The 144,179-nt window shown below is 40.1% G+C and overlaps 2 protein-coding genes across 10 annotated transcripts in view; one reads left to right on the top strand and one right to left on the bottom strand.

Annotated features, from left to right (window-relative positions):
- Positions 1-6,098: 6,098 nt before the first annotated feature.
- Positions 6,099-121,075, top strand: SLC24A2 (solute carrier family 24 member 2). 5 transcript variants are annotated; one of them, XM_042012796.1, is made up of 10 exons: positions 6,099-6,218; positions 8,145-9,219; positions 63,220-63,258; positions 64,319-64,427; positions 87,702-87,797; positions 89,414-89,499; positions 103,047-103,178; positions 111,379-111,468; positions 111,899-112,065; positions 114,095-121,075. In XM_042012796.1, exons 2-10 carry the CDS (start codon positions 8,287-8,289, stop codon positions 114,342-114,344), a joined length of 1,902 nt encoding a protein of 633 aa, XP_041868730.1. In that variant the 5' UTR covers positions 6,099-6,218; positions 8,145-8,286; the 3' UTR covers positions 114,345-121,075. The 5 variants fall into 5 exon arrangements, with proteins under 5 accessions (XP_041868730.1, XP_041868734.1, XP_041868732.1 ...); XM_042012798.1 differs by lacking the exon at positions 6,099-6,218 and adding an exon at positions 6,296-6,395; XM_042012799.1 differs by lacking the exon at positions 6,099-6,218 and adding an exon at positions 6,302-6,455.
- Positions 121,076-132,460: 11,385 nt separating this feature from the next.
- Positions 132,461-144,179, bottom strand: part of ACER2 (alkaline ceramidase 2) — a 46,232-nt gene continuing 34,513 nt past the window's right edge. For 3 of the 5 annotated variants that reach the window (XM_042053984.1, XM_042053987.1, XM_042053989.1), the window contains one exon: positions 134,725-134,957. In XM_042053984.1, the coding sequence (XP_041909918.1) occupies positions 134,759-134,957 (199 nt within the window). In that variant the 3' untranslated portion in view covers positions 134,725-134,758. Of the gene's footprint in view, positions 134,481-134,724; positions 134,958-144,179 lie in introns of those variants that run through there. The other 2 variants (XR_006020662.1, XM_042053986.1) reach the window with 1 other exon arrangement.

Raw genomic sequence — 144,179 nt, forward strand, 5'->3', positions numbered from 1 at the left:
GGATAGAGAAATGGTAGAAAAAGCTAATTGCTGTGTGATGGTATAGCAACAAAGACAATTTAGTTTGTGAGAAGAGCATGATCAGTGGGAGACATTCCTTTCCAGCTCTTTCTGGACAATGTCCTAGTCATAGATAAATTGTGTAAGAAACCAAGAGCTGTAACTCAAGTTTGACCTCTGCCCCTGAGGCACTCCTCAGTACTACAAGTCCCTGGGAGCAGAGGGCTTCAAGCTGAGGCTTCAAGCAATGTGACATGTGGAACCAAACCAGCAACTGCTCCTAACTCTACTGACTTGCCACTTTGCAGGTGTTCTTATAAATGGGGCTGGTAGGCCACAGATTGTAGTGAAATAAACATTCTTGTTGATTTCAGGGAAGATCTGTGGGGTTACATCAGATATGAAAAGCTTCAGAGGAGCAACTTATGCCATCTGAAAGAGAATATAATGTGAAAGGTAAAGACATGTTGCCCCATACTGATAGGTTTTTTGGAACTACCCTGTAAGTAAAAATAATGATCTGTGTATAACATACCCAGATTTTTTAGCGGATTTCAATAATGATATTCCACAGAGTATTTTCTTCTGTCATAGCACTAAATGTTAGACTGTTGTGGCTCTGCTCTGATATGGTCCTCTCAAGCCCAGATGAAGAGAAGGAAGATTTTTACTTTCATTTAATTAGACTGTCCTTTAAGGAGACTGGCATGTTATAATGACAACATTTACAATTGCCTTATGTCTAATTAATATTTTAAATATTACATTAGAAAAACATGTTATTTAGTGTTCTGCAAACATGGCCAATAAAGCTTTTGTGTTCAAAGTTATATTCAGTTTATATTTTCCTATCACATTATTCACTAGCAGGAACTGGAATTTAAAAAATGCAGTTAGCTTTAGCCTCCTTAATAAAGTTGTTCATGGTGCTGATTGTAATTATGCAGTACACAGGTACAGACCCCAGATTTCTCATTTATTTCTAAAAACAAACAAATAAAATAGACAAAGTTTTAAAAAACCCTCAAAAACTCTCAAAGCCTTTAAGATAAATTATTTATTACAAAACATAAGTTTTCATTACAACTGATCATGATATATAATAATAGTACCAAGACTGTTTCAAAAGGCATGTGTTAGTAAGTAATATTTGACCCACTGCAAGATAAACAGAAATGTCAGATGGTCCTTGAGGCTTAATAGTAAGCAAATACTTACAATTGAAGGTAAAGTACACACTTTGCATCTTTTACAGCTAAATCCCACAGCCAGGCTAGTTGATGGTATGACAGCAAACTATAATAGTTTCACAGTGATACTGATCTACATGCCATTTTAGTTTGTGGTTTTGACTTTAGTGAAGAACTTGTACCATTGTGTATATGTTCATGTTTTGTTTCCCAATATATGGAGTGCCAATAACTAACATTCCTATCTGAAGGCACTCATAGGATTTACTCATCACTGAGAATGCTAGTTACTGAATATTAAATTTAGGTGTCCCCTTTACTGTGGGCTACTGGAAACTTGTTATGGTAGTTAATTTAAAGAAGTCTGATTAATTTTGCTCAATATATTCCTCAAGAATGTATTACTCAGGTGATATAAACAGTTTTTGTTCTATAAACACTATGGTTTATATGCAATGTGTTTGCTTATTATTACTAACAACTAAATTATTCAACATACTTTAATTATAAAGACCATATCCATGTTGTTCCTGTTTTGTCTGGGATAGAGTTATGTATAAGGACTAAGGGCTATCTTTTGCATTTGTGTTGGAAACAGTGTTGATGACAGAGGGATGCTTTCATTACTGCTAAGCAGGGCTTACACAGTGTCAGGGCCTTTTCTGCTCCTCACAGCACCCTGCCAGGGAGTGCGCTGGGGATGCAAAAGGAGCTGGGAGAGGACACAGCCAAGACAACTGACCCCAGCTGACCAAAGGGATACTCCAGTCCATATAGCATCATGCTCAGGATATAGATCTGGGGGAAGGAGACAGAAGGGCTCCTCACCCACAGCTACAGTCCCTTCAGGAGCAAACGTGCTCCAGCAAAGCCTTACCCATGGCTGTAGTCCCTCATGGGGCATACCTGCTCTGCCATGGGCTTCTCCCTCGCTACACACACTGAGGTGCCCCAGCAGGACCTCATGCATGCTTCAAGGTGTTCTTGCTGCAGCATGGATTTATGCCTGGGCCACAGCCCTCTCAGAGGTGTACCTGCAGTGGTACAAGCATAACATGGCCACAGATACTTCAAGATGTACATACCCTGGCACAGGCATATCCATGGCCACAGACACTTTGGGGTGCCATGCTCATTCCTGTGTATACTTATTCACAGGTTACAGTGCCTTTCAGTTGATTTCACAGTGGAGTTCCAGCCTGCCCAGTAGTGCAGCACAGAATCAGCAGTGATGCCCTGGCCATCTGCCAGCCCAAACGCATCACCACGGCTGTTATCAGAATGTTCCCAGGCCAGCAGAATAACATGATCAGCAGAACAGCCCTATGGCAAGCAGTGAAAGTGAAAAGCAGTCACTAACGAGCACTAGACTCTAATATACAGCTGGGCAAGTAAGCCCCATGGCAAGCACAGGAGCCTGTTGATTAATAGCTAAGCAGCGTAATTGCTATAAATTCAATCTAGCACATCCCAATCAAACATTATCTTGCACCCTTTGAGAGTCACGTTGGGTGACAAAAAAGACTGTTGTGGTTTAACCCCAGCCATCAACTAGGCCCCACACAGCTACTGGCTCACTACCACACATCAGGGTAGTGGGAAGAATCGGAATGATAAAAGTGAGAAAACTCGTTTGCAATAACGATGATTTAAAAAGTAAAGCAGAAGATGCACATGCAAGCAAAGCAAAACAAGGAATTCAATCATCATTTCCCATGGGTAGGAAAGAGCTCGTCCATCTCCAAGAAAGCAGGCCTCCATCATATGTGATGGTGGCTTGGGAAAACAAAGACAATCACTAAGAGCATTTCTTGTTCCTTCTTCCTGGCTCTATATGCCGAGCATGACACTATATGATCCGGGATATCTCTTGGGTCAATTGGGTTCAGCTGTCTGGCTGTTTTCCCTTCCAGCTCCTTGTGCACCCTCAGCCGTCTTGCTGGTGGGGTGGGGTGAGGAACAATAAAGGCTGTGTAATAAAACCAGTAATAAAGCATCCTTGACTGAACAACACTGTTCCCATCACAAATCCAAAATATAACCCCACAGTGGCTGCTACAAAGAAAATTAACTGTATCTCAGCTGAAACCAGAACTAGTGTTTTAATTTAACTCTATGTTGTCACCTTTTCCATCCTATTTCACTTGTTACAAATTGCAAAGTGTGAAATAATTTTGATATTTCAAATGTCACCTGTTCCCAACTGCAATTAGCATTTAAAAGCTTAACATCCATTTTCATTCAAATATGCCGCCTCTGTAGTCATGGTAACCTCCTCATCAGCTTTATCTTCCAGCTTTAGAAGGTACTGCTGGGGTACTTAGACATGTTTTTATTTAGGGTTTTTCATTTGACTCCCTCCTCCTTCCCTCTCAAGCACAAAAAACACCTCTGTGCTTGCTTTTACCAAGTTGAAGGTTTACAACAGCAAGGAAATAGATAAAATGAAAATACTGTTTAAAAAAAAGAAAAGGTTTTACTTCTTAGAGCTTCCTGAAAATAGGAATTGGTGACGAAGAGTGGCTTACGAATTCAGATGACTCCTCACATATGATGCAGTAAACTACAGATAAGGTATTCAAAACTACATATTCAGCATAAACATAAATAAATATAAATAAAAATGAAAACCTAGTCTATATACAAATGTGTGTGTGTAGAATCCAAATACTTAGCAGAGGTGCCCTCTCTCCTCTCTTTAAAGGACAAATATTGAACCAGCTGTGAGGCAAATATTGTTTCATTCAAATAATTTAATTATTCTGTATTTAACCAGGATATACTCTGGTGTTTAAGTTTGGGGGGGGGGGGGGGCCGGCGCGGGGATTTCTTTTATTGTTTTTATCCTTCTTTACCAATTTAACAGTGCTGATTTATTTCTCTCCTAATTATTAGGCAGCATTTATATGAGAATGGGTCAGCTGATTCCAAATACTTAAGTCATTGGTAAAGATACCCAACTGTGAGCCACATAATTTTTGTTACAGATATTATTGTCTCTGGCTTGCAACACATATTTATTGTTGGGAGAAAAATCATTGCAAGTACAGAGAAACAGATGGATATTAGAATTCAGATACATGGACTTCTGGGTAGTAAATAATATAACGATAGGGAATATAATAGCATAATTATAGTGTATTTTCTACATATTCTCCCTGTGGTCATTTGTAAAAGTCACCTGCTTCCACTTTTAATTTAGAAATTGATAGAAATCGGGGTACTACGCACATATCTCCGCCTGCCTCTGGGCCATATGTGAAGCTGTGAAACCATTTTAGGTATTTTTTCAAGTGACCACTTCTCACAGACTGCAAGTCAACAATTCAGCAGGCACAAGATACTGTATAAGCATGCCTACCCTTAATCCCTGTCACCACTGTATAGGAGGCATACGTTGAATGTTTAAGATGTAGCTACTTCATTTAAGACTTGCATACATGGATACAGAAGTAAATCTGTATTTTAATTAATTCTTATCTATGTGGAGTCTCTCGAAGCACAGTTAAAAACAATCTCCACATGTCTCCTTGCATCATCTTGAGACTGAACAAACGCAAGTTGTGATAGTCAACAGGCCCCCTCTATCAACTGTCAGCCACTAATGACCACCTCCCAATATGTAACATGAAATAAATGTACACTGCACATGCAGACTCTGGCCTTAAAGAGCACTTTGTGTGTGTGTGACTCAGCTATGGCTCTCACTAGAAACTATTGAAATTTTGGAAATATCTTTGTAACCTTTCACATCTCTTTCATGGCCACATAGTTTCTAAGATGCCTGCTGTACTTTGGTGTATCTGGTTTTGCCATCTCCTAAGCCTTTAGAACTTACAGGTTTCCCATCAATGCCTAGGGCAACCCAAACAGCCCAGAGTTCAAAATGAAGAAGGTAGAAAAAGGAAATTGTAAAAGGTTATTCTTTACCCCAAAGAGACTGAGAGTTCACATCTTACAGTAGGGTTTTTCAGGATGTGCAAAGGATCTCACTGAAAGCAGAGAAGTGTCACTGAGCTGTTTACCAAACTCTTCCCAGATCTCAACCTCTGTCCTACCCAACCCATCTGAATATCCTTGCTCTTGTCTGGGCTCTGCATTTTTCAAGGACTTCCACATGAAGTTCTTCTGTAACTGCCCTGAACCCATCAGGGTCTTTCTGGGCTGTTGGCCCGCCTACACTGGATTACTTTGGTTTATCCATGGATTACCATGAAGGTTTTTCTAACAATGGCATAGAGGAGGAGTGCAACTGGTATTTCAAAAGAGCATCACCTGTGTACTCTAATTGATCTCCAGCACATGTCGCAGGAAATTAGCTAGGGAAGAGCTGCATTGTAACTGTTTCAATGTACGTGAATTTTGAAGCAATTACTTAATGAAGCCCAGCTTATTGGGGAAATACTAATGTTAAAAGCAGAAGATCAGAATAGTAGGGGACTCTTCTGGCTAAGCAATTCTCACGTTTTCTTGTGTGTTCAGTGCACCTTTATTGTTCTCTGTGGCAACTTTGAAATGTAGTTTGAAGAAATTTCTGTTCAGCAGAAATTAATCATGATGAGTAACTTAATCGTGGATATATCATCTTCTCTAAAATCAAAACCAAAATGAAAGGTCCTTTTCTTTCCTTTCCCGATTTCCCTTCATTTGGCATAAAGGATATTTTGATCAGGAGGCCTCACCTTTTTAAAATAACCCCACTCTTTGAGGCTTATTACCTTTGCTAGGAAGCGCTGGATTTTACCTCGCTTAAACCGCGCCAGCTAACCCAGGACGAAGGGGAAAAGAAAGAATAATAAATTCCTTGCCCCCGTCGCTTGGCCGGTGACCCAACTCCCGTGGGAGCGCGGCGGGCGGGGGCGGGGCCCTGCCTGCCCCGCCTTTGCGGGGCGGATCCCGCTGCCGCCGCCCGCCGCAGTCGGTGCCGCGCGGGGCTGAGCGGGGGCCGCCGTCCCTGTCCCCATCCCGCTCGCTCCCGCGCCCCTGCCGAGCGTCCGCGGGCCGGTGCGCAGCGCAGCGCAGCTCCGGGTGAGCGCCGGCGGAGTGCGGGCGGGGGTTGGGCTGCGGCGGTGCGGGGACTCCCATCCGCAGATTCCCGCCCCCATGGGCGGTACTGGCTGCCGAGGGGGGACCGGTGCCCCGAGCCCCCCGCCGGTGACTCCGCGGCTCTCCGTGCTTGGGGCTGGACCCGCTCCCCTTTCGGAGGTGGAAAAAGTTTGTGCGGCGTGGGGCGCAGCGCGGCGGAGCGGTGCGAACTTGGGCTGAGTTAGGCGAGGCTCTGCGGCATCTCCGCGGGGGGACGGGGAGGAAGGCGGGGCGGCGGGGGACTGCGCTGCGCTCCATCGGGGTCTGGGGTCCTCCGTGTCGGGAGCGGTCTGGCTGGGCTCTGCCGTGCGAGTGCCAGGGCAGGGGACAGCACGAGCGCTTCTCCTGTATCCCGTTCGCGTAATGGTCAAGGGAGCGCGGACACCGGCCCGTCGTCGCCGGCTGCGCACGGCAGCGGTGGTGTCGTTCCGGTGTATTTCCTGCTAAATGTTTTTGTGGCTGTCCGTCGGGTATTAACTCAGAGGTGGAAAATAAATATCTCTGCTGTGGTACTGTATCTTGCGGATGAAGTATGCCTCTATGACATCTTAGTATGGAAACTGTTTGAAAAAATCAGGAGAAACTGCGAATGACTTAATAACTTCTCGGGAAATAACTGCATGTAATAATAATTATTACATTTTAAATATTATTAACAGCTGTATTCCTGTATTTGAGAATACAAAATCAATTATTCTGCTGAGTGATAGATTGTTTAGAATTCAGCAATCGCTACAAATGACTTGAATAAGAGATGTAACAAAGTATTTTAGGGCAGTAACAGTAATGATCATTAGTAGACTAATGATCAATTTTATTGACAAAGTATCTTTCGTTTCATATAAAATGCAGCTTACTGTGCAAGACACATATGTAACGACCTTCTGCATTACAGATATTCTTCAAATTCCTTAACCAAAGTAACCTGTTACTATCTAGAGGTCTTTTCCTGTGTTAGAAGTGCTGTTAGTCAAGAACGCTCATCTCTGGCATACATGAATAGTCATTCTTGCATAATTCCTTACCATTTCGTTTGTTTTAGGATCAAGTCTTGGGTAAATATAAACTATTTTCTTAAGTATCTGTAAGAGGAACATTTTTAAAAGGTACCACATGGGTACTAAGAAGAACAGGTATTCTTAGTAATATCCTTATAATAACTTATTGCTTAATGCATGTCATAAAACAAAATAAGGGACGGCTGAAAATTTTTGTCTTGGCTCATCCAAGATAGTGTCCTAGGTGTGATCAGAAGCAAGCCAAGTTCTCCCTGTAAAACGGAGTTGATTCTACAGAGAAGCTAAAGAAACTCCCATTTCAATCCTGTTCCAGCAGCAGAGTGTTCCGCTTACACATCAATGACTGTTGCTCTGTGCACGCATAACATTTCAATTAATGCTGCCTCAGCTGTCTAAAGGTCTGATGAGATGCTTGTTAGCACTTTGATTGCTTTTTCTGACACTATTGTTCCTGCATTTGGGATTTGGACATTACATGTTCATAGTGGAAAGTAATTACAGAAGGTAATAATCTTTGGTGTATCCATTAAAATAATAGTTTCTTCATTTTTGTACAACATCTGGAGAGAGCTTTTACCATCCACTAGGATTTTTTTTTTTTTTGTCAGCAACTGAGGAGAGCAGTGGCTCAGAGGCATATGAGAGGCATAAAATGATTATTGGTAAATCGTTATCCACAGGGTTACTGCTTAAACAAACATATAATTGCTGTGTCTGGTGGGATGTGACATGGCTTTATGTTACATATTCTGCTTCAAATTTTAAATGTAACTGAGTCTGTAAAATGCTTTTATAAGTCTCTAATCACTTCCTATTTCACTAATATCAATAATATGTTTGTCCTTTTAAGACGAATGAAGAAAATACATCCTGCGAAGAGTAAAAGTACTTAGTTCTGGGAAGACTCTTAAAGCACTTCTAACTTCAAAGCTGGAGAAAATTATGAAGAAACAGTCCATCTGACTCCCTCAGCATCTCACACAGAACACAAAATGGCTCTTCAGAAAAAAACTGTTGCTGGTGTCTTGGCAGAGTGGTGTTTGGAGGAACCGCTGTTTGGTTGCAGGCGGCACCAGAATGTTAGGAAAAAACTGAGACTGATACGAGTTGTAGGGCTCCTTGTCAGTGTAGTGGCCATTAGTACTTTCTCACTTTCAATGAGTGCCTTTTTCAAGATGGAACCCCATAGCATAGCACTGGTCCACAGCCTAGATAGCCAAAAGCTGGTGCATGGGCACCAAAGAACTCTCTTGGATTTCACAGAACAGAATGAAAATGGCACTCCAGATCCACATGCTTCAATGAAATATGAAGCTGGGCACGACAATCAAACAGATGATCATGCGAAGGGAGAGTACCCCAAGGACCTTTTCTCTCTTGAGGAGAGAAGACAGGGAGCAGTGATCCTCCATATAATTGGAATGATTTACATGTTTATAGCCTTAGCCATAGTCTGTGATGAGTTCTTTGTTCCTTCCTTGACTGTCATCACTGAAAAACTGGCCATTTCTGATGATGTGGCAGGGGCAACCTTCATGGCTGCTGGTGGGTCAGCCCCAGAACTCTTCACTTCTTTGATAGGAGTGTTTATATCCCACAGCAACGTTGGCATTGGAACAATAGTGGGATCTGCCGTGTTCAATATCCTATTCGTTATTGGAATGTGTGCTTTATTTTCTAAAGAGATCTTGAACCTTACTTGGTGGCCACTCTTTCGAGATATGTCCTTTTACATCATTGACTTGATCTTGCTAATCATATTTTTTCTGGATAACTTCATAATGTGGTGGGAAAGCGTAACGCTCCTGACAGCATATTTTTCCTATGTGACTTTCATGAAGTTCAATGTTCAAGTAGAAGAATTGGTGAAGAAATTTTTAAACAGGAACAAGGTTGAGAAGGTAACAACAGATGCTGAAGGAAAGGTTGGTCAATTTTTAGTTGAATTACATGTAATAATGTCCCTGTAAGTGCTGAGTCCTTCTATAGCATAAGGATTCTAATATAGTACAGTAACCAATATAGAAAAGTTCCATGTTTTGCTCAAATGTCTTTTTGTTTAACCAAACTGATATTACTGAAAATGAAAAAAACAAGTAGCCTTCTAGTAAATCAATAGCTTTTAACTCCAGAATGATCCTGATCACATAGAAAGCAAGAAAGAAAATGCAGCAAAAAGACATAAACCTTTACTCAGCATTTTGGCACATTGATGAGGTCTGAGCAATAGCTGCTATTTTTTCCCTAAGACTTTGGATTAAGCAGTAACAATATCTGGGGAGGATCTTGTGAAAAAATTTGGCTTTTTAAAGACTTTTAATGCACTTTTTTCCCCAGAGAAAGTGCAAATAATTCAGAACAGTATACAAAGGTATCTTTATACATGTTTGTCATCTACTGATGCTGATAATGCAACATGAACTTCCTATTGTAATTAGTGGCAATTACATGAAAAAAACCTCTTGAAAACAGGGACCACAATGGCAAAAGTCACAGGTTCTCTGTTTAAGAAGGATATGCTATTTGCAACTATGCAAACTAATTTTTGTTCACAAGTAGATAATGAAATTTATGCACAGAGGGCTTGGTAGGTCTTCAGCAATTACATAATCTTTTAAACAGCTTTCTTCTTAAAGCAAGCAATATTTAAGGGACCTATGAAGTTGAGCTGATAAATACTTATGCATGTAGCAGTATGTTGGCTGGAATATCTGGTTTTATATGACATCGGGTATATTCATCTGATAAGGTTTTATTATACAGTAATTATTCAAATTATCAGGGACCTAGCTGCTCACTGTTTAGTTTCTTTTGTTTAGCAGTGGTGTATGAAGTGGTTCAGAAGACACACAATCCACCAATATAAGTGCACAGGCACATAAACAGGAGGAGAGAGACATACCAGATCTGGATATTTTAAAAGTCATGACAGATACATTCAGTTTTAGGGCAAGCCACAAGCCACCAAAATTAAAACTCAAAAAACTCTCATTTTTTTCTTTTGGTCTCTAGCCACGTTTAACAGCTGTACACTTACTTGTACTTACTTTCCTTTCTGTTCTTTTCTTTTTCCAAAATCAGCATGCTCATCTTCATCTTTCTCAAAATGCATAATTCGGATTTTGTAAGTAAATGAAAGGAAAGATCAACACGAACAAAATACTTGCCCTCATTAGCAAAGGGCTTCTTTAACTGCATTAGTTGCTTTCTAAATAATGTGAGATTTCACAGTGTATTATAAGTTCTTTGACAGTTTGTGCTAAAAATATGTAATGTTAGAAAGACTGTGGTATATGAAGCAACCTTAATTTGTCCAAAACCGGACAGAAAATATAAATCTGTAACTGGTATGAAGCAGTTGTCAATATGAAAAGCAACTGGCTTGTGCTGTCCAGGCTACACCATGAGGGAGAATATCTATATATCAAAGTGTCCAATTACTTTCAGCTGGACAGAAGAATAAATCACTTGCAAGCCATATTGAACATTATTTATATTTTAAGTACTCTAGATGGACTTGATTTTGAAAGGATACCTTTAGGACCACTCATTTATTGTTTAACATTTTAGTTACTGAGCATTTGTTTATAATACAGGTACACAGATTTCAGATGGGGGTGAAAAAAATCAGAAATTGGCTACTTTTCCTAAAACCACAAGCTTTGCATCATATATTTCATGAAAATATTTTTCCTGAATTAACTTGAATTTAATGAAAATGACAAAATAATGTATTCAGAAATCATTGAGGGGTGAAGAAAGATGCTCTAATTTTGTTGCAATTTAGCTAATACGTATTTTCTGCTTCCTGGGGAAAATAGCTTCTGAAGGTGTCAGACCATGTTTTTCCTCTGTGAGCCATGCTGTAAAGACATATTTTTGAATATTCCACTGACACTTTGAAATGATAAGTCATTATGAATTATTTTATTCTTAGGTTGAACAGCATTAAGCAGGATGAATGAACTGATTTTTTTATAGCAAGGATGTCACGGATTATGTTTGTTGGATAAAGTCTTAGTGAAGTTCTCTGTTAACTTATTGGCTATTATTAGGTAATTGGTTTTCTTGCTTTTTAAATAAAAAAAAAAGAAAAAAGAAAAACTATTACGTGTAGTCCTACGCCTGATAGAGATGCCTAGGACTTTCAGCTTGAAGTTATGTCGAAAGCAAAGGATAAAATGTTTTTATAGTCTGAGGTCTGGTGCCCAGTAGTGAATGCAATGCACATGGGTGTTTATTTCCTAAACACTGATAGTCTTGGCATTTGGTGGCAAAGAATATTTCATTTCTACAGTGTTAGCTGTTAGCCTAGATTGCTTCCACTCACCAAGAGTGTGTATGTACAATCATATGTATCAAATTAGTATACTAAACACAGAATTTGCAACCTCAGTTGTTTCTGATGGAAACTTTTTCACTCTCTTTTTCCCCATTAAGGCAGAGAATTGCTAGGCAGCTATCTGGAACTGGGTGTGTTAAAGTGTCTTGAAATATTTTAATTTCAGGAGAGTAGAGAAAATTCTCTTTCCTCTAACCAAAACTCCCTATGCCTATCTGTTGTTGATTTTGCTGCTGCCAAACTGGCAAGTATTCTGCTAAAAAAACTTGTGCATCGTATTTATCTTTAAGACTATTGTAATCTGAAAGCAGCTCAACAAATTTGAGAAGTCTAAATAAGGCATCGTAAAGCTGGATAGTTGAAGGGTTAGGTGGCTTATTAGCAAACGAGTACCAAAGTAAAAAGCTGATCAGATGAGAAAGCTCTTGAGATACTAAAATGTGGTTTAATGTTAGTTTCAGTACTTTTATTCTCAGTTGTCTTGAGAGGTTGAAGAAGGTTTTACTTTCTCAAGGGCAGTATTTCCCATGAGAAAAGGCTTTAGATATGAACTTGTTTTTCTGTCTAGCTTTCATTTGCTCTAGGTGTATTCATCAGGTTGCTGGAATACATGTGTATCTCTGTAGATGCCTTTTAGATTCCTATCCCCATTAAAGCACATTTTTTTGTACTAGAAAACTGTGACTATTTCAACTTCTGATCTTATTTTTTTTAGTGTGTTGGCTACTTGTACAAATGTGAATGCAGACAGAGTACTCTATACGAATTTCATTGTGCTCACTGTTTTCTTTCACAAGCTTTCAAGCATACACAGTCTGGATTATTAAAGTGTCCAGGTTGAGAAAATCTGCTAACTTTAATTTTTGGAACAATTTTGTGACACTGATGAGAACAGACTACAAGCTTTTTGCATTTAGAGTTCATAGGGTTCATTGGTAAGGTTCTGTTTCAACTGTGGATAGTTCTGTGCCTCTTGTCACCCCCAAGGAAGCCTGATGGCAGTCTGATACTGATGAACTCCAGAGATCACTGTGAAAAGGATGAAAAAAAAAAAAAGGAGGATAGATGTAAAAGCAAGACAGCAAAGACATGAAAAGACAAGATAAAAACCAGATGGCTCAGTTCTACAGTGTAGGATGGTATATGGTATATGCAGATCAAGATGGGTCCCTAACAAGTGACATTGAGCCCTGCGAGCTGCCCTGAACAGGCCCTACAGTAGTAAGTGCCATCCCACTGCTGGATATCCCCAGAATCCCTTCCAACCTATCTTACTCTGTGGCATGATTTTTAGGTTTTATGTAGCTATCCTGCAAAGAACAGATGATTTTTAGGACTGAGGTGGAGATTTTTAGGTTTTATGTAGCTATCCTGCAAAGAACAGATGATTTTTAGGACTGAGGTGGAGACTTTGGTATTAATTTGGCGTCTTCCTCAGCTGAATGAAGGTATTTAAAAACATAAGCCTGAAATTGAGTATAATAGGAAGAGGAAAATAGAAAAAGCTGATGCACAAAGTTCTTAAAAATGAGACTTTTTTTTCACTTTCTGCTAAGATTTCAGTCTATTCTTCATAGTCTGTGTTGGTGAAGATATGTTGAATGTATTAAGTCACGTTAAAACATCACGTGAAACCAGTTTTTAAGTACTTTTTTTCTTTAGTGTCGCATGGAGATCATTGCAGGAATGCTTGAATCTGATCGTTCAGTAAATAATTCAAAACAGTTCTGTTTGGCAACTAGGAGAACAGAATGTGGGTGGCACAGGGATATTGTGCAATGACATCTGTTTCACTGACAGTACCATTTTAGATAAATAGCTTATGGTATATACAAGACAGTTGCAGTTTTTCTACATTTACAGAGAACTGCATTTGGAAAATGAGCTATTTTTACCAACACGGCATAGCTATTATTTTCTTGCCAATTTTGTTGCCTTAAGAAACTTGAATAGCTTGCGTGTGGTATTTTAAGATCCACATTGATGTCAAGTGTTGCCACGGTGTAGTTAATGGAAGCATTTGCATCCTAAAGGAAATTAACAGTATTTTAGGTACTTCTCTGCTTTGTGGCTGTATTAGCACTGCACATGCACATTCTCTGTTGTAATATCTGATCTGTGTTCAAGGTAAAACACAAATTACCTGCATGTGTACAGGAAAAACTGAAACTCCAGAACAGATCTTTTTCAGGGCTTCTTAATTTTGAATCCACAGACCCAGTAAATGTAGCTCTATCTATAAAATAACCTTTCTTTTCTTGCTACCAAGAAAAGATATTATTTTGGTAGTTTTCATAGTTCATAGTGTTTTACAGTTCTTAGGAAGATTTGACTTTTATTCTACAGACGTTTCTCAGTTGGTCTGCTTGTGCAAGCATGTATGTGAATATAGAGCTATGAGTATGTGGATCTTGAGTATCTATCTCAGCAAGATAGCTGCATTGTTTAAAGTAGGTGTTTGAAATATAAGCCTCAGCACTGACATTGAACCATCTTTTGTTTAGATAAATGTTTGGTTTTGTGTTGTTTTATCTGATTTTATTCTCTCAAAAACTTTCAGTTACTTCTGTGTTAATTTAATGTTTCTCTAGTAGCAGTAACTATGAGTTAATTTGCCTTGAGTTTTTAGCATTGTTGTTTCAATTTGGGACTATTAACTGACATAACCAAAGGCTGATACTTTATATATGGAACCATTAGTACAGTGAAATTGATACTATTTCAGTTTCTTTTAGTACTTCTCAGTAATTTATTGACTTCAAAGCTATGATTATAGTTTTCACCACTGGAGTCCCTTGGTTTCTTATTTATATACTCTGGTAACGAGCAAAAAATGACAGCATGCAAACATAGTGTAGATTAAATGCTCTTAAATCATGGCCATCCACTAAGATGAAGCCCTTGTTAATTATGATGGGAAATGGAAGTCTACAACTGTCCCACCATTAATTAATAGCAAGGGGACAAAATATCCATCAATACCTTTAAAAATAAAAAATTAAAAAGAAGTCAAATGATACATCTTAGGGGCTGAACAAAACCAGCTGTGTTGGCAAATGTTCACCATGCTGTATTTCAGCAGAACTCCAGACACGGTTAAATTTGTTGTTCAAGAAGCTGTACAAAGAGAGGAAAGTCTGGGGATTTTATAAATGTTTTTCCTTCTGTCATCTCAGTTTTGGGTACTTTGGTCCAGATCCTGCACAGAATGTGAGAGCTACGGGAGACTGTAGGTGGAATTTCAAGACCCAAATCAGTATACCAGACCTCAAAATACCTGCCAGCTTTGGGGTGCTCAATCTCTGAAGGAGCTTTACTTTAAAACAGAAAAGAGGTTCAGAAATAATTTTTTTGCTTAGAGGATTGTTCAGAAATGGCAGACCCAGCTGCAGCAGCGTGGTACTGCTTTTCAATCCAACCCATATTCCTCTGCCTTTTCCCCCAAGATAGTTCTCCAGATTTACCTCTCAGATAAATATTTAACAAAATCTAAGGGCTTTTTACAACGTCTTCAAATTTTGGGGATAAGAGTGCTCAACTGTTATGAAATTACACACAGATATCTGCCAAATTACATACATTCACTGCCCATTTTAAGTTGGTGCCACACTCGTCATGTAAAAGTTTTGAGCGGCAAGGCACAGCTGACTCCCCTACTTTCCTGGTCTTGTTTTAAAAATCAGTAGTGACCACTCCACAATAGACATTTTAAAGTGTGGGGGTGTGATATGGGTAATGGAAGCTGCCCTAGGGCAGTGCTTGTTGCAGTGTCGGGGGTGCAACATTTAGAGTGTGTGATGCCCTGAGCGCTGCTGACTTCAGGGTGACCTTGGCCTTTCTGAGTGGTGACACTCCCCAGGCAGCCAGCACTGCACTGCCAGGGCCACAGGCCAAAAAATTAGGTTTGATGAAGTGCTTCTTTCCTGCTAATGATCTGGGGTTTTGTTGGTTTTATTAGCAGGAGTCAGTTTTCCGCTGCCAGCTGTAGAGATGAGAAAACAGGCTCTATTGTGTCTTTTCTCCTCTGATTTTTTCCTCCAAGAATTCATGGATTTTGCTTTTGTAGCTGTGGAATAAGGTTATAACCAGTTTGAATTTTTTACTGTGTAATGGATAGCGTGTTCACACCAAAGAAAGTCCTACAACAAAAACGATATAGAAATGGAGGTCAGGAAAATTCTTAAAAATAAGGTATGTGCCCATGCTTCTCTTGAAAAGATCTATGTGGGATGAATGCATATTAAAAGTGTTTTACACATGGTGTATAGAACAGATGGGAAGATGTATTGGAGATGAGTGTAAATGAACAGCTGTAAAACCTGTAACTCTTCAGACATTCTATGTAGCAGCCTCTGTTACTGCTTATAAAATAAACTTCAATATAAACAATAAGGCTTCCTTATTTCTCCCCAGACACGTACCAAGTTTAGTCTAACCTGCAAGCAGTGGCTAGTGTGATGTTAGTAACTCTGTAGAGTAAATGTTGTTTCCTTCACCTTAACCTAGATCAGCCAGGTTCTGTTGTTTTTCAGCCAGCTTTTATTTAAACATCACTTTTTATTGTTTAACTTAATTGCTGCTTCCATTAATCTGTGCAGCAGTAAGTGTGCTATTGGCACAAACTAGAGATTCAAATTATTTCTTGGCACTGACAAGTTTTTTAGAACCTACAATGACAAGATAGACCAAATACTAGGTAATTGTAATAAATCTATCATGCACAGATATGCATCATGAGATATAGGTGGCTTAGAAAAAGAAAGGGGACTGGTTTTGTGGTTTGGTTTTTTTTTTCTTTAAATTCAAAACCGTTCATTAAGTACTCCTGAAAATCACTATCTTCCGTTATCAGTACAAACCAAATACCTTAATAATACTTAGCTGTGCATTTCAAAATGCTGGAGATTTGGTCTCTCAAGTAGAATGCCTTATAGAATGGTCCTGACATGGTATTGTTCTGAGACAGGCACATATTTTTTAACTATTATTAATTTTCCTAGCCAAGTAATGAGATGATAATCTGGTCTTCCCTAGACTAGGTGCTTAGATAACTGTATGAAATCACAGTTTCTTTCCACAGTAACTCATCATGGGAGAAAGATAAATTCCATTCACAGTATCTGATAAGAAGAATATGATTTGTCATGTATACAATTGTATGTACAGTTAGCATATCATCCTCACCCAAGCTGTCATTGAGTTGCTGATTATTTATTAAACATAGATGTCCAAGAAGTAATTTAAAAAGTAGCTTACTTCCCTGTATGATCTTGCAATATATCTTCGCTAGTATCAGTCAATGATATATCTGGTAGAAGACAGCACCTTTTTGTATTATAGGACCTAAGTCAAAACAGTACTGTTGATGCTCTGTTTTGCTTCTGGGGAAAATAGTCAGATCAGATGGTTTGTATTTAGTTTGGTTTTGTCATAAATTTGTGTGTTTGAAATTCTTGCAATTGTATTGTTAGAGTGCAGGTCAGTGTCACAGGCAAGCTGAAAATCCTAAGTTAGAGCAGCCTTAGGGCATACTTTTGGCAAGCAAATTACATCTGACAGAAAATACATTGTAGTACATTACCACATATTTCGTTGTTTTGCAGGCAATAGCTGTATCTTTGAGCAAATACAGTAGTTATTTGCTGTCACTGGTGGTTTGTTCATTTACCTGTGTTCTGATCTGAAAAAAGGAAATGAAAAGAAGTTCTGTGTTGGAAAAACAGCCACTGCCTTGCTGGTAATAGAAGTGGGCCTCAGGGCAGGGGAGAGCAATGAGAATTCAGTGTGTTGATCATGTATTTGTTTTTACAGCAGGTGGAGGGTTCAGAGCTCATGTTGTCTCTGAAGCGGCTTTATCTAGCAGTGTAACTACAGCCCGGCCTTAACCACTCACTCACTTGGCGTGATTTTACTGTCCCTGACAGGTACAATTTCATCAGGGCAGCTCAAAGAACAATTACTGCTAGGTTACTGTGTTTTGCACTATTCCGTTACCATTCCATTGTCATCCATATTGTGATTTACATGAACAGCCATAAATAGCTGTGCTGTTGGATGACTTTCTTCAAGGTGAGTGTGCAAAAACAGGCTTAAAGGTGTGTCTGTGCAATGATATTAAAACAGCTAGAAAGTCCTACACTTAAGAGAATAGATTGGTGCAAAATGTTTTCCTGTATGAGGAAGAATAAAGATAGCAGGGAATTTGTACTACAAACTATGTTGACAAATTAATCAGAATTTTTCCTCAGGAATTAATCCTGCTTTATCACCTCTTAACTGCTTAATGCTGTGAATCTAGTCTGAAGTCAGCAGTAATACCAGTGACATTTATTGCATAACCAAGTAGTGTAAACTCTTCACCCTCTCACATTGCTGTAAAACAGCTCTAGCTGATATAGATCACTAAGCAAAAGGCATGTCTGCTGTCACAGCCTGTGTTTGGTGACCTTCAGGGCATCATTTGAGACCTGTCTAGTTATATAGACTTTTTGCCCAAGGGAGAAGATTGAAGTTTGCAGGGTTTGTAACATTAGAGGATAGCACCACTTTTGGGATTAATCAGATGTTAATTTTGTTGGGTTTTTTTTTTGTGCTGCAAGCTTTTATCAAACTACTAATTAAAGTCCTTCTATTGCTACCAGGCACAATCAGAAAGTTATCATTTAACTAAAATTCATGGCAATCAAATATTTGAGTGGAAAACTCCCAAATTTTGGAACTCCAAGAATTTCTTTGTCCAGGAGTAGTTAGAAATAATTCATATTATTAGTTACTTGCGGATTTTTAAAGTCAACTGAAATAATTTGAAAGTGTCATGCTGTCTTACAGCTAATTTTGTTTCCACATACTTTTATTTAAATATTCCTATTTTCTGCTTTATTCTTAATATTAATTGTATCTATTTACTACACTTTCTCTTCATTTAGAATGTTTCTGGGTAGAAGCGTATTCTGTTTGAGGTCTTTGTCTTGGCTGGATTTTTAAATGCTGCAGTAATATAAATACTATTAAATACTCTGCAAAATTTGAATTAAGAAGTGGTTAGTGTTTCCTCTCTATATTGCAAACCATGGAAAGCTGTTAAGTTCTGAATGAGTTTTTTGGAAGGAGACACAGCAATGCTAGAAGTCACAGACAGAATATCTGAGTCTTCTTTCAAAACCAATGACAAAATTCCTTTAAAATTTACTCAGAGAATGATCCTGGGACTACACTGCACAGGAATATTGCCATTGCTTTTTGTGTTCCATTTCTGAAATAAAATCACTACTTGCTGCCACTCCGAATCATACTCTGCACATTATGATGAAGTGATTTTGTAACCTTTTGATGGTCTCATTGTCAGTGTGTACCGGAACCATTTCCCGTTGGTGTGTGCGTGTGTGTAGGCACACCCGTGTGTGTGCATGTGTGTAGGCACACCTGTGTGTGTGCGTGTGTGCGCTCTGTCGGTCTGAAAGGTGCTGTGTGCGGCACGCAAGAGGTGAATGAGAAACGGGACAGTTCTCTAGGATGGTCATTTGCATGCTTCCTGCACCATTTCACCTCTCTTCTACCTAGTAACCCTTTTCCATAAGACTCACTCAAATAGTTAAAGTTTTTGATCAGCACATTCCTCATAGGATTTTTCCAGATTAGTTATTCGGAGAAAAATGTCTGTGTTTTCTTCTTAAGTATGGACTCCTTCCAAGCAACAAACAAGTCATTCCTGCCCGAGGCCGAGGACGTGAGGTATTGAGCTACTGACATATTTTACTGTACCTAATGTATCACATTAGTGATTCCCTATCCTGTACCTCTACAGAGATAGAAACAGGAAACTGTGCAGTAAGCTGGGGTGAGAATTTATTACTTTCTTCACTTAAAATTTCCTATTAAGTGTAAGTGCTTTTAAGCAAAGGAATAGAAATGTTCCCACACCCGTTCCCTAATGATCTTACAATACATTAGTGCATACATTTGAAAATATATTAGTAATTATTTGCAAATATTAATATTGAAAACCAGTATTTTCAGATATATTAGTATTGAAATTACTTACTGAATTATTTGGATAACTTCCTGTGTCCATTTTTTACTTGCAAACAACACAGTAAGGCTATTTAGAATGTAATATAGTGTATATATATTTATCATTAAAAAAAAGCATGCAGCCTCTTCTTTTTAGGGCCATGGGAAATGAATTTTGATTTATGATCTTGTACATAGACATGTGTGAAGAAGTACAGACTCTGATCTTCAAATAACATCAACAGGCTTAGTAACAGGCTGGACTGAATTGCAAACTCATGCCTTAGCTTTGGATTTAAGGGTCAATATGTGGCTCTCTCTTTCATTTAATTGTCTTAGAAACCTGTGGCTTTCAAGCCATGTAGAACATTGTACAGTGTGCTGTAGGAAAGTTTTATTTCTACTTGCTTGACTGGATTGCTGTATGCAAGAAAAAAGAAAGGTCAACATATTGACGGCAAAATGGTCTTGAGGAAAAGCAAGAAGATGGTGGCATCTGAGAAAAAGGTGGTCAGGCTTGGTGGAAAGAAACCAGACAGCGTACATGAGACTCTCATTTTGCATCATGATGTTTTTGAAGCATCTTGGTAAGCGTATCCTCTTTGACAAAGTTTTAAATGTTAGTAAATTTTCTGCTTAAGAATTCTTTCCATCATTAACAGTGATGTCCTTCCTTAAAATATTAGGAGGAATAGTAGGGGAAAAAGTCAAATAGAACTAGAATAAACCCTATATGTGCAGATTTTTGTAATTTCAATAATTATTTTGTTTTCTTCTTTTGTGAGGGAAAGGACTAAACTGAATAAAAGGTAGCTTTGAAGTTGATGTCAAGTTTTCCTGTTGATTTTGATGAAAGTGAAATTAAGCCCGAAAGTCAGGACATGGTGAATTATGATCTTGCTGCTTCTCTGATCTCTGTGTGCCACTGTATGATTCCAAGCCTCTGAGCTGCTCTCCTTCCATATTAAATCACCCCTAGCAAACAAGAAAGCAATTTCTTTTGGACTTGTAGCAAGCAGAACAGGCTTTATCAGCTTTCGGTGCCCTTGGACTCAAACTGGAAAAGGGCACTCAGTGTTTCACAGCATAATCTGCCCTGTCATGTGATTAGTTTTTGGATTATTGATAAACATCAAAGTAATTATTGTGTGGGGGCATCATACTGTCTTTTCCAGACCACTACTAGAAACCACTGCTGCTTTCATCTTTTTTAAGGGGTCTATCTCTTGAGGGCAATTGTGGGCATGGAAAAAGTCAGTTAATTCCTTTCTGAAATGTAGGAAAATCTGTTAGCTATTTTGTTAATTAAGTACAGATACAGGAACATTTTTGTGAGTGATAAAGTGAAAGAAAACTTTTCTCTGTGAATAACCTGCTCTTCCTATGGAAAAGTACTCTGCAAAAATACAAAGACTAATTTTCAGATTTAGTTTATCTACATTCAAAATTACCAATGAGAAGCTCAAGATGTAGACAATTGCAGAACCCAGCTCTTGGCCCCAGATTCAGCTGGCTTAGCTGTGCTGCCTGACCTATGAATATAGCCTCCTCAGTTTACTTCTGTAATCACTACAGAGAAATGGGCATTTTTATAAGGTCATTGATTCACTGAGGTTGGAAAAAACACTTCAGATTACTGAGTCCAGCTGTTAACCTAACATTGTCAGCTCCATCACTAAACCATGTCCCTAAGCACCACATCTACACGGCTTTCAAATATCTCCAGGGATGATGGAGACTTTCCTGGGCATTCTGTTCCAATGTCTGACCACCTGTTCATTGAAGAAATTTTTCTTAGTACCATGGTGCAACTTGAGGCCATTTCCTATTGGCCTATCCCTTGTTATTTGGGAGAATAGAATGACCCCCATCTGGCTACACCCTTGTTTCAGGCTGTTGGAGTGAGTGTAAGGTCATCCTTGAGCCTCTTTTTCTCCAGGCTGAGCACCCCCAATTGCCTCAGCTGCTCCTCACAGGACTTGTGCTCAAGACCCTTCCCCAGCTGCGTTGCCCTCCTCTGGACACGCTCCAGCACCTCAGCGTCTGTCCCATAGTGAGTGACAGGCCCAAAACTGAACACAGGATTTGAGGTGTGGCCTTGTAAGTGCAGAGTACAGAGGGGTGGTCACTGCCCTGGTCCTGCTGGCCACACTATTGCAGATCCAGGCCAGGATGCCACTGGCCTTCCTGGCCATCTGGGCACAGCTGGCTCATGTTTGACTATCTGTGAATCAATACTCCACCAATACGATCTTTACTGTAAGGCTTAATCCTCTCCTGACCTGGAACTGGGCAAAAATCTGGGCTATCACCTGCAGCAATAGGTTGGTAAACCTGAAAATCTGTCTCCTGTGCTTTTATTGCAATACCATGAATAATTACCACAGTGCTGCCTTTTCTGAAACCTGGAATTACATCAGGTTGTGTGAGGGTGATAGCCTGATGTCATTTAGCACAAGGTCACCTTTGAAACAGAGGTAATTCAAAGTTGCTGTTTTTCTATGCCACCAAGCAAAATAAAATGCTTATTTAAGTGTTAATCTAGTCTGTGAACATTTAATTTGCTCCTTTTCTGTTCAGGTCAGTATGTAGATACTACATATGATTCCAAACAGGTACTTGAGGCAAATAAGCTATTAAGTGAGTCTTACTGTTATTTATAGAAAAGTTATTGGCACTGCAGCCACAGACACTGTTAACGTACATGATTCATAGCAGATTTTTCTGGATTATCTTTTTTATAAAATGAGGCATAATTTTAACTTTCAGAGAATTACAATATTGGTTAACTACTTAATCCATTTTTTAATTGATCAAATTTCTAGCCTTCCATGTAGATGTCTGAACATTTACAACAAATTAATTAAATTGCATAGAGCTCCTAAAATAACAGGGAAACCCTTGTTAGGATTCAGCAACTTCAGCTTCCAATGGAAAAAGGAGTGGTTAATTATGAAAATTCAGATTACATTGTTCTTGCTCCATCTGCTTTTAACTGTTTTTGGATGTTTGTTCTTCACAATTAAATGGTAATTGTTATTTTCAAATATTTCACAATTTAGTGAGGGAACAGAGCCTGCTGTAAGGAGATGTGTACATACAGTCCTTAACAAAAGGAAATCAGTTTGCAGTCATGGCTCTTTCAGGCATGTTTGTTGAATTTCAGCAAGTAATTTATTTCACAATGTCTCAGATCTCCTCAGAGTTGTAAAATCCTATGCCTGCCTTACTCATTTGTGAAAAAGAACCCAAACCCTGAATGTTCTTGGATGTCATTCCATTGAAATATCAAAAATCAGTGTGTGAAAAAGAACCCAAATCCTGAATGTTCTTGGATGTCATTCCATTGAAATATCAAAAATCAGTGTTACAACATCTGTGTGAAGCAAGAAGGCAGATGGCATTTCACTCATGACGTGTAAAGCATCATCTCTTTCTTCCTGTTGCAGTGGTTCTGACCGTCACCTTTTTTTGACATCATGAATGAATCATCAAAGTATCGATTATCCTGTTAGATCAGTATAAGGGTAAAAGGATAAGGCATAAGTGTAGGAAATTTGTATTGAGAAATGGGTATTTTTTAAAAGACAAAATCCCTTCCATTACAATAAGGATTTGATGCCACACTTCATTATTGTGTCTGTTACTCCATGTTAACCTCTGATTTTGTACCATGTATATCAGTGTCCATTTGCCATGGAAAACCTAAAATTTACTGTCTTCCCTTTGCCGACCACCCCTTTGAGACATGAGTACCTTCTTTCTAAGTGTAGAGGATGGGGTGTGGAAGATTGGCCAATGGCAAGCCTCAGTCCCTGCTCCCTTACCTCTTCTAGAGCCAATGCTGGTTGCAGTTTTGTTCACCAAGCTTCTTACAGCAAGGGAAGAGTAAAGAAAACCATCAGGTTCTGGTCAAGGAGCCATTACTTACCTGATTTCCTAATATGTTGGGATTTCTGTTCTAATGTGTCAGCTTTGTCAGGTGCTGTCAGGGACTGACATTGTTGCATCACTGTTTCCCAAAGTGTGGGCCAAGAAACGCTTTCTGACAGCCTGTGAAAGACCACAAAGCAAAGTGCATCTTGACATCAAGAGCAGAAGGATCTGTTCTTTCAGCTCCAGATGTCAACCAGGGATTGGGCACTGCAGAGTGCTGAACAGCTGCACGGGACTGGCTTTCTGTTCACAGTAGATGGATATCAGCATTGTTGGTTTTAATGAGTTTTGGATGGATTCAAAGTGCTAGAAGGACTTCATGTAATTGCAGCATATTCTGTGCAGAAAGTGCTGACCGTTAGATGTTGTTTGGCATCAAACACTGCCGAAAAGGGAAGCAGGATTTTCTAACTCATAATGATGTCCTGTACCGTTCCGACTTTTTGTATTGGAGAGGGGCTATACTGCTCAATATTAACCCCTCTGTCAAGGAGAACTTAGATAGAAATACAGTTTTTCTAGGCTTGAACTGTTATTATAGTGTGCAGTGCTCCTGATATGAGAAGCTTACTTAAGTTCATGAAAATATGTGGGATGAATATGAGCCGAGTGTCAAGCAGAACTGCTAATTTGTATGATCAGAAACAACTGTGGAATGTATCTGTGTTTATGAATTTTACTTTTGATAAAATGCAGCCCCATTTCCTGTGAAAAATGCGGCTGCCTTTTTCAGTTTACTTCCAAAATATGGTGCTGCTGTATTGTCTGCTGGGTGAATTTATTCCTTGTAACATGCATGAAAGCTTAAAAATAAATACAGGAGAAATGTTTCTTGTGTGATTGAACTATGTGTGGGGACTTCTGGCAGGGCTCCCCCAGGCCTGTGGTGACTGTTCTGTTGCTTTTGGTTAGTTCCACGGGGGTACTGAATGTCCAGGGAAACATGGACTCCCCTAACTGGAATATAGGAGAAAAATTTTTGTTCAGATCACCAGTAAGATTAGATACAGCACTGAAAAGCTAGGCTCCTTATCAGCAGAAATAGTCACGCTTCTGGTGTTAGCCAGTGTTTTTCTTCAGCAAGGTTGCTAGCCAGTGCAGCATGTATGCCAATAATACACTTGTTGTGAAGTAAACTCCTTTCATTAATCCTGCTATCACATAAATCTCATTCAAGATTATGAAAAGGTAACTGCATTTTGTCAGAAAAATTTCAGTCAACCATGTGTGGGTCAGGACTTCTTGTAACAGTTGGCCATTTCCATCCGAAGTTCATGACCTGTTTTTTTTCCTGTTTCACCACTTAGGAGTTTGTTGAAATGTAAGATACAGTTAACAACAAAAAAAAAAGTGTAGAATGGGATATGTGAAAGCAAAATAGTAATTTACTGAGTCTATTTCTTTGTCCTGTGAGTCAGGAAGGAACCGTTAGGCAGCTTGTATAAGCCTTCAACAAAGCTGTATCTGAACAAAGCTAAAAAACACCTACAGCCTTGAAGCATTAGCAAGTCTAAATTACTATTCTAAATTACTCTTCTAACAAGCTATAGAACTAATCATGACACACATATCAGGCAATCGCAAATTAGTAGCCACAGAAACGAGCAGTGGTTTGCTGTTGTAAAATACACATATCAAGAGTTCAGAGCATTTTGTTCGTGTTGTGGCAATTACGAGTGTTAAGGTTAATATTTCTGCTCGCACTGTTAAAAGATGAGCTGAGGACAATCAAGAGAGGTTCAAATGTTAGCTTTCATTGTGTGCAGTATTTTTCTGATAGGTGTGCAGATGCATTTTAATTGGGTCCAAGATGCACCTTGGATATGCTGGCTGGCTGTTAGTGCAATAGAGAAAAGTGTGTACTAAAAGTATGCCTAGGGCTTTTAATCTCTGTGTAATGACAGCAGAGGGCTTCTGCTTACCAAGGAGGAAAAATCAGCATAGGCAAATGTGTGTGCGTTCCTGCTGTGATGTGTTCCCATTACATGCTAGTCCTTGAGCAGAGAAATACATAAATAACAGAACAGTCCGTACCTTTCCTCTTTTTATGTCTGTATTTAAATCTGCAAAAGAACATCTGGTTCTCAGAGGACAGTTTCTCTGGAAGAACTTGTTAAGGCTGCAGAGATTAAAACAGAGATGATACTCACCACACTGCCCCAAATAAATGTAATGCTACAGTAATAATAACACCACTTCTTCCACAATTAAAAACTTTTTGTGTATATTAAGAGAGTGAAATCAGGATGACAATGTGTAATAGTGCCATCTGGTGACCTTCTTTCGGATTGTGCAGTGAAAATATGTGATTCAGCATAAGACATTCCACTTAGAAATACAACAGGCCTTTAGGTTTAATTTCTTAGATTCAAATTCCTTTGAAATTCAGAGTTATCAAGAGAGGATATTTTATCAGCCCATTAGAGATAGATGAGGGTATGCTGTTTAAGCATGTGTATAAAAAATTGGGGTGTTTGTTTCTCTAGTGATATGGATATTGAAAAAACACAATTTTTACATATCCTGATAGGCATATGTGTCTTCTTGCTTCAGCTGAGAATGGTGCTGCCCATTCAGTTTGATTTGATTTTCAGAATTTGAGGAATTCATATTATTATTTTAATGCACTGTTTCTTCAGCAAGTCAAATGACACCTCTTTACAGCCCAGCCTTGCTGTTGCTGATTAGAGCTGATCTGTCACGGCATTTGTCGTAGGGCTCAATCTCCGGTGGGAGCAGCAGATTCTCCACACTGCTGCAAGCCGTGGCTCTCAGTCTCTTGCTTGATCCTGAGCTCATAGGGCTGAAGATCCTGTTCTATTTCTCAGCTGCAAAGAGCCGCAATAAAACAAAAATACAGCCTCCTAGCTTTGCAGATGGATCGCCTGGAGATCTCTGTACCCCTGCTGGGCCTACTCAGAGACAAGACAAGAAACCTGATAATGCGTCTTGCTCAGCACCAGTTGGAAAATGAAAGATCATCTTAAACTTCTTCCTAAATATGTTTCTCATTTTCTCCACCTCCTTGTTTCTGAAGCAGGGCAGAGGTAAAGGAGACATGGTTGAGACTTAACTAAAAGACAACTAGTGCATGTACACTGTTATTATTATAAAATATGATATCACATATCCTGCTCCGTAATTTCAGTCACTTGTAATAGGAAATGCCCTTCACCAGTCTGTGCAGATAATTAGTTATCCATGCTTTAGGCCAGAAAGCAGTGGGTCCCATCACAGATCAGTCATCAGGTGTATCATGTGCAGCAAATAAGTTCATGGAAAGACCTAGATGTATGTGGAATGATTTTCAGTACGTTACCAATGTTGCAAGTATAAACAGAAATTCGCAAATAATAAGAATTTTTAACAGGCAAGACTGTACTCACAAATACTATGATTTAATTTAATGGCAGCAGTAAAAAAAAGTACTGCAAGGCCCATACCACCAAAAGTATTTTGTCATTCAAGTCCTTAAATTCTGGAAGTCAGATGCCTTTATTAAATTTTGTAAGCTTGAAAGGCAAGAGGAATGCAAGTTCAGTTTTTAACTTTCTTTTGTTATTGAAGGAGTTTGATTGAATATATTGCCCTTCGAGCACAGAGAGTGTAAGCAAACTTATTGAAATAAACAGCTTTCATTAAAGTATCTCTAATGAGGTTCTGCATTTAGAATCACACCGGGGTTGAGGCTTACCTGCCTCTGGAGATTGTCCAGACTCAGCCCACCTCAAGCAGCTCAGCTACTGCAGGTCATGTCAGGGCCATACCTGGTGGACGTAGGTACCTCAAAGAAGAGAGGATCCACACTGCCCCTAGGAAATCTGTACCCCTGTTTGACCACCCTTGTAGTTCAAAACCATTTTCTTCCAAAGGCTAAGAAGACATTTCTTGTATTTCAGTCTGTGCCATTGCTCCCTGTCCTTTCCCTGGGCACTACTGAGAGGGGTCTGGGCGCCACACACCCTCCTGTCAGGTACTTAGTAACCTGTGAATGTTCACTGTCCCTGAATCTGCTCTGCTCCTGACTGACCAGCCACAGCTCTCTCAGCCTCTCTTCCTGTGACATGGTCTGGTCTGCCTACTACCCTGAACATCTGGAATTCTTTCCTCTGGGCAAGTTCAAGAGTTCGGCCTCTTCCCTGAGACTGAAAACTGTCAGTATTTTAAGGAGTTATTTTCATGTCTGGGTATTAATTTTTCCTGGGTTTTCTGAGACCACCATTAATGTTATACAGAACACCCTCACATTTGTTTCATATTTTAAATTAAAAGGAAGCAAGAAATGAGATTAGACTGAGTCACATACACTGCAGCTAAGTAGCTAATCATGTATCAGAAATAATTCTTTTTGGTAACCTCCAAGTCAGTTTTTAGGCAGGGCAACGTGTGTTTGCGTATTGTATATTAAGTCTTGTAGATGCTCTTGTCCCAGATCAATGTTTTAGTTTTGCAGAATAAATTAATTCCAATGTATTTCAGCTTAAACTGTTGGGAAGGGGCTAATGTGCTCTGTATAGCATGAGGTTTGGGGGAATGATATGAGGAGTTACTTTAATGTTGATCTGGACTTCTTGCTGCCTATTTAGGGTATCTTAGCAAAAGCATCAAAAGATGGGTATATGGAGAGGAGATAAAAGAACTCATTAACTGATGTCCATGAAGAACATGATGTAAGCCAAAGGAGAACAGGTTCTCTCTGGTGCAGGTGGAATGTGAATGAGTAGGGAATGGGGTACTTTTCTTACAGGGCCACCAAGTAGAAGATGTTTGTTGAAAATGCTTGAGATATGATACGTTTTATAATAGCACAAACCTATTCCTGAAGGTCACTTTGGCTGTCTTGCTCAGGACAGCCTCATGGCTGTCTCTTGGTGGAGAAACTCTGAGTAGTGCAGAGCTGCCGGGAGAGACTGAGTTGAGATTGAGAGACTGATATTTTGAACAAAAAAACAAGGTGCCCTAAAGCACTACTAATGCCAAGTTCTAGAACAGCCAGTTTACATTACAGAAATCCTTTTATGTCTCTGATATCTGCTGGTGCATGAACCCGGTATGAGATATCCTTGCAATTATGATGAAACAAGTTTAACTGAGACCAAACCTACTTTTATTTTTTGTGTGATTATATTTTAAACCAGTCAGCCTAATGGAAGCATTTCTGAAATTTTGCCTGTTTTAATTATAGACTCATTTTTCTAAAGACTCTTGTCACAAGAGGGAAGTTTTTGGGAAGTTTTGGTAGCCCTGTCTTACCAGGGCAGGTACATTGTTCGTCAGCGTAGGAGCTTTTTGATCTGACAAGAGAAACATGAAGCTATGCTGTTATCCGTTTTCAGGTAAGTACTTGCATTTTGCAGTGGACAAATGTAGTTTTGGTGTCTTGGTTTTCTTGTTGTTTGATTCGTATTAAATCTCTTGTGAAAAGCACATAAAATTATGTTATTAAAAATGAGTTATTCCAACAAAACATACAGAAATGCAGTTTTAGTGATAATAAAATATGAAGCACGTGCAAAATACTTATATGAAATGGCAACAGTTAACCTTTTGCTTGCAGAATCATACCTTGGTACCTGGCCATCAATAGGAGAAAACAGATGAAACCATGATGTGACTGTGTTCTAGAGATTACTTTAAGCAATTTTTTTACCCACTCACAAGTCTTGTAGAAAAATGTACCAATCTCTGATGAACTTTTCTTCAGGCACAACATAAAAAAGAACTAAATTAGTTGTTTGATTACTTTAGACTGTCGTCATGGGCTGTCAACACTAACTGGTCACAGTGGAAACCAAACGCCTTCTCTGTGAGCAATCTCTGAAATATTAACTAGGACTAACTCAGTGGGTCTGCTTTCCATAGAACTGACATCTCATTGAAAACTTGGACTTCCAAGCAACTCTAAACAGCATTAAAATTCAGTGGTCTTCCCCCTCCCCCCCCATTGTTGGTTGAAATAACTAGTAACAGAGCTTGTTCCTGAGAAGCTGATATTTTTCTCATGACATGAAAATAAGTTCATTATCACCTTTATTTTATCAACTGTTTCTTCCTCAACACATTTATCCCCTGTGCCTCATAGATTAAAATAAAACCCGCCACCATTATATTTACTTACAGTTACAGCAGCATGGAAAGCAATAAAAATACATAGAAAGCCACATCTGCTTGTTTTCATGTACACCAAGATGAGATTTATCTAGCATAAGACTCCTCCAGTATGGGTATTATGATCTGGCTCTCCTTGTAGTCTACAAATAGAAGTAAATGTATCTGCAGTGCATATCTAAGACAAAAATTCCTGTGTTGCACTCAGGAAGTGTTTTTTCATTTTGTGATGTAAAAGTCCATCAGAGTTATATTACTACATTTAAACTAATGGACCCTATCTTAGTCACCTGAACAAAGTTTGTCTTTAAATTATATACTCTCTGCAAGGAATGAAACATCAATCAATTTTAGGGCTGACTTCAGTTCATTAAATCGCCCTAGTATCAGCTGATTTCCTTCCAGTTACTGGAACATGTCTGACAGTCCCTAAATGTGAAGATCCTTTTGAAGAGACAAATAATCGAGTAGGTATGTGAGACATGAGGTGAGGTGCAGTGGGGTGCTGCGCCTCACCTTTTTAAGGTTCACCTTATTCCCAAGGAAGACTCTTCAGATATGGCTACACAAAAAGTCCTCAGAAGAGTGATCAAGGTTGCTAATACGGGATTGACCTGTGTCTGGGATCCTTTTAGCTAGCAACCATGATGGGCAGGAAGGACACGGTTTTCTGCCTAATGTGTGGCAGGTATTAGGATCACATTGCCATGAAGCCTTAAATCAGATCAAATTTCATTTATGGCAAGAAAGTGGTGAGTACCATCAGTATCTAAATCACAGAGTCACAAAGATTTCAAGGATTCACAAAGATTTACCAACCCCTTTGCTCCCCAACAGAAAGCACATCACCACATCAGGGGAAGTAGAAAGGATTATAACAATTGAATAGTAATGAGTGACTGCCAAATGCAAATTGTAAATTATCAAAAGGTGGAAGAGGGAGTAGAAAAATCAGCTGGCAGATGTTGTAGCATTGTATATCTTCTGTACACTTACGATAGAAAAATATCCTAAATCTTTGTAAAAATAGAACTAGTTTACTGAAGAGTTAAACAAGATGAATATCAGCTGTCAAGCAAAAGGGTTAATTTCAGTTTTCAATGAGTTATTTAGGAATGGGCAGGAACAGGCAGTGGCTGTTGTGACCTTGGCTGAAATAGACACACACAATTGTTTACTTGTTTCAGGTTTTTCTACTCCCAGCGTTATGCTTATGTTGTAAACATGGAAGTATTTATCAGAAATCCTCTGTAGATACACCAGTGCTTAAACCTCCATAGATATGACAGCCCACTCTATGAGCACTAGGATGTGATGAGAACAGTGAAAGCTGTGGTTTGCTTATGTGTCTCACCAGTATTCAGTGCACTGTGGTGGTTTCTGCTGTCTGCAGGACCTTGCCGTGGCACAGTAGTGTTCTTTGCATTCAGTAATCCAGGGGCAATTTTAAAGCAGTTGCCTTGCTCAAATGTAATAAAATTTAATTTTTTCTAGCAGGGAGATTTCTCTGTGTAGGAATCCTCAATGAATTAGAGCTAACTAGGCATGCCGCATAAATTATGGTGGGACTAAGTAGGGCTCTGTGGGGCTGTTACTCAACAAGAGTGGCAGAAATATATCTGTTCCACCACGCGCTGTTGTAATTCTGTGAAGCAAGAACACTTTGTGACAAGACACACTTGCTGTCTGTAAGACCAAGTCCTTCTCTGGTAGCTTGTACAGCCAGTGGCAGGGAGCCTCATGCTAATGTGCAGTCACTCAGTTAAACTTGATGCAAATGGGTGTATTGTTGTAAAAGCCTGCCCAAAAGGAGTTGTGCATCTGAGGATGCTTTGACATTTTATCTTTATGTCTCACTATAAAATAAAGGCGATGGATGAGGGTAATGGTGAACTAAGACTATATGATGCTTGACTGAATATGTTATGGGGAAAACTAATTCTTGGACAAGACCTAAGTACTGCTGGATCTTTCGTTTATTTCTTCTTTCATGGAAATGTGCAAAATATCTGGGAAGTACGTTCTTACAAATATAAATAGGTATATGGTTGTTCTCTGGGTAGAAGATAATCTTTCTGTCCACACAGGTAGAGAGTGGTGTTTCATCCCGTATGCAGAAAATGGTATGAAAACAGAGACATTCAAAGCAATACTACCTTCCATTTGTGACCCCTTCTAGACTTAATCTTTATAGGTTCTTACAGGAGGTTATTAAGATTTGTGTATGATAGTGAGGCATAGAGTGAAGAGAATATAAAGGTGAAGACAACTTTATTGTAAAGGTCCATAAGGAGTCCTCATCTCTTGGTTCAGGAAAGGAGTCCTCAGACCCTACATCATCTTAATCTGTGCAAAAATCTGTGGACACTGGTGAATAATGGGTAATTAATTTTAAGGAAGCTAGCCAGCAAGGATAATCCCTCTGTCATATTTAAAGCTTAGAAAGCCTAGTAATTACTTCAAGTGAGTATCTACATGACAGCTAGAAATTCAAAGCTTAATTGCTTTATTAACCAGCAGGTATCCACATACCTATCAGGTTAACCTGTGCTGGTTAAAAAAACACGGAAGGGAGGGAAAAAAACATTTCACAGAATGTTCAGTTCTGAATAGTGGGTCCTGGTGATTCAAAGCAAAGCTGTCTTTTAACATGCCTTTGTCTTTCTGTAGAAACATCATTTATTCCAGCCATCTAGCAGGAAGCAGAAATACTTTATTTAGTATCACTCTAATATCTTCCTACTTTAGGCACTGCTCCACACCTTACATAGACTTAGCATTCAGCAGCACTGTTATGTAAACTGAATTATACACCACTTTGTTGAGTGGAGCTCAGTAAAAGAGCTTGCAGCCACAGTTCCTGGTACCTGAACTAGGACAGCATTCTGTAGGTTTAGCTTGGGATGGAATTGTTGACACTATTAGGAGTGGTTACTTGTTTTTTAATTAAGGTCTGGTTTTGGTAGCATTGTTAATTGGGAAGGGTGATTCTTCAACAAAGTCAAACAGCTGTTGGGTAACTATGGGGTCTCTCAATAGAAACAATGAAGTTTTTAATTATTAAATTGCTGCATTGCAGTATCTGTCATCTCATTTAGATGTTGTGCTGATTCTAAGTATCACATAAGCCAACAACAGCACTATGATTCCTTATATTCATGAGTTGATTTTTCTGAAAACTTTAATATTATTTTGTCACCCGTAAGTGAGTGGTGTTAGAAGAGTGAATTTCTGAATTATAGTGAATACTGTTAAAAGAGTTATTTATGTAAATGTGTCTACCCCCCATCATTTTTGAATTATTCATTTTCATGGACCTGGATTGCTCTGTTTGTGGACAAGGGAGAGGCAGAGGAGGGGGACAACCAGTGAAGTGAACACAAGGTCGGGGGGCTATACAGCTGTTTTTTCTGGGGACCTCAGCAGCAGTGGCAGTGGTAGTTGCATGGTGCCTGTAAACTCTGGATTGCTGCACGACAGTGCTTCTGGGTGCTTCTGTAATGTGGGCAGCAGTGGCTCTTTGGCAGGCAGGAGCTTTCTCAGAACAAGTGCTGACATTCAGGAGCCAGCCATAAGCTGGGGCACAGCAGTAGAAAGGTGCATCTTCCTGCCACCTGGGGTGAGGTACCAAAACTTTCCTCTCTGTCACCACACTGACCATGTCCTACTGTTTGTCCCAGTAGGTTCCCTGCTGATGGACATGGGCTGAGTGGGACTTCATTTTGATGCACTTGTTTCATGCACTGAATGCAAAGCCAGTGGGCCTCAGTTAGGAATTTGGTTCCAGTTTTCTGGAATTCTAAGATCCTCCACTCTTGTAAGACCCCACCTGGAGTATTGTGTCCAGCTCTGGAGTCCTCAGCACAGGGAGGACATGGACCTGTTGGAGAGAGTCCAGAGGAAGCCACCAGGATGCTCAGGGGGCTGGAGCACCTCTTCCCTGAGGAAAGGCTGAGAGAGTTGTGATTGTTCATTCTGGAGAAGAGAAGGCTACAGGAAGTAGCTGTAGCCTGCCAGTACCTGAAGGGAGCTTGTAAGAAAAATGGGAAGAGACTTTTTATCAGGGCCTGTTGCAATAGAACAAGGGGTAATGGTTTTAAACTAAAAGATGGTAGATTTGGATTAGATATTAGAAAGTTTTTTTACAATGAGGGTGGTGAAAGCCTTGAACAGGATGCCCAGAGAAATTGTGGATGCCCCATATGGAAACATTCAGGGCCAGGTTGGATGGGGCTCTGAGCAACATGGCGTAGTGGAAGATGTCCCTGTTGGTTGCAGGAGCATTCAACTCGATGACCTTCTAAAGGTCCCTTACAACCCAGACTGTCTGATAGTTCTAAGATATGTTCACAGGCCTGAAGAATTTTGGAGGTGTCCACAAGTCTGTGTAGTCTCAGGTATGCTTTTGCTCAATGTGTATTGGAATACAGCTCATTTGCTGTGCTCTGCTAAGTAAGAAATATTGACATGATGGTAAGGGAAGATGTGGAAGGAGAGGTTATTGAGGGTGACGTTACTTTCAGGAACTGATAAGCCTGCAGAGGAAGAGCCAAACAGATTTTTTTCTCTTTTTTATTCCTTATTCATTTAAAATAGGATGGTTAAATCAGGCCTAAAATAGCTCACCATGGCATTTTCTGCTACTATGCTACTGGCAAGATAATTTAAATGAATACTTCTGTTCCAAGAAAAGAAGATGACATGTTTAACTCCAGAAGTGGCTCACTTGTAGGCAATGCTTTAACTGAGGATTTTCCAAATTCTGCAAAGAATTATTGGTATGCATCTTTATGAGTAATTTCTATATGTCCAAAGTATAAACAGAACTCTTTGTAAGATGTGAAAAAAAAAATTCTATGCTTATATTGCATTTTTTGTTACAATTTATCTGATTTTATGATGTCTATTTTATTTCCTGGGTCTTTTAAGTTTTCACTTATAATTCATGAACTCAAAATTGCAAGTGAAAACTTTCCAGTTATATAATGTTACTGTTTGAATGCTCACTTCCTATATAGAGGATATTGTAGATGCTAAGTAAAATTATTTCAAGGTAAAACCATTTTGCCGTAATAAGACACAATGCTTCATGTGATTTTCTAATTTATATTCATTGCCTGTAGTAGATTTATGCAAGTAATAACTGGGTGCTCCTATTGAAGTATTTGCCATAAAATATTCTTCTATTAGTAAGATTGCAATCTATTTTATTAGCTAATAGGCTGCAATAATACAGTTGGTTAGAGTTTGACTACTTTTATAAATGACATGCTCAATTAAATATTTTAATATCATTATATTAAACTGATTCTAAGTTAGTCAGCTGTTGTGGAAGTATTTCATTTTTGAAGATGAATTTATTAATTTTTTTAAATTGTTTTTGGGATCTATTTGCAATGGGATTTGTTGGAAAATAATTAAAATTCAAAAGATGACTTTAAAATGGCAATACAGCAGACCAACAATAATCCACATGTTTTTAATTCACACAAAAATTGTCAGTGTCTCCCCTGTTCTCGGGAAAAGAGGGGAAAGACTTTCTCAGGAAAACTTCACATCAGGTTTCTGTAGCCAGGATTACTAAACCATTGCTTTTTACAGTGTCTGTTTCATACAGCTAGTGCATTCTGATGTGTTACCACAAATAATTGCCGAACAGCGTGTAGTTCTTGTGCCAGTGCTCTTTGTGGCACCACAGTGCACCTGTGGAGGTGCTGAGCTACAGTTCCCTACAGAGCTCCCCATTACCAGCTCTGATGTTGCACTGCTTCATTTATTCTTCTAGAAAAGTGAAATCCCATTTTTGCCAGCAACTGAAATAATTTTTGAGTATCCACATTAAAGGGTCTCTCCCCTTTCTGCTCACTTTTTTAGCCACCAGGCATTGCAGAAAAACTGTAGAATCACAGAATGGTTTGGATTGGAAGGGACCTTAAAGATCATGGTGTTCCAACTCTTCTGCCATCAGCAGGGCTGCCACTCACTTAGGTTGCTCAGGGCCCCATCCAACCTGGCCTTGAACGCCTCCAGGATGGGGCATCCACAGTTGCTCCGGGCAACCTGTTCCAGTGTCTCACAGCTCTGTTCATAAAAAATTTCTTCCTAACATGTTATGAAAATCTCTCCTTTTTTAGTTTAAAACCATTGCCCCATGTCCTATTGCTCTCTGCCTGTGTGAAAAGTCCCTCTCCCTCTTTTTAATGAAATTTATAAGTTTATAAGATATTGATGCTATTCATGTTAAAACAACAGGAGGGGAAATGTTCTCCAATGTGACTATGTTGTGTCTGTGCAGTATCAGATAATGCTTGGAAATGGTATTTTATCTTACTTCATGCATTCTTCAACTCAGGTGCAATAATGTGCTGCAGGTTTTCATCAGCACATTTTATATTCCTTTTTTAAAATAACACTAATGAATTATTTGTTCCAGTGATGCAACATTCTAGGGGTTAATAACATTAGGCGATTGCTACATGTGACACTGTGTCAGCAAAATGTCTCTGCTTGATCCCATGGGAGGTCCTAGGGAAGGGCACAGAGCAGGCATCATCAGAAAGCTGTTGCACAATGGCTAATTTAAGTTGTGTTGGAAGCTCATTGTAAAAGTCATGAAATATAAATCAGGGTCTCTCACCAGACCTTGAAAAAGAAAAATAGGCATTCTAAACCATTATTTTTCTAAAGAAGCATTCATGGGATGTAATTTCTGATGTGGTGATTTAATTCCTTCTCCTTGCTATAGAGACTTAACTATTCACTGCTACAAGCTATTCCAAATGTTTTTTTCATATCTGTAATAGCTTTAATACATGGTTTTTTGAGTTTTGAAAGATTAAAGCAAAGGTCACAGTTTCCTTGAAGTCCCTGTTTCTGTCTTCGCCAAAAATCTACTTACTACCATGCCAAATTATCACATTGCAATACTATTGCTGGCAAAAGAATATAAAGGCAGAAGCAGTGAAAGAAGTAGATTGGCTATGCATTTTTCCCAGGACTGTAATATGTAATAAGATAATAAAATAGGTAAATTTTAAACAGAGATTTATCTGCTATTCTTGCTTGAAGTAATTTCCAGTCAAAGATTAAAAAGAAATTAATTATGCATTGAAATAACTCATAGGAATGCTGCGAAGAAGTAAGTAGATGCCCTCATCAAAAAGCTTTTTTGCTTTTTTACAGAAACTCCCTCTTTTAAAAACTGACAAAAAATGGGAAAAAAAGGAATAGACACTGCTACACAGTGAGCTGCAGGGATCAAACTTTTGCGCCCTTCTGAAGAGGGGAGGAATAGGAAAGTGGAGGGGGGGAGGGAGGAAAATTTTAGTCATAGTTAACGTTTTTCATGATAAAACTTAACCCTTTTTTTTTTTTGCCTGAGAGATAAGACCTAACAGAACAGTCTCTGAAGAACTGGACTGGGACAGAAGAACATTTGGCCAGAGGAGAAAGGAATATTCTCTTCTGGAATTTTATATCACATGTGCAGTTTTTCCCAAAGATGCATCTGCTTGAGCTTTCGTTAATCCCATTTCTAAAGGTTTAAAATTCTGCCTTATCAGAAGTTTTAGGGAAAAGTGAATGAAGGTTTTTCTTGGGGGTGGCAGCAAGGGGGGGAGGCAGCAGAGATAGGAAGGTTTCTGGGTCAGTTTCCCTCCCTGTCTACTTCTTAAATCATTTGCACCCATGGATTAGACTGCGAAGTGTTTGTGACAGAGTTTAAAGTATCTGCTGTGCAAGGCAAAATGGCACAATGGCTTTAAGGTGTCTTCAGCCACCCAGGCTCCTTAAGGAGCCTGAGCTTTTGTAGTTTTAAATGTCACCCGGTTTCCACAGTTTTATGCCTGCCAGACCCCAGTGGTATGACTCAGAACAGTGCACAGAATGCTTGCTTTGAAATAGGAAATCAAGGTTGGGGGTGGTGGTGGGTTTTTTAAATGGAAAAAAAAAATAGAGAAATGGTGACATTTTCATCTTTTAGCACTGTTTTAAGGTACATTTTCTCAGCACCACTTGGACTTAAATCTAAGCACCTTATATTCAGTTAAGCATTAGATGCTTGCACACTTTAGCATTAGTGGTTTTGATATTTCATAAAATTAGCTAAAACTAACTCATTAGAACTAAGTGGGGGTTTATGAATTGGGTTTTTTTGGCTTTGCTAACTCTTCTTATAACCATAGATAGTGCGCCACTGTGTGTATATTATGCCAGGAATAACGAGTTGCTACATTAGATTTTCATCTGAAGGGTTACCTAAATATTCTCATGTTCAAATAAGAGTATCCAAGGCAGTGCCCTCTCCTGTTGTACAATGTTTTATTTTTTATTTGTGTTTGAACGTCATTATTTCATACGAAAGCATATCATATCAGTATGGTCACTTTGCAGTCGAATTAATAATTGCATTCTTCTCAAGTGTCATAGGAACTAAATTTCTTTATAAAACCCAAATTAAATAATCTGGTTTTATATTGAAGCATTCAAGTAGTATTTATTTGGACTTCCTGTCATAATTTTTAGTTCAGCCATGTGGGTTTATTTTACAAAATATACTATGTGGATTTCACATTTGAACACAATAATTTAACGTATATTGTCAAAATATAAATTTTTAAGTAAATCATATTTATATTTTATTTTTGGTTGTGACTTTTTAATATTTTATCAATATGGCTAAGTATTTTGGTGGACATATGTTGTGATAAATTAAATATACTACAGCATTTAAACGCTCAATTTAACCAACCACATGATTTTCAAGGAAATTGTTGCTGTTGCAACATATATACATATGTACTGCCCTTAATTTTAAGTGCTATTATAACACAGTAAAGATGGCCTTTTACAGTTGCTAGGAGGGAAGGATTTAAAAGGCAGTATGAATATAGTCCCCTGCTGAGTCCTTGAAACAGTCACTATGTTCCATGGCTTAAGCACAAAATATCCCATCTTGGTAGACGTGAAATTATATATAATCTCAAATTAACTCTGATTGTCACTTCACATCAAATTCTAGTTTGCTTACAGTAATTCTGACTATAGTAAAAACCTGCAGATGTTTTTGTTTCAGAATTTTCATTTAGTGTACACAGAGAAAGCAATTATATGAACCTTCTTGCTCTTCCATCACAAAAATAAGCAGATTTCTCAAAGTGACGCATGAGCATCACTGAGATGCAAAAATGTGCTCACTTTCTGTCACTGAGATTTATTTTTGTAGGTGATTACAAAGCTTTCTAAAATATCCTTTCTGTCCAGAGTACCTTCCTGGGAAATAATTTACCCCAGTTTTTCAATCTTCTCTTCCCCATTACCATGTTTTAAGTGGGGAACAGTGGCAAGATGCCATCCTACTGGGAGTCTGCAGAAGTCTAACAACTGTTGAAGTGATGAATCACCAGTGAATTGTACTGACTAGAAGACAATTCAGAAAAAAATAGGTTTTGCTTATTAAGATAAAATTCTGTAATAATAATAATAACAAGAAAAAGAACAACAACAATAACTACCACCAAATCGAAACCACAAATTCTGCTTCATTCAAAATGTAGTGTTTTGGGGGTTGGAGTGGAGTGTGTACTTAGGTGTTTTGAATTTGCTGCTATGAATATCAGCTGTTAAAATTAAGGAGAATTCTGTTACTTACGTATCACCAAGTGGATGAAATGCTCTTTTTATAAATCCTAGTAAAATTCAAATCTCCTCCTGGTTTTTCATCAGGATATGCTGCAAGTATTCATTGCAGAATCAGACAACATAGCACTGGTGTGGACTTCTTTGTCCTGGCGCTTGTAATCAGAGGCAATTATGTTATGCTATCCTTTGTATACACTTGTCAAAGCCACAAGAAAAAGGCAGATTCAAGTGCTCAGAATTTGACTGTTTCCACATGTCAAACCCCTTCTTATTTCAAGACTAATTGTTTCTATGACCAGCTTATAACCTCTTTTTCTGTCCTTGTTTCACTGATAAATTTTGTAAATGCCTTTGTGTTCCCGTTCTCCCATTTTTCCTATATAGAGAAATCACACTTTGAGGTCTCCTCTTTTCTCCTGTTTGCTGGTGTGTCCTTCCCAGCATGTGTCCTAGTCAGAACCCGTATTTCCTCTTGGCCTATGACTAGAGCTGTTCACCATCTTGCAGTTGAGCCTTTGTCAGTGCCTTTCTGAAGGGCTGCCAGTCTCTACTGGTAACACTTTTACTGGCACATCCTAGCATTTAGCTTTTCCACAGTGAAAATGTACGTAGCTCATCATCATCCTATGACAGAATATGACCTTCCTTCTTTTCTGCAACGGTTCCTTGCGACGGTTATGTTGCTACTTAATGAACTGTGATTCCCTAGGTTTTGATCAGTTCTGCTTGACTGAGGTAATGTGATGCCTTATGTTTTAACTTTCATATTTGTCAAATCCTGTACTGCCTAGTGTGTAACTCTGAAGTTTCTTTTAGCCTGTTAGCTGCTGTTCTCTCATGCTAGGTAGACATAACAAAGCCTCTCCAGGCCTGTTCTCCAAGGACACTCAGACTGTCCTAGGCCCAAAAAGTATAAACCAAAAGCCTCTAAAAGGAGGGGGCAAGCTTGGGGAAGCTACATCATTAACTGAAGCTTTAATTGGAGAATTAGCCCTGATATGCAAATGAACCAAACTTATAAAAGTGTGAAGAACTCGTGACCTGTCGTCCATCTTAGGGTCCATCTTGGCAGTAGCCTCTGGACTCCCCAGGGTGTACCTTTGAAGGCCCTTCAAATAAATACCTTCCTTTATTCCCTTACTCCTGTCTAGATGCTGTTTTTTAGGTGGCCACTACAGGCACCAATGGAATGTCTTTATAAAACACCTTTCTCTACATGGACATAATTGTAGACAGCTATCCAAAAAATGTAATGTTATTTACTTATCAGTGTAATTTCAGTGATTTTCACTGTTCACTTACTGTAGGTGAGTTCTGAAATGAGATAGCAATCCTTATTTAAACAGCAAGCTTCTGAAGCCAATGAAGTTCTTTTATGCACCAAAACATCATTAGAAATCATGCTAAAATATATAATTTTGTTGAATTTTAACAATGTTTTTAAAAAAAACAAGAATACTGAGTTCACAGATTTGATTAGAATCAGGTTTGGCTTCATCAGTACTGAAGGGCATAAAAATGCTTAGGCAGTGAGACAGGAGCAATATCGTTTGATTTGCAGCTTTCTGCCCCAGTAACTGTCTAAGGACCGACAGCATGAACAGATTTTTTTTTTCATTTTCTTCTCATAGGTGATGTTGCTGCTGTGTATTTTGTAACCAACATGTATTTTTAATAAGGTTGTAAATTAGGTCCTGTGAAATTATCGAAAGCTTTACAAATAATAAAAAAAGTCAAACTCATCTCTTAACTCATACGCTCACTTTTTCAGTGTCACAAAACAATTCAAGTGAAAACCAGTAATATCTGAGTATAACTGAGTGTTTCAAGGCAACATTCAGTCTCCTTCTTTGACCTTTTCCTGCCTGTTGGGGAACATCTGCACTGTTTTCATCAAGCAAGGACAGACTTCAGTCAGTGCTGTCAGCCTTAGCTCACAGCAAGAGCCATATTATAGCATATTAAGAGCCATATTATGCAGGGAAGGACATGGACTGATATCCAGTGCATCATTAGTACAAAGAACTCATCAGTCAAATAACTGATACTTCCAAATGGACTATTTGAACTTCAGCATTCTTCATGAAGCCCAACAAACCAGAAGATGATAAAAGACAGTTTTATCAGAAAAAAGCTGTAACATGGTTTTGGGAGAATGAATAAAATATGTACTCAAACAAAAAAAACCAAAACAAAAATTAAGAACCTTCAATTTTTGAGGTTTTTTTATCTTGAAATCAGTAGTAAAGCCAAAGAAACACTCAGACAAGGAAGATGCACTATGCATACACCTGTGAATATAGTAATTTGCGCAGAGCAAGAAATAGCTGTGACAATCCACATACATTTTAGTAATTGAAAAGTATATATAAACTTCTGGAAAATGTGAAAAGAATGTTTTACACATTTACTTCACACTCTGCTGATGATTCTGCTTACATTGATTTGGTCTTTCTTATAACAGGTTGCCATGCTGGTACATGCTTACTGATGGGCTGACCTATGTTACAGTATCAAAAGGAATGTTTATTTTGCAAATTTCCTAACATCAAAAGTAAATAATTCTGAAAATATTTCTAAGATGCTTTGAATCTCTTCTTTCAATTTATGTATGCATTACAACAATAAAAAGTGTTCTGAGCATCACACGGAAATAGCTCTTCAAATGTTTGTTTTTATCACTAACCAAAAAACATTGCCCAAGATGCATGGGATTTAACTAGAAGCAGATGGAATTAGAAATATCAATTAACAAGGGACTAGTGAAGATGCTGGATGATTATACCAAATATTTAGCTCATTCTTTGAATTTTTTGCGTGTGATTGGCAAAGCACTTTGCAAAAGGTCCACGTTATTATCTTAAATTTGCAGATGGGGAAACAAACAGCAATACAGTACATCAAAGGGGGTAGCCCTTTGGTGTCAGTAAGTAGTACTTATTTGTAGAAATTCAAAACTCTGTAGTTTGTTTAAATGTGCGGCAGTGGTGCCACCCTCTCTAGAAGGAAAATCATCACAGAGAAGACAATTTTATCTCTTGGCAGGTTGCTCTTGTTCTTGTAATATTTTCTGTGGCTAATCCAAAAGCTGCATATTCACTGAGGACCTGCTTCACAAAGGTTCTTAAACGTACATTTTAGTGGGATCAAAGATACACTTAATAAGATATTCAGTTTCAAAACAGGATGCTGGGTTTCCAGCATTTGGAGCAAGCATTTTGCAGGGCTGCAGAGCCTGCACAGGGGAAACAGAATTTGCCAGTTATAGGTAGACGGCAGATTTAGTTTTAGGTTCAACAAACATTGTATGACCTCCATGTTTTATTGTGTTCTGCTAGATATATCACAAGAAGCACTTGTAAATATCTCTGTTCTCTTTTCTCCTCCACCTCTGCTAGGACTGCTAAGGTCATCCAAGTCTTACCTGTTGTAATAAGCAATAAAGCTCTCAATAAACCAGGATCCTGCTACTTTAGGTCACCATTGTCCTTGCAAGACGATAAAAAGTGGCTAGAGAATATTTTTAAACCTTCCATTTATTGGCAAATGAACAGCTTAGATCAGCTCCTGCCTTAGAGGAATATAACCATATTGCCTCACATAGTAATGCTCATCATTGAATCAATACTATTTTTATTTTGTATTTTAAGGAATTAAATAAATCCATATACAAATTCTACATAAGTGCCTGCTTAGGTACTTTCAAACTGTGACATGACATGCTTATAAAGGTGGAGAAGGGATAGGACATACAAGATTCAGCAGTACTAACTGGTGCTGTGTAGGTCTGTGCCAGCATTTAAACCAAGAATTTATCTGCAGTATAAAGAATGTAATTCTATTTTCTGTCTAGAAACAGGAAAATGAGATCTAAATCTAGGTCAAGCAGTTGACACCTTCCTTGTTGGGTTTCACATTTCTTTCTAGCTCTTCCTTATTGTGCATAATTGAGACCATTTACCTGCCCAAAATGAAGGAAGTGCTAAAATGCAAAACTGCAAAGTACTGGTATGAAGTACTGTTGTTGCACTCCTTGCAGCTTCTTTAGGGCTTTGTCTGACCACTCCCCCAGCTGACAAATCGGTGACTTTCCCTTCACTTGTAAACAGCTCTGACCAAAATGTATAGACTGGCAGGCGAGTACCCCCTTTGTAAAGAAAACGTTAGTAAGATATAGTGTACTGAGCCAAGTTCTGTAACTATCATGTGGGAAATCTGAGGCTGCTTTACTGAGGTGAATGGAGTTCCTCTGGTGCACAGTTGTCTGACATCTAAGTAAACTTGTGAATTAACATTGTTTAAATAAAAATATGGGTGTATTGAGGGGAAGAGACCTTTCTTATTACGGAGCTGGCATTCGGATCCCTTATGTCACAACAGACCAGAAATCTAGATACATAAGGCTGTAAGAAATTGATATTCTCACACAGTGTGGAAATAAATTTTGTCTTTAGAAAGTATGTGAATGAGCTTTGAGGCTTTTAAGAGAAAAGTGCTGTAGTACCCACAGACCTGTGCTAGTACACGCAGGAAGTGTCCAGGGATAAATGCATTCTTGTTCTAGTAGAAGAAATGAATGCAAGGTCTTGTTTCCTCCCTTCTCCCAGGTAAAGTTATGCCCCAGCTCTGTCCCAGCAAATCACAGGGAGGAAAGAGATGTCACAAATTTGTCTGGTCAAATATCAGATCCTGATTATCCTTTCCATTTGCATAAAGGACAGCACAGTTGATCTAAGCTGACTGTAAAGCACCTCTGGTAAGAGTGATTTGGATAGCCTAAGGATCTTATATTTAAATGCGACTTAAGTCCACTACTAATTTTATTCCATTTGAAGGAAACATATTTGTGCAAAATTACTTAGAACTTATCTAAGTTGTCCAGCAAAGCAAAATCCACATACAGATGGAAGTGAGATTTCATCATTGTTTCTGTGGTTCCTTCGAAGGACTGTAGAAACAGTTTGCAGTTTTCTTCACTAACCCTGCTATTACCCTTCAGTGCTCATCATCTGTGTGGGAGAAGCAGCAGATCAATGTTTGCCCCAAATCCACAGAGGACTACCCTTGTTCTCACTTCAGTGGTTTATAGTCAACTGCAGTAAAGGAGCCTTATCAAAATTTCTTCTATGCTGGTCTAATCTGGTGATCTACACAGGCATTCATTTTACTTAGATGTAGGACAGGACACAACAAGGAGAATTATGTGACTCCTGCCTTTGGCTGTGTGTATCTGTACCAGGGATGCTATGAGAATCAGTACACAGCAAGGAAAGAAGACTCATTAATCACAGTGTGGACGTGGGCTTCCACTGAGATTTGGCTTAGTCTTCCTGGGTCTTATATAGAAGTCTTTTAATAATAAAATATTGGAAGGAGAAATTCATGTTATCCAGAAAGATTCAGTATGACGAATGCTGTAAAATAGATGCAGAGTACTTCACAAGCCACTTGATGGATGTGCAAAATGCAGGTGAAACACAGCAGCCATGTGGCAACATACTTACAACAGTGTGGGGCAATGTAAATAAAAATAAAGAAAACTGTCACACTCTGCAATAAATATTTAATATAGACCAAATAGCCCTGGTTTTCCCAAGAGGTTTCTTACATCTCTCCCTGTCTCAAATTATTGTGTTGTTTTACAGTGAACTGTTGCTGTCTTTCAGAGAGAAATAAAGGGATTTTCTGTGATAGACAGAGAGAACTAAAGGTGTTAAAATCAGTAGAAGTTTAACACTTCAGGAGCAGGCTTAGTGGTTTTCAGTCCACTCTTTCAAAAATGCTTCGTAAAATAAACGCAATCATTACATTACTTACATAAGGCTTAAAATAAACTAAAAAATTACTGAAATTTCAATGCTACGATCTTTCCTCCTGCAAGCTCTCTGACTGAACAAATTAAAGGTTTCGTGTTGGGATATGGATACTTTATTTTAGCTTGCACTGTAAAAATATTTTTTTATTAGTTTCATGTCATTGAGACCAAACCTGGCGTATCTAAATCTGAAAAAAACATTAAAACCATCTAATTGTATACTTAACAAGTGTTATAATATATTCTCTAGAAATCCAAACTCCCCACACTCACTTTTTCTGAATACTGCTCAAACATGCAGATGGTGAGCACTATTTAGTGACAATAAAAATGATAAATATGGTGAAGGGATTATTTTTGTGTCCACTCAGTTCATCATCCAAACAAACTGTCTGAACCACTAGCCTTTGTCATCTAAGACTTTCTGACACATACCGTCATTTGATGTGCTGTGTTGTTACAGTATCAGCTGGCATGAAAAAAGTGAAGAAGAAAAATAATAAAATCAGTACTACTTGAGAAGATCAACCCTGGCCTGTTGTTGGAGTCAGGCAAAAGATGACTTCACTGCAGGTTCTGTTTATTGCTGCAGTTCCCATGTCTAACATAGTAGTTACATTTTACCATGGAAACAGACTCATCTTTTTATTTCCAATCATAATCAGTATGGTATTGTTCAGTTGGCTTATCTGTAAAGCCTTTCTAATTGTTATTTTTGGATTACAATTGCACATGGTCCTGGAAGTTAAACTTTCGCAGTGCTGGGAAAGGAAAGGCAGTTAAAATTAAAGAAAATGTAAAGAAATAGTTTGCCAAATTGGGGACTTTGCAATTAAGTGAGAAACAGTACATAATTTTACTGAATTACTTCATTTTAACCACATTTACTAAAAGGACAAAAGAATGGCATTTCTGTGACTCTGGAATAATAAAGCTTTGGAGATGAGAAATACCAACCGTATGTCTGCCATGAATGCTGCAGAAATTAATGAGTGGCATTGCAGTGATGAATACATTACCATTCTTCCTGTCATTTGATTATGATTATTTTGAGATATGTGCATGAAGTCTCATGTCTGAGAATACGATTTCACATTTATAAAACCAGTACTGTAAACCATTTTCATTCAGAGGCATGAAAGCTAGGTTTTCAACATAAATTAATAGACTGCCATTGAGGGGAGCAAATGTGCACCTATTTTCTTATGGCAGAAAAGCTAGGATTATTACTTGTGATGTTAGCACATGACACTCAATAAAAAAATTCAAGAAATATGTTCTAAGCTATCTATACCTGTGATTGGCCCTACTCGATGTACCAAAAGAAGACAAAGGCTGAGGACATCAGCACTTCACTGAGTTAAAACAAATTAGCTAGATTGCAAAATGGCAACCTCCAAAGAATGCTAGCTAAAAAGTTCATTTTAATTTAGTTTTGTTGAACTTGCCTGTTATGATGAGCACAGAAATTTATCTTTAAGCAGGTTCTGAATGAAATTGAGAAGAATAAAAAGGAAACAAATGCTTGTGGAGAACATCCAGAAAAGAGTGTGGAGCAGTAGTTACAAAGAGTAAATGGAGCAGATGACCATGGGAATATGTGTCTGATGCATTTTGCAGCAGGTGAAATAGTGCAAGCAAGTAAAAATATAAATAGACTAAAGGAACCAGTGTATTTTATCCTTTGTCTTAATGAATGAAAAATCCTTTTAACAGAGAAGACATTTTTGAATATTTAAAGCATGACACTATATGTTGTAAGAGCAGGAGAAGTTTCTTTTCTAACAGAAGCTGAAACACAGAAAATTGTCATAGAGAATGATTTCTTCAGCCTTCATTATATCACTAAGGAGGCATCACGCTGAGCACTTAGACTGGAGACAGATCAAAATGCAGATGCTTTATTTGGTTACCTTAATAGCTTAATAGGCTTTATGGATTATTAGTCTCACAAGCCTTTTTGAGCTTATAAAATCCTAATGTATTTGCTATTAGAAATGATGAGCTCAGTCCCAAAAACTCTTACTTGTATGAGCTCCTTGGTGTGCTGCCTGATCTTTAAGGGTCTGCAATACCACTGTTCTGTGCTTACAAAAATATTGTAGAAGACAGGAAGTGCAATAAATTCCCAAGGGGAGCCAGTTAGCCTCTAAAACTATCTTGTTCCACTCCACTCAGTCCCTTCCTAAGGGTTTTTGCTCCATTTGCGCTCATGCTAACCAAAAAGCAAATGGATTTATGTAGAAGATATTAATCAAAACTGTATTTATTTAAAAACTGTGGGTTTGGGTGGCACTGATGAGGAAGAGGAGTCATCACGCAGAGCAGGAGTGTCAGGCTACAAAGTCTGTTCAACTGCATTTTAATTCAGAAACCTATCTCCTCACAAATCTACTCTACAGTACATCTACCCTAGTTTGCCATGGTTTTTCCAGGGATAAAGTTACACTGCTGTTATCCCCTAAACTGCTGGGTGACCATCCATTTGTGTATTCTAGCCTTGCTTTTTGTTTTGCTTTATGATGTTGATTTTTTTATAGTAGACCAAGTCTCCTTGACCTTGAAGTTAATTAAGTCCCTTTATATTGTCATCCTTGGTTCAAAATTGATGCTGATGGGAGTTTAGCCATGTGACTACATTTCTGGCTAGAGCTACTACAGCAATAGCCTTAAAACATCTTGGAGTGGAGTTACTTGAAAAGGTGTAATGAAGCGTTAGTTATGAAAACTAGTTATGAAACTTGATGATTCTTCAGTGTTCAGGGCTCTCCAGTTGACAGGCTGCTTTTTTTGTTTAACAGTGACAACTGTTTGATATTTTTATAGGTTTTTTTCTAGATGTTTCTCGCATTCAGTGGTATAGTTCAGGGAGGAGAGAATGACCAAGCACTGCTGCAAGACTTTCTGAGTCAAGTAGCATAAATGTGTACATTTTAGAGTGAACCGACAGGGGTCATAATTGCATCTCTCCATGACACTTACTCAAAACAAATTCAGCAGACAAATTCACTGCCAGCAGAGTAGTTCTGTCGATCTGTTGTGAAGAAATGAGATTTGCACTGCATGGCATTTCCCACCCAGGTATTTAAAGTTCTGTCAGATATTTCTGGCCACAGCAAAGGTCATATGTAACTTTTAGTCCTAAGATCAGTGACAGACCTGGCAGAAAAGCTGGCAGTTTTACAGAAAAATGCAAGACAAGACAGTGAATACATTAGTGCTATAAAACTTAATAATGAAAAAGAAAAAAGAAAGAAAGAAATAAGATTGATTCAGAAAGTGTTGAGGGGAAAAAATAACACAATGAAGTGGTCCTTCTTCTGAGAGTATCAGACTGAAGACCAGAACAGAACCAGACTAAGAATCCTGAATCAAACCTTTTTCTGCAGGACATTCTGAAACCTTTTTCATTAAGCATGTGGACTGGGAGTATTTCTGTTTAAGACCCTAAAATTGTAATTATCTTTAAAGTACTTTAAAAAGGCATAGGAAGAGTTAATTTTTTTGTTCATGTGCAAGAGTGAGTCCCCTACTACTGGAAGCTGAAGTTTCCCTTAGAAAAACCTAAGAAGCTAAGAAAAAGAAGCTATGAACCCATAACCTTTTCAGGAACCCTTGGTCTTGGTGCAGTCATGGCTGAAAAGTTTTGCTCATACCTTGGGGGAGATAAATACAAAAGTATGGGATATAATGTATAAAAAGAGGGTTTGCTTCTCAGTGTATACTAGACTAGCTCTTGCATAGTGCCACACCACCATGTTCAGCCCTTTAATGCAGAAATGAAACTTGCTTGCTTTAACTTGTTTAATCCTTGTAAGTGGCTTATGCCAGTCTACATTTACAAGGTTGTCCTCACAAGGATAAAGCCGCAAAAATAGCATTTTATAAATGAAACTGAGATTCATCTTCATGGTTTCTAAAACCAGAAGAATTTGTAGGTATTAGACACTGAGCATAACTTTGAGTAAGCAATAAATAAGGCGTATTTAGAGGAGATAAATTACCTAGAAGATTAAATACTTTTTTTTCACTAGGAAAAAGCAGTTCATAAAATTTAGATCACAGTGCAAGATTTCTCTTCAACTAATGAAAGAAGGAAACAAATTAATTAAGAAAATCTAATGTATTTTTTTCTACAAAAGTCAGGCATGCAGACATCACAATAAACTGTGAGGTCTTAGGTGGCAAAAACAAAGTGCAGAAATTATTCTAGTTCTACTTTCTGTACAGGGCTACACATTCTGAGAGACAAAATGCCTGAAGTAATTAAACAAATTAGTTCTCCAATTACCTGTTGGAAGAACTACGTGAAAAATGATAATAAAAGACTTTCTGCAAAGGCTTTAAATCTCTGTATTTCAATTAAATAGCAAGCAGGGTATGATTATAGAAAATTCATAGCTGGGTGATGCCGGTGAAAAAAAACTTCTTTCTTAATACATTTTATGTAAGTAGAATCCACATTGCTGCATCAGATTTTTACAACTCTGTGTGTAACATCTTTTTTGCAGAACTTGTCATGAAAGTGATTAGGTTTTGTTTGTTTGGAGCATTTCTACTTCTAATTCTGTTGGTGTTCTGATACACTTAATTGTCTTTAGCTACAAGATATGCACTGTGTTTCTTACTAGGTTTTCAAAGTACCTTCATATGAAGGCCCCTTTATTGGGTGTTCTTTCACGGTTCTGGAAGGCATAATTATCTTGTGCCACAAATGTTTCCAAGATCACTGTGGTTTTCATAGGAAAAGAGGCAATCACAGATCTCAGGATTAGTCTTCTTTGGGAAGTCATGGTTGGACAGATTTAGTCAACAGGTCTACATTTCTCTGAAAGATCTCTGTGTTTCTGAGAGATAAATTGCATAAATCAGTGCCTTCCCCCCAAAAAATCAGTGGTTAGAATTCAGCCTGCCCTGGGTCTGTGACTGCTTCTAGGGCAGAAAAGAAACACTTTATAGACAGAAAATATAGGCAGTCATTTGATCTTTTATTTAATAAGAAGGTAGGTAAGAGAAAAGCACCTGTGGGTAGCATAGTTTCTTCAGGCTCACAAAAATTGGTACTTTCTGTGTTTTGGCAGCATTTTTGTCTATTTTAGTTTTCCATCTCTTGCCTTGTTTTCATCCAAGATACCATGCCTTTTTCTGTGGCGTAAACCAAAGAATGAGCTTTTCTGTATTAATACAATTGCAAATGAAGCTGGTATAGTAGTGTTAGCCAATTTATTTCCATCAGTGGAATTAATATATGTAGCTTCTCCACAGAACTGATAAGAATATGGAGAGCAGTTCTTCCAAAGAGTGTACAAAAATGTCAATTCTATGTTGGCTTTTAGGTCCAAAGTCTTTGTTGAAATGACCAGTCCATTCCCGTGCAAATCTGTATTTTGTCATTCTCTAGCTGTGCCCAAAAGATTGCTAGGGATTGGAAATGCTGTGATAGATTCTGTTAGTACCACAAAATCTGCAATCACCCAAGTCGATTCCCCAGTCCTTTTTCACAGATGGCACTACTAATCCAGCAGACAGGAGCAGCTCTTCTTTATACCCAACCTGAACAAGCCATCAGCTAGAAATGAGACACGAAAGGGTTGGAATCCTGTTATAGTTCCTGCTTTGCCATCCATTAATGAGCTCAGAGAGTAGTTTATAATGTTGTCCTTACTTGCCTGTGACTCTGACTGCGGTGGAGGTCAGGAGTGAAAGCAGAGAGTGGTGTGGCACGTGGCTGAGCCACAGCGTGACTGCTTGGTGGTGTGTGAAGCTGCCCTGGATGCTGCTGTTGGGAGTGCCGGGCATTCCTTTATCTGGGAGAAACAGTGGCACAACTCACCATAATTTGCTATAGCATTAGGGAAGGAATTTTAATAGCGTATTGTTTTTTTAAACAGCTGTTGCTGTGAGAGCTGACTAGCATAGGTAGGATCTGAAGTCACTTAAATGCTGTTTGCGGAAATATTCAGGCAATGGTCTTTTTGGAACAGTTGAACTCTCCAGATCATCAGTGCAGTTTGATCTAGCTTGTCAGGGTAAGTAACTGGATCTTGAGCCCCCAGTTTTCTCAGCTCTCAGTGTTGTGTGTCAGACACCTGTGACTTTAAACTACACCAAAGTCTCAAAATTTTTGCATCTGGCTGTTTGTTGGGAGAGGCTCCAAGCTGAGCTGACAAAATCCCAACAATCTGCAGGGCGGAGCGAGAGCCTGACTGTATGAGTTCAAAAGCCCTTGTCAGGAAAGATCTGGGAAAAGGTGTGAAATAGGAGCCCATCCTAGGGATAAACTTTATTATGACCATAATAAAACCATCATTTGCATTGCAAAATGTGTTTTTTTATTTTCACTGTATTTTTGCTTTATATCTACATCATGAGATGGACACCTTCTTTCAGCATGCTGTGGAATAAATATCACCTCTTTTCCTGCATGCACAACCAGATCCTGCTCTCAGTTAATTTAGTTTTATGCTAATCCCATGAAATTAATTCAAAGTGGTGTGAAATCAGACTTTGAGCCAGTTTTTTGTTGTTGTTGTTTTAATCTGTTGGACATATGCCAGTGTCCCCTGTACTTGTTATTTTTTTATTAAGATTATGATTTTACCTGTTCTTCTTAATTTTTGTCATGTAATTGCTAAATCTCTGTGAACCAGGATGCAAAGGTTTTGCTAATTTAGATTTAACTAGAATATTGAAAAACATGATTGGTTTGAGAGGCGATTTCTGTGGTTGTATGTAGGAAAGTTCAGTTTACACACAAAACACTGTTGGCAGGAATTGAACAGTGACAGTTCTAATGATTCTGTCCCTTTCAATAAGCAAGGTTTTGAACCAAAAGATTAAAAAATATTTTAATGTAATAAGCACACTTCATATATCACCATTGACATCCACAGAACAACTGCAGAAATCTATTTATGAAGCATATTAAAAATGTGCATACACAGAGATGCTGACTGTAAAATTGCCAGTAAAGCAAACAGGAGGTGGACAGACTTCAGGAGTTCTAATCTGTGTTTGTCCTCATTCTGTCCACACACTGTTTCACAAATGGAAAGATGACTCTACAAGATTCAAATACATTTATTTCTTTGACTCTTTCCATCAGCATTACAAGCACAACAGCTGGTTGATGTAAAAGACCATGTATAGAACCCCACATAATAAAAAGTAACTTAAATTCATAAAGTCCTGATTGGATACTCACAAACTCCCACATGAAAGAACCATGTTTGCTGACAGTTTAGCTTGAAACAAACTGCAGTTATCCAAATTTCAGGTGAATATTTTGAAAAGAATCATGCGTGCATTGTTTACTGAAGTTTTTACATGCTTGCAGAATGATTGCAAAATCACGTTGAACTAGAAACATGTAGAGTCATAGCAATGGGAATTTTCCAATTTATGGATTACTTCTGACAGATTAAGACTGCAAAACATATTGTGATTTCTGTTCTATCTTAAGTGAAAGTTTTCTTTTTATGACTCAGTTAATTGTATTAAAATGTTATCTTAGGGAACTAGATTGTTTCCTCCTGGAGCAACCAAATTCTTGAAGATACAGCAGTATGTGTACTACCTGGAAAGATTTATTTTGAGATGTTAAAGCCAAAAACATGCTAACCTGGAATGTAGCCACAGGAACTGGAGTTTGACTATTAAATAATCAGCAAATGCATATACTAAGGCTCAGAAAATATTTTTATGTGTCATAATGGAATTCATACCCAGTGTATTTCATTAAGAGGGCCCAGCTTTGCTGTGCAAGTTCAGCTCTTAGTTTCAAATCCCCTCTGCCTTGGATAACTTCACTCAATGCAAGGATGTAGTTTTTGTTAAAAATTCTCCCCAATTCTTCCATTTTGTCTACCTTTTACACTGAAGAAAGACTGTTTGGGCTGGGTAGTATTGAAAGAACTGAAAGCCTTCTTGTTGGTAAGTGCAGATAGTTATGAACATACTTCTTACTGAAAGCAGATAGCTGAAACAGTGGGAGCATCCCTCTCAGATACAGAGGTGTGCCAGTCCCTGAAACAGAAGTGTTCTTGGTGGACCAGATTCCAGTGGGTATTGTGTGATGTGCCTGCCAATGAGATAGTAGGAAAATAAAGGCAGCAGGAAAGTCTAAGATACAATGAAAGAAGCACAGATGTCAGAGACTGAAAATAGTTCATGCCTCAAACATTGATATAAAGTTTTGCTCATTATAAAGAAGCTACAACCAAAGAAGCTTCCGTGAAGAGTGGGACTTTGAACTGAAAGTCAAACTGCTGACTAGATAAAGGGAAGCCCATTGTTCAATCATCCCGGGCTGAGTTTGGGGTGGGGGGAGAGCGCAGCTCACAGAAGCCAGGTTTACACAGACTCCCCCAGCCGAGGGGGGAGGAGGAGGTTTTGGGTGCATGGTGCAGCCTCTGGTCAGAGGCACTAAACACCCATCCTCCAACTACACAAACCGGCCCAGCTGTGGAACCCCCAACCCCACAGGGCACATCCACGGGACATTCCCGTGAGAGGCTTGGCCCCACAGGGCTGCACGTGATCCAACAGACCCAGAGTCTGCTGTGAGAGACTGACCCCCACCCCAGGGGGGCATGGCCGGACATTGCTACCTGGCTCGAGGGTATATAAACCCATTGGATTCTAAGCTTTTTGGGGGGACCTTCACCACCAAGAAGACCTGCTGGAGAGGATCATCGAGGCACCAGTGGGACCCACGGAGGGGTGATATTCTTTTTATTCTGTCTCTGTCACTCTTCATCCCCCCACCTATTTTCTATTTCTTTCTTTCTCCTTTTCTCTTTCTCTCACTTTTACTATACAATGAAACCCATATTATTGTCACTGGCATGTGGTCTCATTTGCACCTTAATTCGGGCAGAGGCATTTCTAAGAACCTTAAAACTGGATCATAACAACAGGTTCTGGGGGAAAAATCATGAGAGGAAAAGACCTCATAACTGTCTATAACTTTCTCTCAAGAGGAAGCAGAGGAGCAGGCACTGATCTCTTCTCTGTGGTGACCAGTAACAGGATCCAAGAGAATGGCCTGAAGGTGTGTCAGGGGACGTTTAGGTTGGATACGCAGAAAAGTTTCTTCACCCAGAGGGTGGTTGGACAGGTGAACAGGCTCCCCAGGGCTGTGGTCACAGCACCAGCCTGACAGAGTTCAAGAAGCGTTTGGATGCTGCTCTCGGGCACACGGTGTGGCTCTTGGGGATGGTGCTGTTCAGGGACAAGAGCTGGGCTTGATGATCCTTGTAGGTGCCTTCCAACTCAGCATATTCTGTGATTCTGTGATTTTATGGCAGACGCAGCCTGTGCATTTTTGGCTAAAAGGATGCTTACAGCTGGGCTAATGGCATGGTCTTGTGCTTGTGACTTCTGCAGTGCTTAGAGATATCAGACTTTAACTTTAATTGTAGTGGAATGGAATTAGATAAAAGATGGATGGAGTTACTGTGAGTTTCTCTTCTCTTGCTAATTGAAGGACCTTGCAGATTGTGATTTTGGCTGGTGTCTATAATAACATTTCTCAGCAAAAGTCTCAGAGAAATTTCATGTTTTGCAGTGAAGCTCACCTGGCAGCTTACAGGTGAAGAAATGCTTTTGTCATAGGCTGTAAATGGGAAAAATAGGTGAAACACAGATGAGAGCCTGAGGTAGGACCCGTAGCTGCTTAGGCTGCCACCCTCACTACTTCACCATGAACTCTCTCTTGCTTTCCTGTAAATATGGTTTCCTATGACATCCATGTATGTCCTCCCTCACTCCAGCACATCTGCTTTCCCCAGTCCCTTACTCTCTTTGATCACAAGGGGAATTACCATTGGAGCTGTATGTTTAGCTTAAATAGTAATTAGGAAGCTGTTCTGGGAGGACCAGACTTTGCAGGGAAGAGCAGCAAGAGCCACTGCTTCTTCATGGACAGTGGTTTCCCTGCAGGCATCTGGGTCATAGTTGTAGGGACAAATCGGCAGTATGAAACGCAATGTGAAATAGCAGACTGATGAAGAAAGGTGAGCGCAGAGATTGTCTGTCTATCCTTGTCTATGCCATGAAGGACACAATTGCTCTAATGATCCAGACACTGAGAGGGAAAATGGGGGAGGTCTGATTTAAGGTTTTAATGTTATAACCCTGCATTTAGGAAGAACAGTGTCATTTTGGTCTTTCTGCCTCTTGACAGAAGAGAAGAGATCAGAAGAGATCTTTCTGATCTCTTGTCTCCAAAGGAGTTAAAAGTAATCTGGCACGTGCATACTGCAGATTGTCCAGAACACATCTGGTGGTCTCCAGAATCCCAGCACACAGGGATGCTCTTGCTTTCAGAGCCACAAATCTTAGATCCCTTTCATCTTAGTACCAAGCAGAACATTGTAGAAAAATAGTTAAAAGGCAGGAGTGATCAGAGAAAGACAGAAGCAAATGTCATCCTCTTTTTCTCCTCCTAATTTGAAAAAAACTATTTTATTTTATGGTTGTAGATGAAATTTGGAAATCTGACTTGCTTTTCTGTCCACAGCTCCATTCAGGCACACTCACGGTACAGTGCTGGTTTCTTATCTGCAGGTTCTGCTGTAAAATTTCTTCTCTATTTGTTCATAAAAGATTGTCTCCCTACCATTTCTTACCCCTGCACCAGGTATAAGACAGACCCTTAGATGGCATTTCCATGTTTCATTTTATAGGAAGGACCTAAGAGGCACTGATGGAAAAACTGAAAAGGGTTATCTGAAGGATGAGTATAGAGGCAGATGGTATTCAATGTCAGTTAGAAGAACAGTGAGCCTGAAATACTGTTGGGTCAAATAGGCAAAATTAAGATATTTTCTTTAAATAGTACTTTGTCTTGGACATGATTTCTAGTTTCACATTGTAAAACTGAGAACATGTAATCCAGTTAGTGGGTGAACAAAAAAATTAAACCATCATATTTTAATTTGTTTTCTTCTTACAATGTTGAAGAATCAGTCTAACATCCTATGGGATGTAAAAAGCACAAGTGTTCTGTGTGCTTTGATTACATGAATTCTCATATAATTTTGTAAACCCATAGGTTCAGACTTGTTACAGATATAAATAGTCCAAAAATTTTAAAAGTCTTAGATGTTTGTTAGCTAACAAAACATTGTAAGAGGTACATTTTGATCCTTTACCTATAGCTATGGGAGATGCTGGTCTCAAGATTTGCTTTGTAGCTTATTGAAATGTGCCTCTATGTTGTGCTCAGTAGGAGATGCGAAACCCAAAAGAGCACAGTGAATTGCTAAAGAGAGGGCAGTCATACCCAGTAACTTGCCCCTGAAGAAAGCAGCCCTCTTCATAAGAACAAAGTTCTTTACAAACAGTGTCTCTACTCCTAGTTTACAAATGAGGAAGTGGAGGAACAGAAGGTGACTGCTAGATTTTGCCTTTTACACTGGTGTGAAACTGATACTGAAACTGGTGTGGTACTGCAGCCCATAGCAGCCAGCATGCTCCCAGGGATGACAATTTTATGTTTTGAAACATTATTTGAAACATTTGTACCTCATACTACTGTATTGGTGATGCTTTCCTTTAGCCCCACTCGCTTTTTTTTTTTTTTTTTTTTTTAGTATGTGAGTGAGACCGTTTTAAATGTTACTACTGTTTCATGGAAAAGGTAGTCCCACAGGATAGTCAAGGCTTTCCCTTTGATCAGTGTTCTACATTCTATTCTGACTGGGGGAGACATCGTCTTTAAGCAATACTCAGCTAGCTTTCTCAGTATCATTCATTATTTTATATGCCCCTCACGTATTTGTTTATATTCTTCTGGCAGTGTCTATCCTGAGAGCTAGATCAGGCCTTCCTACCAGCTGGCAATAAAGTCAGCAGAGTAACAAAGAAGTCACCTGGAGGGGAAAGGCAGCCATGAAATAAGATGAGAGAAGTGAACAGATCTTGGTGGAACAGGGAGATGACGGGGGCAGCTGAGGATGTGCTGATTCAGCATTTCCACCCTATGGGCTGTGAAGGCTCATTTCTTCTCTGCAACTGGAGCTGTCCTTCAGGATCTCCAGGGTGCTGGAGGTGGGAAGGCAGTGAAACTGCAGCCTTTTTGCCCTTGTGATGAATCCTCTGCAGTATACAGCCAACTGACTGCAGTGAAATTTATTCAGGAGCTGCAAATCAGCATAGCAACAGCTGCAGTTGAGATTTGTGAAACATCTTCCCCTCTGGGAATTATGGTGACCTCTTCTAAGGCAAACTCTGAAACCTCCATAATCTGTAGCAGATCCTTTGTGTATTTAGGCAAGCAGATGTACCAGGAAATACTTTTTTTGCCGGCTTCTTGCTAAGTCACTCATGTTTGATTGAGTTGTAAGAAATGAAGAGCAAGCATCTCCTGTCAGCAGTCTCTATGGTGTAGTTGCAGTTCAGATTAAAGCCTTCCTAGTCCCCTCCTTACAATTTGCTTCTTGTTTTGTGGGTATTTTACTTCCAAAATTTCTTAAGTTTTAAGAACTTATACTTGGAACACTTACTAATGCTTTCTCATGTAACGTTGATGAAGTAGCAGCATATAAAAGACCTTAAATCCACGTATTTTAAAGTTAGCCACATAAATCCTTAGTGAAGTACTTAAACTGTCACTTGTGAACGCCTGTTTTGTGCATGTATATCTTACAACTACTAAGTATCTAGGTTTCAATTTTTTATTTTTATATATATTTTTTTAAGTATTCTTTTGCCCTCCTGAAAGTTACATAGACATACAGAGCTATGGTGCTAAATTATATGACTCAAAAAATAGCAAGAGGTGACTTCATTGGTAAGTCTTGAAATGAGGATTAGAGGGACAACTTAAAACCGCATAATTACTTTTGACACTAAGGTGATTAAAAACTCCTGAAGTCTTTAAGCTTGAGCTATTACATTGCCACCCTAAGCCAAAGATACCTGACTTTAAGCAAGTTCAGAGAAGGTAAGAGACATGGGGCAGACTCTTCCTTACACATGTTGAATAACTAAATACCATATAGCTGGTTATACAGGCTGACTAGAAGAGCCTTATTTCATACAGTGGGATGCACAGATATCTGGAATTAAATAAGTTGACCTATCTTTAGCATGTGATTTAGCAGCTGATGGCTTACACTATCTATTTGTCACTGCTCAAATCAGCTAGGATGCATCTCTTCTGAGCATTTATGAGGATTCACTATGTGTATGCACATTGGGTAATTGTATGAATAGACTGGCATAAAAGAGACAACTGATCTGAATTAACAAAGCCATTTTGCTTTTTCCAGAGCTACAGCTTTCACACTAGGTGCCTGTAAACAAGCAGTTATAAATGGAGCCAGATATTCCATTTTGGTGGTCCAGCTTAATGTCTTTGGATGTTCAACCTCTAATTTAATAAATTCTTCATTTTGATGAGTAAAGCAATTTTACAACCTCAATTTCATTTTGGATGTGGTTGTTTTGAATCATATTTACTTTCTTCAGCAATACAGAAATCTGCTTCGTTAGGTAAAACTCCCTGTTTTATTTTACTTTTAAGAAAGAGAAAGGGGAAAAGAAGAAAGAAGGCAAAGTGAAAGAGAACTTTAGTGTATTTTTCTAAAGTGTGCTTACTAAAGCTTTTTCTTCCTCCGTTTTAAATAAGATCCAAGGTGTTACGCAGTATTAGTTCACAGTCTGGATTCAGATACTGACATCTAAGCAGTAATATAGAAGTTGAAATCCGTACCATCAGTTTAATATAGCTTAAATACAGAAGTATTCCCTTACTTACAGCCTTTCTACAGATATAATCTAGAGAGTGGGGTAGTGAGGTACATTTCCTTCAGTTATAAAGTGGTACTGGCCCCACTGCAGCACCTGACACAGGTTCTGCAGGTGGTGATGGTCAACTTTTTATTTCCATGGATACTAGAATTTTAGTTTAAGTATATTCAGACCACTAGGATTTGATCTTTCCAACCATCAAGTAGGCAAAAGTTTGGCTTGTTTTGGAATATTCACAGAAAGGAGCTCTAAAGGATTCTAATTCGGTAAAATTCAAAGATGTATCTATTAAGAGAACAAGATAAAATAATACTTTCGTTTTTTGGTTTCTTTACTAAGCTCATTAGGCCTATTTCTGAAATCTGCCTAGCTGAACTTGTTGCTTGGATTTTAGTTAAGTCTTAACCTGACTTACCATATAATTTCAAACAAATGCAGAACAGTTCGATTCCAAGGGCATTGCTAGGCCTCCTTAGGATACTGGTTTTTAGAAATTAACGGAACTGTCTTAGGTTAACTGGATTGACTTCAGTGGCTGCCTTTGAAATCTATCTCATTTTTCTGCAGTTCAGTCTAACATAAAACCCTACAGACCTTAAGTGGAAGATTAGAGAATCCTAAAAAAATGCTCCAAGAAAACTTACCATCTGTAATTTGTCTGAGGACTGACAAGTGATGACTCAACTGCCAGCTGTAAAGTTGTAGTGTCCAGATGCCACTTTTTAAAACAGGCATAAGAGGGAGAAGCAGAAGTCCTGCACTAGAAAGCATCTTGAGACAATTATGCAAATTCCTGTCTGGGCTCATATAATACAATAATTGGAGACACCATATTGCTTTCAGCACCACACTGCCCACCAACAAACATCATGAAATGCCATTATTCCCATAAAAGCTGATTGATTGATTGATTGATTGATTGATTTTTAACAGCTTTTCCTTACTATATTTGGAAAATATTTATCAAGCAGAAAAGAGATGTGAACCCACACTGCAGAAAGGGTGTTGAAATCCCATTACGTTTTTACCTGCTCTTGTTCAACACTCTGCTTTTCTCATGTTAGGAGAAGAGAATGGGCAGTCCAGTTCACTGTTTCTGGCTATTGAACCTTTAACACGGAAACTTCAACTAGAGCAACAGCTGCTCAAGCTGCAGACAGTTTTGTTACTAGGCATCCCCCCAACAGGGATATTCTGTGTCAAATACCTAGAGGTTTTTATAGATTCTGCTCCTCCTTTGGCTGTCATGATGGCCTTTATGTCAAAGGAAAGCATTGGGAGACTCACCAGTTACTTAGTGAGCTGTCACCTCTTGCATGAATTACTCAGAACCCTGTTTTTCAACAATGTATGTTCTCAAACAAGGCAAAGAAGTTGTCCCGTCCAATCACTGATGGACTTAGGGCATTGAGGAAAAGAGATGTGTGAAAAGGATACCAGAGACCATTTCTCCATAGCAAGTAGGCATTTTTTATGTATTCTTCCTGAAATAAAATGTTTTAAGACTTTTTAGCTCATCTGAAGCAAGCTTGAATACATGATCATCGATAATGGCAGGAGGATGAACAAATTCTTATTGCCTGCCGTGTGGTACAGGGGAGCCAACAAATACCCCATTGAAATCTCTAAAAAAAATTAGGGATCTGTCTAATGATTAATCATTTTATAATTCTGATAAAAACATTATAATGGATTGTGCCCCAAATACTTTTGAATAAGAAGGTATGCTAGAATGTGTTTTTATCACTTTGCAGAATCATAATAAATTCATGGTTTTAAAGAAATTATAGCATAAAATTGCAAAAGGTAATTTTTACTAGTAAAGCCTTCAGAAATATATGTACTGTATAAGACATGGAACCTTCATCTCTTTCTGATCCTGAGGGAACTAACATGCAACAGTTGCCACGATGTAAAAACAAACCTGTCTTTACAGAAAACGTGTATTTTCTTTAAAAAAATCGTTGTTAAGTGTGTCCACAAATGAAGTATTTGCTCCCACTGCAAAAAACACCACAAAATGCACCAGTTTTAAGTGTTGTCCCAAATTAAAAGACTGCATAAAATGCCTACATACTAAATGTTCCTGCAAGGGAAAATGATACTTTAAGATACTTTCCCATGCAGTGTATGATACCAAAATTAAATAGCAAAGACCATGAAAATGCAAAACTCGCCGTGAACAATAGGAAAATAGTTTAATTTTCCATCCTGGTGTGGACAAAATGCCATCAAATACTGTAAACAGCAACACAACTGAATTTTCCACTGCCGTAGTTTAAAACACTATTTTAAACTGGTTTTATTGTTACTCCAGGTTATAATCCAGGAATTATAAGTATTTAATATCACCAAAATGTCAAACAATTGTTTACATTCCTGTTTTTGAAATTGTCCTGAATGTTTCTGCTATAAAATAACTAGACTGGCAAGTCAAACTCAGAAACAATTACATGGCTAATCATGTGTGGAAAAAATGATTTAAAAAATCTATTTCATGGTGTATACCCCAGTTTGTATTGGCAAATAATTGAATTATTTCTCACTTTTGTTTCCTTAATGTATATGGAAAATGTGTTTCATTATTCTTTCTCTTTATTATTTATGTAATTATAGCATATAATTTAACTAGTACAAGATCTTGTACTAGTTAAATTATATGGTACAAATTATCAACTAGTTGTTTTTATACATTCATTCAGCTTCATCCCATTCCCTTTCAAATAAATGAGAAGTGTCTCCTTCAACATGAAATTTTGAAAGGTGATAGTCTTCAGACCTTTGTCAGGTAGAAAGTACAATTTACTCAGTTTCGTCAATTATATGTTCTCATATCTTTCAATATTAAAAATAAAAAATAGATTTCCTATCTTCAGAAAATCAAAGTTCCAAATAGTGATTTTTTTTTTAAGCTTTCATTAAAGTTCCAGGTCTGCACGTTCATCCGAGTACCACAGACTTTACTTCTGTAACTATAGCCGCTGATCCTTAGGACTCAACTATCCTAAACTGCTTTTTCCTGAGACAATAAAAGCTTTTCCCAGCTTGTCCTTTTTTCTTTCCTGAAAATTTTGCTGTGAGATGGATTTTTTTTTCCATGAAGGTCCCTTGAAATACTAATACATAAATTTTGGATTTGCTGATTTGTATCTGAAAGACATATGAATATTTATAATATATAACCGTATATGCATACACTTCAGACCAGCATTTTCTAAGATGCATCTACTTTTTAAATGACATTTTAGAACACAGATTTTGTATTTTCTTTTTGTTTCCTTTTCTTTTTACTCCTTTAAAGGTTCTTTCTGTGGTAGTTTTCCCTGATAGAGCATAGAACTTTTTTTTCTATTGTTTTCTCACACAAGGGCAGATTTATTTTAGAGGTGACAGGTAGTTCCTTTATCAGAACAAAGATGTTTTTGTTGTGTGATTATCTTTACTTTGAGTCAAAATTCACAACTGTAGCAGTACATTTTTGACAAGGAGTTTAGTTCTGGTTATTCTTGTATTTTTTATGGAACATAAAGGATTTGCTCTGTCATCAGTGTTTGGTCATAGCTGGTTGCCTTCCACTTAACCTTCAAGGTTAATTAACCCAAAAGGCATGTCCAAAAAATTACTGTTGATGTGTGTCCAAAAATGGGTTTCACTGAATGGAGAGATTGATCCATGGAACAGTTGTAATGTAATTTGTTTTCTGTGTATCAGATATCACTAAGGAAGAGTCCTTGAGATGGAGAAAATAGTTTAAGACCCATTCCGAGTCTCATTTTCCTTCATGACAGGGTGGTGTGTGCCATGCTGCTTGCCCTTAATCAGAGCTGCCAGTTTGGGCTAAATTGTAATTTGCAGGGAGTGGTTAAACTGAAACGTGGTTTTTCATTTCCTTGCCTAGTCTCTTCCTGCAAAATACCAAGGTTACTCCTTTTTAGGCTTTTTGTGGAACAGTTGGTCAATCCTGAGTTTCTTGTTGCCTTTAGTCTTCTATCCTCATTCTCTCAAACTGGTTGATGTACAGGGAGTTTGCGTCCCTGGGTAATTTGCATGAAGTGAACATTGTGATCTGCAGCCCAGCTGCTGTGCCAGGCCCTGAAATGACAACAGTTCCTGTCCAAGAAACTGACAAGAGCAAAAGACGCTTGCACACTGCACTGTGAATTTACTCTGATTTACTTGATCGGTAGGATGCTTTGAGTGGTTCAAAAATCTATCACAACAGAATTCATAGGATCAGACGTGTGATGTTCTACTGCCTTTCCATTCCCTGTGTGCTCCATCTGACACTTCTTTTTGTTCTTTTTCCCATTCATGCAGTCACCTAATGCTGGAGACAAGGATGACCAAATGTTGACGGTAGGCAGCAATTACACATCTGAGCATTTGTTTCTCAGGAGGGTGGTGAGGCAAGCCTTGCTTTGGTTTGGCATGCATCAACATTCTTCTAAATTGCTGGGATTTCTTTCTCCTCCTATACCGTAATAGAGTTTAAATAATTTTTTTCCAAAGATAAAGCAGTGAACTGATTTTCTTTATTGGTTTCAATAATTTCTCATTTTGTATGTGTCTGACACCAAAGGTTAATCCGTGTATTATAGCCAAGTATTATTTTCTTCAGTGTTGGTTTTTTCCCTCTAATTGGATTTCAGGGTCTTACTAGTCAGTAGTCTGTTGGCTCTCACTATCCTTTTTATTGAAACAAACAAACAGCCACAAAACAGTCTTACTCTATGAGATACTATGAGATATATACAATGCATCGATTATTGTACTAGACAATTGCATGGGGAACAGAACCTCAGAGTATGTTTTATATTTCATTAAAAGTGTGCAAAAGGTGCTTGTGCACTAGATCCATTGCTGTAGATGTCTGTACTGCCTTACCACACTCAATGTCTTTTTGCCATGAGACTTTAATGGATTGAACCAAAGCGAGGAGCATGTTCCACTGTGATGACTGCCATTAAAAAAGAGTATTGTCTGTGCTTTTTCTCCATAGTTTTGATCATATGCATGTTTACAGTGTACCAAAGTAGTAAAAATTATAACTTACTTCAGGGATTCAAACAAAAGGTTCTACAAAAAACCAAAATTATTAATTCTTCCTGATGCTAGTATGAGGTTTTAATTTTCTTAACACTTTATGAGTTTTCAGAAAGAAGGATTCTTTTTTCCCTGTTTTTTTCTTGAGTCCTGGGAGACTAATGGCTGTTCTGATGATCTGTGCCCTCCAGAGAAATTGTCTATGCTTATGGCAATGGTGGATACTGTCTGTAGTTTAATATAGTCTGCTGTAGGCGATGGTTCAAAATGTTTCATTGTGCAGTGAGATGTGAGATTAATTCATACTGTTTCAGACATCTTTCCAGACAAAAGACAAAAACCCCTAAATTCCTCACCATATTTTTTACCCTAGACCAAGCCACGTCTCCAGCGGGGAGGAAGCTCTGCATCTCTCCACAACAGTCTAATGAGGAACAGCATCTTCCAGCTCATGATTCACACACTTGATCCACTTGCTGAAGGTATGCCTATTAATTTGGTTTTTTTACTTTCCTGATGCAAAAGCAAACAAAATCTTTATTTTTCCTTTCTCCACTTGAAACTGTTTTTTGCAGTTCTCTTGCTTTCATCAGTCTTCTCTGAATGTGTCTGGGTTTTCTGAGAGAGTTCTTCACTTTTATAGTGATACACATACTCCCACCAAGACTTTCAACTTAGGAAGTGTGTTCATTGCAGTGAAACTAGAACTGATCATTTGGTCGATGCATATTATAACTACTGATTCTCCTCTCTTCTGGCTTCAGCAGCAATGTAAAAGTTACAAAAACTCTATCATCCTGTACTTTCATAAAGATTTTTGTTTGTTTTCCTCCCTGGTTTTGATTATATTTTTTAAAAATGTCAAAATGGTGGATAATTTGTCATGTGGACTGTAGAAAAGAATGAGATTCTGTTGATTTGACTTCAGGTGGTTTAACACTGACATTAATAAAAATGCAGCAAACATACCTCTGTATTACATGTATGTAAATGGTTCACTTGCTTTATCCAAGTGTGGTGTGATTTGGCTTTGTGACTGTGGGGTGATCTGACTCTCATATTCTTGTAGAAGAACAACAAAAATTCAGGGCCGTGTGTTATTTGGTGTCTGTAGGACTTCTCTTGCTGCAGTAATAGATGTCTTGAGAAACAGCACTTGTGAAGGAATAGGGAAGGACTAAAGAGACCTAAAATATCACTGACAGACCTTTCAAACTTCAGTGACCAAAAGCTATATATAGCGCTTCACATGAGCATACATGACAGATTGAAGACTACAAGAAAGCTAGAATTGTTGACTGGAGTGCAATTTGAACCTAGTGGAAATTGAGAATAAGATCATCTCTCAGGTATTTTTCCACTGCTCAAGCTTATTTCACTTGTTTCCCATACATAGCTTGTTCAGTGTTCAGACCTGTCTACTTTTCTGCTGTAGTAGGCTTGCAGTGTGTAGTGTGATCCAGAGGCTTCCCCCTTCATGACAGTGAAGGGCAACAGGGGTTTAAAATCTGAAATTCATGTTGGGAGAGATAAAAGCCCTACGCTTCTGAAAAATAGGTATTAATTATAATTAAGTTTGTCAAGTAACTCAATCCTGGTTTTCATTATGTCAGTAAAATTATTGAGATCGATGTGGATCGATAGAGATGTTTGCAATGCATAAATATTATTTAAAGTAATCCAGTAACATTTTCTTCAGGATTTCTTTGCACATAATACTTCACTGTTTACAGATTTTTACCTTTGCAAAGTCTTACATTTGTCCTGGAAGTAATAGTATTTTAAAAGATGGGAATATAAATATGTTGTGGCCTTCAAGTAAGTGCAAGACAGTAGCCATTTCATTATCTGGACATTTCATTAAAAACAACAGACTGAGTTAAAATTTGCAAAGGGGAAAAAGAATCACATACATTTACAGTAAACACTGTGTTTTAATGCAAAACTTCCATGAAGAAATGGCCAAAAAACTGCTGGAAAATAGCCTATGTGTATGCAGATATTTACGTTGTTATATATAATGAAGCCAGTATTTCAAGCTTTTGCTGACTTTACAGAATTCAAATTTTAGTTCATGAGAGCATGAAAGTGCAATTCATTCAGTAATTTGTTTTTGCGCATGGAGCTCTGGTTTTAGCTTTTTATAAATAGACCTATGGCTGTAGGAAAAATCTGAAAAAAATGCATCCATGTTTCTGTCACACATTATTAACCTTTTCTGAGGCACCACTTCATTTGTACACAGACTTGGCTTTCAAGATCTTTTGCACTGCAGGCAGTTTGGAGGGCAAACATGAGGAGTATTGGATATCTTCACTGAACACTCATGTTGTTTCCTGAGATTTTAAGCTTTTAAGTGTCCATATTCATTATTCTGTATTCAGCTTGCTCTGTAAACTTCTGTGAAAGAAAAGATGTTTTAGTTTGATGTAAATACTGTGGCTGGTTGAGGTAGGTAATACTAGTTAATAAATTTGGATGTCATTATATTTCAATCTTTCATTCATTTAAAAAGCACGTGAGAAAATGGATGTGGGTACCTACTATATACAGTATTATTTATCCATTTGGATCTGTATGAATTTTAACCTACCAAATTCTCACCATGTTTTTGTGTTTTGATCTACATGTTCATAATGACATTGAAGAACCAAATTGGTGCATTATCTTTATTTTAAGAGACTTTTGCCATGCTAGCTAAGTAATTTTTTAAGCTGATAGCATTTAATTGTTACAAATAGAAAGGAATTTATTAAAAGTGTCTGAGAAATGCAGTCCTTTGCTCTATAAACCCATCATTTGGGGAGATGTAAAGATGTAAAGGATTACCTGTTGCCTTCTCTGGCCTATGTGGCTCTCTCCACTTTACACACCCTTTCCTCTACAAAAACACCTCAACAGTTTTGAGTTTTGTGTAAGCAAAGAAAATTAGCTCTCTTGCACTCATATAATGAATGACCATGGACCTGGTGCATGACCTGTGAGGCTGAAGGGTTTCTTCCAAATCCTTTGATGCAAGTGTGGATCAGACTCAAAGGAATAGCAGAAAGATGTTCTGAGCATTTTTCAGTCTTATTTTAGCCAGCTTAAATTTCCTCATTATTTCTGCCAGATGATGGCTTAGATCATTAGGTCAAAAACATTGCATCATTTGCTGAATTTGTTAGATTTGCAGAAACAGTTTATGAAAGCATTTAAAAGTGCCACTCTCAAAGGAAAAAATTTGAAAGGTGTCTGTCAAAGCTAACATGTACACAGGAACTCTGGCACCTCCTGCACTTGGGCATACTCCTGACATCTTCCACCTCCTTCTCCTCACATTTCCTTTTCCTGCGTTTCTCTAGCATTTACTTCTTTGCCTTTCTCATATTGGATCTCACTCACCTGTACTCACCTTCTTTCAGCCTTCTCCGATAGGATGGCTTCCTCAGTACCTCCCGTCTTTTTGGACTGCTGGATCCATGAGTCAAATCACTTCCCAATCAGACACCAGCAACACTGCAGCTGTCACAGCCAAGTGTGCTGTGTTTTCAGTGGCTGGAAAAGCATGGATCAAGTCTGGGAGCTCTGCTTGATTCTTGAGAGCTTCTAGATCAAATATTGCCTTTAGAAGTTACATTTTTAATTTTTGCACTGCAGCTGGGAGACCCAGCTTTTCTTTCTCTTTAAGTCAATAAAAAATTTCACAGTTACATTCCCTTGAATAATTGCAAGGGAAATGGGGGCATCAGAAGACACACTGCACTGTCATTTTGGAGTGTGGGTTTTGCAAGGCTGACAGAGAAGAAGTCCCATCTGCATCCTCATGGTAGCAAAAGCAGTGTAGAGTGTATAAACAGGCCATGTGACTATTGAAGATCAGCTTGACCTACACACCATTGTTACTGCATTTATTATTATTCTGCATTTATTATTCAATGTATTTATAGAAAACCAGCGCATCAAAGTTACTTCTGAATAATTCATTTGTGAAGTCAGAACCAACCTCTACAGCAATTGAAAGCATCTTAAAAATGCACTTGATTGCAAGTAGGGTAACATGAAATGAGAGAGTAAGATTTACTTTCCACAAGATGTAGATAAACAGAGCAGTCCCAATATACTATTACACACTTGTGAACCTGTCTTTCCTTTTCCCTTTTCACACAAATGTAGTTTTTCATGGCTTGTGCTTGGCTTATGAAAGCCAGCTTGCAAACTCTCCAGAACCAGTAGGCTTGCAAGGTGTTCAGCCCACCTCTGACAGATGAGTAATATCTGAGATCAGCGGGAGCTGCTGGATATTTGGCGCTTTGCACTCAGGCAAGTGTGCAGTCATGCTGTGGATTTAACAGTCTAGACAATGAAGGCTTCTCCCCTTCAAATCTTTGTCTCAGCATAAAGCTTCTAAGAAGATAAGAATTCAGCCACTCTATGAGGTGAATGTGTAGGATATTTGTTAATGGGATGTGAACTTTACATTACAGCTGAAAGCTCATCATTCATTAAAAATATAAATATCTATATGATACTAGGTTTTTGTTTGCCTTTTTCTTACTACAGAAATAATGACCTTGATACAGATCATTTCCTGAGGATTAAGATTAATGACTGCCTGTGCATCAGGCTATCATCAACTCTCAGCCAGTCATTAATCCCCAGGAAATCCTATGCCATATTTGCTTCTGCTTAAGTGCTAGTCTGGCAATCCAGCTGAGTAGTCAGCTGGTCTGTTCATAACATTACCGGTATGAATTAGGATGGCATCATCTGACCTGCTGTGTTGGTCAGGCCCCAATCCAAAATCCAAGCAACTTGAACATAAATCATGAAAATCATTGATCATTTGTAGCTGTTTCCTTCTGAGTCCTGTACCTCAGATACCTTTGTCCTAGTTTTGAAAGGGATATTCCTGGGTTATGAAAGTGTAGGTTTTACAAAGATCTCTTTACATTTTTTGACACAAGATGGCTGCTGTTGTGCAGTGGGAGCAGGACAAGAATAAGATGGTAAGTATTTTTTATGAAAGTGTCTGCCATGAATAGTTATCCTACCTTCTCCCTATAAACTGTAGGTTGCTCTAAAGATGATTCCTTCAGGAGTGTGGAGGGAGCGTTTTCTCTCTGGAGGCTTCTACAGGTACTCTGTTGAACAGGGAATATGCCAGCAGTGAAGGGAGGATTTAGAGCACCAGTGCAATCTGAGGCTACTTTGTTTTTCTTGCACAGCTTTATCAGGGTACAGGCAGAATGAGATCTTTTCATTATCATAGCACCCCTTTTCTGCCTGCTGATAAGGTGCCACAAGCCAGCAAAACATCTCCCACAAGTGAAGATTTAGCTGGTTGCTGACTTTCTTGCTCCTATGTGACAAGGCTATAACTCATATGCAAATGCCATCCTCTGCATGAAAATGAGTGTGATATAAATCTCTGTCATGGCCTAGTCCCCAGTGAGAAGTAGGTATCTTTGGCAATTTTCTCCTATTCCCATCTCGAGTCCTATTTCCAAAATGGAAAACTACAGGATGTACTTCTGCAGAAAATGAATTGTTTATCTTATATGCTGTACTTTTTTTTAAGATATAAATATGGTGCATGTTATTGGTGAGAAAAGTAACCTTCTGTTACATAAAGCTGAGCTTACAATTCTGTCACTTCCTTCACTGAACATGGAAAAATACAGTAATGTCACTGTTCTGACAAAAAGAAATGAAATCTGCATTCATACTTCTCAGGAAAATAAAGAAGAATGTGTTCCTCAGGGTTTTTGACATAGTAGTGAATTATTTATAATTGCTTGCTAGATGCTGTTGTGTTCCTAGGTACTGGTCTTAAGAATTTTCCAACTTTTCCATTCACCTCAAACTGTTCCGCTTCATTTGCTGCTGCTACTTGGGTACTTTTCTTAGATGTCATGGAAACTGTCAGCTCACCCCAAAGACAGCTGACAGAGGTTCAATAACCTTTGCCTGCACCGTCACTCAGCAGGCTCCCAAATTTGGTCTCATTTTGCAAAAAAACTTATGTTCTTACTCTTCCCATGGCCTAGGCGAGCTGCACCATCATGTCTGTGCTCACTGCCATTGGTGCCATTGGAAACCTTGTTTGCCTGAAGCTGTTTATTTGCTATATCCTCAGAGAAGTAAGGCCAGGCAGCTCAGCTTACACCAACTCATGGGCAATGCTCAGCTCCTGCATTGCTGAAGTCACCTGAGCACTTCCACTTTCCTCAACTCCAGAGCGTGGATCTCAGAAGTCTTTTTCAACCTTAACAATTCTTTGATTCTGTGGTGCTGCAGGACTTGAGTGCACTTCCTAGCACCACACCAGAGAAGAAAGAAATATATCTTCAGAGCTATATAAGCACAAAAGTATTTTATTTAACATGAAGAAATATGCAAATTAGACAAAATTAATAAAAGTAATTATGTATGTTATTAACTACCTCTGCTTTAAATCTGTCATCATTCTTGAGCATCCTTTAGGCATTCTCCTAGGCTTGCAAAGAAGCTGAGCGTCCTTCTTCTTGCACCCTTGTTCTTACCCAGCTTGTCCTTGGTTCCTCTTCTGGCCCATCAAGAAAAAGCAGTTCTCTGAGCACAGTGCTTAGACCATTTTGGCTCTCCTCTCTGCTGAAGACTGAAATGTTTGCAAGGGATTCCTGCCAGAGAGGATGGGGCCTCCCTGCCAGGCTCACATACATACTAGTAGCTGTTAATTATAGTATAGTGTCTTCTCTTTAACTCCTTCCCATGGTATTTCAGTCTGATATGATGATGGGAAACAAATAAAAAGGACAATTAGGCTAACCTTCAAACTGTAGTGTCAAGTCAGGCAGATACTCATACTCTCTTCATGCATCTAGCTTTCACAAAATTGATGTGGTTTTCTTCATGTAGATTGAAAGGGACTTCTTGCATTACAGAATCCAGCTAGTCCAGTCCCCTGCTCAAGTAGGATCAACTCTAGCAGGTTGATTATGACAGCTTCCAGTCATGAACAAATGGAGACTCCACGGTCTTTTTGGGAGACCCATTTCAGTGTTTGCCCATCATCCCAATAGGTGCTTTTTTTTGTGTCTGGATGGAATTTTCTGGTTTTGAGTTTGTGTGCATTGGCTCTTCCCCTGTCAGTGGGCACTTCTGAGGGAAGTGTTACTCCCTTTTGTTCTTTCTGTCCCATCAGGTGCTTATACACGTGGATAAAATGTCCCTGAACCTTCTTTCCTCCAGGCTGAACAGTCCTAGCTCTCTCAGGCTCTCCTCTTATGAGAGATGCTCCAGTGCCCTCATGATCTTTGTGGCCCAGTGCTGGACTTGTTCTGGTATGTCTACAACTGTCCTGTACTGGTGAGGCCAGGACTAGTCCCAGCACCCAGATATGTCTCATGAGCTCTGGTGGAAGGACAGTATCATGTCCTTGACCTGGTGGCAGTGCTTTCTGTAGTGGAGCACCCTAAGGGTGCTGTTGGTCACCTTTGCTTCAGTGGCACTTTTCTAGCTTTCAGTGGCATGACTCTCCGCAGAGTCATTAGCAAGAAGAAAGCATTTTCCTGGGGGAGGTTTCAAACAGCCAAATGAGATAGGTGAAGCAATGAGACACATCATTCTCCAGCAAGGTCTTCTTTCACCTTCCTCTATGTTTCGACTACAGTAGAGACCACCAAAATTGTGTTCCTAATTTAGATATCTGAGGTTCCATGATAATGTAGATGAGATGAGTATATTAAAAGTATCTTGGACATCAAACACCCCACACTGCCAGAGTCAGCAACAGTATAGATAGAGTAGAAACCTATATGGGTTATATGCAGCTAAAAGCAGGCCTATTTAAATAGGCAGGGACAGTATTTTAGATAGCTCATTTAATATCTGTCAGAAAGAGAGAGAGAGAGAGAGAGAGAGAAATTATAGAGCTGTTTCCCCCAGTACTACTTAGGACATCAAAACCAAGAATGGATAGCAGTTGTATTTACAAACTTCCATGTAACACTCAGAAGATATGAATGTCACTGTAACAGCTGTGGAACCTTAGCTGTCTACAAAAATTTCTGATTTTGGCATAGAGAAAAACAGTGTCTTGGGCTAGTGAAGAGAATTCTATTATGAGGTTTTGGTTCAGCAGATTTTTTTATATGTCAATCATAAATATATGTTGACAATGAAAGAAACAGACTTTTGAAGTCTGAATTATTTTACTGAGTGGATCATTTTAGCTTACATACAGGAACCAATTCATTCTTGTCATACTTTGGGCATGTTGGTCTTGCTTTTTCTAGATGAACAGAGGCTGCACTTCCATGACTATAGGGTGAGTGGGCTTGCAACTTTTATCCTACCCACAGATATTAAAAATTGGCTATGTTTTTGTTACACATAACTTTGTGGGCAAAGAAAGCCTTGCAGATTTCTCTCAGAATGGGCAGTTCGATGGGAAAATGTAGCTCTTTGTTATGATGCTCTCCAGCTGTGTAGCACTAAGTGTCAGATCTGCTTATCTTCAGAGGTTCCCAAAATTCAGAGAGAAGGCACAACTCATTGTTGCATTAGGTTCCTTGAGATTTCTAGTTACATAAAATTGAAGCATAGGTTTCGCTTTAAAATCAGTATTGATCTTTGTGGTTGGAAAATTTAAATACTAGACGTTTTCTGATGCCTTTTTAATTTAGTTTTGAATCTGAAATCTAATCCTTGTGGTTGTTTTGTTGTCAGTTTTCACAACAATTTATTTCTGCATGCCGTGTTTTGTTGTTTTAACTATAACCTATTCAAGCTGTTCACTGCAGGCAGAATTCTTGTTTCTCTTCTCCATAATATTTTCCAGTGATGCCCTGTTCTTCAGATAGCATATTCTTCTTGGGATTCCCTACAGAGAATGCAAGGAAGACATGAATATTTAAACACAAGCATGATCCCAGCGCAGGGTACAGCTGTCCTGACTATGTATTTACATGCGTAATGGCTTTAGCTTCATTATAAGTTTCTTCCCAACTCGAAGTTTCTTTGTTAAAAACATGAACAACAAAGAATGTAAACAATTTATAGATCTGTACAGGCCAGGGAATAGTAGTGGCTGTGAGGGACTTTCCATTGAAGCTGAAAATGGGAGATTTCCTTTAGTGCAGTTTGCACATGACAGATGACTTCATCCTCCAGATTGGTTGGATTTTATGACTGGCTAGTGAAAGAATGGCATGCTGTCCTTCTGTTATTCTCTTAGGATATGCTGGAAAGTAAAACAGCTGAAATTTATTCATTGGAGTTGCAGATTTCCAGTACTCTACAGTGCTTGGCCCAACAGACACTCGAGGAAATCCTGATCCCGCAAGAATCAGTGGTTGAACTCCCAACATCATCAGCATGATGAGGTTTTCACTTCTACACCTTGGAATTCCTATTTCCATGAATATTTGAAAATTGTTTGAAGGTAAATACCATCTTTAAAGGAACTGTGTTTGATCCAGGCTGAGTCAATTCTGTTGTATTGGTTGTCTTTGGTGTTAGTACATTCTAGATGTTTGGCTCTTCTTCAAGAGTTTGATGGCAGATGGCACAAAGGTATCTTAAGAGTGAAGAGGAAACAAAGCTCTCATGAACAAAGAATTTCATGCTTTAATTTAAGAAAAATAAAATCACCTAAAAATATCAAAATCTGGGCCTGACATACAATAGTAATTTAATTTACTTTCTGCTCCATTGCATATGTCATTGATCATCCCCTTAAAAATATCTGCTCTTCAGCCCATACAGTTAAAACCCTGACAAATTTCCTTTTGTCACCACAAGAAGATTTGTTAGATGATAAGGACTGAAAACACTGCATTTTCACTCTTAATTTTCGATGTTGCACTAAGAGCAAAGTAATAGGTAGATTTAGCTTTTGGATGTTATCATTATCTTAAGCTGCCCAGAACTCTACTGATATAATTGTATAAATTTTTAGTTATATTTCTATTCACACTCCAAGATAAAATTGCAATAAACCAATTACATAAGAGCGGACTACTCTAAAAAAATTATTTTCAGGGCAAAACCACCTAGAGTAAAAAACAGGGCAAGGACACATGAGGAGAGAGAACAGGAATAGAAGGCTTGCAATTTAAAGAGAAGATGAAAGGTGATCACATGTGTTATTAGAGCTCAGATACTCAGTAGTAAATAATTTAGTTACTCCCAATGTACTGCCCAATAGCCAAGTACCTGAAAGACTTCATTTATATTATTTTGTTGATTTGTTTAGGAGTGTTAAAAAAGCAGTACTCGTAGTAATATAAGCAAAAAACATACAATTCTGAAATTCAATGTAATTTTTTTACTGTATTAGTTAGATCCAAAAAGGGTCTTTTTGTATTTTCCACAGAAACAGCTCAGTGGCAAAGCCTCCATTTTTGAAGAACGGGCAGCTGGAAGGCCCACAAGTAAAAATGTAGGGTACAACATCTGATTACCCGGTTGTAGTAGGAGAATAAGTATTTTGCTTTTTAAAAGAATATTCGTTTTCTCTCCTCTGCATTCTGCAATGATATGACATACAAACTCCCACAGCAGTGGCAGTCTATCCCAGATTTGATATAATTACTCAGAAAGAAAGTTAAGAGGTTTCTGAAGCTCATAAATGGTAAGAGTCAGAATAAGATGAGATTCACGGGAAAAAAAAAATCAAATAATTCTTCCTTTTTAAAATTCCCAGTTCCTGAAAGCCTTCAGTTGGTGGGATTTTTGTGTATTTTGCCTCAAATAGTGTATGTACAAAGGCATTATCTTTTATTAAAGATCTGTTAGAGGTTAGGACTCTAATTTTAAACCTGTAATGTTAATCTTCACTAGATCTTTCACAAGTTCTTAGCATCAAGAGATCTTTGTTCCTAATCTAACATCATTGCTGAAACCAAATCAAATTTTGATTCTAATTTAGTTTGGATTGTCACTACAACCTATCTAGAACAGCTCTTAAAGTTGCTTCCTTTTTCTGTTTATGGATAAGACTCTGATCATCTTACTGAATTTTCTCAAGACCATGACATCTAGAAGAAAAAACAGTAAAGACATCCTTGTCCTCCTTGATGTTATGAATTCCTCCAACTCCTTTGGCCAGTTTTTTGGCCTTCTTTTTAAAAAATGCAAATAAAAAAAGGACATCCTGTTAAGCTTGATGGAAATAATAACTGTAAATCAGAGGTCTTATCAAAAAGATGGGAAGGGGAAGAGTGGGTTTCCAAAATAATGTCTTGATTACCAGGAATTTGCTAACTTTCAGAATTATGTGTACAACGCCTCACACAGAAATTCTCCTCTGTCTCCAATACTCAGGCTTTATAAGTTTAGAATTTTTCATAATTATTTACTTACTTTTAATTTGAAGTTTTTACATGCATGTTCTCAATTTAATTACCAGTTTTGAGCCCTTACTTTCTCATTTCACATCTCTCCTATGTTTTGCGTATTCAACCTTTCAGTATTTTGAATTTATGAGTATGAAAACTCAGGAAAAAGATGTGCTTTCCATCTGCTTGTTCCAGAATGCCTCAAAATTTCTTTTAAGCCAAGCTCCCACTGATACGGGTAAAGGATTGAGCCTTGACACCTTCATGACTGTAGAAGTCAAACAAAAGGAGCGTCTAATAAATCCAATGGTGGAATGGAATTGTTCTAAAAATTACAGGATTGCCATTGGTAATTTCTCTTTAGCAGTTTTGTGTTAAATAATAGATATATCAACCTTGAAGCTTTTAATTAACTTGGAGGAGTGTGACATGAATTCTCATACAAATACATTTTTTATACAAAGTGAAAGCCTCATGCTTGTTGGAGAAATCCACAATTAGTTTCTTTCATTTGAGAGTCTGACTTTACATTTTTCATGAAGGGATACATACCTTTAGTAATGCAGGTTGCTGTCTCTAAAATAGCTGTATGGCTTATGAGTAGTTTGAAAAACTCTGAGACAGGCTCATTTCTGACCTTACTAGGGACAGCTGCATCTGAGATCTTAGTCCCAGGAGAGAAATATTGGCTCTGCTTTTCTTCTATGGCAGCCTGGGGCTATACATTTAAAAGACAGAAATGCGTACTTCATCACAGACAGTATGTACAATACTTAGTGTAAAATAAACTGAGTTATTAGCTATCTTGTTTAGTAGAATCATGGAATAGTTTGGTTGGAATGGACTTTTAAAGATCATCTAGTACAACCTCCCTGCAGTGAGCAGGGACATCTTCAACCAGATCAGGTTGCTCAGAGCCCTGTCCATCCTGACCTTTAATGTGTCCAGGCATGGGGCATTTACCACCTCTCTCTGAGCAACCTGGGCCATTGTTTCAACATCCTCCATATAAAAAATATCTTCCTTATGTCTAGTGTGAGTCTACTTTCTTTCTACCATAGCAAGTCCTACTAAAAAGTTTGTCTCCATCTTTTTTGCAGTTCTCCTTTAAATAACAGGCTGCTTTTTAGTGTTCTCAGAGCCTTTTCTTCTATAGGCTGAACAACCCAAATGTTCTGTCTTCATTGGAGAGGTACTCCATCTCTCTGATCAACTTGGTGACCTCCTCTGGAGGCTCTCCAACAGGTCCATGTCCCCCTGTGCTGGGACCCCAGAGCTGGATGCAGCACTGCAGGTGGGGTCTCACCAGAGCAGAGCAGAGGGGCAGAATCCCCTCCCTGGCCCTGCTGCCCACCCTGCTTTGGATGCAGCCCAGGACACATTTGGCTTTCTGGGCTGTAAGTGCTCATTGCTGGGTCATGTGCAGCCTCTCATCCCCCAAGTCCTTCTCAGCAGGGCTGCTCCTGATCTGTCCATCCCCCACCCTGTGTTGACACCAGAGATTGCCCCAACCTGGGTGCAGCGCCTTGCACTTGATCTTGTTAAACCTCATGAAATTCCCATTCCCATTTGTTCAGGTCCCTCTGAATGACGTCCTGTCTTTCGGATGTGGCAACTACATCACTTAGCTTGGTGTTGTCTTCAAACTTTCTGAGGATGCACTTGCTCTCCCCTGTCTACACAGTTGATGAAGATATTAACTAAGACTGATCTCAGAGGGACACCACTCATCACCACATCTATCAGTGGTCAACTCTGAGCTGTTGACCACTACTCTCTGGATGCAGCCATCCAGTCAATTTCTTATCCACTGAACAGATCGATCTCTCTCCAATTCAGAGAGAGGGAGGGAGCATGATGAGATCTTACAGAAGTCCAGATAAATGACATCTGTAACTCTTCCCGTTTACAGATGTAGTCACTCCATCATAGAAGGTCACTAAGTTGTTCAGGCAGGACTTTCTCTTGGTGAAGTCATGCTGGGTGTCTTGAATGTCATTTGAAATCACAAATAATGTAGCCCATTAACTAACAACATTTTTCTTTCTGTTTGCTTTGATGTGGTGTGACACCTACAAACACAGTAGAGAGCAGTACGTAGTAAGACAAATGTTGTTGTAATCCTTCAGGAATGTCAGACGGGATTACCAGGAACCTTCTGTTCTCTTCTGGTGTAAAAATATGCAGAAGGGAACAAATTAATTCAGTGACTCCGTAGCTGTTGGGGATCAGCTGTTAAGCTGCATCTCTGCATCCTCTTTGTTTCATGAGACCAGCAGGGATGCAGGTATTGGCTGTCATCCAGTCTGTCTGCTATGACCTCACCATGGGAATTGCATAGCCTGTTCAGAAAAATGGAATTGTCAAATTTTAATTGTGTTGGATTTGGGGATAATTTTTCAAGTATCCTTTTCAATTCCATTGCAAACAAATTTATTTCTAAAGCTGTTAAATTTTTCCAATACAATTTTTTTTCCAAAAAGTACTTAATTTTCTGTTTACTTACAGTCATATGGAACAGAATATGTCTTAGTATAAAGGAGAACTCAGAAACAAAGAGTGTTTAGTCCAAATTTCACAGCAGAAGCCAGTACAATATATTGGAGGCTGACTGTATAGAGGCAGATCTGTCATGCTGCCAAGCAGCACTGTTCTAATCTCGAAACCCTCAAAAATAATTCATGTGAATACATGCAGCTGATGTTTTCTGAGATCATTGTTGTGCGTTTCAGTCAGTGGGCTGATGATTGTATAAAATGTTCCACTCTGGGTATAGGACTATAAGCTTTGGAGAACATAATCGCACCAACAAGATTAGTTTTCCTGGAAATAATTTTGCTAACTGCCAGAATTAACCTAGTTTAATCCTTGGTGTGTTGAATTGCTGAAGTGCCCAGAACATGATTATCATCAGCATCATGCACTGTCATGCATCACCTTGTTTCTCTTCTTTTTTGGTCTCTGTAAGGTCAGATAGACCCTTTTTTTCTTTCCTGTTTGGCTTTTATTTCTCACTTCAGACAGGAAGCAAATATATTTAAATAGGTTTGCCAGTGTGTGAAATGTCCTGCCTTTCTCTGACCCTTTTAATTTCTTTTTGAGATTCAGAATTCACAGTTGTTGGTTTCCTCTGAAATCTTTTCTGCTTCATCTGCTAAGACATGCTATTCTGTTAATTCTGAAGTTTGTTGCTGTGGTGCAATGTTCTTCTCACCTTCATTAATGCAGCCCCTCTCTGGCAACATGTTGCTCTCCATGTGCCTCCATTTCTTTATTTACTCTTAGACTCCTTTTGGCAGACTCCTTCTGGCATTTGTGTTCCTGTCCTGCTCTCAATCTCCAGTGAGTGCCTCAGCCCAGGTTCTAGCAAAGCAGACCTCAGACACATGAAGGCTGAGATCAGTGAGAATAAGTATAAGCAAAGGTGCTGCCCATAGAATCAGCAAATACTGAGCCCTGATTAAACAGGGCAAGTTCCAAATGCTGTATGTAGGGAAGTCCATATTGAAGTTACTGGGAGCTCTTTCCAGGTAAGGAAATTAAATCTTTAGAACATAAAATCAAGATGGTAGGGCTAAAATCAGAATGGTAGCTTCGTATATGTACTAGCAGCTACAAAGATTTTGTTGCGAGACTAATGTTCTCAGGAATATTTTTATGAAACAGTATATACATTTCTATATTGCTGTAAAACAATATATAAATTCTGTCTTTAAATTACAGTTTTCTTTGCTTTAAGAGAGACTTAATGTTCTATTCTATTGGGCATACTTATGGGAAAGTAAGACACTGCATTACACAAACAGAAGTATATGAATATTTGTAAGTTTTTTGAACATATGCCTATGAAAAATCATTGTAATCCAATCATCCTTACTAAAAAGAGCAAGATAATATGCTGTGTTTTTTAGTTACATGGCATAAGGCCTTCTCTGTCTCTGCAAATGATGTAAGATGCCTTTTTAAAAAAAAAAGAAAAAAACCCCTGATCTCTCAAAGTGTCAGATTTGCTATCATCACAGTATTTTACAGTTAATGAGTAATAGCCAGGCCTCTACTGAAATTCACCTTTGTGAAAAATTGTTGAAAAATCATGGTGCATCAGCAAAAACCAAAATAATTGAATATCACTTGTACATTCAATTCTTTAAGCTGTTTCATAAATATGTAGAGAGAATATTTGCAAAGAGCATCACTAAACTGTTAAGTATCCATTTTTTAATGTTTACACTCTGTCAAAGGCTGGATGCTTAGAAACTCAGTTGTAAAACTACATAAAAATGATGAGTGAAGTAATCCACAAATTCCTCAGCCAGATCATTTACAAAGTCCTCATTGAGCTAAATTTTTCATTGTCCTGTTTTGTGGGCTTACATTAATTATTGTATTTATACATACAATAACATATATGCCAAATTTTAAGAAAAAGCACTTCAAGAAAAGGAGTGTAAAGCCACATCGGGAGTAAAATGTGATTTCATGCAAGATTGTATCACACAGAAACAAATAATAGCAGCCCTAAAGACCTGGAGACCTCTGCATTCCATTCTTTTTTCTGCCCTGATAGAATATAGTAATGCAATATATTCAGGTAAATTTGATTATTTAATTAATTTAGGTCTCATATCACCTGATGAAGCAAGTAATTTTTTTCTGATTTCACAAGTGACAAGAGAGTGGTTAAGTAACCCCTCTAAAGTGAGTCAACATCAGCACTGGTATCAAAACAGTGTTTGGGAGACAGCATTATGAACAGTTCCTAAAATTATGTGTTTAGAGACTTTTTTATTTGGATACAGTAGTATTTGAATGTCTGACCTGGGGAACAGTAAAAGAGCTTAGTTTACAAGACTACTGCTGTTTAGGTACTCTCAAGGTTTATTATGTTTCCCCAAGTGTAAAGGCACCAAATCAGCAAGAAGCTTGAAAAGGCTAAAATTTAGATTTCAGTGCTTCTCCTACATCTCACTTTAGCAAGTTTAACACTTTAGCTAAAGTCCATGACTTGTGAAATTTTGGGGAGAAAGCAGTGTCATTTCTGTAATCTGTGTTTCATTGTCCTGCAAAATGTTTTGCATAATCACTGTTCCAGTTTATGAAGCACATGCAAAAATATGTCCATTTCTTGAGTGTCTGTTGGTTCCTTATCTCTGTGTCTTTTACTGTGATGTTATAGAGCTTGGATCATATGGAAACCTAAAATATTATGACACAATGACTGAAGAAGGTAAGAAATATTTTAGAATTGTTTGTATCAGCTTTTTTTGAAGCCCTTTGAGTGCCTTTTATGTGTTTACATTTTCCTTTGTTTTTCTTGGTCCTATTTTCATTTTCTCCATTTTTGAATAACTCCTTTTTGCATGTCTTTATTGATGGCTTAGTCAGTTATGACTCTTTTTTCAAGTTCTTGTTTTCAGCATTTCAGTTCTGCTATTTCAGATAAGGAAATACAATGGAATGCTTTTAGCAAAGAACATATATGCAAAACCATACTTGCAAATTATATGGCACAGTATAGGATAGATTGTGGATGCTTATTTGATGCCATGTTTTACCACGAATTCAAGAAGAGGAATTAATTTATGGATTTTCAAATCGCTCAGAACAATTGCTAAGTGACTTCAGTTTACTGTATTATTGAAAAGTAATGAATAACCTTTAAAAACTAGGCGTGTTTATTCCTGGGGTATTAATTGTATGCTTGATTGCAATGCAAAAAATTTGCAGTTTGAAATCCTTGTTCTAGCAATACAAGAAGGAAGTAATTAGGGCCTGAATCAGGGCTCAGTGAAATCTCAGGAAATTTTTCTGCTGATTCAAAAGCATTGCAGTTCTATCATACTAATTCAGGAAAGCAGTTAACTGTGTGCTAAATTTCCAACACATGCTTCTAGTCCCAGTGCGGTCAGTGTTTCTACAATTTGGAATTATCCCTGAACTGAGACCCGATTGTCTGTAGGATCAAGGCCTCTTGTCCAGCTCTCTGATTATAATGCCAGACAGATGTTTTCATTATGTTTAGAAATTAGCGGCATGTTTGGGGATGGGGAAAATCTTGAGGCCTCTAGAAAACTTAGGCACCCATTCCTACTTGTTTTTAATCTTGGGAATTTAAGGCAAATACCTTAACTCTCTGTTTTTAAAAACACAGTTGCTTTCTAGTGTCAAGTAATCTTGAAGACCCTGAGAGAATCTTCATTACATGACTTACTTATGTTCGTTCCTCAGGGTGGATGGGAAGTGATAATGTCTATTTCCCTCTTTCTGTATGTGCTGCTGATACACCAATATAACCATCTGGTCCTGGGGCTGGCTATGGGAGATGGTTCCATAAACCTTGGCATCAGGTGTAGGAAGATGCTGTTTTCATCTGTAGCAGGCCTGAGCTTGTAGAATGGTTCTGCCTCACTGCCTTCATTACCCAGATTACGCATCTGGTTCACAGGGGTGACACTTATAAAGAAAAGATGTCTGAAAGCAGATTTTAACAGACAAACAGTGGTGTCTATGTTGTTTAAATACACCTTTCAAGCATCTGTAAGGAGCCATTAACCTGGGCCACTCAGATACAGCTACCAGAGGTAAAGCTTTTGCAGTACATCTTACATGAGTCTTCATTACAGTCAAGATACAAAGGTAATTTCTCATTGTAGCCTTAAACGTGGGTATGTTAAGGTTTTTATTTTTTATGGTGAAGTATTAAATCTACTATTTCAAAAGTAGCCTTCTGAAATACATAAATACTCTATTGACAACTAATGTAGTCATTTGTAGGGAAATACCTGTTGCAGTATGATACGTACATATATATGTATATTATTACTGTGCCTATGCAGAAGTAATGCTGTTAATATTCAATGTCATCTCAGAATGCACTTCTCATGAATAAATAATTCAGGACCATACTGCAGCAACAGGAAAAATCCAGTAGCAGAAATAAAAAGGAAGCTCTTTGTTTTTAGAAACACTGACAAGAGTCTATGATGCAGTTTACCTTCTCAGATACAACTATCATCATCATTTTCACTTGTCTTTCACAAAGCAAGTAATGAGTAGTGTGTCCCAGAAGTTGTATTTTGATCAAAGTGTGCTATATTTTCAGCTTTCTGTTTGGATTTTCAGACGTTTAATTGCTATCACTCTGCATCACACTCACTTGCATTACCCATTTTCTTCTTTGTCTTCCTTTTTTTGTCTGAGTTTTTTGTACCTTTTGCACAACAGCTTAGTCACAGGAACACATAAATCCACTCACAAATCCATTGATTTTTTTTTTCTGATAAAGTACATCCTTATGTCCAGACCCTCAAGCCTAGAGTGGAGATAGGCAATATTCTTTCAGTCCTCCAGTGAAGAAACTCAAGTGCATTTATTCTTCCTGCTTCATCAGAACAATCAGGGATGAGAATTAATGGTTAAGCTATAATACACAATCAGATTCAGAATAATGGCCAGAGAGCCATTGTGCTCCATGTATTGGAAACTGATTTCTGTTGTTTTGATTGTTCCCCTTTGGTCTGAAAGTGACTTTAAATTAATTTTAGATTAATCAGGCCCAACCTATGGAGTAAACATGCCCTATGAGACGAGACCCTCACAGTAACCTTGTGCTCCACCAATAGCCTACAACACAACAAAATTGAATGTGTTCTCATTTGATACTTCTGCATGATCTTAAAGGAGAAGGCATGTAAGGTAGATTTCTGGAACTGCTTAGTAGTGACTCACTAGTTCCGTTCCACAGCAGGCCATCAGCAGAATTAGTAAGTACAGTTCAGAGTGCTCAACAGCCACAGATTTGACATGTTCAGATTCATGAAAGCTTGGCTATAGCTACATAGATGCAGTAATTTCCCTTTGATCACAGACTGAAAATTAAGCAAGTGGTAGAGTCTTGAATTTTTTAAATGAGTGGATTCCTGAGGAACTGTTTTCGTATCAAATGAGAGATTTTTCTGACCTAGGGAGCCTGTAGTCTGCAATTTAGTTTGTAGTTAAAGGACTGGCTTTTTAATATATCCTTTATCAGGAGGAGAATCTCTGCCAACTGATGCCAGCTGGAGTTCCTCATACAGATCAAGGCATATCTACATTATGCAATACTGATTTGTTTCTATCTATTCAAATAAAACCAATTTAGTTTTAAGCTACCTGCTTTGGTAATCATCTGGCCTTGATCACCTCTTCCTTCTACCTCATTCTTTGCAAACTAAAATGAGCTGCAAAATCCATTGGAGTGTAGTGAACCTAGATTAACTGAGAATTTTCTATAGCGATCTGTCCTGTTTTAGGTCCATGGAATCATGCATTCTCATTTACCTAAACTCTCATTATACCAGCTGCTGTGAAAATTTCTGTTACATAGTCAAACCATAGTACATGGGACTGTTACAGAGGAAACATAGGCACCTACCTTGTAGAAATAAGAACAGTAACATAAGATTTCTATGCTTTATTTTAGTGAGCCCACTTAAGGATAAGAAAAAAGACTTGAGAGAAGATCTGTGCCTAAGATTGACCTTAGTGGCTTTCTGAAAATTGGAATTACTTAGATACATCTTCATGTGGTCCTTTTTCCTGGTGGCTCTGTGCTTCCCTTTCAGTGAACAAGTTTTTATTTGGTTTAAGGAAGAAAAATGGCAGAGAAAGGAAGAGAGGGAGGGAGGGGGCATTGCTCTGCTGTCTTTTTACGTCTCGCTGTGTTTTTACCTCTCACTGTCTTCATGCAGGCTTTTGTCAGTTTCATGTTTTTGATAGTTAATAATGTCTTTTAATAGTTTCCTTGCACTTTTGCTACCTACATTGAGTGAATCTAATGGAAGGTAATGATATAAAACAGTGTAAACTGAACCATGCATCTACTGAGAAATAAAACAAAACAACTTTCCATTTCAAATGTTGATTTTAACTTCCATGACAGTGACTTGTAACTCTGGAACAGTCTCCTGAATTGAATGGTGTAACTTAAAATTGTTAGAAGTCAGTGTTAGAAAGTCTTTCTAAAGATGGTGGGAGGTTTTTGTAAATGTGAAAAAAATAGAGGACACATTCAATTAAGCTAATCTAAACCAGTGTGAATCTCTGTGAAGACATTTTCTTTTCAGTTCAATAACGGCCATGTTTCTCTGTTAAGAAAACCTACACAGTTTCACAGAATCTCAAATAAAATACTAGAATAACCTTAAATTCTTCATAATTTTAATTAACCTCTAAAACTGAATGTTTAATTGAAAGGTCCTACACCATCTTGGAGTAGGTGGAGACATGGGGCTCCACAGATACTTTTCAGAAAATGTCTCAGCTGCATCATTTTCATTGCTTGCATAAAATGGGTTTGTATATATGTGGCACCACAAGCTGAATTCTCAAACATGTAAAGCTGAGTTGGAGCCTGAAAGCCAGCACAACCCTTTAGCAAACTGAAATTATATCAGGCACCTTTTAATATCTACATATTCTTCTGGAGAAGCATTTTTAAATGGCTCTACTCTTTCAAAAGAAGTTAGGAACTGCCATGGCTCAGCATTTTGGGTTAAAATATTTGGAGATATGATTTGCATTTTTTCTGTTTTTTTCTCTTTTATCTGCTATCCTAAAAAATTTCTGTTCTTTCTCTCACTCTCTCTTTCTTTAAGTCTTTGTTACTTCTTCCCTTCTAACTGCAATCTCTGTCTCTTATCCTATGCAGTGAAATAATGAGATGCCAGGTTATTTATGCTTGTGTTTCATGCTTAAATGCTATTCTACAGGCGTTTTACTCTGGGTGCCAAAAAAACATAATATTTGCAAAATATTGTGAATTGCTAATTTTGATTTTTTTTTTTTTTGGAACATGATGTGTTTGTGAAAAGATGGGGACTGCAGAAAGGGCAGTACTGCTTATTAAATATTTGTGGTATTCCAAGTGGTTTGCTGTTGAGAAATTAGTTCCACTTCCCAGCAAATGATAGCTGCTAGTCCCTGTGAACTGCTCATATGCTTCTTCACATACAAAAGTGTGGGTACCAGGGTTTTAAGGAGGGATGAGAGGATTTCTTTCCTAACTAATGATTTATCCTTTTGTGGTTGGAATTTCTCCAAGATTTTAGCTTGGAAGTGATTGTTATCCAAATAACTGAATTAATTAATTTTTTTTTCGTTTACTTTTCACTGTTAATATTTTATATAATTCCATTGAAATATCTTCTGGTCTTAAGCCTGTGCTGGTTTTGCTGCGGGGACAACAACAGTTTTCAGTGGAATTTTTTTAATGGAGATGAAGAATTAAAAGAGCTACAGGCCCTGTATCGTAGTAGTATTCTTAATTAGAGGTGTACTGTACAATAGACACCAGTTAAACTTTAAAAAAATATTTTAGAAGACTAGAAGTGCAACAGCAATCAGGATAACAATAAAGGCAGATACATCAACTTTTTGCACAACATAGGCTGTATTATGTATCCAAAGAGTCCTTACATAGAAATATCAATCCAGGCAGAGAAAGGATTCATTTCACTTCATATTTGACATCTTTGACATTGCCTAGTTTGAACATATCATTTGGACACAGTGGTCAATAAAGAGTGACAGAACCCTGGACCTCTGGAGAGTGTGTTGCCCTAGAGAGAGTGTAGAGGTTGAGCTGCATGGTTAAATTCATGGGACACAAAAATTACAACCTGGCAGGTTTAGAAGAAAATTTACCTTTAAGAATCTGATATGAAAATCATATATTCTGGAGATTTCTTCTTCCCCTTCTGAATCACAGAATATGCTGAGTTGGAAGGTACCCACAAGGATCATCAAGTCCAACTCCTGGCCCTGCACAAGATATCTCTAAGAGTCACATGCCTGAGAGCATTGTCCAAACACTTTTTGAACTCTTGTCAGGCTGGTGCTGTGACCACTGCCCTGGGAAGCTGTTCCAGTGCTCAACCACCCTTGGGGTGAAAAACCTTTTCCTGATATCCAACCTAAACCTCCTCTCACACAGCTTCAGGCCATTCCCTCGGGTCCTTTCACTGGTCACCACAGAGAAGAGATCAGTGCCTGCCCCTCCTCTTCTTGTCATGAGGAAGTTGTTGACTGCAATGAGGGCTCCCTTCAGTCTCCTCCAGGCTGGACAGACCAAGGGACCTCAGCCATTCCTCATATGGCTTCCCCTCCAGGCCCTTCACCATCCTCATTAACCTCCTTTGGACACTCTCTAACAGTTTAATGTCTTTCTCATATTGCAGTGCCTAAAACTGCCCCAGCACTCACGGTGAGGCTGCCCCAGTGAAGAGCAGAGCGGGACAGTCCCCTCCCTTGCCAGGCTGGCGATGCTGTGCCTGATGTCCCCCAGGACAGGGCTGGCCCTCCTGGCTGCCAGAGCACTGCTGATTCATGTTCAACTTGCCTCTGACCAGGACCCACTGGTCCCTTTCCATGGCGCTGCTTTCCAGCATCTCATTCCCAGTCTGTCCATACATCCAGGGTTGCCCCATCCCTGGTGCAGATTCCAGCACTTTCCCTTGTTGAACTTCACATGGTTGCTGATTGCCCAGCCCTCTGATTTGTCAAGGTCTCTCTGCAGGGCCTCCCTGCCCTCAAGGGAGCCAACAGCTCCTCCCAGTTTTGTATCATCTGTGAACTTGCTCAGTATCCCTTCCAGTCCTGCATCCAAGTCATTTATGAAGACGTTGAAGAGTACAGGGCTGAGAATGGAGCCCTGTGGAACCCCACCAGTGAGAGGTCTCCAGTCTGATGTCACCCCATTCATTGTAACCCTTTGTGCCTGACCCGTGAGCCAGTTGCTCGCCCATCATGTGATGTGTTCATCCAGCTGTGGGTTGGACATTACCTTGTCATAAAAGGAAATCAGGTTTGATAAGGAGGACTTCCCCTCATGCCATGCTGGCTGTGAGCAGTGACTGTGTTGTCTTTCAGGTGTTTTTCAATAACTCCCAGAATAATCTTCTTGATAATTTTTCAAGCACTGAAGTGAGTAGAAATCAAAGACGCATAGATGAGTCCAAAGTGACAAAGCTAACCACACTCACTGTAATGCAATATATGTGTTAATATGAAATTCTGTTGTACTCTACTACTAATTGAGAACTGAACTGTGTTTGTTTATGATATCTTTATTAATCTGTATTCATCTTCTGCTTCAGCTGAAATCTTACACCAGCACATTTATAGGTGGTACTTTACCGACTTCTTCCGAAGAAAAATCATAGCTTTTGGTTTCAATTTCTTCGTCTATTCGTTGTTGATTTCTCAAAAAAAAAATTGCATTTTATTTCCACAAAAAAAAGAAAAAAAAATCCCACCCTGTATATGGGAACATGAGATAGTGTTTAATAGCGTATTTGCTGTTTGACGAGGAATTGAAATGGATTATCAGCACTGTTCTATGGAGCCTAAGCTATGGCAAAGAAACCTTGCATCTCAAAATGGCTGCATTGTAATAATGACAATGTTTTCTTTTAGGAAAGTTCAAGGAAAGGGCCTCAATTCTGCATAATATTGCCAAAAAGAAGTGCCAGGTAGAAGACAGTGAAAGGCAGAATGGAGCTGCTAATCATGGTGAGTGCAGCATTACAGATTTATCACCTGTTCCTGGAAGTCTCTTTCACTGTTTTATTTTGTTTGAAAATTGTTAATCATTACTTTCTCCTACATCACTTATGCTATTTTAGTAAAAATACTCTGATTCTCTGTACTGAAGAGTATGAAATTTATGGATGGGACAGGAGTTGAATGCAAGAATAGAAGGCCTTCTGGCTGGTTGAAAAGAAAAAGCAAAGCTGATTTTGGTTATGTGTTGAAGTGACAGAGAGGCAAAACTTACTTGCGGTACATACAGGAAAATTTAATCAATTTATTTAAATGTTCTAGTAGAATATGCATTTTATATGCTACCACCCTTGTCACAAAAAGCATCACCTTCATATTTAAGATTTGATTTGTCTGTATGCTATTTGCTTGGAGTCATTTAGGCCCATCTATGCTAACTGTGCAAAATTAACTTACTAGGGTTTGCCATTAAGGCAAGAATTTGTATTTTAGTTCCAAAGTTCCTATGCTGAGAGAAAAATCTCTACTGTGACCTGTTTTCTCTACTTTACCTCATCATATTATCTGCATTAGAAAATCAGATACAAATGTGTCCAGTAAAATCTGAATCATTTTATTACTTGACACTTTTTCTGACCTTGTGTTATGTTTAGATATTATTTGCTTCCAAAATCAGGCAGTTGGTTGGGACAGTCTGTTAATAAACCATAATGCTGACTGCAGGGTTAAGAGACAACACACATATACTGAAATAATTACAGATAGTCTGGCACTCTGCTGTGGCTGTGATCTCAGATTTTTAATTTAGAAGAATCTCAGGATAGCAGTAATGTAACTAGACAGCTGTATTTACTTCTGTGCACAAGAGCATACCATAAGGCATGTTGAACTTGAGTAAGGCATTTCATATTGCTATTCCCCATTACTTTATATTGTCCGAGGGATTTGGGGCCATTGACAACATTTATGTCCTACATACTTATAGAGGTAATTACCACTTAGAGAATTCCAAGACAGTCAAAGTAAGAATAAATTTTAATAAATTTGGCATCAGAAACCAAAGGCCTAACTTTATCGCTTTAATTCTGTGGGAGTTTAGCACAAGGACTACAGGATTCTGGTTTGAAGATCATCCTCTATTACTGGATATTATTACACCATCTGTTTTCTCTTTCCCCACATTTGTGCATGGGAGACAGCAGGATTACAGCTTGGAAGGAACTTTACTAATTGCAAGGGTTAGTGTGTTACAAAACTTAAATCACTGAATATATCCCCTCACCTGTAAATGCAACATGTTGCATTCTATAATGTCAGGGGTGAGTGCTGTATGTCACTTTTTACCTGAAGTATTAGGCTCAGTGCGTTTAGCATAAACAAAGTGCACTGAACTTAGTGAGTGCAATGAACTTAAATATTTCTCCAAATGCTAGCTCACTGCTTGTAAGATTTTCATTGAAAATGTGTACTAGGCAAATATTTTCTCTCTAACACAGGTGTTGGTTCAACTTTAGTATTTGATCATTTGCTCAGACTGTATATATGACAGCTATTTCACTAGTATATTTGTTATTTAATATTCTGATCTGTTGTTTTCCCACTCTTATCTATGGATGATGCCACAGAGAAAGGTGCGAAAGTGGAAGTTGCAGTAACACCACCAAGTGATTCAGGACCAGTGCAGAATGGAATCGCCCATAATGTTGAAGAGGTTAGTGACTTTTTTTTATTCTTCTTTTTATTCTCGTATTAGTAAATGTGTTGCATGTTTGTGCTTTTCACTGAAAGTAAACATCTTAATAGAAAGAAGCTGACAGTATGAACTGTCTGCATAATATTTAGATTTCATTTAGAACTGAATCCAGTGTACAGTTTGCCATATATAAAAGCTCTTGCCTTCTGCTCCTGCCCTTCAGTGTAAGGTAAGATGGGAGTCTGGAATCTGTTCTTTTATGAAATGTATTTTTACTCTACAGATGAGATGTTTGCAGCCCTAAATATAGCTAATAGAAATTGCTTGTCACATTGCACAAAACCTGTTCTCTTAAGAGAACCTGTCATGATGTGCATCATGGAATAGTCAAAATTAATTATGAAAGAGGACCTGTACAAAAACAACTGCATCCTGCCTTCTGTTATCTTGCTTCATAAGATTTTTTTCCCCCTGAGATTGTTCAGTGAAAACAATGAAGAAAAAGCAATCACATATCACAGCAGTGTCCACATGCTGTCAATTTACATTGTAATAAAACATTTCCTAGGCTTGTTCAGAAATCAGCACGGTCAAGGAGCTTTATTATTTGAGATAATGGTTTCAGTTTCAAGCAACTGCAGGGAAAGAAGGGAAAACTATTGCAAGAGTACATTACTCAGCAAAGCTTTCCTTTCATCTCCCTTTAGATGTTTTAAATTTGCAGTGATGCAGGCTTCGGAACTTTTATTTCGGCAAGTATTAGGAAATGCTGAACAATTACTCTCATGTATTAGATGTGGGATACAGTATTTATCCTTATCCAAATGGCACAACAGAGCAAAGCAGGGAGGTTTGTAACTGGTGGAGGAGTGAGTCTGCAGATTTAGCTCCATCAATCTGAGTGAAAAGATTTCAGGTATCTGCTGTAAAAATAAAAACTAGCAGTCTCCTAACTGCATTTTGAGATGGCCCACGCTGGCTTCCTCCCCAGTGGCCTTTCCAATTTTGTCTTCTTCCATTGGTAACCTGGCAGCTCTCTTAGGCTGCTTGAGTATTGATATGCTGAAATGCATTTTGTAAGTTAAAAGTGCATAGTGGAATTTTTGAGAAGTTGTAATACAAATAGTCTACTCATCTATGGAAAAAATAAATAGGCTTCCATAATACTTAGGACCCTTCACTGTCAGGATCTCTGGCAACTCTGTAGTGTGCCAGAGCCTTTCCTCAGTGTATTGCCTGGCTTTTTGTGCATAGCTTCCTTAAACACCTTCCCAAACTGTAGTATCACTCTGAAGCTAACACTGGGCTTTTCAGTTTCCTTCTGCTCTGTGTATTGACTTTGTGGACACTAATAGGATTACTCTCAATTTATAGAAGACAACAAAATTTATAGGCTACAACAGAAGCCCACACACATCGTTTCTGTGACCCTTTTCACTGATGAATATTAGAATTTGAAGAAGGGGAATAGGTCATTGCCCTCCTCCTTCTATTTAGTTTTTCCAAACTTGACCTACAAATGCTCTTGAATTTTGATCTTTTTGTAATGAAGTGTTCTCCATTGTATACTGATATCATTTTCTTCTGTTTCTAAGTAGAATTCAATCAAGTAGCTTGAAAGTTTGATTATTTTTCCTTACTCTAATGCAGAAGGAAGTAGTGTCAGAATTTGGAAAGATAGTATAAAATTGCTTCTCTCCAGTTTTCGACTTGCATAGTCTAAAGATACAGTTTTGTGATACGTAAGTGCTGTTTAGAAAAATCTCTTTAAAAAATTAACTATTAGTGCCTCCATATTGTGGTAGTGATAATTTAGAACTGAGAAAATTAGAAACTATCAGTCTGGATGAACAAAGTTTCAAATATGCCTTTGGGGGAACACATGCTGTCCTAAAAACTGTGGGATGTGAAATGGATATACTCATATAGCAGGTCATCCTGGAACATGTTTCCAGTGGTGATACAGAAGACCCACATAGGGATCTAATTCTTTCTCCCCCGTTGTCAATTTCTACTATGGTCTTCATGCCTTTCCCTCTTGCAAAACAAGCGTAGTCACCTTTGTGGTTTTTTGTTTTACTTTTCACTGATGCTGATTATAGTGTCTGGTTCTAAATCCCTTGACACAAGCATTTTAGAATATCAGTCTCTGTATTTGAGTTAGAATTGTCTGAAAATAAGTACATTAAATCTTCTATGTTCCTCTATGTACATAAATCCATTTTACTTATAAATCCCCTATTATTTTAAAGTTACAATGTTGAGAAAAAGACCCTTGTGAAAAGATGGTCTCAGGCTAAGACTACAAGCAAAGGACAAAAACCCAGCTTTCATATTGTATTTTAATTTTCATATTTTTGTAAAATAATTCTTTTTAAAAGCATGATACTCCCAATTGCCATGATTTAGTTTTCCATATACCTCTCCTGGTTTCTTTAGGGGCTTTTTAGGAACATCTTTATATTTTCCTTCTTTTTCAAGAAAGAAGGAAAGGCTTACACAGAGCTGAAACACCACACAAGACAGATTCGAGGACACTGTCAAGTTAATGACTTCTGCAAGATGTCATGATTGGTGTATTTCACCTAATTTACTTTTTTGTTTTTTGTTTTTAATTTCTTCGTTTCTCTCTTCCAAACTCCACTGTCTTGCTTTTCCCTTTTGCCTAGGACCTTAACTCCATTTTTCTTACTCCACTGTCCTCCAGGGAAAGTCAGCTGTTCTCTTTGTAGCTCAAGCCCTTCTTCAACAAGAAAAACTCTTTCCTGATGCTGCTTGCAGAAATTCAAAAAGGCTGTCCAGAAAATGTACCCAGCAACCCAATCATTTGTGCCAGAGAGTAAGACTCCTATCACCCCACTTACCTATAAGCAGAAGCTGATATCCTACACTTTGATAAAATTGGGATCTTCAGCTAAGGACAGATGGCTGTGGTCTCCTTCCCGTTCCTTAGCCAGCACAGGAGGGAACAATACCTCCTCCCACCATACCATCTGTAAGACATTACTGCTTTATTTGAAGTCAGAAATTGCCTTCTTTTCTGCTGGATATTGCATCTTCCTTGGGGATTTTGTTCTACTTACAGCATTCTGTCTCTTAACCTTTAGCAGGTTGCCACAGAGGAGAAGACTCTGTTATATAAAGCTTCATAGAGTGGTACCAAGCATGCGTAAGAAAATGAAACAAGACTAAAAGGACGCTTACTATCTCATTAAATGTTTTGTAAAGTGCCTGTCAAGAGTGTGATCCTTCTGAGAAGTCCAGTTCCACCCCCTGCCACCTTCTTAACTAGCATTTGGTAGTTGTTTTAACCTGTGGCTTACCTGAAAATAGTTTCCAATCTGAAGATAATACCTTTTCCTCTGACCTACACCCACACGCACACATGCACGCACATACTCATGTACACACGTACACATGCACACAGTTCTTCCTTTTTCCATGGAAACCCCGCTGGAAAGTGTTTACATGCCAATCATGACTGAGATAACTTTTCCATGAAAGTATAAGGCAATTTTTATGCCACAGGAGAATGGTGCAAAGGCTTCATTGTTTGCATGGGGTGTAATCCACTTACCTGAGCAGCAATCTGGTAAAGCATGTTTTGCCTTCCCCACTGAAGAGCAGCAGCACCCTGTGCTGCATTTCAGGACAGAGCCCTGATGGGGACATATCTCCCCTGCCCTGGAGTAATGATTCCATTTGCATCAAATCAGCATGGTGTGAATGTGAGTAGCATTGCATTCTCTGTCTCAGGGTGGTAATATGGGCTATGTTAAACATTACTATTTCATAGAGAGAGAGGGTCGAGAAGATTAGAGCAGCCTTCGTTGTAAGACCGTGATACATTCTAGCATCCCTGGTATTTGTTTGATTCATCATAAAAAAATTATTTTCCAGAGCCCAAATACTTTTTCAGTTGCCACACTTGGCCTAAAGTAAATGTCTGCATCTTGTTTGCCCTTTGCAACTTAAAGAGAAGGTGCTGCTATCAAAAGGGGTTGATTTTTATTTTCACAATGCTACTCAGTGACCTAGTCCACACTTTTTGCTGCAGTATACCAGTTTGACTTACTTGAAAATTATGACTGTGAAAAACGGCATGAAGACAAAGGCTTATTCTTCAGAAGTATCTCCATGATACCATAGCTGTTACATCTCCTGGTGAGCTGACTGAAGTTTAGTGTGTTACATTCTGAGAATTTATTTTCAAATTCCCCAAAGAATGCTGACAGCATAGCATAAAAAACTAGCATATAAGCTCTGGGAGCTGTGATTTTACTTATTTGTGCAAGTGCCCAAGAGGACACAAGCAGCAATAGCAGAATCTGGACTAAACACCTGCCTGACCTTACTCCTTCCCACAGGGTCCACTCAAAAGGTAGCTCTTTTCAGTGAGTTGAAAGTGCAGCAAGGATTAGCACAAATTAACTGTCCTAAGAAGAGTATCTGCATATACAGAATGCATTCTGAAAGCTCAGGGATTTAATATTACTGACTGCTTGACTTTTACTCAAGAATTTGTGAGGAAAGATGTTGCTTTCTATCTTTAGTCACCCCATAGAAATTGCATACTCTTGTACTAGCTTACTATCTCATCTTGTTTTGCCTTTTTTTTTTTTAATGAGATCTAAGAGAAGACAAATGAGTGATTTAGCTTACAGAGAAGAAACAGAAGGCAGAGACTTGAGGCTGTTCTTAGTAGGGCTCCAATTGCCTACACTCTCTGCCTTTCTAGTGAAAGAGATTAGTGTGAGATGTGCCCTCTAAAGAAAAAAATAAACCTCAATTTTTAAAATCACTATATACCTCTGGGACAGAGAACATTTGAGATCATGATCACATAAGTTAGTTTTTCGTGACTTACTCATTGTGAAAAGTTAGGTTGTACACAGCTCATTTCCAAAATAAAACCCTCACAAACAAACAAAAACCCACCCTGAAACAAAAAAAGACCTGAGCAGTCTTTTTCAGCAAGGAAAGAAATTGCCTCTTTAAAAGTGGTGCAATATCTGTACTGCAGCATAAGCAAATTGAACTGCATATAATTCCTGTCTTCAGTTTCCTTTCTTCTGGAGCCCTCATGCTAATTCTTTATTGATTAAGTATCAGCAGCCAAAATGCACAAGAAATGTACAAGCATGAGAATTCATCTCATAGCTCTTCATCTTAGGTGGACTAACAGATTAATCCTCAGAATATGATATTTATAGTTCATACGTTATAGCTGTTATACAGTACAGATTAGTTGGTAAACAGTGGCAGATTCAGTATTTCTGAAGCGCTCCGAAGTTTGAGGTGGTTCTTTGTACTTGTTTTCCATTTTCTCCTAATGTGAGGAAGAAAAGTATTAAATTCTGTTCAGTGTTGTGCCAAAAAAAGCAACTGTTTTTCCTAATATAATATGAGTGTAAACCCCTATAGAGACAGTGATTTTGTGATGTTTGCTAGAAGGAGTGACTGCCTTGTGACTTTGGCAGATGGAGTTTGCTATAAGCTGTTGTTTATAAACAAAATAATTGTGGATGAAATGTCACTGTATATTTGTATTGTTTATACAATGTAAAATACACCGTAATTTCCTCTGTTTGGAAAAATTTTACTGAGAAAATTGGATAGATTTAGATTAGATACTAGGAGGAAATTGTTAGGGTGGTGAGGTACTGGAACAGGTTACCCAGAGAAGTTGTGGATGCCCCAACTGGAGCTGTGGAAGTGTTCAAGGCCAGGCTGGGTGGGGCTTTGAGCAACGTGCTCTAGTGGAAGGTGTCCCTGCCCATGTCAGGGAGTTGGAACTAGATGATCTTTAAGGTCCCTTCCAATCCAAACCATCCCATGTTTCTAAAACAATCCTGAGCAAACCAGTAAGCGCTTTCTTACCTGGGATTACAGATAAATATTTGATAGATGTTCTTGCATAAAGAACTGTGAAATATGGAGCATCCATAGTTTTTGTACCACTTTAATTGTTTGTAATGATTTAAATAAAAGAATAGTTGAAGTAGCAAGAACAGAGTTTAGAATGTATGTAGATGGGTTTAAAAGAATATTTATTACAGATGTATGAAAGAGAACACCAAGCAAAATAACACTTCTAATCTCATTTCTTAAGATGCATTTTCCTAATAGAGGATTAATTTCCTAATCATCAATAATAATAATAATAACAATAACAATAAAATATATGCTAGGGTACCACAATTATCCCATCTAGGCATTAGTATACATTTGATATTCATCACTGCAGATGTCTCTGTAAGGAAAAGACAGTCTCAAATCTCAGCAAGAAAAAATGAGGATCCAATGCATAAAAAGTAAAAGGAGTTATGACAGCTGGTAAGAATTTCACAGAAACACAGTAATGACTATTATATGTGAAGATCTAATGCAGCTACATCTAAATCTTTCATGACTGGTTAGGGGATGAGGGGCACAAGTATGTCATTCTGTATTCTTCCAGTAGCAGGACATGATGAGGGAAGAAACAGGAAAACTCAGAAGGTCAATAACTGGCACCAAGAGTGGTGTCACCAGCAGAGTTTTTGGGGTTTTTATCATGGATTGGCTTAAACAAGACTGGACCTGCTGATGACAGGCAGGGTACACCTCAAAGGGGCAAAAGGATCAGAGTTAGCAGGGCTCATTGAAAGAGCCTTAAACTAGATTTGAAAGAGGAAAGGGATGAAACCAGGCATGCTAGAGATAAGCCTAGGAGTGGCACATCAATGTCTGAGGAACAGTGTGCTAGTGAGGCCCTTCAGTCTGTGCCATGGTGTGCTGAGTACACCAGAGCACATTTGAAATGTCCCTGTACTAATTCACACAGCACCTTCACCATCTCAGTGGAGGTAGTGGATCAAGATCCATATACAGCTGCAAAGAGCTAAGCATCATCAATCCATCAGAAACAACAGAAGCACCTGAGAACAGACACATAGTAATTAAGGCTCCTCCCCCCAGAAAATGTGACAGGACTGATAGCCCAACTAAAGTGCATCTACACCAATGCATGCAGTGTACACAACAAACAAGAGGGGCTGGAAGCCATTGAGCAGATGGAAAACTATGATGTAATTCCAGTAACATAAACATAGTGGGATTACTTACACAACCAGAGTGATGCAATAGATGGCTATAAACTCTTCAGAAGGGATAGGCAAGGAAGGAGAAGTGGTGTGGTAGCGCTGTATGTTACGGAGTGTTTGACTTTCTAGAGCTTGATGATGGTGATAAAAGGGTTGAGTACTTACAGGTAAGACCAGGATTGATATCCTGGTGGGAGTCTAATATAGACCATCCAATTAGTTCAAAGAGGAAGACAAAAATATACCATAAGCAGCTGGAGGAAGTTTTACTACTGCTGGACCTTTTTCTTCTGGAACACTTCAGTGTACCAGATACCTGCTGGAAATACAACAGAGCAGAAAGGGAACAGTCCAGGAGGTTTCTGAACTGTGTGAAACATGCCTTGATACTTTTGACACAGTGGGTGAGGGAACCAGCCAGGAAAGGTGCCCAGCTGGATCTGCTGATTGTGAACAGAGGATTAGTGGGAGATGTGGTGGTCAGAGGCCATCTTGGGCACAGAGACAACGAAAGCAGAGCTTTCTATTCTCAGAGCTGTAAGGAGGGTGGTCAGCAGAACTGCCAGAACTGGTGCTTGGGACTTCCAGGGGGCAGACTTTGGCCTGTTTACAGGACTGGTGAATAGAGTTCCTTGGAGGTGGTCCCAAGGGAACGAAGAAGTGCAGGAAGGCTGAACATTCTTCAAGAAAAAAATCTTAGAGGTGCAGGAGAAGGTTGTCACCATGTGCTGAAAGAAGAGCTGTCTGGGAAGACTGGCCTGGCTGAACAGAGCTTTGGCTAAACTCAGGAGGAAAAGGAGAGTTTACGACCTTTGGAAGAAGGGACAGGCAGCTCAGGAGGACTACAAGGATATTGTGAGGTTATGCAGGGTGAAAATTCGATGGGCCAAAGTCCATCTAGAATTTAATTTGGCTTCTGCAGTTAAAAACAATGAAAGGTGTTTCTAGAAATGAAAGGTGTTCTAGAAAGACATGAGCAACAGAAGGAGGGTTAAGGACAATCTCCATCCTTTCTTGGATACAGTGGGAAATGTTGTGACAAGGAATAAGGAAAAACCTGAGGTATGGAATGCCTTTCTTGCCTCATTCTTTAACATCAAGATTGGCTGTCGTCAGGGTCAGTCAGACCCCTGGGCTGGAAGACAGGGATTGAGAGCAGAACGAAGCCCCCATAATCCAAGGGGAAATGGTCAGTGACTTGCTACACTGCTTAGAGACACACAGGTCTCTAAGGCTGGATGGGATCCCCTCAAGGGTACTGAGGGTGCTGATGGAAGTGCTCACAAGCCACTTTGCATCATTTACCCACAATCCTGGATAACTGGGGATGTCCCAGTTGACTGGAGTTGGCAAATGTGATGCCCAGGTATGGGAAGGGTGGGAAGGAGGATCCAGAGAACCACAGGCCTGTCAGTCTGACCTCGGTGCCAGGGATGATCATGAAGAAGGTCACCCTGAGTGCCATCACACAGCATGTGCAGGACATCAAGGGGACTGGGCCCCATCAGCCAAGGTTTGTCAAAGGCAGGTCCTGCTTGACCAACCTGATCTCCTCCTATGACAAATTGACTCACTTAGTAAATGAGGGAAAGGATGTGGATGTTGTCTACCTGTACCTCAGTAAAGCATTTAACACCATTTCCCACATAATTCCTATGGAGATACTGGCTTTCCATGGTGTGGATGGGTAGACCAGGTGTGGATGGTTCACTGGGTAAAAAACTGAGTGGATGGCCGGGCCCAGAGAGTGGTGGTGAATGGAGGTAAATCCAGCTGTCAGTCTCTGGTGATGTTCTCTAGGGCTTTGTACTGGGGCCAATCCTGCTTAATGTCTTTATTGGTAATTTGCATGAGGGGATCAAGTACACCCTCCTCAGTCAGTTTTCAGATGTCACAAAGTTGGGTTGGACTGTTGATCTTCTTGAAGGTAGGAAGGCTCTTCGGAGTGGTCTGGACAGGCTGGATCCATGGGCTGAGACCAGTGCTGTGAGGTTCAGTAAAGCCAAATGCTGGGGCCTGCCCTTGCATCACAACAACCCCATGCAACAGTGCTGCAAGCTGGGGAAGAGTGGTTGAAAAGCTTCATGGTGGGAAAGGACCTGGGGGTCATTTAGTCTAGATGACCTCCAGAGGTCCCTTCCAACCCCAACTATTCTATGATTCTGTGATTCTGTGCTGGCCAACAGCAGCTAAACACGAGCCAGCTGTGCCCAGGTGGCCAAGAGATCCAGTGACATCCTGGCTCGTATTAGCAATAGTGTGGCCAGCAGGACCAGGACAGTGACTGTACCCCGTACCCCTGGCACTGGTGAGGCCACATCTCAAATCTTGTGTTCCCCTTTGGGGCCCAAGAAACACACTACAAGAAAGACACTGAATTGCTGGAGCGTGTCCAAAAAAGGACAGTGGAGCTGGTGATGGGTCTGGAGCACAAATCCTGTGGGAAATAGCTGAGGGAGGTGGGTTTTTCAGCCTGGAGAAAAGGAAGCTCAGGGGAGACCTTATTGCTCTCTACAACTGCCTGAAAGGAGGGTGTAGCCAGGTAGGGGTCAGCCTCTTGTCCCAAGTAGCAAGTGACAGGACAAGAGGAAATGGCCTCAAGTTGTGTCAGAGAAGGTTTAGATCAGATATTACAAAAATTCCTTCACGGAAAGGGTTATCAAGCCTCGGATCAGTTACCAAGCAGGAAAGTGGTTGTGTGACAATCCATGGAAGTATTTAGAATATGTGTAGGTATGGTGCTTGCAGACATGGTTTAGTGATGGAGTGTTAGGTTTTTGGTTGGACTTGATGATCTAAAGTCTTTTCCAGCCTAAATATTGCTATGATTTTATGAATTTATGGAAGATGAAAAAATATGCCATATTTGAATACTTAGTCTCTGAATGCTCATGTCTGACCATTGTAAGGTACTGGGGTAAACTGGCCTTTGTTCTGACTTAATACAGCAGTTTAACAGATTATCATCAGAGTACATCACATCAGGTAATGCAGCTTTCCCATATGTCCAGTCCAGTGTTGTTAATTAGCTACAGAGTCATAGCAGGGAATGAGTTTTGGAGTGTAGATGTGTAGGTAGTAGCACTTAAGCTGCCCTAAAGAAATGGAGATCTTTGCACAGTGCTGGCAGGTGTGTCATAAAGTGAGCAGACTATTCTTCACTTCTGTTGGAGCATGTAGGGGTCAAGGCAGATACCGTAAGATATCTAAAATGGTACCATCATATGTGTTTAGGCAATTGAATTCCTGGGTGTGTATCATGTTATAATTACATTTTCTTCTTTGCGTTGCAGGATATAATCATATTGAACATTGCAAGTACAGAGTTTTCATCATACAGACCAAAATAAATCAAAACTAGAGCTTCAGGATTAGTTTCTACAAACTGTGATAGTGCATATTCAGTATGTACATTCCTGGAGCCACAGACAGTGCAATCTCTCCATGAATCTGTGCTGAGTCATTTTCTGTCACTGCTGCTTAGTCCACAGTGTGACACTCACATTTGTGTGGTTTTAGAGCTGCCGTGATTATTTCCCATTCATTTCTTCAACTTCAGTGGATAATTTAGTATTGCTTTGAAATTTGTGGAAGCTAGATCTACAAATACTTCGAACTTCATTATTCCCACTGATTTTTGGAAAGTCAGCATTGAAAATCAGATGCCAAATCCAGTTTGCAAAATATGAAATGAATATCTAATCTGTGACATCTGTAATGTACCCTGGAGTTAAACTAGCAAGAAGAAGTGTTTTGCCTGCACTGTGAGCTTGTGTTTGGCCTTATATTTTGGCCTCATTGGTGTCTTGGGGAAAGGGATGACATAGGACAACTGGAAGGTGAAAAGATCTCACACAGATAGATCAAGGTTTCTCGGGAGACATCTGGCAATCTCCAAAAGCAATTCTTTGTGGTTCTTTGCTACAGCCACTCATGTTGCCTCTGTGCTCATGCACACTCAGAGGTGTTTGACACAGACATGAAAATAGAACAAGGCCCAGTGTTAAACTACAGTGTGTACTGGTACGGTATTGCATGAACCAACATAGGCATTACTGTCTAGATATTTTTAAGACTCATGTGCAAACTCAGACTAATGTAAAGTTTTGTTGTGATTAAATGTAGTTGTTAATCATGGCTAATCTCTAAAGCTGGCAATTCAGGAAATACCATGCCACTCAGTGCTGTTTATGCAGCAGTCACTTACAAAGCTTTATTCCAGCTGAGTTGGCTGATTGAATTACACAGAGGCCATTCAGAAAGAGTTACCTAGGCAACCCTTCAACTGGTCCTTTTGTGCTCAGATTTAATCTCAGTCATCATATTTCAAAGCTGAGCCTCCGTCTCAGGTTGATTTTCCCACCCCAACAGCATCTACCGGAATGAAAAAGGAATGGATTTGGCTTTGGGAAGTAGCCTCACAAACTTCTCCAGCACAGTTTCCCTAAAATCAGGCTTCAATAGATTTGCAGCAATGAAGCATAGTATGTCCACCTTCAGTGAAGAGCTGAAAGCTAAAGCCAAAAGCTAGCCTCTTAAGCTGCTCAGGAGCCTCTGAAGTATTGTGTTGAGTGCTACAAACTGTGCCAAAATATTTTTAAAAATTTTTTAATGATTATAACCAGTGACCTGTTCACTTTACTGTTGTCTTACAGTCTTGCAACTTGGGAGTTTCACAAAGTATATAGGTTAATAAAATATTGTCCTCTGTTGACATCAACACATAACTCAAAAGTAGCTGCAACTTGTCAATGTGTCAAGAGGTAAATAGGAATTTGCTTCCAGTCCATCGGTGCCAGGTGATACCTTCATACTGAAAGATCCCAAGCTAAGAGCTGAGCTTGCTTCTGTAGGTACTGATCAGTTCAGGTAGTTGGACAATTCAGGAGTACACAACAGTGGAATAATCAAGACCAGTTAGGTCAATTAGCAGTAGGTAGAAAATGTTATTAACAGTATAATCATATAGTGACATTTCATCAATAACACTTTTGCTTAGAAAAAAACAACTGGTGTGGTCATTTAAATGATTGCTTCATATAGCATTGTCATAAGGTTTATGTAAGCAATCTTAATACAGAGCAGTAACTGAAAAGAAACCTATTATAAATCTATAGGGGGAATAACATGCATATTGTGGAGATGTCTCAATCATTATCTTTTTTTCAAAAATAAAACCCAAGAACACTACATGAAGAAGTCATCATTATCACTCGTTCTCAAACAGTTTTCACCAGCTGCTCTTTTTCAGACCTTTTTAGCTTTCAGTGAGCTCTCTAGAAATCTTTCCAGCTTTAACAGGGTTTGCATTACACACATCTGTGTGAAAGTATTGTTCAGGCCATTTTTTCAGTTGACTGGTTCTGCAATTTATGTGCAGTTCTGGAGATATCACCTACCTATGTTAACAGTTTAAAAGTTATTTTGATACATGCATGCAAAAGGCTGAGTCATGCCTGCTATACTTGCTCCATTTGTTAGCAGAAGCAGTCTAAGGAAAGAGAAGTGTGTGGCAGCCAAACGTTTTCTGTCATGGGAGAGGGTTCCTATACACCTACTCTATAATAGGGATGGCAGGTGGGCAGCTTACACATAAATGGAGACTATAGACCAATGAGAAAATCAGCGAAACAAATTGGAGAGGACTGGCTTTAGTTTTAGGACCAAGTTGTTAAGAACACTGCTGTGTTGCGACTGGTCTAAACACAAGAGTCTTTGGGGAGAGACAAAGAGAAGCCCTTTCCTCATGTGGACAGCCCAACAGCAGTGTTACGGCCCAGAGAGGCTGGGCCATATCCATCCTTGTTGGTTTCACAGCTTGAGTGGGCAGAGCCCTGAGCAGCCCAGTCTGACACCAGCATCTTAGCACTAGTCTGACCCATAGGAGCTTAGCATCCCCACAGGTGCCTGAATTGCCGTATGTCCCTGCGAAGAAGACAATACATACACATATATACGCATATATATTTAATAGTAACTTTTTTATTTCCTCGCAAAAGCTTAAGAAATTAGATATACCTATACATCTATATGCATGCATAAAGATGCACTTCTGTGTGTGTGTGGGTGTGCGCACGTGTGCACAGGCACATATACACACACGTTCTCTCTCTCTTGTCTGTGTGGCCAGGCTTGATGCAGCCCAGACAGGTCTTAACCCCTGACTAGACTAGCCCACAACCGTAGGGAGAGCCACGCGAACACTTGTCAGAGACACCCTGTGCATCCCAAGGGACCAGCCACGTTGTCAACAAATGGACATCCTCAGGAAGCCTGTGCTGTAGGGATACCTCACAGTCTGGCCAAAGTCTCTTTTGGTGTGTCCTAGCTAATGTTGTTAGGTAGGTGGGCTGTTAATGCAATGTTTTTAGGCGCCGTAGTTCTCACTGAAACACAACACCCTCCTTGAATTCCTTTTGAAAGAATCCCTAACTTTATTCATCCACTGTGATAATCTGTTCACTGGAGCTTTTCTTACAGAATGAAGAGGATGAGGAGGAACAGCCTCTCAGCCTGGCCTGGCCTGAAACCCGACGCAAGCAGGCCACCTATCTTTTAGTGTTACCCATTGTTTTTCCACTGTGGGCTACCCTGCCAGATGTCAGAAAACCTGTAAGTAACTGTTGTATGTCAGTGTGTTCTGCACAAAAGGGTGGCTCTCTAGTTAAATGCCAGAAAAGAACAGCAGCAGATTCATGTAAAAACAGAGCTAATGGGTTTTTTTAATGGTTTCTTCTTTGAAGAAGAGGTCACAACATCAGTATTCAAATCTGCAAATGGCAAATGGGTGTTTATGAACAACTGGTTGGTAATAGCTCTATACAGGTTGTATTTGATTTGATTTGTATATTGAATTTGTATTCACTAATACTTTATGACATAAAGTGAAAGGTCTGAAAACTTCTTTGGGGCCTTCACATTTGTATTTCTGAATCTCTACTGAATGTCTCATGAGTGGTGAGTAAGTCTGTCTATGTGCAGTGCCCTAAAGGGTATGACTGGAAGGATTTTAGACTGTCTAGATTCTCTCTGCAGTTCAAACATAATGATATGCATTTCTTTTAAATTTATGTTCTATTAGACCTTTCTGTTCTACCCATAATCTCGTAATTTTCATACTAGGATGAGATCTGTAAGTCCCTTCATGTATAAATACTTGCCAGTTTTGTCCCAAACACAGCCTGAAGTAATGTAAGACTGGTGAGTTACCAAGGCTTACCACTTTCATACTCACATATACAAACAGACCTGACTGGGAAGGCTCATGGAAAGTAGAAGAGAGAGAGTCAAGAGCTGAAAAAAAAATTTTAGTAGTGTTTTAGTCTCTTTTCCTTTCTGGATGAAAAATGGGTTTAAAACTACTGCAAAGAGGCATGCACAGCATGTAAGTTTATAAATCAACACCCTGAATTCTGTTTTCCTCCTCACACAGCGAAAAACCTTCCCATCCCACACGCTGCAAAACTGCAATTCAGTGCAAGAAAGAAGCTAAAATAAGATCTCTGATTTGGTTTTGGATAAAGGTTTCCAAAGGCTATAAAGTGACGTTTTCCCTTCCAATGTTTAAGCTTTCTTTTTCTTAAAGATTTCAGAAAACTCTGGTAATCACTTTTGTTTCATAACGCACAGAGCATACTTCATGAATTTCAAGTTTGTTTATTTCTGAATTTATGCCTTCCTTTCATCATTCAAAACCGTCCTTGTAATTTTTTTCATAACTTGATCTAAAATGAGAGAGAAATATGTATGGGCATTATTTTGAATTTTGAAAATCTGCAGTTAGTATAAGTAGACCTGCAGCTTTATCCAATATTCTGTACTGTACAAATGAGAACAGTTTTGTAAATTATAGTTTTGGAGAGTGAATTGAAAAGTTGCCTGCAACTGTGTGATGCGTGTGATTATTAACACTAGTACCATTCACAACAGAACTCCATGCTGACATCCGGCATCTAAAATACCCTGCACAAAAGATAAACATGGTTGTATGTGCCAGATAGGCAAGTGGACAACAGAGTTTTAAAACTTCGTTCACTGAAAGGAGTAGTTTTTTATACAGAAAAAAACCAATGTCGTTTGTAATTACATGTAGATTAACAGAAGAGGTAATGGGCTGTATTGATGTGACAAACTGCTTACTTTGACCATTACTGTCAAAGAATTAACCAGATGGTTCCATAAACTATCTAACATATTAAATATGCTTCATTAATGTATCTTCAAAATATTCTCACTTATTTCTGTGTGCCATCCCCGCTAATCCCTTCCTAACAAAAACGAAGCCTGATATCACAGCTCAGCATGTGCATCAGAAAACAATTTTCAATGAAATCTGTGAGGTAAAAGTTAAAGCAAACCCAAACCAATACTTAACTAGATTTTTTAGGTAGGCCGCTATCAGGGACTTGATTTTCAAGTGTGGTAATTTTAGTCAGAAACCCAAATTCTGCATCAGAATGCTCAAACTAGCATGTGCATATATAAGATTAATGCTTGTGTGCTATATACTGATTTGAAAGACCATATGGAGCCTTTGGTATCCTCTGTGGGTGTCCACTTTTCAGTAAGTTCTTCTTTTCATCTAGAGTCTTTTTTCTAAAGTATATTTTATCTCCACGCAAAGGAGATGGTTTGCCTGCAGTTATTTGTACTACTCCAAGATATATTTAGCTCCATGAAGCCCAGAAGCTCTAGAAAAATTATTTCGTAGACAAGGTCTCTGGTACTAAAGTTAGCAAAATCCTGCTGCCTTATTATGCTCTGCTGCACACATATACAGATTTTTATATACTTAGAGTAGATTATGCATTAGTTCAGCTATCTGTCAGCTGATTGACTGGCTGAGATGTTTTAATGTGTTTAGTGCCTTAATAACACCTGCTCACATTAAGCCAGTATATATTAAAATCCTTACTATAACGTGATAATGTTGTTGGCATATTCCAGAGGTAGGTGTGCCCTTGGGGAATTTTTTTTCCTGAGTTTTTGCTCAGGTGTTTTGAACAATAATGGGTATTTTTCCTGTACTAATGGCTTATTTCCCCGGTGGCTCTTTAAAGGTCACATACGTAACTGCCCACCTCCAGCAGTAACAGATAATGAAAGATTGAAAGAAAAGTTACATGACCAAGGTGCCCTGGTAGGTCAGGAACAGATGTTGAACACCTCTTTTGTTACAACCTTACTCCACTGTCCATCCCCTTACATTACAGGCCAGAAAAATGGCTCTTAGGGCTCTGCCATCACTGGACCCATATGGGGGAGTTCTTCCTTTTATCTCTGCAAATTCCCATTACAAATGAAGAGCTACAACTTCCATGAACTCTTGTTGCCATTCAGAGATGTACTGTTACCAAGGGGACAAGGACAACATGTTCCTGTACAGATCCAGTTAGAGGAGCAGGTTCTGAGTAATCAGAGTTAAGCACTGTTAAGTGTGAAAGAAAGATCAAACTTTGCAATGCAGATACATTTATGAACGAGACAAACATATGAATCATTCAGGTTAAAGATGTTGGTAATAGTACTGGCTAAAATTAAAAGTTACCTTCCAAATTATTCAGCACACACTACCTTTCAGGATCAAGCTCTTAGAAGAAGAGCCTTCATACCTGGATTGTTTTTGCTGCTTATAGTCCTGTTTTTCAGACACTGGCATGAAATAAATATATATAAATATATCAAGAAAAACAGCCTTAAGGTTTCTGATAGGCAGGAACAGTACCAAACCATCTAATCTACGGTGGAACTACAAAATCCTTTTGCTTTTGTTAAAAGAAGATAACATATGAACTGAAGGAGCCATGCCTTCTCTCATTTGTGTGTTACTAGGACCACAGAAGAGCCAATTGGTAATAAACTAGGCACTCTGTCTTCACAATGCAACCACCACAACTACCAAAAAAGATGGGGAGAAGTATTCCTGTCTCCTGTCTCTGACTAATTCTTCTAGGAAAATGTTTAGAATTGGCAGCTCTCTGTTTTTCAAAGAGCTGGGGAGTAGAAATGACATAAATCTCAAAAGAATGCTGTCACTAGTTACAAAACAAGCATAATTATTATTATAGTCTGGAATAAAATCCAGCATACAAAAAAGAATCAGCATTCTTGTTATGGCTTTTTAAATTTTTCATCTATATGCAAATTATATAGCAGCATCTATGGAGTCCGTTTTTTATTTCATCACCTGTAAAACGTACAAGCTTTAAATTTTGCCCTTTCTGAATTTAAATGTTACCCATTTTAAAATAGGTGATTTAAGTGTTAAGCCTATTAAAGTATCTTGGACTGCTGCTTATCAGTTAATTTTAGTGGGAGAGGATTAGCTAAGACAGGCGAGGAGTACACATGCTGCAAAGTTACTGACTCGTAATTCTTAGCCATCCAAATTGCATGGGTGTCTGACTCAGATAGGCAGTGTCTCCTTGTTTTGCAAGAACCATTTGGTGTATATAATCTCACCATCAGAGAGCTGTTACTGCTCTGCTCTGGTTGTATTAGTTTTGCTTAAGCCAATGTATGCTTAAATCTTGAGTATTGTGCAGTGATCATTCAAATAGCATTGCTGCAAGGTGCTCTGTGCAGATTTTGTGATGAGGTGCAACAAGTTTATCGCTTCATCGTCTCATTAACCATATGTCTTGCCAAAAAATCCCAGCTTTTACAAGGAAGATGAAAAATGTTGAAAGTTGGAAAAGTTGACTACTAAGAATGGTGGAAAAAAAGTGCTAGCTGTTTAGTTTTAGAAGAGGAAATTGCTGTTTAGATTCATTTATTTCCACCAGTCTTAATTCTGCTCCCACTGGTGTCAGATCACTATAACAGCCATCTATATGTTTCTTTCAAATTGCGTTCCTTTTCAGATTAAGGTCTTCTCTCACCCAATGCATATAAAATTTTGATTTTAAACTTAAAAGTCCATCTGAGTAGGTTTAAATATCATAAGCTCATTATCATATTTTCTGCTTTGATAGAAATTTAGAACTCTGTTTTGAAGAAGTAAATCTGTAATGAGTTGAGGAGCAATTAAGAAATAGATCAACCAAAGTACCCTGAGTACTTCTAAAAACTATGCGTATGACACTAATGGAATTTATATGAAAAGGATGTTTCCAGGTGGCATTGTTTATTTTAAGGGTAATCCATTTAAAACACCTACTGGACTGCTTCCTTTACTCCAACAGAAGTTCGGTTATCCATATTATGAGGGAGTTTAGAATCATAAATTCATAGAATGGTTTGGGTTGGAAGGAACCTTGGAGATCATCTAGTTCCAAATCCCATGACATGGGCAGGGGCGCCATCTACTAGGCCAGGTTGCTTAGAGGCCCATCCAACCTGGCCTTGAACACTTCCAGGAATGGGGCATCCACAACTCCTATGGGCAGCCTGTTCCAGTGTCTCACCACCCTCATACTAAAGACTTCTTCCTAATACCAATCTAAACCTACTCTCTTTCAGTCCTCTTGTCCTGTCAGTGCATGCTCTTGTAAACAGTCTCTCTCCATCTTTCTTGTAGGCTCCTTTCAAGTACTGAAAGGCTACAATTAGGTCACCCCAAAGCCTTCTCCAGGCTGAGCAATCCCAATTCTCTCAGCCTTTCCTCACAGAAGAGGTGTTCCATCCCTCTAGTAGTGTTGTTAAATCTGTACCATTTTTAATGTGTATTCCTGTGTATATTCAGTTGTGAAATGGTATAGGTCATGTTAATCAATGTTAGTACATGCTCAGTTTTCAGCCGGACATTTGGCATTATGCAAAGTGCACACAGGGAGTGAAAAGTGCTCCATTAGCACAGCCTGCAGCTGCACCTGCTGCTGGAGCAGATATGGACCTTCTGTTTGTCCCATGCTGTAGATGTGTGTGCACAATTGCCATTGCTGACTTTACCCTTTTTACATCAGTTAATGTCCTGAACTCATTGCAGTTACATCAGCAGAAAATCTACAGTCTCATTGAGCTACAGACTAGCCTCATTGTTTTCAGGTTCAGCTGGCAAAAAACAGTGACATTCCTGCTTGACCAGCTCTAATGGCCAGCCCAATACACTGATCATCTCTTGGTCTACAGCCACCCTGTGGTTTCATGCTCATCAGTTCCTAAATGGGAAACTGTTCCATATAAATGCCTGTTGAGTTTGTTACGTAAGAAAAGCTGTCTGTGCAGCTCTGTAAACTCCCTAAAAAAGAAGTGTTTATTATGGCTTGAAGAACTTAATCAGAACAAATGGTATTTTCTCTCCAAAAGTCACATTCAGGGAAAGCCCTGCAATCCTGTCTACTCCCACATCATCTAGAAATGATCCACAGTCTTGTGAGCCTCCTGGTGCAGCAGGGGCATGATCTCCAATGAAAGGGGGCACAAAAACTCTGGAGTGGGAGTGAATTTAGTGAGGACTGAACAGGAGGAAGTAGTGCAGGGCTGAGCTGCAGCTGAAACAGGCATTCAGACTGGTCTAACTTATTTCCACAGGCAGTTCTACTGGTTATTCATGAAAATTTGTAGGACTCTGCTAGTCACATGTCAGAAATCATCTGGGTAAGATCTGCGTTCAGAAGGTCAATGACCATAAAGAAAGACTGGTAGAATTCATTCATAGGAAAAATTTAATTTTAAATACTGATTTAGGTAGTGTTTGCCTGGTGCAGTACTGCAGTTTTGTTTCCTTCCTTTAGTATTAACTTGACCTCTTTTTTTACATAGATTCAGTTAGTCAGTAAGAAATATGGAAAATGCAAAAGACTGGAAAGAAGAGAAACCAAAATAAATCATTAATCTGCATAGAACCCATTCATTGGCTGCAAGAACACTATCTGTTAAAAATCTGACACTAGTAAGGGAGACTGTGAAAATGAAAATTAAGTTACTTCGGTATTATATACAGTTTTTAATTCATTGAAGGCCCTGACAGTATGTTTTGCATGTTTTTATAACGAATTTCTCTACAAAGTGAAGCATTAAAAATATGTGCTTAACATATCTTCTATTGAGAAAGCGAGTAGTTTTCACAAGAAGACTAAATGCCTGTGGTAGTTTAAACTTAGTTCGATGGACAAGTTGCTAAACAAATGAAAAAGCTGGTACTGCCTCTGCAATTTACATGTTTAAAGGAAGAGCAAGCACAGGAAGTTCTTTCTGTTCCTGTTTCCCCCCCACTTGGGGTGGCGAAGGTTGGGGGCCCCTGGGTCCCATCCCGAAGCAGACCCGAGGCCTTCCCCCAGCACGGTGACGCGGGGCCGAGCCGCCAGGGAAAGCCATCCCGGCTCCACAGGCAGCCGTGACCAGCAACAGGTTTAAGCAACAGCGCAGCCGGAACCTCGCGGCGTGGCTTCTGGGCCCGGCAGGCCCCTTCCATGCAACCAGTGTGGCTCACGTCGAACCAAGTAAAAACATCATGCAGCTGGCAACGAGAGACATGCTGAATTTTCCCCAATGCGGAGCCCGGACAAGAGACAAGATCAACTTCTTAGCCACAACTTACAGGCACCAGATTTCTTCCAGGTCAGAGAGAAAGGAAAAGTGAGATCACGTGAGACGAACCCAACATGGAGGCGCCAGGGTCAGTAAAGGAAGGGAAGGAGAGCAGGCGCTCCCAGTGCCGGAGCTGAAAATTCCCCTTGCAAGCCGTGGTGAAGACTAATACAGCAATTTGTTTTCCCTATAATTCATAAGATGAGGTACATGTGGGGATGTAGAAATCCACGTGTAGTTCATGAAAAATACTCATGCCAGAGTATATAGATGTGGTAAAAGACTTCTAGAGATTGAAGAAGAGAGCCTTTACTTTCAGGCTGGAATAGCTCATCCTTAAAAGACTAAACCCCATGTTATTTATGACCCATGATGGCAGTGGGGAAAGATGGCAAGATTTGTGGGAGGGATATTTTTTTTCACTGCAGCAGATTCCGGGCAGACTGTTGTTTGCAAAAGTTGGAACCACGCTAGAGAAGTTCACAGAGAACTGTCTCCTGTGGGAAGGATCCCATGGCACAGCAGAAGAAACTCCTTTCCTTAAAGAATGACTCTAAGAAATGAAACACTGATCAAGCCCCGCATTTGTTTCCATTGTGTGGGTTGGTGGAAAGAGGGTGGTACTGGAAGAGAAAGGTCTTCTGGGAGTTTGCTTTAATTTCTTATTATTTTGTTAGTAATAAATCTTCTTCATACTGTAAGTGTTTAAGTGTGGACCTGTTTTGCCTTGAAGTTTTTCCATTTTCCTCAATAATCCTCATTTCACCTTGTTTTATTCGTGGTGTTTGGCACCTACCAGCGTCAAACCATGACAATGCCGTAATATATTTTAGGTGTGCATGTTTTTAGCTCTGCCATAGGGCAATCTTTGTTATACTGACTGTGAAATTTGTTGCAAAAAGTTACTAATGTAGGAAGGAAAGATATAGGCACCTGTTGAAGCAGTTTGAAAACGTTCATTCTGAATAAGCATGAAATTATTGATAAATTTAGAAGTCAAACCACTAGTGAGTTAAACCCATATGCAAACTGCATCATAAAAAATTATGACAAAAATGACAACCCAAAATTTGCCATTCATCATACAAGCTCTTAGGAGGTCTTATTTTATGACTGAAGCAATTGGAAGAATGAGGCATAGGTAAGTATATACCAATGTCAGGGCATCCATTTCTTACCTTTCTTGACATGTATTTTGATCATCTGATGATGATCAGAACAGTTGCTCAGAACAGGCCATCAGAAAAAATGAGAAGCCACTCTCATATTGAGAAGCAATTAAGAGTATGGCATGTCACCCTTCAATACAGGTTTTCACAGTTTCTCCTTGTTTCTGTTTCAGACATCAAGAAAATTTTTTCCTATCACGTTTTTTGGCTCTATCAGCTGGATTGCATTCTTTTCCTACTTGATGGTCTGGTGGGCACACCAGGTAAGGAGGTGATACTGGTACAAAATAAAAGCCCTGCATTATGCTTTGCACTGTAAAAGATGGTTTAGACACAGAGTCCATCTAGCTCATGCTGGGTGCTACTTTATTTTGGCAGCTGTAGCCATGGATGAAGTAAATCAATACTCACTAAATGGAAAATAGTTCAGAGTGGTGGTTGACCTGACCACAGGACTTAATCATTCTTAAAACATCACAACCATCAGCAACTGCCTGTCAATACCTTATGCTTCTATTTGACTGTCTTATCTCTCTCCTGATACATCGGGAAGTCTGTGGAAACTAGTATTTATCAGATCTCGCCTGGTACTCTCCAAGCTAGTGGCAAGTCCAGGGCAGCTGAAAACATTTCTTCACTACAGGACACTTTTTTCTGTTTTTGTTTACCTTTTGTTTACCTCAACCCTTCCAGGTTGGAGAGACCATTGGTATTACTGAAGAAATCATGGGATTGACTATTCTAGCTGCTGGCACATCCATTCCTGACCTTATTACCAGTGTTATTGTAGCACGCAAAGGTCTGGGGGACATGGCCGTATCCAGTTCCGTTGGAAGCAACATATTTGACATCACAGTGGGGTAAGTTCTACACCAAAAAAATAGTGTCTATTTTAAACAAGTCTTTTGTTCTTAGCACATTGGTGTGGTATTGCCCACAAGCAGCAATCTTTAAAAAGGAGAGTGATGCAAATATGCAGCAGATGTTACTGTGGCAAGTGCTGTGAAGTTTATACATACCTGCATGAAGAAATGGTGTAAATTTGTTGCCTAATCCCTGCTTTTATATATTACAGAAAGGCCTAGGCAAGTGAATTGCACTTTAAAATTGTGCAAGAGCATTGTTCTGAAAAGGAATTTCAAAGCTTTTTATGCTTTTATGAGGTTGCTGTTTGCTTTCTGCTACCACTCATTGTGCTTATACTAGAGCTTTCTTTATAAATGATGATCAGGAACAATTCATTGCAGTATTCAACATTTGCTATAATAACAACAGAAAGTCATTGTCTTGTGTAACTCATTTAGGCTGCTGTTGACATGTGATTAATTTTTTTTTCTATACCTGGCAAATCCCAAATTACAAACCAATTCTCTGTTAACAAAAAGGACCCTTTCAATAGCTCTGACAATGTGAAGCTACATGAGATTGTGCAGAAGTTTACTATTTACACTTCACTGCTTCATGGCAGCTCTAGGGTAATGATTTGTGGCATGATGTTGTAATTCAAATCCTTTTTTGATCTTTTGAGGTCAAGGTAGATCAGGTTCAGAAACAGTGTAATCTATGCCTCAGCATTTCAAAAATGTGCAGGAAACACACAGATAAATTCTTTGTTCCCACATTCCCATCTTCAACACAGGGTGGAGATACTGAGAATCATGTATATACTTTCAATTTCTCCATCTTTGGTTGATTCTTGCTGTCACACACAAACAGAAGAACATGTCTAGTCATAGTCACAGCGCCAAACAGCCTGGTTGTAGAGGAGATCCTGGTTTTCACAGGTAAAAAATACCAGCAACTGCACAAAGGTGTAAAAAGGCTACAGAAGTTAGAATGGATAGTAAATACCTTCTTATCTGTTAGCTAATGCCAGTACCTTTAGATATGGTAGGAAAACTTGGCCACTTTTCTGTTAATTCAGAAGCATGAAGTCTTTGAAATACCTATATGCAACAAACCTGTAAAATATATGAAAACCACGTCCTCCAACTTGGAATACAGAGGGTGCATTACAAAATTCTTTCTCTTTGCAGTGCTTTCTTACTTTTTAAAAAATGTTTAGTCTTCCTGCCAGTGGAAATGGTTTTGTCCTGCACCAGTCTGCTATGTTTACAGCAGAAATGGCACAACTGAGCTGTAGACTGGTGTAGTTAGTACAGCAGCTGTAATAAATTATTCTCTCCTGAACTGCTTATTGAAAGTTTTAATGTTGTGAGCTTCTGACAACTCACTTCATGCTTTCTAAGCCTGCTAAGCTCCAATCAGTGTCTTAAATATTTATTTCAGCTTGACAACTTGCAGAGGGATATTGTCTCCTTCTGTGGCATGAGAAATGAGAAATGCAATGACAGCAAACACAGAAATAGAAATTAAACTGAAGTTCAATTGAAGTTCACAGTTTTAACAGAGGTTTATACAGTAAATGGGGACAAAGATATTTAAGGGCTAAATTTTGCAGGCAGTGCCTTGCAGAGTGCTGGTTCGTCATGGCAAGGACATGTTTTTATGCAATTTACCCTCCTGTCAGGCAGGCTCTTGTAAAGAGTGCAAATAGCTTCTTCTGCAGATGGTGTGAAATCTAGAAACAAATGAAAGGGATTTTCCTCTTCACAGACAGAATGCCAGGTGATTTGCCAGCCAAGGGAAATATAATTCCCCAGTATAATTGGTGGAAGAGTGGGGGGCAAAAATCCCATGTATTCTCCCCAAGAACCATGAGAAAGCTTACAATTTATATTTATGCAAATATTAGAAGAGTTGAAACTCTTCCTGCCTCACTTTATGCAGGAAGCCTTTGGTTGTGTTTTGAATTGTCTCCAGAAAACTCCTAGTGCTCCCTTCTGGACTTCCACAATGTTTTAAATTAATTTTTCTGTTTCTTAACAGCCTTCCTCTTCCATGGCTCCTGTATGCTGTGGTTAACAGCTTCACCCCAGTGACAGTCAGCAGCAATGGCCTGTTCTGTGCAATTGTCCTCCTCTTCATCATGCTGCTCTTTGTCATCCTATCCATTGCTTCCTGCAAGTGGAGGATGAATAAAATCCTGGGTTTCCTCATGTTTGGGCTTTATTTTGTGTTCCTGATTGTCAGTGTCCTCCTGGAGGACAAAGTGATCCAGTGTCCTGTCTCCATCTAGTGGAAAGTGCTGTTTCTTGACAAAAGAAAAAGAAAAATCGAAACAAAACCTATATTAAAGAAAAGATAAATATGTCAAAATGAAACAGAAAAAAAACCAAAACACAATGGAAAGCTTCAGTGGGAATAACCCATGGATCTGTAAATTTCCTCTTCCTCAATTTTAAAAGAGTGAAAGAAAGAAAAGGATACAAAAGGTCCATCTCAGAGCTGAAGAACGACTGCTGTGGACAGTGCAGTTACGCATGAAGGGCTGAGTCCAGGTGCACCGAGGGTTTCTTTGCTGCAGAACATCCTGGCTGCTCAGTAATGGACACACTACGTACGCATGGCAACAGCGAAAGTTACTGCTTCTCCTCTGCCTGCGGTACACACCCGCAGACTTCTCATTCTCTGTAGTAGTATACACAGACACACAGTGTGCTCAGTTCTTAAAGCTCTCCTCTTCTAAGGGGAATGCTGATATTAACTTTGTGGAGGCACCACCCCCCACACACCCTGGTACAGGATTTTTCCAATAGCCTGCTGAAACTCCTGAGTGGAAAGCATACATGAAGCGATGAGTCACAAACAGGGAAGAGCTTGTACGTCTCTTCGTGTAAGTGGATTTGTATGATATGATTTCAGCAAAGCCAGGGAATTCATCAGTGTTTTGATCATCTGCATCACAGGTCTGTAAAGGCAATCAGCAGGATGTTAATGGTGGTTTTTTACATCTTGCAAAACCCTTCAGGTTCCAGAAACTCTGTCTCTGGCACTGAAGGAGCCATGATGCCTGACCGTTTTGTAACTGGTGCAGATTTTCATTGCATTCTCATGCAAAGACCAGAATGGGGATAATCTTTCTTCTCTAATAGCAACGCAGCATGCAGTGACATCATACAGCTATGTGAACACACTATTTTTTCTAAAGCAGCAATATCAACAGTACCAACGGCTTTCAGATGCTGTTATGAGTTTGCCTTTTCATGCCAGAATAAAAAGGCTAATTTGCTTATGCATAGTATTTCATACAGAATATAGAAGTAGTTATAAAGTGGCAGCCTAATTGCTAAGTGAATATATATTTTACAGGCTTTCACTATTACTTGGAGTGTAAGGACCTTCACAGCTACATATAGTTATTGCTGGAAGAGATCCTCAGCTGTTGTATAAAGCTGGGGCAGTTCACATTTGCTATTATAAATCTTGAAACTAGGTAGGAGAAATGCAATTTAAATACAGTGGAGCTGCAGGAAACTTACATGAAAATTCTCAGTATTGCTGGAAGTGTACATGTCTAAAGAAACTCAGGAAGGAGTGAAAATGCAACATCCATTTTCTGAGATACTGACAGAAGGAGAAGGTCCAAACCTTGAGCAAAAAAAAAAAGCCAAGAAGGGAGAAAGCAATTAATATTCATCTTTCTGTAGTTTAGACTGGAATGAATGTTAAGAAATTATTTCAGATAATCATCATTTGTTTGTTCAAGTCTTTTGTGCAATTAAGAGTTCATGAAGTTTCAGTGCATTTCTGTGACCTGTTTCAGCATTGTTTCATAAATGTATTGTGCTCACAGTGGCAATGCCATGCTCACATCTCTGTAACAGAAGGCTCAGCACATTTTGTCTTGTCTGTTTTTCTCTGCTTCATGCTGTTTGTTTCTCACTCATCCCCTTTGTCCTTTACTGTTATTCCTGTTATATGTGTTTGTATGTAATGGTGTATGGTTAGAAAGTAAGGACTTGACAGCAAACAGTGGTAGAGAAAACAGTACAAAATTCATATTAGGAATATTAATATCATGTGATATCATGAAGAAAAAAGTGAGATATTAATGAAATAAAGGAAGGATACTAGGAGTTGCAATGTCTGCTACTCATATATTGTCCTAAGGTATTAAGTCCTAGCTACATGCAGAATCAGTATTTGATTTTAACCATACCACAAGCAACATCTCTTACTTCTTAATGCTTTTTAGAGTGAGCTTCTCACATTGTGAGCAAAAACTTGTCTTTGTATTCAAGATCCTTCACTGGTCCAGAGTCCTTACCTGTCTTAATGGTAGTGCTGCCTGCCCACCTCTTTAACATTTGTTCCTACGGATGTAAACTGGAAAGGTAGGTGGCTAGACATAACTGCGATGCCCTCTACTGACAGGAACAGCAACCTAAAGCAAAATCTATAACCCAAATTCTGACCTCCACTGAAACTTGAGTCCCAAAATACAGAGCTGACTCCACAGTACAGTCTATTCCAGAGGAGTCACCAAATGCTTTTGTTTCTGATGACAGTGATCAAAACAGGCAAGCCTTTCCCAAGTAAGCAGAATCAGAGGAGTGATCTAAAGGAATGGCTGTGTATGTGGGCACTTAAAAAATACTGCAATGCCCAGATTCACTGCTCTGACATTTCAAATCAAGAAACCAGACCAGAACAATCTCTGTTCAGTACAATTTTTTTTTTTTTTTAACTTCATGCCACCATGGTGTAACAACTCCTACACTGGAAAAGAAAAACTCCTGTCTGACCTTCAGAGCTTTAAGAGCACGCTGGTGCACTCTGCAAAGTGAGGGCATCAGCAGCAGAGACTGCTGCCACACTGAGGGCAGGTAGGCAGTAGAGAGTAACTGGCATCGACAGCTTATAGGCAGACCTTTATGTATACCATTAAATACTAGTATCCTGTAATGGCATTTCTATCCTGTTTTAAAATGTATCTCATTTCTTTCCCATGTCTGTTTGTCCCTATCACATATTTATCTTGGAAAATATTAAAAATAGCTTTTTCTCCTCCAGAAGAAGACACATCATGGCTCCCACTGCTTTGCATCTGTAGGGCAGACCATTTTTCAAATGGCTGAATAACTGTGCCAGTGGTATCTCAGATCCAGAGGTAGCAGGACAGATTCCAGTTGTGTGGTGCTTTCTGTGGAGGCTGTCTGTGAACAATGTTTATACTTGCCAAGGCAGCTTTCTACTGCTGGGGTAAACTGTTCATGGACATTTGGATGCTGGTGTGCTCTTTGATTACAAGACAACAGCTCTGCTGGCTGGTAGAGGAGTAGGATGGAGGGAGACTTGCCCTGTGCAGAAGGAATTCAATCTTAAACTGGAATGCTGAGAGAACAGCCAAAAGCTGCTCCAATCCAGTGACGGGATGTCAGTGAGTTGTCCAGGCTCAATGCTGCCAGAAATGCACACACTTGTTACAACATTCCTATTTTACAATGACAGCAAATTTCCCAGCATAAAGTGTTTCTCATGGTTCATAATTACTTCAGTGTGGGATCATGAACTCTTCTCAACATTTCACACCTAGAAGCCAAAGTTCAGTTTCTATTTTCTTCAGTCAAAGTTCTGAATGACTTCACTAGGGATCTGGTCCTTCACACTGCCCAAATTCTACAGCGAGCTGGTTGGTGTTGAAGCCTCTTCCACCTGCCTGTATGCCTGTGCTCACTTACTCAATTGTACTGGTGTCTGCATAATCCTTACAAAGTGCAAATGAAAAATGTGCATTATGATAAAGATCCTGTTCTAGCTTAGCACTTTCAGGACACCAGCTTGGCAACACAGTAAGCACGATAAGAATGCAGTTTCAGATTAAATAACCAACTCTCTGTGGCACCATCATCTCTGAACAGAACCAATGTTGAACACAATTTTTGGAAGGGATTTCCGGTAGCATTGGAATAGGATCATGGTTCAGAATGTAGCCAGTTTTAAAGGTTTTCTGCACTAACTTCATTGAAAATAAATATGAGAATGGGCCCCATTGGTAAAAAATACTACCGGAGTTCTACAACTATTCTTTGCTTTCCCTCTGCAGAAGCCACCCTGGTCACAATCTGGTAAAAGCTATAAAAGTGTGATTAAAAGTGTGGTGTGACGATTCTCTCCTTAAGAACTACATGTAGACATGGAAAGATCTTTCAGCAAAGCTCTATGTATTTTAAATTAACTATTTTACTGAAAGCTAGTGCTTTCTTATAGTGCAGACAGGCTCTTGTGTCTGTATGCTTCTGCTTATGTATCCAGTTGCTGTGGCTGACTGCATAAACTTCATGAAGCATAAAGCACGGTGGGTGACAAGCAATCTTATCTAGCTGTCATTTGTTTGTAATGACAATGAACCTACCATATAATTTCCACATATACTACTCTGAAGTAGTTTATGGTCACTGTCACTCATGGTACTGTTGTGTGTGGATATGAAGGTCCACAAAGTGGTAAGTTAAACATGTAGTTAATCCAAGTACTGTGAAAAAATAGATACTTAGGAATATTATTAATGTTTGGGTGTTTTTTAAGGGATTATTTCTCTGGTTGTCTTTTACTTCATTACGTATTTTTCAAAAAAGGGGATATACAATGTTTTTTAATTACTAGTCTTTCAGCAGTAATTCCTTAAAATAGCATCTTGTGGTCCATATAACTTATGTTCTGAGTCAAGTATGAGTCTGTATCAGATGGTTTTATTTATTTATAACAAGGAAATAATCCCTTCTCTAAGAACTGGCCCAATGAAATGTAGAAGAGTTCTGCCATTAACCTGGACAAGATAGAGACTTTTCTCTTAGGTTCCCATGTTTCATAAATGCAGTTACATAACAAACCTATTTGTCCTGGGAGCTATGTACAAAGAGATAAATTACATTCACTTGTATTCTTGGAAACAATTTTACCTCTTGTAAATAACAATGACACAACTAACTGAGAAAGAGGCACGGTTTGAGCAGGCGATTCTTTTTATTATTATAGTTAAAGAATTAGCACACGGAAAAATACTTGCAGAAAGTGATTTTGAGGTTATCAAATGGGATAGTTTGCACTCAAAAGTGTGGAGAAGAATACTGCTCCAGTCCTCCAACAGCCATGGGTTTCATTTGTGGTTGATGTTAAAATTATCCTTCTTGGGTCTGTTGCCATCAGTTACAGGAATATCGGTATTGAGATACCCGTCATTTCCATTGGAACTGGGATGAGTCACTTCCAAATTGAAGTTCTGCAATACAGTGCACCCATCAAATACAGAAGTCACATACAGCTCACAGCCCTGTAGTTCAGGCAGGCCATCCTGTAGGTCTGCAGTGTCTTGCTAGGTGTCAGTGTGCAGCATCCCAGGGCTTGTCTGCCTGGATGGGTGCAGACAGTTTGAGCGTTCCCCTGCCCGTGCTCTGCCTGACCAACTGCAAGCTGTGTCTTCTCCAGAAGTCATGTCGTCACATTAGCATGGCACTGAGCCCATGCCCCAGCCAGCCAGGCGTAGGTCAGCCCCAGACTAGAAGCCATGTAATCCCTCGGAGTGCGGATAGGCCAGACACAGAACTGGCCGTATCGTTCCTACATGAGCCATAAGTGAAACAGCCCAGGACAAGACTGAGTCATTCAAGATCGGTAAATGAACTGTACATTCATGTAGATTTATTGTAAATTCACCCCTCATCAAATACAAAACCAATCCCAACAATGAAATTTGTACACGTTTTTAAAGATCGTGCACTTTACTATTTTTTTTTTATTTTTATTTTATGTCACATAGTTGTCTTAATGCAAAAAGAAGCCATAAAAAACCCAGAAGACTAGTATGGGGTTTCTAAATAAGGGGATCATTAATTTTAAAGTAAAAAATCAATTCCATGTCTCTGTTTAAAGTATAATGTAAAATACTGACAAATAAATGTACAGTAAAGCAGGATCTGGTTTTGCCTTAGTGATGCTGTCAGTAAGTCAGGGGGAGTTTGCTCCTCATACTCTTTCCTGTGGGGCTGTACAAAATGCTGCACACTACCTTTGCAGCAGGGACTCAATCCTGCTACCCTTGTTCACCCCAGGAGAAGGAATACGATGCTCGCAGAGTCAGGCCCAATGAAGCAATTAAATCATTCTGCTACTCTGATGTTTTCTCCCACTGAGATCACAGTAAAGGAAGCTCCTTATGTTTTAGTAAGTTTATAAGAACTGAGTTGCTTCTCCAAAAAGTTTCCAGGGTCAGGTTATCCAGTAGAAATCAATAATTCATTTTAATCCCTTATAATAATTAAGTAATGCCAAAGGATTTCACTTGTGTTCATTTCCATTATCAAGATCTCTGTTGCAGTTTTAATCTTGCAGTCCTGACTCTGGGGAGTTGACTTACATAAATTAAAATTATTTCTGTCACTTAAGATGGCAAGATCAGGACATGGTATTGTCATGTGAAAATAGTAGTGTGTTATAACTGACAATCAGATGCTATTTTTGTAATAAAGCTTTTTTAGCATGTTTGTTTCACTTTGTAGTTTTCATACTCTTATCATCTCTCAGTTTCAACCTATTGTAAGAAAAATCTGAAGTCCCCCATCTGTACTCATTTCAAACTTTAAAAGTAAAAATACATTGCCATGTATTTTATATTTTGCAAGTCCAGGCAACCCCCTGAAAATTGCAGTTTTTCTCCTGTGTTTAAGTGTATGGATCATTATTCACTAGATGAAACTCTTGTATCTCTAAATCAGCATTTTCTCTGTGAATATAAGTTTGTATATAGTATGAAAGTTACCTTTATTTGTACATGGGCTCTTGGAAATAATCCCTTCTATCAAGGTCCTACTTCACTGTATCTACAGAATGTTTCACTGTGGCGTGTACACTTTCTCACCTTACCATATTAACACAGAGTTCTTCATACAAATCACTTTATGTAATTGAGTTGTCTAAGTGTGAATAACAATAACAACAATAAATACTAATAAAAAGAGAGTGTGTCAATTTGCTCAGTATCTTTTGTCTTAATGGTCTTGGGTTTGCTGTTACTCTGAAAATAGTATTCTAACTACTTTCTCCGGGTTCAGAGATGATCTGCAGTGCTGCTTGTCATTATCAGTGTTCAAGCTGCACTGCTTGCCTCTTGTCATGTCCCAGTGGTACCTTCTGTGTATACAGAGAGTAAGGAAATTGCATGTCTTTCAGTGAGCTTAAAATTTTGTTAGACAAGGATTTTTCTTCTACAGCCCAGTGTGAGTTCAAACTACCTGGAGTTGTGTATGTCTGGAGCCGTGTCGTTCCATTCAGGATCAAGTTCCCTTACGTTTCTTTACTGATACATTTGATCACAAGATGTTTTAATTCGCATTCTTTACTTTGACACCTTGTTTAATCACCAGGCTGCACAGTCTGTTGTCCTTACCAGCTAGGCTTTTTCTTTTTTTTTAAGTCTGTCCTTGGGTGAATGATGTATTTAAATAAAAGAATGATCTTCAACAAATGACAGCAAAAGAAAGTCAATAATACTAAAATTTGCCCATAATCAACCCAACTTTACATCTTCACAAATTACAAAAAGTGGACATTATTACTTAATATTTCTCCCATAGTAGCCCCAAGAAGTCATCCTCCACAGTGAAGTAAGGTGGTTTTTGTGAGGCATAGTGCCAACGCTGAAGGTGGGAGCTCAGGAGAGAGATTTTTCATTCATCTTTAACCATACTAGAGCCTTAAAATTTTAGATTGGAAACAAAAGAAATTTGCAGATAGCCTAGCAGTTGAGAATGGTGATTGTCCTGAGACATTCATGCCTGCCAAACAACAAAAAACAAGGTCAAACACATCCTACAAAAAACAGAGCTGGTGTAGGCTCCAAGTCACAAAGGCACATGTGGGATGTTTTGAAATTTAGATTGGAGATAGAGAGTTTGTAAAAAGACATTTAGGCTTTATCTGAGAAGTGAACGTGCATACGTACACACAGAAGTGTTCATAGCTTTGCTCTATGGGTGTGTGTTTTCTTACCCTACTGCTTGCTAACATTTGATCCCTTCCTCAACTTCAGCGACTTTTGTACAGTACAGGATTTTAAGTCCTTCAGTACCACAGCAGACCTTGGTGGTATATGACTGGGGTGAGCAGGGAGAAAAGAAAAACATACTATATATCCACCGCAATCCTGCCTGGGGGAATGAAGGCAAGTTGCCTTGCCAAGTGTCCACAAGCAAGTACTTCACTGCCTTATCTGTAGTGCTGAAAAAACGGTTCATTGTTACTTTTTTCCTTTACAAATAGTTGCATTTGGATTGTTTACTGACAAGGAAAAAAGCAATGTGCATGTTAAAGCTGAGTTAAAACTTTCCTTCCCTGGAAAGACTTCAGAATTTCCCTTTTAAACAAAGAGTTCCTTTTCCATCAACACATATCTCAGAGAAATAAATGTTTGTGCCAGAAACTTTCAAAGAGTACAGAGAGCTAGACTACAGATTTTAGCCCTGAAGAGATGTTTTGTCATCCCTTCATCTCTTATTTATGCAAATTTTCACATCACAGTTTGCACATCATATATATGTTGTGGATAAGGGAGGATTTTTTCACATGATGATGAGGTACTAGCAATTAGTTGTAAATCTACAGTATTGCTTCTGAGGCATCAAACCCAAACTGAACCATTTCTTATTAGCTAAATATGAGGATAGGCAGAGAAGTTACCAGCATCCTGTAAGTTTAAGGCACACCAAATAGGATGTTTGAGCAATAGTTTTACAGTGAATGAAACTCTGAATGAACAAGAAGTGTCCCACAAACCTTTGGGTTGCTTCCAAACACTTATCGCCTGTCCACCAGCAATGGCGAGTAAATACCAGCCATCAGCTACAACTTTCCACTAACTGCTGATAAAAATGTGTGAAACTGCATGTGCTGGTTCTGCTGTACTGGAGGATTGCCTGTAGTGGGGCTGTGTCAGAGCTGAAGAACAGGTATTACTGTATCCCGCAGCCGTAGGGAGGAGAGGAGAGAAGATCCAACAGGCAGGAATTGTGCAGCAAGATTGATTTATTTAATTATTTTACAAACTCTTTTATAGACTTTTTTCTTCACAGTCTAATTGGACAAGGATCAGCCACCCCCTGGGTGGATTGGCTAGAAATCTTAAACATCCATTGTCAAAATATTTTTCTACTGTACAGTAAACATAGTTCTACAAGGTTGCAGGTGTTCATAGTTTATAGAACTTCTGCTAATCTCTTCATGAGAGAGAAAAGTATCCCATGGGCTTAGAAAGAAGCAAGAGAAATTCTTGCTAGCAGCAATATTGTATCCACAATTCCCCCTTTTTGTTTTATAATAATTCTACTAGGTATTAATCTTAAATAGAAATTTACATCAGTTATTAATTCTAGATATGTCCTTAAGGCTTTAACAATCTGACTCCATTACAAGAAATTTAAAATTCAGTCTCTGCTTGTGGAAGGAGCATGCCAGTCTTTGCTTGTGGAAGGACCATCCCAGTCTCTGCTTGTGGAAGGACCATCCGCCTGATGGTTGACCTCCTGGTCATCATTTGGAGGTTCCCTGTTCTGCCTCTGATGCTGTAGGTCAGTATTACAGCTGGTGATGGGGTCAGTGGCTCTGACCCAGGAAGAGGTGACCGGTCTGGGAAGATGGTCCCAAAAGGAATCACCTTCCCGAGGCCCGGTTGTCTTCCCTCAGCTGCTGGCAGGAGGGCCCTTGCAGAGGCTGTCAGCTCTTTAGTGATTGTCAGCTCGTGATTCCAGCTCAGCTCTGCAGGGCAGCCTCCAGGCCAAGCCAGACCAGAGAGAGAGACGAGAGGCTCGTGTGGCTGGTTCCGCACGAAGGTAGCTTTATTGTGGGTCCCCTCCGGCGAAGGGGAAAGCCAGGGACGAGAACTCTCTCTCTGCACAGGGGCAGAGGGCTTGCTTTTATAGGGATACAGGGGTGGGTGAAAGCAAATGGGTTACAGAGGATCTGCATAGAGTCTCCTAAAGGATTGTGGGTCTGTCTTTTCTCGCCATGACCAAAGAAGTGGTTGCCTTTCCAGGGAGTCCTGCTGGACCATTGTGAAATCTCTTGTCTCAGCAGAGATCCCTCCAGGGCAGGGGCTGGGCATACCCCACAACTCCCCCTTCTGTATTTATTAAAAAGGCATTCCCAGCAGCCTTTCTGCAGCAACGTAGGAGGCAAGAGAACATAAGTAACACAGTAATAATTACAATGAATACCCACAAAGCTCCCTTAATCAAAGATGCAATCCATCCTGTTATTCCCCATCGTCCAAAAAGGTCATTGACCCAGTCTAGGCTCTTATCTACTTTTAGGTCATCGAGGTAGCAGTGAGGACAGCATCAACGTAGATACATTTCATCTTTGGGCAGGGATGGGGCTTCTGAGAGGGAATATAAGTGAGATCTGTTAGCTTCGTGGTGAGAGGGGAAGTTTTGGGGTTTAGGGAGGTTTGACAAGGGCTGAGGGAAGGGGATATTTTGGGGTAACAAGGGGTGATAACATATAAACTTAGGATCAGTTTTTCAGGCTGTGTCTGGCCTACAGCTTGACTTTCACCATAGCTTCTTGTTCAGCTTTCTGTTTCGTCTGCTGCTGTGTGGTGGGACGATCTTTTTCCTGGTTGGTGTGCATTCGGTGACGTTTTCGTCTCCATGCCGAGCTGGTCTGGTTTTGGGAAGGTCCTGTATTTGTCTCAGGAGAGTTCTTGGTGTTTGTGGTAGCAGTGTTTGTAGGGCCTAAGTATGGTTTTATACTTTTTCCTGGGACCCACTTCGGGCCAGATGGTAGCTGGACACAGGCGTAGCCTCTCCCCCAGGTAATCAATTGGAAAGGCCCAGAGACCTGGTGTGATTCAGGGTCCTTTACCAGCACTGGTGGTTTCTCTGTGAGCTTAGCTTGGGTTGAATTTGAGAAGTGGCAGAGTACTGGGGGGTCAGGCTCTGATGATGTACCATTTAGGAAGGTAATGACATAGAGAGCCTTACAGAGTCTTTCAACAGGAGACAAGATTTCTGTTTCTCTCCGTTGCTGATTGAGGACTCTTTTGAGGGTTTGGTGGGTCCTTTCTATGATGAATTGTCCTGTGGGATTGCTAGGTATGCCTGTCTTGTGTTTTATCCCCCATTGGCTGAAGAAATCTTTTAACTTGTGAGAGGTGTAGGCAGGCCCATTATCTGTTTTGATTTCTTCAGGGACTCCCAGGGTGGCGAAGGCAAGGAGAAAATGCTTGATGATGTGGATGGCATTTTCCCCTGCATGGGCTGACGCAAACACTGCCCCAGAAAATGTGTCAACTGACACGTGCACATATTTGGATCTCCCAAAGGATGGGAAGTGGGTTACATTGGTTTGCCATAATTGGCAGCTGTTCAGACCACAGGGGTTGACTCCAGTGCCCATAGATGCTATTTGGTAGTTCTGGCAGTTCGGGCATGTTGCAGCGATAGCTTTTGCTTGATCTTTTGAAAGCTTGAACATTCTGACGAGGGCAGGAATGTTTTGGTGAAAAAATGCATGTGACAACTTTGCCTGGGCAAAGATGTCAGGGACGTTTGCAGTCTCTGCTGGCATGGCCAGTGCATCTGCTCTCCTGTTCCCTTCGGCAATGGGACCAGGGAGGTCAGTGTGTGACCTCACATGCATAATGTAGTAAGGCTGTTTTCTGTGCGAGATTAAATGAATTAATGTAGAAACCAATTGGTACAATCTTTGGTTGGAGACCTCCTTTAGAAAAGCATGTTCAGCCCTCATAGCTATGCCAGCGACATAAGCCGAATCTGTGACCAAATTAAAAGGTTCATCTTTAAACTTCTCAAAGGCTCTGACAACAGCTGCTAACTCAGCAATCTGTGGAGATCCCTCTACTATTTGGATATCAGATTCCCGGTTTGGGGTATTGGGTTGTCTCCATGTCATGACAGACCGATGTGACGAACCATCAGTAAAGACGGTCAGAGCTTTAAGAGGTTTCCTACTTTGGATTAATTTTGGAATCAATTTAAAAGCTGCATCACGGTAGAAGAATCTATGTTTTGGCATGTGAATGGAAATTTGGCCTGTGTAGCTATCTAGGGCTAACTGGAGGCTCTCATTGGTCTGGAGCAACTGCTTTAGATCTTCAGTGGTCAATGGGAAGTACATGCATGTGAACTCACACCCTGCAAGAGAGCGGAGACGAGTTCTGGCCTTTTTTATTAACTGTGCCATTACTTCTTGGAAGGTGGTTAATGTCTTTGTAGGTTGATGGCTTGTGAAGACCCATTCAAGTATCAGCAAAGGGTCTCTGAGCTGAGAGTCCCATTGGAAGATCAGTCCGTGTAAACGGGGAGCCTCACCCAAAACTGCAAACTGGAGAGGCAGGCTGGGTTCGACGCGATGGGCTTGGCGTGAAGACAGGGCTTCCTGGACTTTGGTGATGGTATCTCGGGCTTCAGGTGTGAGGGCGCATGGAGAGTCCAAGTCTTCGCTGCTGCGGAGAAGGCTGAAGAGGGGAGTGAGGTCTTCTGTTGTGACTCCCAGTAGGGGGCGTATCCAATTTATGGATCCGCAAAGGCTGTGTAAGTCCCTTAGGGTTTTGGGATCCTCTTTGATGGCGAGTTGCTGGGGTACGATGGTTCTCTCACGGATCTGGAGGCCAAGGTAAGTCCATGGGCTGGAGTGCTGCACTTTGTTCTCATGAATCTCGAACCCTGCTTCTTCTATGGCTTCAATTGTCTTTTTAAGAGTTCTGTCCAAGTAAGTTTTTTCTGATGCACAGATTAGTATGTCATCCATATAGTGGTAAATGATTGCTTCTGGGAATAGGCTCCTGATGGGGAACAGAATGTGGGCGACGTACCACTGGCAGATGGTCGGGCTGTTCTTCATGCCTTGTGGGAGGACGAGCCAAAGGTATCTTCTGAGTGGGGCTTGTTTGTTAAGAGAGGGGATGGAGAAGGCGAACCGGGGTGTGTCCTGGGAATGAAGCGGGATGTTAAACAGTCTTTAATGTCTATGATGGCCAGCATCCAGTCTCGGGGCAGCATCGATGGTGATGGCAGGCTGGGTTGGAGGGGGCCCATGTCTTCAATGACCTCATTGATCTTTCGCAGGTCATGGAGTAGTCTCCATTTGTCTTTGCCGGGCTTTTTCAGTACAAAGACAGGGGAATTCCAAGGGCTTGTGGTTTCGGTGATATGACCTTTAGCGAGTTGCTCTTCCACCAGGGCTTCCAGCGCTCTGAGTTTTTCTTTTTCAAGGGGCCACTGCCTTGTCCATTTTGGGTTGTCAGTCTTCCAGGTGAGCAGGGGAGTAGATGGCAGTGCGCGTTTCTCAGTGGCCTCAGTCAGAAATCCTGGCTGGGAATGATAAGGGTGGCACCCCACTGGGATAGAAGGTCTCTGCCCCATAGGGTGGTGGGGGCTCTTACCATGAATGGTCGGGTGGTCGCTATCTTGCCCTTGGGTCCTTCGATGATGACATTTCATTTGCTTCTCATGGATACTGCAACTCCACCAATCCCGGAGATCATACCTGCCACTGGCTCCAGTTCCCAATTCCCTGGCCACTCGGAGCAGGCGATGATGGTCACATCTGCTCCGGTGTCCAGCATCCCTGGGCAGTAGACCCTTTCTCCTTTACAGAACAAGCTGCACTCGATGGTCGGTTTGTTTGAGCCCACAATCTCTATCCACATTGCTGTAGGATTGAGAGGAAGCTGTTCTGGGTGGTTCTGTGGAAGTAAAAAAGCTTGTGCAATCGGTGTTCCCTGTGGGAGAAAGAAAGGTGTGTCCGTGCAGCAAAGCTGGACAAGAATCTCTTGTCCAGGGTGCATTGTTTGTATCTCAGGTAATACAAAGAGTTGTTCTGGACCATGGATGGTATCGCTTAGGATAAGAATGTCCCATGGGCCGTTCTGTGGTCCATACTTTCCTGTGGGGATACGATAAAAACGCTTGTCAACAAAGTTAAATGGCAGTGATGTTACCAGTTGACGTCTGGTTCCCATCAGTAGCACTCCATGTGCTGGATCCTTGTCATGTGTCATCTGGGATGATGGTGCCGGGCGAGGTCCAGCTGTCTGCTCTCGGTGGTCCGATGTGGAGTTCACAGCCAGGGCGGGGTAGTATGGCCTTTGATTTGTTGTCTGGGCACGGGGCCTTGACACCGCGCTCCGATAGAAGTTTTTTTGGACACTGCTGGTGCTGTTGCTATCTCTGGTGCCTTTGGTAGGCGGCACGACGGTCCTGGGTGGGTGACCTTTGTGGGCAGTCCTTTATAAAGTGTCCAAGTTCACCACAATAGAAACAGCGGGCATTCTCCTTAGAGACTGCTGCAGCAGGTCAGGGCAAACACATTTTGCAGGTAGCCACCGTACCCCAGTATCTGTGGAAACGCAAGCATACCCACAACCCCAAACGATAAGCTCATGCAGACCTTCCCACTGGTTAGCAAGTAAATTCCGCACCCAGACTTTTGTCTGGGGCAGTTGTGTCTCGCCTGCAGACTGCAAGGAGAGAAAATGATTCAGAATAACAGGATTATTTGAATTTTGTGGTACTGTAAGGTGATTAATTGTATACAAAGCTTTTGCTAGTTGGCTCTGTGGGATTTCTCCATGCATTCCCCTTATCTGTTTGTCCAAAACACGCTTCAAAGTACCATGAGCGTGTTTGACAATGGCTTGGCCAGTAAGCGAATGTGGGATACCAAAGGTATGGTCCACACCCCATAGGTGCAAGAACTGCCGCATGTTCTCCGAGGCGTAGGCAGGACCATTATCGGTTTTCACAGAAGCTGGCACGCCCAGGACTGAGAAAGCCAATTTCCAATGGGCAATGACATCACAGCCCTTCTCTCCAGTGTGAGCAGAAACCCACATAGCTGAGGAGAAAGTGTCAATAGACACGTGCACATATTTTAGCCGACCAAATTCTGGGATGTGAGTTACATCCGTTTGCCAAATCTGCAAGGCTTTTAGCCCTCTGGGGTTTACCCCTGCTGGCAAAGGCGCAGCGAGTCCGTGACAGTCAGCACAAGCGCTGACAATGTCGCGCGCCTCGGTTGGCGTTAAATGAAACTGCTTCTGCAGGGTATGTGTACTTTGATGGAAGAAACAGTGCGATGCCTTGGCTTGTGCAATTCTGTCAGGCTGAGGCCCTACCCACACAGGGTTGGTCAGCATGTCAGCCCTGGCATTGCCTTCTTTTAGAAACCCTGGTAAACTGGTGTGGCTTCGAATGTGCAGAATGTAATACAGATGCACTCGAGCCTGAATTGCAGACCACAAGGTTTGCAACAGTGAAAACAGAGCCGCATTGTTCACCTCCTTCAGAAGTGAACAATCTAAGCGTTGGGTGATATCTGCTACATAAGCAAAGTCAGTAACCAAATTCAAAGGTTCCTGTGAGAATCGCTGAAAAGCCATGGTAACAGCCCTTAATTCAACTAACTGAGCAGAGCCTGACTCGTGTTCCTTCAGCACCTGCCATTCCGATCCCTCCTTCCAGGTAACGATGGCTTTCCCAGATTTCTCAGAACCATCCGTAAAGACGGTGGGTCCTTGCACCAGCACTCAACTATTTCTCAGCTGCAAGGAAAGTACGGTCAGTTTTGCCAACTGCAGTAATTTATGTCTGGGCAGATGGTAAGTGATCTGCCCTGAAAAGTTTTGCAGTGCACTTTGCAAAGGAGCACTATGGATGAGGCTCCACTCAAAGTATTCCTTTGAGATCGGAATGACAATTACTGCAGGATCCACAGCCATCTGTTGCAAACACCGTTGACAGCATTTGATTATCAGAGAAGCGACCAATTCAAACACTGTGGTCACGGTCCTTTTTTGCTGATGAGGCAAAAAGAGCTAGGATATGCGAAGGATCAGGCCATTGTGCATTCCACTGGCCAATGGTATCTGTAGGATGGAGGTCTGGAATAGTAATGAAAACAGTGATAGCAATGGAGGCATCCACTCGATAAACCTGACGAGCGGAAGCAGCCCGTTGGACCTCCTGTAGTGCTCGTCACGCTTCCGGAGTCAACTCCTGAGGTGAATTCAGATCAGGATCCCCTTTTAATGTATTAAAAAGTGGGGAAAGTTGCTTTGGGGTTAGACCTAGATAAGGTTGTAACCAATTGATAACACCCAGCAGTTTCTGAGCATCATTCAAGGTTTTAACCGAATCCGGGAATTGCACCTCTTGGCGTTGGGTAATTTGGTCCAAAATTTTTACTCCTAAATATTTCCAGGGAGGATGCTGTTGAACTTTCTCCAGAGCTGTCTGTAATCCATAGGCATGCAGAGCAGCGAGCAGTTGAGGCTGTATTCTCAGCAGCTCGTCCCGAGTGGATGCTGCCACCAGGATATCATCCATGTAATGGTAGCAGCGTGCATCAGGAAACTGCTTGCGAACTCCGGCTAAAGCTTGGGCGACATACCACTGACAGATAATTGGGCTGTTCCTCATCCCTTGAGGGAGGACCTTCCATTGGTATCTCTTAGCAGGTTCAGCATTGTTAATGGCAGGCACAGTAAAGGTAAATTTGGGTTTGTCATTAGAATGCAAAGGAATTGTGAAAAAGCAATCCTTCAAATCAATGATCAGGATGTCCCACCCTGTAGGAATCATGGTGGGAGAGGGCATGCCAGGCTGCAATGCCCCCATACCTTCCATTACTGCATTAACTTTTTGGACATCCCTGATTTCTTCTTAATTACGAAAACAGGAGTATTCCAGGGACTAGTAGAAGGCTCAATGTGCCCCTGTTGTAACTGTTCCTGAACCAACTGATGAAGGGCGTCTAACTTCTCTTTTGGTAGGGGCCACTGCGGCTCAAAGACTGGTGTGTTAGTCAACCACCGCAAAGGCAGTGTAGGATGCTGTGCGCCCCCACGCACAGTGACCCCCACTAAAAATTTGTCCCAATCCGTACGCCCCAAGCTGCCAACACATCCCGCCCCCAAAGGTTAAGGGAAGTGGTAGTAACATAAGGCCTAATTGTAGCTGTGTGCCCCTCTGGGTCCCTCACCACCACAGGCCATTTGCTTAAATAGTTCTTGCTAATCCTGCGATGGCCGATCCCACCGGGGCTAAAGGCCATGAGGGAGGCCATGCAGAGAAGGAGATGATAGTTACATCAGCACCCGTATCAATCAAACCTCGAAGCCAAGTCCGGGGCGGATGGTCGTTTGGCAGGATCAGGGTACACGTCATCTGTGGCCTTTGGTCAAAGATGTCTGCAGTCCAGAAGGCCTGCAGAAGTCCCGTAGATCCACTGCTGTTATCTTTGTGAGCTTGTTGTTCTATCCTGGGCACACAAGATGTAAAAGGCACTAATTTAGCAAGGCAGGTCTTTTCAGGAATAGTCACAGGGGGTTTTTGCATGGAGACCATAGCGCAAATCTGACCTTTAAAGTCAGCATCAGTAACTCCTGAGTGCACTACGATTCCTTGATGGGCAACGTCAGGTTTTCCCACCAGCATCGCACTGGATCCCTGGGCTAAGGGTCCATATGCATCCAAGGGAACCTTATAAATACTGCTAGAGTCTAAGCTGACTGCGGCTGCAGTGTGGACGTCAAACCCGTCTGATCCGTGGGTGCTGTCTGATCCCTGGGTGCTGTCTCTAGGGTGGCTGGGTAGGCCTGTGCCTGTACCTGTGCCACTCTCTGGGGGAGCAACTGCATCGGAGAGCAATTCCCTCCTTGCACCCTGGCAGAAGTTTCCCAACAACGGCCGACCATCGGCATGAGTCTGGGATCTACAATAGTCTGAGCAATGCCCTGGCCTGCCACACCTCTTGCACTGGGGCATCGGTGTGTTCTCTTTTTGGCTTGGCTTAGGCCGCTTCTGGTTTTTTGCGCGTTTGGGTTGCTTTGGTTCACTATCAGAAGATGCGTGAACAGGCTGCAGGAGCACAGCCAAAGCAGACCTTTTCTGGTTCCCAGATCCCACCTTAGCGCAGGCTTCGACCACGTCTGTTACCTCAGGCTCTCCTGGTAAGGCATCTATGACTTTTCTGCACTCCTCGTTTGCCTTCCCACTAACTGCCTTAACAACATCTGTCTTAACCCGTCATCGTCAACCTGCTTCTCGAGAGAAGCAGCGACTTTCTCTACGAAAGAGAGGTATGACTGATCTCCCTTGAATTATTTCAGTATATTGCCTTCTAGGAGCAGACAGCTCTATGGTTTTCAACAGGGCAGCCATGCCAACCTGTTGAGTTTGCTGCAGGACACTAGAAGGAAACGTACTCTGTAGGCTGGGATCAGAGGAGGGACCAGTCCCCATCAAAGCATCCATTCCCACTGTCCATCAAAGATCATCAGCAGTGAACTGCATATTCCCTAATGCAGCCTTGTCAGCCAGCTTTCTCCAAGTATTTTCAAAAACTGCATATTGTACAGGTTGAAATAGGATTTGACCTAAGTGTCTAATATCAAATGCAGCAAGCAAATCTGTATTTATCATCCTTACTATTTGCATAACCTCAGCAGAACCAAGCCCATGTTGTGCAACCTTGGATTGTAGATCCTGTGCAACCTTGCAAGCAATTACCTCATGCTTATCATTCTGGCCTGAATTTGGGAGAGCCTTACACACTGGGAAAGCTTGGATCTCCCCTTTTGGGGTGTCACTACCATCCTGAACTACAGGCACAGCCTGTGGATGCAGTGTAACAGCTTCCTGATTACTCTCAGGATCCTCAACTCTACTTGGCATCCCCAGCATTTCCAATAAATTCCAATCTCCCTCCTCCAGAGTCCGCATCTTAAGTGACTCCCAGAAACGGTTGTAGTGTCTCAGACGCACTGTCACAGTGCAGTCTGGAAAGGTCCAGGGGCGAGATCGAAGCAGCCTTTTCTTTTGCCGCCCGGCTACAGCGGCTTTAAGCCCCAGGGCCAAAGCCTCCTCTGCCTCACTGCTCAACGATGAATCGTCGGTTAAAGGCAACTCTGAGCTGCCGTGAACGAACAAAGGTGGGCGGGGAGGGTTGGACTGACCAGAAGAGAAACTGGCAGCACAGGCTGCAGTCGACTGAGCTGCGGTTTGAACTGCAGCCTCTTTCCGGGACGCGACCTTGGCCGGGTTCAATCGATCTGGCGCTGAAGCTACTGCCGCTGTCTCCGGTGCTGCAGCTGCGCACAGAGCCGCTGTCTCCTGTGCCGCGGCAGCGTTCGGAGCTGCCGCTGGCCGGGGTGCAGGTGCCTCATCCACCGCTTTTGTCGCTGGTCTCGGCTTCGCTGGTGGCTTGAGCGCCGGCGCTGTGCCAGTGGATAACGCCGGGACCAGCTCCAGCGCTGCCGTGGGTTCCGGGTTTGGAGCTGCTGGTCGCGCCACTTCCTGGTTCTCTGCTTCTGTCCCAGGGGGCGTGGGTGGCGCAAATGGTGCAGCTGCAGAAGGCGCGGGCCCCGCGGGGCGGGACGCCTCCAGCAGCTGCAACGGCTGCTTTTGCAAGCTGAGTAGCTCCGATAGCTGCTGTGATATGTTCGGCAGCTCTGTCAACAAAGGCAGATGCTGTATTAGAGGGTCAGTTGCTCAGTTCTGCTTTTCCGTAGCACCATCCGCCGCTGTGGAGAGGGGCAAGCAGCATCTGGGCATTCTCAGCGCGGCAGGTGCATGTGCAGCACTGTCCGGAGCTACACCGGCCAAAAAGGTCCATCCGGGCATCCTTGACGCGGCAGGCGCCTGCGCAGCCCGGTTAGGAGTCGCCATGGAGGTCCAGGACACGAGACCCCCCGGCCTTGGCCCCGGAAAAGCAGTGGCCACCGCTGAGCCGAACGGCAAGGCGGGCTGTGCGCTCTCCCGCTGCCCTGACACCCCCACCAATTGCTCTGCCGGCGCGGGGTCCTCGGGTGGCATGGGGTCCTGCGGCAGCGCAGGGTGACCCGGTGCAGGCTCCGGGGCATTCTCCGCCCGTGGAGCCGGGGCAGATTTTTCACATCTCTCTCCTTCGGATATCTCTCCATCACTCACCACCGAAACAGGCGAGCTCTGCTGCCACAGTCAAGGTCCATCAGCAGGTTAAATAAAAACCGCCAAGTGCCTAATAATTCTAACACTGCTGGATCTCCAGATGGAAGGTCGCACCATATAGCACAGCCTATCTCCTGCCACAGCCCAAAATCCAGGGCGGTGTCTCTGTCCGGGGAAATGCCATGCAGGGCAACCCAGTCTAATAACTCACAAAGTGAATTTTCAGGAATGGAGGTGCACATTATACTGAAAACACCTTTCCAGACCATTAACGCAGCGTCAGTTTTTAAGCCGCCGTTCGCCATTTTTTAGTCCTGTTGGACATCCCGGTCCGGCAGGGGGAAAGGGAACAGCGTACCTCTAGACAAATTCTGCTTGGCTCGCAGCATGCAGGACACGTCGGAGTGTGCAGATCACGTCTCCTGCAGCTATAGGGAGCAGAGGAGACAAGATCCAACAGGCCGGAATTGTGCAGCAGGATTGATTTATTTAATTATTTTACAAACTCTTTTATAGACTTTTTTCTTCATAGTCTAATTGGACAAGGATCAGCCACCCCCTGGGTGGATTGGCTAGAAATCCTAAACACCCATTGTCAAAATATTTTTCTACTGTACAGTAAACATAGTTCTACAAGGTTGCAGGTGTTCATAGTTTATAGAACTTCTGCTAATCTCTTCATGAGAGAGAAAAGTATCCCATGGGCTTAGAAAGAAGCAAGAGAAATTCTTGCTAGCAGCAATATTGTATTCACAAGCAGGTCTGGCTTGGGCTTGCTGTCTGCGGCAGAGGAGGAGGTGGGTGGGAGGGTATGTTTGTGGTCACTGTCTGGCATGGGAAAACACACCACTTCATTGGACACTGTGTTCCAGAGAGCAGGGCAGGAGGGAAGACTAGGAGAAAAACTGACATAAAAATTACCAGTTACAATTTATGTCTCAAAAGACGCAGATGGTTTTCCCTCCTGTCTCTCTGCAGCCCATTTTAATTTTGTTGTAAAATGAAGGAATACAACCCTGAGTAACATCGTCTAGGGGACACTGTGTAAGCAAGGAGGCTGGACTTGAGGAGCCCACCAGTGGTGCCTTATAAATTCAATGATTCTGTGGACAGTTTAGTGCACTGGATGGCATCAGTGAAAAAACTGCTCCCACTGCCCGCACATCATCCCCACTTATTTCCTATTCTTTGTTACTAACTAGGGTGAAGGAGAAGGGAAACTACTCCCAGAATTGTCAAATTCCCTCTGAAGATCTGGACCTGCTCTTGCCATCATGTACTGCCTGCCTGCCTTGATACCATGCTATATTGCTGGTCAGAATTTGCCTCTCACAGCAATGACCAACTCTTGCTGATTTGGTATCTCGATTTTCACGGATTTTCATTGTAGTCTGATCCTCTGGAACTAGGACATACTGCTAGCCAAAACTAGCTCTAAAAAGTTTCACTTAAGATCACAAAATGCAAGAAAGAAGAAAAATCAGTTTGAGTGTTGGAAACATTAGCTTGCTCCATGCTAACATGCTGTATGATGCAACATTTGTGCCTCAGGCAAAAGTATCAGTAAAACCATTTTCTGTTTTATTATGTAACAAATTTTTGAAAAAATATTCCTTAAAATTCAGTTTACTCTCCACTCAGAACAACTTTCAGCAAAGCTTTTACCACAAACTGACTGAAAATGGAAATTGCTAAGTGTTCATGATTGTTAATACGCAATTTTTCCAAAAAGAAATTTTCTGGACAGCTTTTCCCCACCACCATCACCTGTCCTGCTAAAAACCTATTTAAAACATGCCAGGGTGTTGTCCTGAGAGGAGCTGGGACAAGCATGGTGGAGCCAAACCTTCCCTGTCCTCAGGCCTGTTTTTACTGCCCTGGCTCCTCTCTGTTCCTCACACTGCCCAGCATCCAAAATAATTCCTGTCACAAGTGGTGCCCCAGCAAGTGGAGACAGTCAATGCTCAGAATGGGAAGGTCTCAGGCCTTTTTTTTCCTTCATAAGGCTCAGGCAGCAGAAAGCACCCCAACCTACAAGTAAATCCACAGCCCTGGAATGAAACGGTCACGATGTAACTCAGGTTCTCTCTTTGAGTCTCTGTTTTATGTATTCCTGGGATTTTCACTTTTTCTCGTCTTAGTATCTCAGTAAGTCATCTGTGTTTTTGTAATCCATCACACCCTGGAGAGAAGTGTGGGTTTTGCTTACAGAAGAAAGCAGTGCAAGGGACTAATGCCCACACGATGCTCCATCAGGTACACTGCCAGCACTGCCGTCCTCCAGGCAAGGCCAGTTTGTTCAGCTGGCACCACAGCTGACACCAGTTTTAGCTGTCTGTGGTATCACTTGGCAGCTGAACATAGAGTGGCAAGGTCAGCTCTGCAGGCACTACCAGGCACCATGGAAGGAGCAGAGAGCAACTGGTAGAAGCAGGGCATCCTCAGTTGTTTCACAGCGGGTTTGTGCAAAGTCTGGATACCAATAGAAAGGTGACACTATGTAGGTGCACCCACTGCCTCACCTGCCCTGGTGAGCTCTACCATTCCTGCCCTACAGAAGGAAGTAGGAACCGTTTACTGGCATAAAGGTACTTTGGCACCTGTACCAGCTTGTCTAGACCTGCTAAAGTCACAGACCCCAACACAGGCCTTGTCAGCAGAAATATCTGGGAATGGGCAAAACAATTAAAATCTCTTAGTCACCAGGTCTGCCACAAACTGCATCAGGAAGAGGTGGGCACAGTGATCTCCCAGAGAGACACTAATCTTCCAGAATGTCAAGGCAGGTGGGTGGACTGAAACACAAACAGGTCATGTCCTCAGTGCGTGGAAGGTGGCTTATCTGGATTAATAACTGGTGATGGCATGGTTGCTGAAGCTTTCATTTTCTTGGAATTACCTTAATACCAAAGTGTCTGGTAGCAGGTGTGCTTGCGGACATTTGCAGGCAATTACCTCTGCTGACAACAACGAGATATAATAAAACCCTTAATGCAGGAGAGAGCAAGGCACAGTCAGGCAAGGACATTAAGCAGGGCAGTACATCTCATCGTGTCCTTGTTCCAAATATATACTTAGCATTACAGCAGCTGTTCTCCAGTCAAAACCCCTGCTGGCCTTCATTGCAACAAAAGCATCCTCTTCTGGGCTGATTTCAATTCTGAATGTTAAAGAGTAAGGGCATTGATAGAGATCATAGAGAGTGCAGTAAATACTAACTACATTTGCCAATACAGAGGAGGTGCCTAAAGAAAGCTCTGGGTTTCTCTAGGTTTCTGCACCAGCCCAAGGTACAATAAAGAGCAGCTGGGCTTGGATGGAACTTTGCCTTTCATCATGACCCATGTAGGGAGTGTCTTCTCACTTAAGATTCACGTGGGCTGAATTTCCTCAGCCCCACCATACACCTCTGAAGAGCTGCGGATTGTATTTTCCTTCTAGACTGAGATGAACAGATTTCCTTCTGTTCACTATATGTTCTGGGTGCCATGACAAGTAATGGAGTGAATCCCATCATTTCCTCAGAAAAGGATGGTGAAGGTCTCTGCACCTGCAGGAGGGCTCTGGGTGAAAGCACACATCTGCTCAGCATTCAGATCTACACAAACTTGCTGCACAACACGCAACCTGCCAGCAGGCTGCAGGGAACAACTTGTCCAGACTGGTTGCATCTGAAGGCCTTGCTGATTTTGATCTGTGGACCACGAATGAGTCAGCAGCAGAGCGAAAATTTGATGTCTTTGAGAAGCTTGTCAAGCTACACAGAGCTAGAAACAGCAAAGTAAGGAGGCTCAATGAACCTCTTTCTTTCTCCTGCGTTGGTGTCTGGTTTTAATTTCAGTTAATATGCAGCTAATTTGAAAGAAATAAAAATCAGGAAAGTCAAATTCATATAGGAAAAGTAAGTTTTCTACTCTAAATTGTACTTCTTCCTCAATTTCTCATTTCTTGGGAGCAGAGTTAGCCATTTATCTGGCCCTGGAAAAAGTACTCTAACCACAACTAGGAGAAATCAAGTGAGTGTATTTAAACTGGCCTTTCTGTGGAATTGGGAGACAACACCTGACATGAATTTGTTGCTTGGAATTTGCATGCTAATGTGGAGGTATTGTCACCGAAACTGTGGGAAAAACAGAAACTCTCCAACAGCATCTTTCCAGTGTTAGAGAATTTAGGCATTACTTTATTCTGGACAGGATGTGCAATAGAAATCATTTCATCCACACATGCCCGGCTTGTGCAGTGAAAATCATTCCACCACACACCACTTTACCAGACTTTTCACATACCTATACAGACAAAACCCAAAGAAATTCTCATACATTGGTCTTAAATTACACAGTTCTTAGTATTCAATCACCTGTTGGTTATTGATCCCTTTGCCTCCAATGCTAATTTGGTCCTCATTCTTGGTCCTCTTATCAATCTTTTCCCAGATCAGGTGTGTCGGACCTCTCCAGGGGCTGGTGTTTGGGGTAATATTTGTTTATGTTTGTTTATCTCTCATGTATCTTCTGGCTACTCCCGATCTGTAGGTTTTAAACTCATCAGGCTTCTCCCTGTGAACAGTGTCTTTTGATGAGAAACTTCAATTCCCCTTGCCCCTGGGCAAAGGAGAACAACCCCCTGACTAAAGTTACATTAGAAAATATTAAAAGTTGTATCATTTCCACCAGTATCTGCTGTGGGATAAGGTAAGGTTTTAATACAAAATTGCAAACAAAACAGTTCCAGGTATCTCCGCTATTCAGAATATTTGATATAGTGAAAATGTATGTTTGTTTCCACCAGAAATAAAATAATTATTAAAATATTTCTGGCCTTTATTGTGTCTAGTGTCCTTCACTTCGAGTAAGACTTGTCCTCATGTAACAATGTCCCTTTAACTTATCCCCTCCCCTGTCCCTGTCACTCATGAAACAGAAGATGCTGACAGGATGTCTTGGTTTGAAAGACAGGTGTCTGCTAAGGAAGGCAGGAGTCTCCCTTGAAATGAAAAAGATTGCAACTCCCTTCCCTCTGAGTTATTATAATTTTGAAATTAAGGGGCTTTCAGGCGAAGGTATGAGGAACAAGAATAACAGTTCTTTACTATTATATATCTGTATCTGGATAACCAGTCAAACAAACAGCAATAACTCTGGCAGTAGCAGCAAACAATCACAAACCCAGTCCCAGCCTTCTCGGCTGTCAGGCCCTTTCCCCTCGGGTGCAGTTCCGCTCGCAGCCGGCAGGGGCGCTGGCGGCTCCCGGTGAGCAGGGCAGGTGCGATGGTTCCCCCGCGGCTGCAGGGGGCGCTCCGGAGCGAGCTCGGGGAGCACGCGGCACCGGTGCCCTGGGATCCCGGGAAGGGATGGGACAAAGGAGCTTCACAAACCCCTGGGCAGCCGATCCCGGTGTCCGGCCGGACCCTCGGGAACAGCAGGCTGGAACGGCAGACTGGAGCAGCAGGGACGAGCACAAATCCCGGGTGGCAGACGAGATGTATCAAACTCCGGAGCTGCAGCGGAACCCCCGGAGGTCTGGGCAGGCAGGACGAGCAGGGCTACAGAGTAGTGAAGGCTCGGAGCAACGGCGGGGGCAGGGCGGCCTCAGCCTGGCTCCCAGCAGGGCAGGGAAAGACCGGCTTGGGAATCCCGGGGTTTCTCCAGTAGAAGGAAGGCAGCCGAAAAAGTAGAAGCCTGCCATGCTGACCAATTCCTTCCAGCCTCTCTTTCCATCCAAACGCTGGGAACTAATAGCCCACAAACCCAGGTGAAAGAGATGCACCCCTCCCTCTGTGGCCAGGTCTTCTGTTTTTCTTAAGCACCCAGTAATTTGTCCCCCTGGCAACATGTATGGGGAAAATTCTTTAAGAGAAAAAGAAAACAGAAGGAGAACTCCTAAAACCCCAACACAGGATGTCTGACAATTTGTTTCACATACACTGCTGGACTATAGCTTCTGCTGCAATTTTCAGGCATTCAGTTGATGCCCTGCTTCTGATAGGAAAGATGGGTGCTAGTGTCTTTACAAACAATTTGGTGGGTGAGGGTCTTTAGGAGAAATGGGTGTTAATGTCTTTTAAATGGATCTTAATGTCTCTACCAACCTCAAGCTGCACAAGTTTGTTACATAACCCAGTCAGCTTGACTCCTGAACTTCAGGGTAACGGACAAATGGGTCTGCACAAAGTCTATTGCAGAACCCAGATAGCCTGAATTTCGAAACATGGGAGGAAAATGACAGGTTCAAGGGGTGAATATGTGGTAGGTGGTTTGGGAAGGCTGTACCTTCCTAGTACCTCAGCCAGTGTGGAAAGGAAGGAGACAACATGTGGCCAGGAGTTTAGGATAAAAGGGGACTGCGCCGTCTGAAACCTTGAGAGAGGGAAACCACATGGGGCTATGGCCCAGTGGATGGCTCTCTCCCTGCAAATAAAGATGCAGGTCTCCTCTGTGTCCTTTATGGACTGGCTTCTCATAGTGTGATTTTCCGCATTCTTCCTTTGTATTACCTTCATCTGACTGCTGTAGTAAATGTTTTCCAGGTGTAACTAGTCTTGCCCATTTTTTTAACATGTGAACAGTAGCACAGTGAGTTCCTGAGGTTACAGCTCCTCATCTGCTTCTGTCCTCTGGGTTATGAAATGGTTAATCACTTGCTTTGTCCTATTAAAGTCATCTTCCAGAGATTCTTATCTTTGTGGATGTGAGCATTTGCTTTAAACAATACCCTATCCTGGCATAAGGTATGAAAGGAGTTGATCAATAGTTTACTCATGTAAGCACGAGTTAACTATTAAGAGTAAGCAAATATTAATCACAAGCCTCAGAAGCAGGATGCGCCTTAGATTTGTCAAGAGAAACAGAATGCACCTTGTCAAGATAACAGGAACAGAACCTGTTGAAACCAGCACAGAAACCGCTGAAACAGCCAACAAAGGAATGCACATGCTTCAGAAAGAAAGGCGAAAACTGCTTTGTGAGGAAGACCACTAGCCTTCACCAGAATGACCCCCAAGGAGGACGCAGGGCCTTCCTCAGTGCGACCGCAAGAGCACACTACGCTTGCGTGTCATGTATGCTAATGATATTAATGACTTCTGAGAAGTAATTTGTATAACCACTCCTAGCCCAAGGAATGTAATGAATATTCATGAAATATAACTGTATCAGTGCTGTGTACAGTGCTGTGTGTGCATGTTAGGAGCAGCGATCCTCCATGTACCCAGCGCTGAATAAAGCAAATGCCCACTTGTCTGACTCTTTCTCTAAAGTGTCTCCAGGCTCGGTTTGGAGCGATTTGGAGGTATCTCTGTGGATTATGACAGAGAAGTGATACAGAAACCTATGGGAGAGGAACACTTGGATCCCTTGCATTTACAGGCCCTGTTAACATCTTTATTCCCTTACAACCTACCATCTGGTATGTGAAAGCACAGGATGAATATCTACCAGAACAGACATGTTTTTTGTTAGGCTGATATTGTTTTATGACCATAAAAATCAAATGCTGCTGAAAACCACTATTTATTTCATTTTTCTGTGTAACACATGGTAAATAGCAGAGCTTCCTCTGCCTCAAGTCACCTTGAAGTAGGTGACTTTGTTGGAAATGATACAACTTTTAATATTTTTCAATGTAACTTTAGTCAGGGGGTTGTTCTCCTTTGCCCAGGGGCAAGGGGAATTGAAGTTTCTCATCAAAAGACACTGTTCACAGGGAGAAGCCTGATGAGTTTAAAACCTACAGATCGGGAGTAGCCAGAAGATACATGAGAGATAAACAAACATTAACAAACATTAGCCCAAACATCAGCCCCTGGAGAGGTCCGACACACCTGATCTGGGAAAAGATTGATAAGAGGACCAAGAATGAGGACCAAATTAGCATTGGAGGCAAAGGGATCAATAACCAACAGGTGATTGAATACTAAGAACTGTGTAATTTAAGACCAATGTATGAGAATTTCTTTGGGTTTTGTCTGTATAGGTATGTGAAAAGTCTGGTAAAGTGGTGTGTGGTGGAATGATTTTCACTGCACAAGCCGGGCATGTGTGGATGAAATGATTTCTATTGCACATCCTGTCCAGAATAAAGTAATGCCTAAATTCTCTAACACTGAAAAGATGCTGTTGGAGAGTTTCTGTTCTTCCTGCAGTTTCGGTGACAACTTGACTGATACAATTTCTGCTACTGACTTTTCTTTAATCTGATACCACAAGCTCTAACATGCATTTCAGCTTTCCGTCCACAGCAGCATGAGCGAGAACCCGAGAGGAATGATGATCTCCCCTTCCTGAGACACCTACCCAAAGCAATACATTGTACATTTCAGTAATTGCCAATGGTTTGAAATGGCTGCCTGAAGGAAGGTATTTCTGCTGTGAATAAGCAGTGTTCAGTCCTTGAAGCTAAAGAACTGCTGTGAGTTCTCCTAACTGGGATGTTATTTGGGTCAAGGGCAATACTGAGAATCATAGGATTCACAGAAAGGAGGGGGAAATGCTCCTTGAGTAACTGTGAAGAACAATCTATTCACTTTACCTTCAGTGCCTTTTGTCAGGAGGACAATGGGGAAAAGTTCAAGCAGGAGACTTCAATGACAGAGCACTCTAAAGCCCTCAGATCAAAGCCACAGACAGCACAGCTGTGCTGCCTGAGTGATCATATCTTGTAGTTGCAAATAAAAGAGGTCAGGGAGAGAATACAAAAGGGAAAGGTTTTCTGCATGACACGGTCCCTTGTCTTGTTTCTGTCAGGTCTACAGTTCTTTGTTCCTTTTAACTGGTTTGCATTACTCCTACTGGAGTCTGCATTTCCTTAATTTTGTAGTGCAGCCTGAGTTAACAACTAAGCTAGCTTATTTCACAGTGTAAACAGTGTCTACAGCACTGGCCTTGCCCACAGTGATAGCAAAATCTCCGTGGGCTTCACAGTGGGAGATGAAGTAGATGCACAAAGAGTGAGCTTAAAAGAATGATTTTGTGTCTTACTTGCTGGACTGTTGCTTTCAGAAATTGCATAAAGACAACTAAAAGCAAGATAAATCCATTAGTGCTGACTTAAGATTGAAACTACACTCGTGGGTATGGGTACAATTTTGTTCTTCATGAACAAAAGGGCTAGGGAGACAGTATGTAAGTTCAAATTCATTATATTGCTGTAGAGGAAGAAAAAGATAAAATGCATCCCGTGGAATGGTAATTGCTGGTTTTAGACAATTACCTCAGTCTTCTAAAGTATAATGAAGAAATATCCAGAAGGTAAGAAGCCTGTTGCAGTCAAAACAAAAGGGAATCAACAGAAACAGATTTCCCAGTATCTCAGCTGTCCCTCTTTCCTTTAAAAGTCTGATATTATTTCCTTTGAAAGCATGACAGGATGCCTGCACTTATGCCTCATCCAGTTATGACATATTCTTGCATTTTATTCATAGGATAGTTTGACTCATATTTGACAGAAAGGTGAAGATCCCAAAGGCAATCTAGTTTCCATGAGCTACATGGAAGCAGCTACCTTAGTGCAGAGCAAATACCTGCTATCAAATGCTTCTGTTTAAAAAGAGGAGAATGACCTTCTGCACTTTTAAACACAGAAAATTCACTGGAGGGAGAGCCAGAGACATTAAAAGTACCTTAGAACAGTTCTCTGCCTTACAAATTGAAAGCCTTCATGTTGTTAAGTTCAACTTCTTGAGTTGTGGAGCTCCCCATGTTCGCTTTTCCTGGCTGGCTGGCTGGCTTTTACAATAACTAAAGCCTTTTCTGTAGCAGCAGTCATGCAAGTGTTGGTTGGGGTTAGCAAAACCATGGAGCGTTGGAGGGTATGGTTCTGAAAGCACAGATTGCCTGCTACAAGCTCCTGCCCAGAGTCCCCGGGCTGGGGCTGAGGGAAGCACCAGTCCGGTGGCAGTGCCAGCTATAGGCAAGCACCAAGGGGAGGAGGACTGCTTGTTATCCCAGGTGATTGTTTCCCAGAAGGGCTCACAGTTTAGCTCTGCTGCGTATACAGTCAACTCTCCTGAATGGAAGAACTATATGAATTTTTGAACAAGAAAAACCCCACCTGCACATCATAGGGTAAGTAGATGCCAGAGCCAGCTAGACATGCCCAGAACCTTTTGAGGATACAGAGGTCAGCAG

Source organism: Corvus kubaryi, unplaced genomic scaffold (genome assembly GCF_017639235.1).
Source record: "Corvus kubaryi isolate FWS band 111438036 unplaced genomic scaffold, C.kubaryi_AGA036_p1.0 split1-37296, whole genome shotgun sequence".
Taxonomy (NCBI): Eukaryota; Metazoa; Chordata; class Aves; order Passeriformes; family Corvidae; genus Corvus; species Corvus kubaryi.

What these genes read in the sequence shown, in the direction of transcription:
- SLC24A2 (XM_042012796.1), top strand. Translation starts at nt 8,287, where the DNA reads ATGGCTCTTCAGAAAAAAACTGTTGCTGGTGTCTTGGCAGAGTGGTGT. An exon ending in CAACAGATGCTGAAGGAAAG is followed by an intron (nt 9,220 to 63,219) that starts GTTGGTCAATTT and finishes CCATTCATGCAG; the next exon opens with TCACCTAATGCTGGAGACAA. An exon ending in TGGTCTGGTGGGCACACCAG is followed by an intron (nt 111,469 to 111,898) that starts GTAAGGAGGTGA and finishes CAACCCTTCCAG; the next exon opens with GTTGGAGAGACCATTGGTAT.